Source organism: Thermobia domestica, chromosome 3 (genome assembly GCF_964235325.1).
Source record: "Thermobia domestica chromosome 3, izTheDome1.hap1.1, whole genome shotgun sequence".
Lineage (NCBI taxonomy): Eukaryota > Metazoa > Arthropoda > Insecta > Zygentoma > Lepismatidae > Thermobia > Thermobia domestica.
This window is the reverse complement of record NC_137456.1, coordinates 144,650,386-144,794,564: the sequence shown is the minus strand read 5'-3', so window position 1 is coordinate 144,794,564 and position 144,179 is coordinate 144,650,386. Positions and strand designations below refer to the sequence as shown.

The window sequence follows — 144,179 nt, the reverse complement described above, 5'->3', positions numbered from 1 at the left end:
TTAACAGCATCAGGATTGTCGGTATTCGTTTCAGCTGCATAGAAAATTATGGTTTCCACACTAATGTCAGTCAAGTGCATTATTTTTACATGGAACTCCTCGCAACTCCCATCCCTTGGGATGTTTTCCTCTCACAGTATTTTTTTCGAGATTGAAAGTCGTATCTCTATCAATTATAGTTAAAGTTGATACATATGAAAACGATATTGGTCGTTTTCGATATTTGCATACATCACCATTTCACAGCCCCAGGTGCTAATGGGGGCATATATCGAACATAAACGGCATCACGAGTGTCATTATTTATCTAGGAAACCCCGAGAACTATGAATTCGGCACCAATATCAGTCATTTTCAATCATTTTTATATGTGTGCTCCTCCTCTCAATAACAATTGCAAGGTTGTCTCTTACTTCCAACTTTGATCCGACCTTGAACTTAAAGAGAACCAAAACTGTCATCAGTCCACTGAGAAACCACTTAAGCTACGGATTTGATACTAATATTGGCAATTTTCAATTATTTTTAAATTTCACCCTTTCCCCATCAAGTGTACTACTAATGGAGGGCTGAACTTGGAATTAAAGGTCATCCGAAATGAAACAAGTCAACTCATGGACCCCGAAAACTATGGATTCGAATTACGGATTCGACAGTAATATTGTTCGTTATCAATTATGTTTAAATTTCACCATTTACCCTTCAGGAGTTCTAATGGGGGATGAGCTTGGAATTAAAAGATCATCTAAACTGTCACCACTCAGCTCATGGATCCGTCAACTATGGATTGATACTAATACCGTTCGTTTTTGATAACCTTAATATATATCTCACCTCCCTCACTCTCAGCTAGATGTGCTGGAGGATCTTAACACCACAGTACTCTTTTCCAGTTTGAACCAAGTTTGGTTAAAATGGCTCCAGTTATATTAAAACATACACGCAACAAATATAAATTCATATCTTCATATACAGGGTGCTTCAAAACAACACTGATAACGTTTGAGAAGTGATTCCTGAAACCAAGATAATACAAAAAGTATAGACCAACCTGGGTGTATAAATGCTACCTTTCGGAGCTATAGGCTGACGTAAACTTGATAAAATTTTAAGGTCTTGACCCGACTACAGTAGGTTCCATACTTTTGGAGTTATGGACCTGCAAAGTTCATTTTTTTGTGTTTTCGGCAGGCTATAGCTCCGAAAGGAAGTATTTGTAGACCCAGGTTGATCTATATTTTTTGTCTTATTTTGCTGTCAGGAATCACCACCCAAACGCTGTCGGAGTTGTTCTGAAACACCCTGTATATTCATTTTATATATATATATGAAGATTACTATTAATCACAAAATCATGAAACATGTCAATAATTAACTTCACTGCCCCTTTAAATCGGGTTTAAGCTCTACAAATAAAAAGGGTGGTAAGACGAAACAAGACGTATAATATGTTTTGAGTCGAAGCCAACTTTTCCCTTGAACATCAAAACCTATGAACTAACCAGCCCGTACCATCAATCCTTCTTTCTAACTAGCTTTTACCGTTGCCGCTGAAATACACAAAATACAGCATCTTATTACCAGTATGGTTAACATCATTATGGCTGTCACAGTAGTATCATACAGCTCTCGTTACTTCTGGCATCCAAACATTTTCTACTTAATAAATAGAATAGTAGAAGGACATATATTTGGGTAACGAACAAGTCCACATCATTCAATAAAAGCCAGGAGTGGAAGATGTATTTTAATGTGTAGCGTTCAGCTATAAAACAGACAGTGCATTGATGTAAATGTCGGTAGGCATGTAAATACTATCGAATACAGCAAAGATTATCTGCTTCTAACTAAAGTTTGGCCCTCTGTTGTTCCAGTGGCTAGCATGTGGCCCTTTTGTACACGTGTTTTTGGATTTGAATCCCCATGGGAGAGCATAAAAATTATTTCCTCTCATTAATAATTTGTCTTGTTTAACATAAAGAGCACAACAGAGGGACGTTATACTAAAAGTATCATTTTTGCGGTCTAAGTTTTCGTGTGATTTCTATAAGGTGTTTACATTGCAACTATTTTGACTATGTCAGATCAGCGATTTTTTTTTTCTGAAATCCCACCTGAATTATCTCTTACGTAACGTTCACTAATGCTTCCGAAAATAATGTTTTTATATTGGATAACTGTATCACCATGTCTAAATGGTGAAACAAATAATCAAAGCTTACGGTAACAGTTCGGCATTTACTTTTGATTCCAATGTTACATCACACAAACAGTCTTGCTGTAATGTTAAGTCCTCTGCTATCGACTAAATGAATCCACGGTAAATTATTTTTCACGTGTATTCTCTATCTATCTATCTATCTATATCTATATCTATATCTATATATATATATATATATATATATATATATATATATATATATATATATATATATATATATATATATATATATATATATATATATATAGATATATAAAAGAGAACGTACAAATCCTTTGTCCGCTCATCACGCTAATACGGCTGAACCAATTTCTTTTATTTTTGGGGGGTTATTAGGATTTGGACCCTAGATGGTTTTTATCATATCACTTTAATTTTCAATTACCAGTGTCTTGAGATAATTGACCATTCAGGTGTCCATTACGTACAAATCCTTTGTTAGTTCATCATAGGTATAAAAATAAACGTATTTATATGCAACCCGCATGACCGTGTCACTCGGCGGGTTAACATACATGACAGGCGTTATAATGGTTTTTATCATATCACTTGAAAGCGAAAAAGTAAAAATTATCTAAGTAACAAAGTTTATTGCGTTCGGGGGTGACCGCAGCGAAGCGGGGCGGGTTAACATAAATGACAGGCGATATAATGTTAACATTTACTGCAATCTTCTATGGTTTTTATCATATCACTTGAAAGCGAAAAAGTAAAAATTATCTAAGTAACAAAGTTTATTGCGTTCCGGGGTGACCGCAGCGAAGCGGGGTGAACGCTGCTAGTATATATATATTAGTGGTGGGCACAAAAACCGGTTTTTCGGTTTTTCACCGAAACCGTTTTCGGTTTTCTCCAAAACCGGTTCGGTTTTTTACCTGGTCCGGTTTCGGTTTTCTTCAAAACCGATTCCGGTTTTTTTCCCAAAATTTGTTCTATTTCTGACCAGAATGGTGTTTCGTTGTTCTCCGGAAAACGAATCCATTTCCACAGAAATAGTTTTATGTGTTTTCGAAAAGTTTTCACCGAACCGGTTTTGGTGAAAAACCGAACCGGTTTTGGAGAAAACTGAAATGTCGGTCTTTCGGTTTTCGGTTTTCATAGAAACCAGTTTTCGGTTGTTATAGAAACCGGTTTTCGGTTGTTATAGAAACCGGTTTTCGGTTTTTATAAAAACCGGTTTTGCCATTCACTAATATATATCACAGTTTCGCCTGTATAATTTAACATTTACTCACGCTTTATTCTTATTAGGACATTCGGGCGCGGGAAGGGGGCAACCCAAGTTTTCCTGGTTGAATATGTTTCAGGTTTTAGGTTCTAGTCGGATTGAGAGTCCCAGTAACGACCTGGTTAACGTTCTTTTTCTTGACTCCTGCTTCGTGTGCAATAGTAAGTAGCATTATAGCTTAACATAATTGGCGGCTTTTCTTTTCCGACTTCCACGAACCTCTTCGACGGAGGGATGATGAAGGTTTCCAAGCTTTCATTGTCTATGCCTCATTAGCAACCAGAATCGATTTTAGAGGGGAATAGAGCAAACTTGTATTTTGCTTCCCGCTAAGATAATATGCAGTTCCATATGGAACCTCGCTTTAGTGGTTCGGTCTCTTTGTCATCTTTTACCTCTTGTCCCCTGGGTTCATGATCCTGAAATGCATTCGCTCGACCTCAATATTTCAAGATTTAAATATAGCAATTGTTCTAAACAATATGTGAACTTCTTACTAATAAAGTAAAACTAATGAAGAAAATTTCTATGGATTTCCGAGGAGTCGTCGCCGGACCCAATCGAAATGGGTTGTTGAGTTGAGTTGTCTTGATTTTAGCCAGCGAAGCTATATGAGACGTGGACCTACAGATTAACGTGGGATCCAAACCATATGAGCTCCACTGGGAATCGAAACCGGATTTCTAAGGTGCGTATAGTAAACGCTTAGCCACGAGGGAGCCCGCCAATCGAAATGCGAACGGATTGTACTTTTTAACTTCAGTTGTTTAGTGGTAACATTAGGAAATTGTCCCGTCGGAAGATGGTAATGTAAAACCCAAACTACATACCTGTAGTTAAAGTAATATGGATAGCATTAAATTAATCAGATCCAAATATTACCATTATTCCAGCTGATGATCGTAACGTCCTAAGAGGATTTTACCGTGAACTCAAGCCGTAGATCTTTTAGCACATTATCGTGCAGCGACAGGCTCAATTGATAGTCACCTGGGTGCTACAGCGCGACTGGGGTGAACCTATAGGCAAGAATAAGGATTTTAAAAAAGGGTATTGTTTTGAGGTAATACCAAAAACCAAAAGAGATCGGCTCTAAAGCACAAAAAAGTCAGGATGAAATTCACATTAAGCGATAGAAGAGAAGAAAACTGTCCTGATCGCAAAAGTGGATTTATCCTGGGACCGGGGGACTTAGCCACCCCTTCCCCCAGTTTATTGAGTGACAAAAATAATTGAAGCTATTATTTATATTTTTTTGAAAGTTTACAGGAAACTCATGATATACCTATTATAGTCTAGTTTCTGCCCCCCCCCCCCTTCCCGTTTTTACCTTCTTGATCCGCCTCTGCCTGACCGAAGTAGACAGTACTCACACCCCGCGGTTTTCTTCTCACTTGCTGTAACAAATTTTGTTACTGTCCCTTCAAACGAACTGAAAACGTTTAGAATTATTCACGTTAACTAATACTAGGCCTATATGTAATATCTCCGTGACAGATACTATATATGAGAGTCAATATGAATGTTGACCACACTTTTTTTTTTTTTTTTAAAGAAAACACACACATCAGTGTTCAAACTAATGATTTTTGGTACCAAACTTTATTGCCATAGAACAAATCCAGTTAGAGAAAGCTTTTTTTTTTTTTTTTTTTTTTTTTTTTTTTATGAATTCAGGAACTTGTTCTGTCTTTGATCTTATTCCTCTATTACAACTAGTGGTTGTACATGCAACGTACTACGTCGAGGTTTGAGTATTATATTCGGATAGTCTGGAAGTCTTCAGTAGGTTCACACTTTAAAAAGAAATTCACCTGTCTTAATTTCATCTAAAAGTTATCAGAATACTTCAGTGTAGCGAGAGGTTCATTAAGGGAATGCTATAACAACATTCAAACCATATTCATTATTAGAGTGCATGCTGTAATGAATTCTATATCTTAAAAAAATATAAATGCTCTTTATTGTATTAGTGTATTCACTTTATCAATTTATGATTTTTATGCTATGATTTATGTAACACTAATAATATTAAGACAATATTTGAGAACTAAGACTGAGATAAACTAGAGTTGACACTAGATTCGTGAAATTTCTCGTCTCGCTGGATTCTAGTCTCGAAAATGAGACGAAAATTTTAGTTTCTCGTATCATCTCGCTTCTAAAAGATACTTCTGGTCTCGAAACAACACTAGTCTAATACTTTAAATTACGTTTAGCTACAAGTGTAGATAAACTGTAGAATTAAAGCAACACTAGCAAAGTGTCTGGGGTCTAGTAAAATAAATACAAAATAAAATTCCAGTAGCATTTCACTAAAATATAAATTAGAAATGAACATCTGCATGAATTCATGTTATTGTTTTTGTCATAATTAGGAAAGTTCACTTTTTGGTCTGCATAATTCCAGTTCCTTGTTTCTTTTAAGCTTAAATAATACATTCATAGTTAATAATAAATATGTGTACTTATTTGACCTGCTTAGACGATCTGTACTGTAAATTAATACTTAAATAACGATAATTATTATTATTATCCCTCGCTAACTACTTTTATTTATACTGACAGTTTTGTAACCGTTTGGTCGTATACAAAATTCATAGGTATTATGTTTCAATTTAGTATTTTTTTAAAAAAAAAAAGAGTTCTCTGAAACAATTACACAAAAAGAAAAATCTGGCAACAAGAAAATTGTTACTCTCATCGACATTCTTTCGACCAGCCATAAATAAGCCCCATACTGTGTTTGGTGACATCGTTCACCACCCACGTTGTGTCGGAATCGAACAGCAATTGTACGTGAAGATACGGAACGTAGTATTGTAAACACATACAATTACATTAAGTTGCTATTATTTTTTACACACATACACACACATACATATATACATATATATATTGAATCTCTTAACATTTCGCACAAAGAAAAACTTTTCTATGATTGCGTAAATGAAAATTAACCAAGAATTTTATAAAGAGAAAGAATTGCATAGCCCTATGACAATATTTATTTACGTGAGAAATGTACTTATGGAACAGATACACGAACATTACTCAAAACTGATGAAAGACGATGGGAAGCTTTCGAAATGTGGCTGTTGAAGAAAAATTGGAGAGAATTAACTGTACCGAGCGGAAAATGAATGAGAAAATGTTAGAAAATTTGGGAGGAGAGAACAATTGTGTGGACATTTAGGGAAGAGTTACGGAAGTGTCATTCACCGATTTGAATGAAACTTTGCATACTTGTAGAACATTGAAAAATAATCGACATGTATTTTTATTTCAGCAATGGTGCCGGTATAAGGTTTGAAACCACCCTTTGAATGGTAGGGCTGGTCTCCAAGCATAGACAGAAAACAATCATTTAATTTAGGATAAAACATACTGCCGGGGGGGGGGTAGAACAGCTGATGCAGAATCTGACGTCACAATTACAAAATTCAAAATGGCGATCCAATATAATGATTACCGTTACAAGACGTCTTTGTAAAAAAAAAAAAAAAACTTTTTGTAATCCTAAACTGCAATGACTTTTAATCAAGTCTGTTATATATGTGTGCAATAGGAGGAGTGCGAAGTGTGTAAAAACGTGTTAGTGCAGGAATTTTAGATCAAAATTACGGAGTTTTATTTTAAAAAAATCATACAAGGAACGAACTTTGCACGATTATAGTACTTGACCTCCTTATCAATACACTAATAGTCCCCTAAGATTGATGATGATCTTCGACCGCCATATTGGAAAATGGCCGCCGGTAACTCCACAATGAGCAGAGATAGCGTAAACTATAAAGAGTAATGATTTGTAGAGAATGAGAAAACACATATTTTGGTGTATAATATATGTCTCCATCTTTATTCGTTCAGGAAATATGAAGTTTTAAGTTATGGGAACTATGTTATTATGTGCAGATAGTACGATTTCTCTGGCAGAATTCGATCACTACCGATTGTATAATTAATGAAATTGTTCATTAAAATGGAGAAAATAAAAATACAAATTTTGGTGTATGATTTGTTATATATCTCTACCAGTGGCTTGTAAATTACGCAGTAATAGCACTTGTAAATCAAGTGGCGATCCGTAAGTTTACAATAAATATAATTATTTTGTAGTAGACAAAAACGTATATTGTGTATAGTTTATTTTTCGTAACAAATCTCTAAATTTGACTTAATATGTCTACAGTGTTTATATTGTTTTCAAAGGTGCCACTACATTTTTATATGTAAGGATGCTAAACTACGTTAGAATACAAGAATTTATATTAAAAATATGTTCTAATGTTTGTTCTTTTGTCTATGTTGTTACTATTAAATGCATATAATTCATTTTGTTGCGAAGTAGGAACATCTTGGTGGTTATCACACGAAATATCCTGGCAATAACCGCACATGGGCGGACAAGGCAGCCCAGTGTTGAGACAAATGCAATTCTTCTTACAACTATCCTCACAGCCACAAGATATTATGTGCAATTACTCTGAATTAGCAGGTTCCAGATCTGAGCAAACCGCCATCAATTTGTTGTTAAATTGTGTCCACTCCCAATTTGTAGGTTGTAATGAATTTCCTTTCTATTTGTGCACTTCATGATATATACAAGGGAAAATGTTGCTTTGCGGCTGCGCTTGTTGGGAATAGTACAGCGACATCAAATATGGAACTTAGTGTTTGCTTACCGATGAGAAAATTGTACTCATAATAACGATGCTCATCAATGCTCTAGTTTTTCTTGGCATCATACAGTTGAAACAGAAAACATTCACCAGCCTTGGTACTTGTTTCTTTGGTAAACAATGGATCATTAAACACTAAAACTGATACCCTCAAATCTTTATCTTCCTGGAGAAGACGCATCACTTGAAGTTTATCATTTCAATATAAAAATAAATATGAAATGAAATGAAAATGGAAATTTTACGTCCCACGAATATGCTGTCTAGACTAAAGGAGACGGTGATGATGATAAATGAATGAAATGGTGGAATGGAGAAAGTAGGAGGAAACCGCAGAACCTCCAGAAAACCAACGCATACGGTGTTTGTCCAACACAGAGCTCACTTGGCGCGAGCGGGGATTCTATGCACCAGACGTGAACGCTCTACCACTGAACCACTGTGGCCTTTCTTCCAATATATGTATAGCCGAGAATGTATCACAACCTGTTGATGCACGCAAAAACTACAGTACATCACATATTTCTCCCCCATTAGTCTCAGGGGCAGACCTTACAAACCACAAATCACACTTTTCCTTTGTTAATGTTATTAACAGAATCAAAAGATCAGTGTCCTGACGGATAACAACAGGCACTTGACATTTTGTATTTGTATTCAAGGCTACATTAACTATTGAAATATCAGTATTAACTTCTGATTGGCAAAACCTTCACATTGGACTTCAAACAATGAGCTACCAAGCCATTAATTACGGCAACTTTATTATTGCGACTACCTAAAAGTTCAGTTTGAGTGCAAGTCGTATCTGAGTTTTCTTGAAACTCAATTATTGCCGACGTTGTGCCTACTGTTCTCTGTTCCTTGATTTCTTTAGTCGTCGGCTCTTCAGAATATCCATCAAAAACAACGATGTAATTATCACCGTAATGGGATACTATGTACTACATGTATCAGTAAAGAATATCACCGTATGTCGCTCGTGTTGGTCATACAACAGAATGCAGAATGTGTTCTCCATCTAAAACATGAACAACATTCGTTGGTAGTTTGAAGTTGCTTTCTTCACATTTAAAAGCTGAAACCAAATATAACTTGATACGTTTTCTCATTTGCTTTCTTCACATTTCAAAGCTAAAACTAAATATTACTTGATGCGTTTTCTCATTTGCTTTCTTCACATTTAAAAGCTGAAACTAAATATTACTTGATGCGTTTTCTCATTTGCTTTCTTCACATTTAAAAGCTGAAACTAAATATTACTTGATGCGTTTTCTCATTTGCTTTCTTCACATTTAAAAGCTGAAACTAAATATTACTTGATGCGTTTTCTCATTTGCTTTCTTCACATTTAAAAGCTGAAACTAAATATTCCTTGATGCGTTTTCTCATTTGCTTTCTTCACATTTAAAAGCTGAAGCTAAATATTACTTGATGCGTTTTCTCATTTGCTTTCTTTACATTTAAAAGCTGAAACTAACTATTACTTGATGCGTTTTCTCATTTGCTTTCTTCACATTTAAAAGCTGAAACTAAATATTACTTGATGCGTTTTCTCATTTGCTTTCTTCACGTTTAAAAGCTGAAACTAAATATTACTTGATGCGTTTTCTCATTTGCTTTCTTCACATTTAAAAGCTGAAACTAAATATTACTTGATGCGTTTTCTCATTTGCTTTCTTTACATTTAAAAGCTGAAACTAAATATTACTTGATGCGTTTTCTCATTTGCTTTCTTCACATTTAAAAGCTGAAACTAAATATTACTTGATGCGTTTTCTCATTTGCTTTCTTCACATTTAAAAGCTGAAACTAAATATTACTTGATGCGTTTTCTCATTTGTTTACTTCACATTTAAAAGCTGAAACTAAATATTACTTGATGCGTTTTCTCATTTGCTTTCTTCACATTTAAAAGTTGAAACTAAATATTACTTGATGCGTTTTCTAATTTGCTTTCTTCACATTTAAAAGCTGTAACTAAATATTACTTGATGCGTTTTCTCATTTGTTTTCTTCACATTTAAAAGCTGAAACTAAATATTACTTGATGCGTTTTTTCATTTGCTTTCTTCACATTTAAAAGCTGAAACTAAATATTACTTGATGCGTTTTCTCATTTGCTTTCTTCACATTTAAAAGCTGAAACTAAATATTGCTTGATGCGTTTTCTCATTTGTTTTCTTCACATTTAAAAGCTGAAACTAAATATTACATGATGCGTTTTCTCATTGAGATGTTATCAAATAATGAAGGTAGTTTTGGGAAAATTCATATCAGAAGTATCTTTCAATTGATTAGTTCTTTTTACGACATACTACATACTACGACACACTACATTATATTAATAACTATATTATTGTCTCGAATTTTTATTCCCGCATTTATTGAAGCCAGAAGGTTATCTTTGTTCTTCTGTTTCAGTTTAAGAGTGCTGAAATCCTTTCAATGCACAATTTGATTAATTGTGGAATCAGTAGTGATCGAATTCTGCCAGAGAAACCGTACTGTCTGCACAAAATAACAAAGTTCCCATAACTTAAAACTTCATATCTCCTAAACGAATAAAGATAGAGAGATGTATTATACACCAAACTGTGTGTTTTCTCATTCTCTACATATCATTACTGCTTATAGGTTACGCTATCTCTGCTCATTGTGGAGTTATCGGCGAAAACATGAAAATCGGCAACCATTTTCCAATATGACGGCCAAAAATCAAGGTCAATCTTAGGGGGACTTTTAGTATGTTGGTAAGGAGGTCAAGTACTACAATTTTGCAAAGTTCCTTGCATGTATGAATTTTTTGTTGCTTTTCTCGCAAAATTCCTGCGTTATGTGAGAAATGTGCACGACGTGCACCATTTGAAATTTCTGCACATTTCTCACACATTTTGAGCATAATTTTGCACTCTCGTTGCACGCTATATACATATAAACGAAGTGATCAAAAATCGTTGCAGTTTATGCGTATAACAAGAATTTTCGGAATGATCAAAAGATTGCGATATTGGTGAACAATTTTAGCAATGATAAGATAAATGCATCAAAAGATTGCCATCTTTGCCAATAAGTTTTTGGATCAGAGCTCACAAAATCTTTGAGTAGTCCCTAAATCGAGTTTTCTTATTTTCTACGAATAAGCACATCATATTGAGTTAAGTGATAGTTTGAATTTTGCTACACTATATGTAGTTGGTGGCCCCGCGTAGCGTAGTCGCTAACGCTCTCACCTTAGGTGCGAGCGGTCCCGGGTTCGGTTCCCGGTGAGGTCACTCGGTCGAAAAAGTGTAAAACGCTTTTTCAGGCCAGCTTTGCTGGGTTTTCCTGGATGAGGTTTTCGTGGGTTTTCCTCATTCACACCAGGCAAATGCCGGGGTGTTCCCATGCCGCTTCCTTCCTTGCCCCATCGCCGAGCAATGTCATCCCTCAAAACGTGAAGGGCTAAATGGCCTCAGATGCCGAAAGCCCAGAAATCTAAATCCTAACCTAACCTAACTATATGCAGTTCTCCAGATATAAGGCGTACGAGAAAATTTTAATAATCATATTCTACAAAACAGTTTACAATATTTTCACATCGAATTTTTGACATTTTGCTGACTAATTTGAAACTTGCTTATTCAAGTTGAAATAGTATATCATAGAAAATCACTGTGTCATTGTCACGATAGTCAATCAACACATTACACCTGCTACTTCACTTACTATACATTTCTTTAATTAATCTCTTGAGAAAATGAAATCTTATCTTTTTTTCTTACTTTGTCGCAAAGTGAAACATTTTTTTTTTCGAAGAATTTTTTTCGAAGAAACTTCTAAAGTCTCCGAAGTATAAACAGAATAGCACTATACAAGAATGAAGTATTGAAGATAGTATTATTATAATATTAGTGAGATACAAATTATTAACACTTGGAGAATAGCTTGATCCCTAATGTTCGTTTGGGTGCTGTTTCGGTCCACTCTAGAAATTTAACTAAAAAAAATAACTTAGATGCTTGCTCAAATTTGTGGACGAGCTCCTGGCTGTTGATAAATATTTCCCGCTGGGACACTCCAGACACTTTACTTTTAAATTCTGTACACATCTTCCTCAGCTTTTAAGAAAAAGTATTTTCTCAAATGTTCGAACAGTAAAATATTTCTGTTTTCCGTCTTATATATATATATATATATATATATATATATATATATATATATATATATATATATATATATATATATATATATATATTACCTTACCTGTATATACAGTATATTATAGTTACCTACTCGAAATGTAACGCAAAGTAGATAAATTAGTTAAAAGTTTGTAACACTTTGCTAGGAATCGTTACTTGAAAAGTAACACGTTGCAAGTAACGCGTTACTCGCGTTACGTTACTTCCCAAGACTGCATATCGTAGTACGATTTAACAGAACTCTTAAACGAAACATGTGGAAAATATTGAGTACTCAAGGAAATAATAAATGGATAGATATATCACAAGAATTGTTCAATAAATATAATAATAAAGTACATAGAGCAATAAGTGTGAAACTTGTAGAAGTTAATAAGAAAATTCTTTTTAAGTTCGTTCTGGCAATACTCTTGGAGCGTTCTCAACTGTTTTCTCTCTTTTTTTTTTTTTTTTTTTTTTTGAATCCTAATATCGTCAAGAAATGGACATTTGGCATTACGTAACCTACGAAGTGAACGTTCATTTTTATATCAATATCTTATACCGTAGGGCCTACGTGGGATCAGAACTATGTAACCTCCAGTCGGGGATCGAACCCAACTCTCCCACGTCAGAAACGCGTACGCTATCCACATAACGACTACGAAGCTTGGTGTATCATTTATGAATTATTTACCAGAGCTTCAAACAACAGAAGGCAGAAAATTGAACCCGATTCTCTTGCACCAAAGATGTGTACACAAACCATACAAGCCATTTATAAGCAAAACGGAGACGTCCACATTTATCTATATCATCCGATCAGAATGAAATTTGACATTGTTATTAGGCCTTGAGCTTCTATATACATGTCTGAATTAGTATTCTGTGTCAGCTTTTGGTTCTCAACTTATAGGGCGTCAAATTTTGCGTGATGTATTCAAAACGAGGAATCCATGCACCGAATTCATCCGTTTCAGATTAAACTGCCATGGTGGGACATCTTTATCTGTTTATTAGCGTGTAAAATGTACAGACACGTATTTCCCGTAAGAGATTAATAGTTGCATTTCCTGTTACTAGTACAAGCATTTACCATGCGTAACTAGTATAATATGACAAAAGAATTGAAACTGAAATAAAATCCTCTGAAAAAAAAATACAAGAAAAAAACTTTGTATCCGTTAAAGAACGAAATACGAAGAGAAAGTTAAAAATAAATTATAAATCCGTTCATTTCACACAAACTATATTTCCTCTAACATGCCGACCTTGCCTTTAATGTTGGAAACAAATTGCAAATGAATTTAAGATTACTTTTGAAAAGTATGCACCTTCCAGAAAAATGAAGAAAGCAAGGAAGAACACCATCCATAATGAAATAACAACATTTAAGTAAGAGTAGCTACAAAAGTTGTTTTTTCTCTTATCTCAAATATAATATTTAAAATTTATAGTCCTTTATCTACCTATCAATCTATATACACGGTGTTTCAAAACAACACCGACAATGTTTGGGAGGTAATTCCAAGATAAGACAAAAAGAATATACCAACCTAGGTGCACAAATGCTTCCATTCGGAGTTACAGGCTGCAGAAAACATGGAGAAACGAAATTTAAAGGTTCATAGCTCCAGAACTATAGGACCTACGGTAGTCGGGTCAAGAATTCCCTTTGAAACTAATATGTACGCTATCGAAAAATCATGTTTTATAATCCTGCCGTACTCAAGAAACAATATTTTGACAAGAGGTTTGGCTACGGGCATATAATTTATAGTACTCATTAACTACCTCCATAAAAATTGTTGCGGAAGTACCGCAGGATTGTAAAACATGGATATTTGCAGAGGGAATATATATATATATATATATATATATATATATATATATATATATATATAGATAGATAGATAGATAGATAGATAGATAGATAGATAGATAGATAGATATATTAGAGATGCAAAAAAGCTGGCTTTTTTGAATCGATGGTTTTTTCACATAAAAAGCAGGCTTTTTTGAAAAAAAATCGAGAATTTTGGAAATTTTGGCTGTTTTCATTTTCATGACTTTTCTATCTAAATAGCTTTCTTATAGTATATTCTATAGTTAGATACGAATTCCATGACCTAAATGATGATAACTTTATTTTAACTTTTAAGTTATCCACATTTTTTTCTTCTCTAGATCATTTTAGTTTGTCATCCGTGTTTCATTTCTAAGAGCTTAGTACTCCAGCTTCTAGCCAAAAGTTAAACTTACCTTTTTCTATATATCCGTCAAAGCGTACGTTTTTCAATATATCAGTCAAACCGTACTTCACATTTCTGTTATACTACAGCTGTGCAATGATTTAGCAATAATCTTCTGGATACAACCTTAAATACCAATAGCGGATTTAAAAAAGTACTTTGGGAGGCGTTTCTCTGATTGTTCCGTTTTCTAAAAGGTCCTAATTTTATTTGGGAGGTGCTTGAAGTCTATGAGTACAGGCATAACTAATATTTCGTTTGGTTTATATATTTAGCAAGAATTTTCCGGATACAACCTTGAAGATCATTTTATACTGAGAATCAGTGGCGGATTTAGAAAAATATTTTGAGAGGGGTTTTTCTTACTAATGTTTAGTTTTTCTAAACATTAGTAATTTTTATTTGACGGGAGCTTAAGTTTATGGGTAAACGCATAACTAATAGATATTTCGTTTGTTTTAGACATTCCGTAACTTTGGGGAACATGCTTCAGTTCGAAAGACCACCCCTAACCTTCGTAAAACCATCACTGCTGGTAATTAGTAATAATAACGATTTAAAATCAATAAGAAAGGAAGTCGGCCAACTCACAGTACACGCACTATTTCTACATTCACAGATGGAATGAAGAAAAGCTTTGTCAGAATGGTTGAATGCTGGGTTGAATCCCGGACTTCCCGATAGAAGTGCAAAAGCTAACCACTCAGCCATGTTTGTTGTGCAATTATATTTAGCTTAAATATATTCCGTAGTCCTTTTTTTGGTAGGGGGGGGGGTGAGTTCCGTAATGATATGTTGAATCCTTCTTGTTAAAAATTAACAAAACTTGAGGATTGGTTAAACCGTGATGGTGGTTATATAAAACTTAACTGTAGAATTTCAAGAATATACAGAACAAAAGCTCTAGATGTACAGCCTTTAAGTGTATCATATAAATCTAAGTATTCTCTTATGTTTTAATTTTATTTTGTTTCAAAAAGAGGATATGGAATATTTTGAAGTAAAAATACTACATACAATTTTGCTAGTTATTTGTATATATATATATATTAAAAAAAAAGAAGTATTTACTTTCAGGATTGGCTGGTTTACACCAGCTGGTTTAAAAAGAATGGTTCAAACCAAAAAATAAGAAGAACGAAAAATGTGAATCGTGTGAACTTCATGGTGACGTTTCCAATTATCAAACCATCTGCAATAGTTTTATCTACTTTTCACCTTTTAATCAAGGTGTCTCATGTTCAATTCTCGGTCGAACAAACCAAGTAGCGTTTCGGATGTTACTTTAAGCGAAAGTCTTCTTCTTAATAATCTCGGTATTATGTAAAGATGTTAAGCCTAAACATGCGAAACGAAACCAAATTGTGTATTTCTGCTTGCCTGAATTCCTGTTGTTTTATAGAGAAGCTAGGGTTGCTTAAATATATTGATAGAAATTGGCAAAATTTATCGACTGCCTACGTAGCTTCCAACATTAGCTTGGATTGGACTTTCGATGATATCTACATACTAAATTTGTAATTTAATACCTCAGTTTTAGCGTACTGATTATGATACGTTGACGTTTAAATTTTACATGCAAAGCAAAAACAGGATTTTCCCGTTATTGTTTTACGTTTAAAGTAATGACGGGATTTTCCCGATGGCTAGGGCGGGAGTTTCTCAATTTAAGAAATTTACTGACCGGCCTTCTTTAAGCTTATGGGACCTCTTCCAGCATAATCTCGTTGTTGCATAATAACACCGAGGCGAAACAAACTTATTTCTGTGAACATGTATTATAAATACATAACGCAAAATATCTAAATCAAAAAAACCTGGTTTAAACCAAAAAAACCTGATTTAAACTTCCCTCCAAAAACGGGTTTTTGACATTTTCAAAAACAACCATGGTTCTTGCCAATCCTGCTTACTTTTGTATATAGGAGGTTAAAAAATTCTTATTAGGCCCTATACACATTGGTTAATCCTTTGGAATTCATAACGTAAATATGTAGAAGAAAAATTGTTTGAAATATCTTTTCGAAATTCATGGTTTATTTTCGAGGTTTTATATCGGCATCAACCACTAATTAAATGACTTTTTGTGTTACAGAGAACCGAAACAAAGTTTGCTTTATCAATTTAAAGCAGAATTGTGAAAAAAATCCCAAGCAAAAAAGCGAAGCAGAAAAAACCGAGTTTTTTCCAAAAAAAGCCGGTTTTTTGCCGAGCCCTTGCATCTCTTATATATATATATATATATATATATATATATATATATATATATATATATATATATATATATAGATAGATAGATAGATAGATAGATAGATAGATAGATAGATAGATAGATAGATAGATATAGATAGATAGATAGATAGATAGATATAGATATATAGGGTGTTTGAAAAAGAACTCCCTACTGTTAAGCCTAAATTTAATTGGGAAATGAATGATAACATGAAAACTTATATCAATGAGTACATATCATGAAAGAGAATTCCTTCAAGTCTTGTTTAATATTGGTAGACTTCATCGTGGGATCCATTTGTGGCCCTGCACACGTCGAGACGATATTCCACTTCTATCCACAAATTGTCACATTGATGCTGAATAACTTCATGTGGATGCTCTGCCCCCCCCCCCCCCAAATTCTGCCTTTATGATGATTAACTGTTCCACTGACATGAAATGTAATCTCATCAGAAAAGAGAATCTTTTTTAAAAATTGACATCATCATCAATTCTGTGTAGAAAGTCAGCAGCAAACTCATACCTTTCGATTTTATTAGTAGGTTTAATTCCATGTACCAGTTGCAATTTGTAGGCGCGCAACTTAAGTCTTTTACGCACAACATTGTACACAGTACCTTTAGGCACTCCTAATTGTAGACTACGTCTGGCCAATGACTTCTTCGGGCTCCAAACACAAGAAACACGGATCTGTTCAACATTTCCAGAAGTTCTCGGTCTACCAGGTGATTTTGCTTTTAAAACACTACCGGTTTCCTTGAAAGACTTTATCCAATGACGGATAGTTTCTCTGTAGGTGGTTCACCATCATACTGGCGTCTAAAATTGCTTTACACTGTTATAACTGACTCAGCTTTCACAAGCCAAATAACACACTGCGCTTTCTGTTGCGGAGTACACATTGTTGCTGAGTTGCTCTGCACTGCACGTTTGCCTCAGTGATGCCAATTCCTTCAGAGCCGTTTTCCCTTCACAAGCTTCAGAATTTCCCTTTTCCGGACAAAATTTCCCTTCATCCAAACCGTTCAAGTACTGTATTTAGTAAACGTGTTTTTAATCGTTTTCGCTTCCACCCCCCTCACCCCAATCTTATAACCACATATAAGCAGATACCTGACAGCCTTCCTTTGAGCTTACGCAGGATTTGAACTTGATTTGTTGTTTAGGTATCTAAGGCGTTGCGATAGAGGAGGGGGAAAAATATGGAAAGGTGTAGGGTAGGACCTATGTTAAAGGTGCAATATCTGCATTTGCTTGGTGTGACTGCGGAAAAACCCTATAAATACCTCGGTCAGGACGGACAGCCTAAATAAATCATAAAGAATAGAAAATAAATATTATGTAAATTTAATTTTATCCTAGATATCATGATAGATTTTAATATTAATGTAACCTAAGGTACAAAGAAAATATTAAGTATATATTTGGTATGTACTTACTTAAGAACAGCACTCCCATATTTACTGAAACGAATACGAACAGTTACAAAGAAAACTCTAGCTGCTACTGTCTTTGGCTGTACACGAGGAATGTTCGTAAGCACAATACAGAGTTTAGAGATGCGGAATTCTTAAGAATTTATAATTCTGTGCGCACAGTTACCAGAACATTTGTAAACTTACACAAACACACACACACACTAATGATCCAGTATTCGCCCATATATACATATTTACATTCACGACACGCAGATTTTCTTCTCTTACATCGATTAATCCTCTTCACAATCAATTTTCTGGTTGGGAAAATTATCTTCTGATTGGGAAAACCAAACTGTTATAATAGTTGGAGTGATAATTTAATTGAGAAATATTTCATCTTATTGCATTGCATTTAATTCAACAAGAGAAAGATTAATTTTAATAAAATATTTTAAATAAGCATTGTTGTAATGTTTCGAATTTAACTGAATATGTTGATCGATGTGTAATGTTGATAAGTATTAACGAATGCAAAGCAAGATAAATTGTGAGAATTTATATGAAATATGTGCAACGGATTATGTTTGGAATAAATACGACGTTGAATATATACTGAATTTTAATGAGATTAATCAGATACGTAAATACATTCAATCTATAAATGATTGAAGAGAGGTTCAAATTTCCCTGCAATATTGAGAGATTACAAGCAATTTCCCTTTTTCCCTTTTCTCCAAAAGTTACTCAAAATTTCCCTGCGCCAAGGGAAATTTCCCTTCAATTGGCATCACTGGTCTGCCTGGACTGAACTGGGGAAACAGAGGAAAAAAACAGCACTGGTGCCGTCTCAAGGTCAAGCAAACCTGCCAACTGCAGGGGAGCCAAACTTGGAGAGTTGATCAATCAAACACCACAAACTACAATGGTGTATGTCACTTTGTGTACAGATTCTAGGACACATTAAAACTAGGGAGCAAGAGCAAGAGCAATTTTAAAAACTTTTTTCTTTTTTATTTCTTTTTTTTTTTTTTCATGTTTTGTTCACGATTCAGATAACGAGAAGGAGTTCTTGAACCATAGACTTGTATTAATGACTTCCACAATATAGCCATGAGTAAAAAAATCATTAGGAGCTAATGTACAATGGGAATTCACTACAATGGGCAAAAGCCATACAATGATCTAGCCGTGCTTTAGTGATTAAGCCGTAATAATAATTGCATACACTTCTAATATATAAACAGTAATTATAATTGCGTACAGTGGCGTTCCATAACATAATTTTTCGGTAGTTCACAGTCGTTAAAAAATTCTGTTCTAGAATTCTTTCAGTATTCTAAATAAGAAAAACTATAAATAATCAATGAAAGTAACCATATATATATTTACACATAATGAAAAGTACCAATTTATAAACAAATGCTCCATTTCATTCGTATATGAAATTATTCATCATGTTCTTCTGGGCAATCAACTAGTCAATAACTCTTCTGATGTTTAGTTTTTCAAGTTGTTCTCTGTTGATACTATAGCTAATGCACTGAGACTATTTTGAGCTACGGTACTTCTTTAAATGCTTTCATATTCTTTAATATGGTAATACAACTTTGAGTTTCTGAAGTCAACTTCGGATTATTTGCTATGATTTTCACGGATTTTGTTGTATGCCATTCTCTTTCTACAGACTCCCTATTAATTTCACAATATACTAAATGTAATCTCCATTAGTATCAAGACTGCTAATGTCTGCTATCACGTATATTTAAAGAACTCCTTCGTTGCTAAGCGTGTCTTTGGCGTGGAAGACCTGTATTCGATTCCCGAAGAGAGCTCATGTGATTCGGATTCCACGTTAATCAGTAGGTCCCGTCTCATATAGCCTCGCTCCTGAAAGGGGCGTCAAACTCAAAATCAACTCAACTCGTATATTTGAATTTCCATGTGTGTTCTTTAGTGACCTGTTAACAGTATACACGAAACATGCAATGCATCAAATTATTATGATAGTTACAGAGGCACCTGTAATTATGAACGCTTTGTTCGTGTACTTTTGCATTGTTATCTCAAGACACTTCATTACTGTTCCGCCTCCCTCCAAAGAAAAAAAAACTTTCCGGTTACACCTGAACGTACGTTACTGCAAATCTCAATTCTGGTCGTTTTCTCTTTTGCATGCGTTAAAGATGAATGTTGAAAAAAAATCAATTCCAAAATTTTGTTCAGGTTTCTACAATACAGGAGGTACGATTTTCCATTGTAGCAATATTACCAAGCAGTGTTGACACAGTCCTAGGTCTGCAGTGGGCTGAAAAATAGTACCAAATCTAAAGGGCTGAATTCATTATTTTATACCTGTGTAATACGTGGCTTAATAACACAAAGATGAAAAAGAGGTAAAGTTCTAGCACCCCCCCTCTTCCAATAGCCCAAATCAAGGAAGTGCACTTTTTTTCAAATTACTTTTAAAAACATCCAAATAGGAGAACCCCGAGCAACCGTGGAAGTAGATGAAACTTTCTCACACATAGCAAGTATAACAGAGGCCGCAAATTAGAAGGGAAAACAGTATCTTTGGTATGTATTGTGAGGAAACCAAACGCGATTTTATTTCAAAGTGACCAATAAACCAAAACGATGTTATGGCCATATATGAAAAAATATATAAAACGAGGAACAAATCAATCATCTTCGAATTCCTGTGTAACCAGTACGTTATAATAAAACATTAGAATATAAATTATTGCACCTTATTCTTGCTTATTTCACGACCGAATGAGGATAATAGACTGTAAGAGTAACGTGATATATAGGAAAAGCATACTGACACTTTTAAATGTATGGCAACTATTTCTGTTTGTTAAATGGTGCTGAATTGGGTAGATTTGTACCAACTTTTTCACAGAAGGGGCTGAAAATGCCAGCTTGGTACCAACGAGCCGATGACAAAAAGGGCTGAATTTGATACAATTGTACCAAGTGTGGCAACACTGTTACCAAGTACAGCATGTTTTGATAAGCTATTCGCTTTTCTTACAAACATTTAGTTTATTTAGGTAGAAAAAACCGTTACCTAAAGAAAAATAAGAGATTATGCATATTTAAAAAACTCTTGAAAATAAATTAAAATGTAATTTTACTCTCCATTAACTTAAGAATATCTGGGGAAGGGTTCTAAACCTTCCATTTAACTTGGTACGTCCTCGGAAAGCCGTGATTTTGTTTGTTCCATTAGTGCATTTTCTTTACGAGAAATTGAGATAAAAAGAAATGTAGATAACTGATTGAAAGAATGAGTTATATAGTACTTCTATATATTTAAGTTACAGTTCATTCTTTGATTCTGTTTAAAGCGCCACATTACTGGAAAGAAGTCAACAACACTGCTGCCAACGCTGCTCGTGCACATCTTGATTTGAACGTCAGGAGACCGCAGTTCCTCCACTCAGCTGTCCGCGTTTCCTTTCTATACTACACACAGAGCAGCATATCACGCTCGCTGCTGTTGTGAATGTGGTGTGATGATGGAATGCATATACGCAAGAGGTAAAGCATTCGAAGAGTAGAAACGAAACGACATAATAATAATACTCTAAATCAGGGACGTAGCTAGGGAGGGGCACGGGGGGGCACCGGCCCCCCCAAATCTTGGTTTGGCCCCCTCAAATATTTATTTAAAATTATGTTACAAATTGTTTTTATCCGACAATAAATGAAAAAAATATCCATAGTAAACTGAAATTATTCATACTTCTAAGAAAAGGTTATTTTTAAAACCCATTTATAGGCTATTTCTTAAACATTAAGTGAACGGTAATGTGAGTTTAAGATCAGTAACTTTGGGGCTGGGAGTCGTCGGGCCTTATGCAGAGTCGTTTTGACGCTATATTAGTGCCATACTAAAGAGTTCGACTAACATATGTTTCTTGCAGTAGTCAAGCCTTTAGTATGACGCTAATATAACGTCAAAACGACTCTGCATAAGGCGGGTCATTTTTAACATTGCTAGGTTCTTCCAGCCCATAGTGATTCCAGCCTTATAGTCGCCTTGAGGTACCAAGGGCTAAAAATCTATACGAATGCACTTTTTATAACCGACTAACAAGTAAAGGGTCCAAATGGTTGAGTTGAGATGCAGGATGAGACTTAGTGCACCTGATAAAGTATGTGAAAATATTTTTATGTGCAAAATTATAGTGGCTGAGCGCCATAAGGAACGGAGGGGGAGGGGGTCAAATTTGGTGGGAGAAAGGTATGTTATGTTATAGAAATATATCAAATAAACTGTTGAATTGTAAAAATAGTGAAAGATAGACAATTCAAACAGTGGTACTTTCACATATTGAAAAGAGAAAAATGGGCAAAGTAGATCAGAAACCTCCGCCGCTATTTTGCAATCTGTCATTTTGAAATATGTGATATTTTTTGAAATGGAAAGGTACTCACGTGATATATCAATTAGGGCCAACATGTTTTTAAACAGTCAATTATGAACTTTAGTGATCGTTATCTGTACTTATTTGGAAAATTTAGGACCATCTTTAGAATTATTTACGAAAATTTAGGAGAATGATGACAACATTGTGAACGCGTTCGTCAGAAAATTCTGCAAGGAAAATATATCTGTAATTGGTGGTATTCAAGCATGTCATCTTAAAACAAAACTGTTCTTGATGAAGGAGGCAATGGAAGAGTGTGCTACGCAATTCGAAATAGATTTTCCTGAATATGAATTCGTTATTGTAAAAATTACGTAGTACCTCTTATGGAGAAAGAAATTACAAATATCTCGGACTTGCGAGCTGTTCTGCCCAAGGCAATTTTCCCCCAAATTACGAATTTGCTGGAAATAGCCTTGACGCTACCTGTGTTATCAGCTTCTTGTGAGTGTTCTTTCAGCGTGCATAAAACTCTCAAATCCAGTGGCGTATTTACGATTTTGTTTCGGGGACTTTGCTAACTTTAGTCCTGGAAATATTAAAATTCTGCAAGATATGTCATTTACTTTAATATAGTAAATAAAATTTCGTGGGGAAGGCTTAAGCCCAGAGCCCCTAAATACGCCACTGATCAAATAATATCTTCGTTATAAGTCTGGTCAGGACAGAACATCAGCATTAGCCGCACTTGAAATAGAACAAGAGATAGCCTCTAAGCTTGAAGAAAATAAAATTATTGACATAGGCCTATTCAGAAAGTCGTCGCAGACGCGCTACAGTTTGTGTCCAACAGGTAATTTGTAAATGCAATGCGGCACAACATTGTCAGGTGGATGCAAGAACAGCATAAAAAGTGGTGGTGTAACATTGGTGGGGTGCTGACTGCCACGGGTGCTGACCGCCACAGCCAATTATTGGTGCTGACTGCCACAAGCCTGAGAGAAAGTTGCTAGACGTAACATTACCGGACGCCAAGAAGCATGAAAGAAACTAGATGATCCTTAGGATCGTGTTGTTCAGACCAGCACCTAACAAAGGTAAACAAGTCTCTGTACGTACACTCATGTCCAAAATTATTGTCACACGATTATAAATATGTTGTTCTAGTAATATAATTTGATAACGAATTCGCCCGGTATTTCTTATAATGTTAGTATGTGTATAATCGGCAAAGATAAATATGTGGTAAATTTCACGTCAAAAGAGCAATAAATAAGAACAATAAAACGAAAATAAAATTTTCCTGCCCATTTAGTTACATTTTATTTTACTCATTATGATTTTCGTATTTATAATTCTTTTCCTATGAAATTTATCACAAATATACATTTGCTGATTATACACATAATATAAGTATTAAAAGTACTCTGCAAAATTATCAAATTATATTCTTACAAGAAGACAGTTATAGATATGTGACAATAATTTTGGACATGAGTGTACTTTCAGTTTTCTCAGGGAGCGGTGCGTACAAAATTGGTACGATTTATGTATTCTCACTTGAACTCCCTATGTCAGCATGAACTGTGTATAGTTGTGCAAATTGTTTCGAGCAGCTCTTGAAAGTTCCATCAAAAAAGCACTGCTGGCTGTACCTCACAAGGGAAGTTCAGGAGAAAGCACTCGCCTGCAAAGAAACTAAGCATGCCATTTGAAGTTCCAATTCTTGCTAATTATAACAAGCTAATAAAATTCCTGTACGGTTGAGAACGGTTCGAGATATTCAACTTGGAAGTTTATATGAGAAAATGAGGATATACGCATTTATACGCGTTAAGTACAACATAATTAGTAACGAACATTGATATACGAATTGAAAGTTATCGGAAGTAACAGAAAAAAAGTGTTTCGCAATAACTAACGGGTTTGTTAGATACAATTAGTCATTACATTGTTCACAATAATCATAGGTTAGAGATGGAAATTGATCACTGTTGTTCTTCTGTTTTATGAAGAAATGACGCAGGCAAAATACTCCCTTGCACCATGAACATTTTATATGTGCAATTGTGTTGCATCCGTCAAGATAACAGTTCGCAGAACCAAAGCAAAAATCAAATTCGACAAGTGATTCAAAAGTTATAGGCCTATAATTTGTTCGTAACCTGCCTTGCAGAACGCAAACTGAAACAATCCAATGTATCGCGGTGATCGGAAGTGATTCGTATGGACACGAACTTTATTTGATTGTTTCGTTGGTACATTATAACGTCCAGATGAAGAAGATTCATACTATGTACAAATCTCCTGCCATAATCTTTGATTGATCGGAATCAAAACACATCAAATGGTTGCACAAATCATGTGCAATTCTTTGGTATCTTCTCAACCATTAGGTCTTTGCCATCCGTCATGCAACTTGTAATGGACAATTTGTCTGTGAATGGACCCCAGTGATCAAGCAATAGCAAGTTCAAACCATCAGGCTTCGCCATGAGGAAGAATACTTAACGCATTGAAACGTGCATCCACTCATTTTCTCATATAAATTTCCAAGCTGAATATCTCGAACAGTTCTCAACGTACAGGAGTTTTATTACCTGTTGTAATCAGCATGAATTGGTCCTTCAAATGACATGCTTATTTCTCTGCAGGCGAGTGCTTCTCCCAAACTTCCCTTGTCAGCTGGCTTCAGACAATCATATCCATTAAATAATACAATAAAACAATTAATATAAACAATGAAATGTGCAAATTGTACATATAACAGAAAAGACAATCCCTTTATAAACATGCAAGTGTATGTCGTTCCACTTAGTGAGCAACTTTGTAACTTATAGGATGCCACATAGATTTGCTGTGATGATTATTAAATTAACCCCTACTAAATTAATTAATAATCATGAATTTAGTACTCTCTTTCCAAATACAGTTTCTCCCAGGTTCGTGGCAGTCAGCACGCCGTCGTGGCAGTCAGCACCTTCATATTTGCAATCAGCGACAGTCGTGGCAGTCAGCACCAATAATTGGCTGTGGCAGTCAGCACCCGTGGCAATCAGCACCTATCCGTAACATTAGACCATTATTTTACCAATTACTATTGTATATGTACTTCGTTGATTAGATTTTTTATGCTTACGGACGTTCAAGTATTGTAGGCCTCTTTAATATTCATATGTTTGAGACGCACGGAAGACGTTAACTATTTTGTGAACAATAAAAATGTACTAATATATAAAGGAAGTCAAGAGCTTTAATAAATGCTAAAGTTTGTTAATGGTTATTAAATTTACATAATAGTCAGTTGAAATATTGAAGTTTATTAGTCTAGTATAGGCTATAGTGTTTCTTTAACTATGTAGAATATTACATTTTAACGCAAAAATATGTCTTGAGAGCCTTTGTGTTCAGTTTAGGGAACCTCATGAAAATCATGTCACTTTTTTTTAGGGTAGTTACTGTATCACCTGTTACCTATTACTTGTTACTATATTATTTGAAACTATTTTTATCAAGCTACAAAGTATATAAAGCTACAAGGAAAAAATGTACAGTATATATAAATGTATCAAAAAGTAATTATATGAAGTATTGCGTTTTTTAATGTTCTAGTTGGATGTCCTTGCATAAGTAAACAACACTACTAATACATAGTTTTTAAATTATTGTTTTATTATCGCATTTCGTAGGAGAGGTTCACTTTTCTTTTCTAACCCCCTAAAGAGTAGTTAAAGTTTAACTTCAAACAATTTACTGGTGAGTTCTCCATACGATGTTTTCGTGTTGATTATCCGCGGTTGCCGCGCCACCCGATTCAGCGAATTATCGTGAGTACACAATATAATTTGCTTGAAAAACTAGCTCTTATGAATCTTTCTAAGTAAGCATTAGTACTTTTCACATCATACTTACGTGATCGCAAACGATCTGTAGCTTACAAAGGTCATATCTCCAACAATTTTAATGCTACATCGGGAGTACCGCAAGGATCAAACCTTGGACCTTTATTATTCCTCATCACTATCAATGACATAACTAAGCACATCAAGAAATCTCATACTTTACTCTTTGCAGATGACTTAAAATTATATGCTCAAATTAAATCACTTGAAGACTGTAAAAACCTCCAGGAAGACTTGGAAAATGTAAAACACTGGTGCCACGTGAATAAATTTAGCCTAAACATAACTAAATGTAAAGCTATTACATTTACTAGAAAAGGAAAATACATAAATTATGATTATACTATTGACGGTATAAATTTTTGTAGGCCGGAAACTGTTAAAGACCTTGGTGTTACCTTCGACCCAAAACTGACTTTCGCAAATCACTTTGAAACTATTGCAAACAATGCTTATAAGAGTCTTGGATTTGTTTGTCGTGTAAGTAGAGACTTCCGTAGCCACACTACAATTTTAAAACTATATTATTCGTATATCAGATCCCAACTGGAATACGCTTCTGTTATTTGGACTCCTCATAATGGAAAATATATCCAGATGATTGAAAGAGTGCAGTGTAAGTTTTTGAGATTACTAATGTATAAAAAAACTGGAATGTACCCAGCATACATATCATACCCAGAACTAACAAACAATTTCAATATACCGTCATTAGAGCAACGTAGGTATGTTAATGATTTAGTTTTTCTTCATAAAATAATAAATAATAAAATTGATTGCATAGAACTAAGTTCTAATATATTTCTGCATGTTCCGACGTCTAGAACGAGGTTAAGCAATAGTAGTATTATGTACTGTAAGCAAGCACGCACTGACATCCTGTATAAATCCCCTTTATGGAGAATGAGCTCTCACTACAATAATATTGAAGAAAAGTGTGAAATGATAGACATATTCAATATGTCTGAAAAAATGTTTAGGAACACAATTTGTAGTATGATGAGCTGAGTTAATTAATGAAACAATAAAAATTTCTGTATGTTTTTCTTCTGTAAAAATAATGATATTTTATCATATATGTAAACAAACACTGTAAATGGGCAGGACGCCTGTTGTGTTGTTGTTACAATAAATAATACACACACACACACACACACATATATATATATATATATATATATATATATATATATATTTATATATATATATATATATATATATATATATATATATATATATATATATATATGGTTTATTTCATTTGCAAATGTGGCCCCCCCAAACTCAGAACTCTGGCTACGTCCCTGCTCTAAATATTATTAAATATCTTAAGGAGTAACACACTGCCCAAGATACTTGATGGTTCACGTGCTCTTACGAACTGCACAAGGCGACGCCACTCATTGCGTTGCATTCTTCCATTGAGCCATTGCGGTCCCCTACATCTTGGAACTATTACTGTATGGAACCACTATCAAAACCGGATATCGTACTAGCTTTACTGCTTCTTGTTGCGCTAGAAGTATAATATATCAAATGGAATCAATTCTTAGAATCCTGATAGCATATATGTTTTAAAAAAATTGTAGCCTAGGAATCATTATTAAAACCGGAAGTGGTACGTCATTCCTATCATTTCCTATTAGAATAGAGGAATAAATTCAGAGAAGCCATCTATCCGTATAGAACAGAATTTATAGTTTAAAAAAATGCTTGCTATTCAACATTGAAACTTGAAATGATAGTAATTTCTATTACTTTTAATTGTGATACAGAAATAAAGTTCGAGATAAAAACTACGCATGCTGAACAAAAACAACTTCTTTTTCTATCTATTCTTTACGCTATCGCGTTAAATCCTTGCTGCACAAGGTCTCGAGTTTGATGCCAAGTGGAAAAACATGAATACATTACAAAAGTTCAAGTTGCACCCTCAACTGTAGGGTCACATCTTGTTAATGTTTGGTGTTGAATGGGGCGCTAGGTTCCAACAAACCAAACAAAAACTTACTCATTGATCTTTATTACTCCTGATTTGAGTAGAGAGATAAAGTTCAAGATTTAATTTATTCTTGGGACACTGAAGTCATATATCTCTAACTCATACCAGTTTTGCAGTATGAAAATAAATACTGAAACAGTAAATGATCGTAAATATTTTAGGAAAGGGACCGAGACCGAAATCAACACTACCATTTATAAATCGAGGCCAAGATCGAGATTCAACATATCGAGACAAAGCAGATATCAGGACAGGAATTTGCTTTGAGAGACGAAATAGAGATAAGGCAAAGTCCAGTCTTGTCTCGTCTCAAATATTGAAAACTAGTTCTGAGTTCATTTTTACTGAAATTTCATTGCGTTTGTAAAATTAGGGAGCAGGTCAAAACTCCCACACCCAGAAAATGTCAAAACGCCCACACAAACGGTCGTAGCTCCCATACAAGTGGACAAATCTCCCAAATCCACGAACGGTCATAACTCCCACAGCCAAAACTCCCACACTCAGAAAATGTCAAAACGCCCACACAATCGGTCATAACTCCGAAACAAATGATCAAATATCTCAAATGCACAAACGGTCATAACTCCCACAGGCAAAACTCCCACGCAGGTAAGCATTCATAATCCCCAACGGTCAAAACTTTCACACAAATGGACAAAACTCTCACACATAGCAACGGTCACAATCCCCACATAAATCTATAAAACGCCCACACAAATGGACGAAACTCCCACCCGCAGAAATCGTCACAACCACCACACAAACGGACAAAACTCTCACAGCAAAAACTCCCAGACTCAAGAAATGTCAAAACGACCATACAATCGGTCATAATTTCCACACAAGTGGACAAATCTCCCAAATACACGAACGATCAAAACACCCTTGTACTCCTTTTTATTATTTTTAGCGTGTGAAACTTACAAGACATGCAACCAGGATCATTTCAAAGTGTGTGAGATTTGTCCGATTGTGTGGGAGTTCTTTCCATTTGTGTGGCGGTTGTGAAAATTTCTGCGTGTGGGAGTTTTGTCCATTTGCGTGGAAGTTATGACCGATTCTGTGGGCGTTTTGACGTTTCTTGAGTGTGGGGGTTTTGGCTGTGGGAGTTATGACCGTTCGTGCATTTGGCAGATTTATCAGTTTGCGTGGGAGTTATGACCGATTGTGTGGGCGTTTGACATTTCTTGAGTGTGGGAGTTTGGGCTGTGAGAGTTTTGACGTTGAGCCTAAAATTGTATATAAGATAATGGAATGAGTACTGTCGGAGTCATCAGTATATACATGGAAGAAAGGGGACGTATACCACCTGGATCACTTGATATATCCACACTTTTTCAGACAGAACACAATTTTGACTTAGAGTCTACATATTATATTATTCCCTTTCGTTAATTTAATTACTTGAATAACATGTTGTCACTGTATTTTGAAACTTTCCAAAATTATTTTCATACAATTCAGGAATTCTCTAGGAAAGACATGTTGAAATATTTATACCTGTTTTACCGCAACCGCTCGTATAACTAATAACGCCGGCTCTTCTTTGAAACTGAGGGCAAAATCTTCACGAAAGAAATTTGAGCCTGTAATTCTAGAATAAGATGGTGCAAGGTAATGAAAAACGAAGAGCATTGGATTAAACCAGTGAATTGGTTATAATTATCAACATATTAAAAGCGTGTAACAAACTGTATATTGATATCCATAGACTTCTCTTTTCACTAACCAATAAAAAGGCTTAACTTAACAACATGTATAGGTTTCTTATGAGTCTTCTATCTTTACATTCCAACCTTATCTTTGTTAGAACTCCCAACAACAATTCACAATTCACGCGGTCAAATGCCGTTTCTAGATCAATAAACACAACATATACCTCTTTCCCTTTTTCTATAAATCTTTCACCGATCACCTTTAATAATCCAATAGCATCTCTTGTGTCCTTACCTTTTCTGAACCCGAACTGCTCCTCTTCAACTTCTTCATTTGTCCTTCCATATAACCTCCTGTTCAGTATTAGGAGCAAAATTTTTTAGCTGCATGAGATATGAAACTAATAGTTCTATAATCCTCACATCTCTTTGGGTTCGATTTCTTAGCCATCGGTATCATGATCGTCTTCAGAAAGTCTTTTGGCCACTCTCCTGTTTCATGTATTTCATTGCATAGTCGGAACAATTCTTTCTTTCCCTTGTCTCCTATATTTTTAATGAATTCGATTGGTATATTATCTATCTCGGTTGCCTTTCCATTCCTAATCTCGGATCCCTATGCCATTAATTACCTTAGCAGATTTTCTGCGTAATGCAGATATTTCTTTTCTTTACTATGCGAAATATTGGTCCAAATTTTTAGATGTATTTCACTTCATTTTAAAACGTGTTGAAAGAAAGATTGTTTCGTAATTCTTAGTTCACTCAATACCAAATTAGTCATCTCAAGAAAAAATGAACTGAATGCAAGTTAGAATGTTTCCTTAATTACGATACCGGTAATTATCTTAGAAATAAAGGAAAACCTTTTTTCCTTTTTGATAACATAACTCAATAGCTGTATTTGATCAATTAAGGAGTTTAATGTAATAAGAACGTAAGTCTGAAATATGAATTTTGAGAAAAACCATGCTGAAAATTTAAGTAGCGTTTTCTTACATTAAACAATATAATATGCAGCATTTTATTCTCGTTGTTGCAAGGTACTTGGCTTCTGGGGTTAAAGCTAAAGGAGATGGTGATGAAGAGTAATGAATGAAATGATAGAATGAAGAAATTGGAGCGAAACAGGAGAACCCCGAGGAAACCCACGCACAAGGTGTTTGTCCACCACAAAGTTCACTTGGCTGGAGCAGGGTTTGAACCCGAGACCCCATGCACCAGATGTGAACGCTCTACCACTGAGCCACCGTGCCCCCTAACCTTATAAACTAGTATGAAAAACAAAATACATATAAAGTGGGATCCGAAATGCGTGAAACATCAGAGTTTGAACCCAATCTGTTTATAGACTCAATTTCGGACTGTCCACACCAAAGATAAGTGCCATAGCAAATTATTAGGTTATAGAGAATTCATCTAATAATGAAGTTACAGGAAGCTTTGCTTATAAAGTGGCAATTAAACTTGTAAAATAAAAGAGAAATGAAGCATTCCATCCATTGGATACAAAATATTTTGTAGTAATGATTTACGAATATTTATTAAGATAGTGAACGTGATTTTATGTAATGAAGACGACAGTCAATAAAGAATACAATGAATGATACACCAAAAAAATGTAAAATTTGCGATTAAATCCAGATTTAGTTTCACGTAATTTATTTCGATATTATCAAGATATGGCCCCGAAGATTGAGACAAAGGTTAAGGCAAGCATCGAACTTAGGCCGAGAAAATGATTTTCGGCTCGACTCAGACGGCTGTTTGTCAAGCAAAGCTGTATGCAGTCTCGTCTCGTCTTGGCTCGATATCATTTCTGCTACCTACCGGTTGGAATATAATAATAAAGTCCGATATATAATCTGTCAATACGTTATTGTATTTATATCAAAAACTTTTCAGTTTCTAATACTGTTTTTCTGCTATAGCTATCAGTACTGAAGCCGGAAATAGAAAAAATTCCTCTTTTTAGTTTATATTTATCTGAATTATCACTAGGTTCAGGCACGTAGCCAGGATTTCGTAATAGGGGGGGGTCCGTGACGAAACACTATGGTTATCACACCAGGGGCTGGATCGTTCTAAACTATTTTACTGGCAACATACATTAGTTCGTTTAGCCATGATTTCGTAATGCGGGGGGAAGGGGGGGCGAGAGTCGTAACATGAAATATTGTGGTTACACACCAGGGGCTCGATCAATCTAAACTATTTTACTGGCAACATACCCATATTGGTTTATTAGGACAATAAAATGAGGACATGTCAGTAAATATTTTAATAACAAACTATAAAGAAATCTCTACTAAAAGAATAGTTTAAGTATATTGAATACCGTGCCTTTCGAGATCATTCGAACTCGGTTCGTCTTGTCTTCTTTCTTCTTTTGTCTTATCTTCGTTTAATGCCGTCAAGGATAGCAATGAGATCTCTTTGGCAGTAAAGACATTCTATAAAATGGATTAGTGTTGCTGCGAAATTGAAAACATAACTGGAATCTTTGTTGCCAGGCTCATATTATTGGTGATTGTGGGTATTTCTTAAGTTCTACCTGAGAGTCTATCTGATTGAACCGATTCATCGATTGTCATTTGTAGTCCATAGGATTAGCATGCAGTTAGATGTAACTCGGAATGCTCCGTTCCAATAATGTCCATTTTAAACTTGAACCCCTTCCGTTTCCTCCTCACAAAGGTTCTCATAAAAATTAGTAACCAAACGTTTGCTGTAGTTTTATATTTTTAACGCTGATTTTTCTTTTTCTCGTTTATTTTTGTTTCATCGTTCCTTAATTTTTTCATTTATGGTTTCGAAGGGGGGGGTCCGGTTCCCCCGGACCCACCCCTTGGCTACGTGCCTGACTAGGTTTACAAGTATTATTTTATCCACCAGATCTAACGGATCAACGAGTACAAACAGATCAAGGAATCAAATCGTCAAAACAAGTCAAACGGTTCGAACAAGCCAAACAGGTCAAACGAGTCTAATGGATCAATCTGTCCTGTCGGGTCAACTCGCTTCATACGAGTAAACGTGCAATATCGATCCAGTGGTTCAGAATCGGTTTCATTTTCCGAATACGAATTTTACTGCTGAATAAAAGAAATGATCATCGGATTCACGTTACATAGAAAAGGAAAGAAAACTCATTCTCCGTGTTTTGTGTTACTCAAAACCCAGTAGCAGGATACAGAACTAAGAGTTGTTAAGAGTCAGAAGGGTAATTCTGGCTTTTTCTTGGAAGTGGTTATTTTATGCATCAACCCGCAATACGAAGTGCTCGACTTTCCAAGAGGCCGTTTCACTTAAGCTTTTCAATGAGTCGAATCGACCTAGTTTTCAGTTTTGCCTTAGTCGGTAGTATAGGCTTACAATAGTTCTTAATATTAAATAAATAATAAAAATAAATTGTCATGAAAAGAGATAATCATTGACTTTTACAATTTCCAAACTTAGATGATTGAATTTGATATGGGCCATTCTATTGTTTTTGTCATGTGAACAATCAATTCCTCGATATTCAAGCTGATTTTGTTAAAACTTTGTGTAATAGGCAACTACTATAAAACTTCCTTAAAATGCAAATAACGTACTACGTGCATTTGTTTCAAATTAAGCTGTTGGACAATTCTGTCATAATACTGTAATTTAAATTCATCAATTTCGTTCGTTCATCAATTTATGGTTTTACGCAATTGGAGCAGGTTCATGTTTGTCACATTTAAAAGTTTAATTTACTGACATGGGACGCGGGAAAGGTCGGGGCGAATAAGCGTTTTCTTGCGGGTGGGCAAAAAGTATAGTTACGCCTCTGATCCTATCTACTTTTTATTTTCATTCGTGAAAGGAAGATATATTTGTATGCATGTTGAAATTTAAAAACAATAATCGTACAGTGTGTCAAATTCATGTAGATATTAATATTGTGATATATACCCTAGTAAAAGAAACAACTTGCAAACAGCTTGCTATAAGCTTGCATTGGAAGTCGGGAAGATCGCATCAGGCTTGATTGGAAAGCGTGCAAGCATGCCGCAAGCTGATTGAGTTGATGGTGAGTTTAACGTCCCATTCAGCAGCGAGGCTATATGAGATGTGGACCTATTGATTAACGTGGAATCCAAACCAGATGAGCTCCCGCCGGGATGCCGCAAGCTCAATCCAGTAACGAAGTTACATGAGGGCAACCTTGCATTCACTGTTCCATTCAAGCTTAACGCAAGCGTTTCACACTTGTGGCACGTGAATAGCCAATGAACAGCCAGTGATGCTATAACATTCTGCGAAGGATCTAAAGTATGCCTTACAAGTATAACAAAAGGCAGATTGTATGAAAGCACGCGTTGAAACGGCAAGCGTAGAAAGCCAAAAACCAAGCATACACCAACTCGCCGAAAGCTTTTCTGCTACTTTGGTTTCCCCCTCCTCTCCCCCCCCCCCAAAAAAAAAACTCTTATGTGTTATAGAGTTGGTTGGTTTGAAGCTTATTGTCCTTTTTAGCACCGACCTTGATGCTAGATGTGGCCTCCTTACTCATGATTTGATTTTTTCATCAGATGTTTTCGAATGGCCCTGTATATTTTCTCCTTAAATATTGAAAAATAACTTTTCTATCGCGACATATGTTATGCAACAGCCTGTGTTGTAACAGTAATGTCGTTTTCGTGGAAATCTACCAGATGTAATATCTTTTTTATCTTCTTCTGATTTTCTATTTGATATTTTGGAATGGCTCTGTATGTTTGTTTATTAAACATTGAAGCTTCCGTATCAACTTATGTTATGAAACAATTGTATAAACAAAAATGTGATTTTCGTGGAAATCTACGAGGTTCAAATGTCTATTTATTATTGTTCTGATTTCCCATAACGTATTTTGGAATGATAGTGTATAGTTTCCTAGAAAGAAGAGGCATTATTTCGCAAGTTACAGGAGAGTCAATATGTTTAAATTTCTTTTCTATTTATTTTTAAGGTTTCTGGTGAGCTTATTTCATGAGTTTCATATGATTTATCAATTTAAATATATTTCTTCGATTTTATGTTCGAATATTATTATTATTATTATTATTATTATTATTATTATTATTATTATTATTATTATTATTATTATTATTATTATTATTATTATTATTATTATTATTATTATTATTATTTGGTCTAGGAATTAATTCGTGCGGGTGGACAAGAGATGGCGCAACGAACGGAGCGTCCCATAGTTCCGTGTATCCACACATGTGTTGCAAACCCCTGTCATCGCGTATCGTTCGTAGTATAGGGCAGTGGATTAAAGCGTCAACAACACCAGTTTGTAGTTAAGTGAACATGGCGCAATTTGTGCCTGATAAAGTGTTTTTGCGGGGTGTCCTGCTGCATTACTTTAACATGCAGAAAAGTGCGACTGAAAGTCATCGTATTTTGGTGGAAGTGTATGGTGACCATGCTCTAGCTGAGCGAACGTGTCAGAAGTGGTTTGCACGGTTTAGAAGTGGTGATTTCGGCTTGGCAGACCAAGAGCGAGCTGGACAGCCAAAAAAATTTCAAGACGAAGAATTGACAGCATTGCTCGAGCAGGATTCGTGTCAAACGCAGGAACAACTTGCAGCAGCATTAGGCGTTGATCAAACAACAGTCTCCAAACGCTTGAAAGCCATGGGAATGATTCAAAAGATGTCACATTGGGTTCCACATGAATTGAAAGACAGAGACGTTGAAAGACGAAAAACCATTTGCGAATTGCTGCTTCAACGACGGAGCAGAAAGGGGTTTCTGCATCGAATTATTACGGGTGATGAGAAGTGGATCCATTACGAGAACCCTAAACGAAAAAAGGCATGGGTGAAACCAGATGAACCAGGTCCATCACAACCAAAACGAGATATTCACTGTGCAAAGATTATGCTGTGCATATGGTGGGATATGAAAGGTGTGGTGTACTATGAGCTGCTGCAACCGGGTGAAACTATGAATGGAGAACGTTATCGACGACAATTAATGCGTTTGAAGCAAGCTCTGGCCAGAACACGACCAGAATGGGAGAACAGACATGATAAACTGTAACGTGCTCTCGTTATAAAACTGAAGCTCGTTCGTGGAGACTCTAGCTATTTTAATATAGGCTAGGACACGTTTCACGTAAAAATAAAATTGTTCTATATACGTACCTTTTAGTAATAATCATCAATGATAAGACGATTCCAGAATATTGAAAGTTATTCAACAAACACAGGGCAACCATAAATTTAGGCAAAAGTATATTTGCGAAATAATAAGATTTTTAAGTTCTTTTTACTAATAACTTTATAAACGTCTTCAAAATATATTCCAAAAAGAAGATACGAAAAGTTTCTCAATACACACATTTAACAAGAACTGTAGACTGTTCCATTTAAACAAGCACTTGGCATAATTCATAATCGAACATTAATGTTTTAAATACTACACTAGTTCCGAAATAATTCACTTGTTACTTTTAAAATTACTTCTTTTAGTCAGTAAAGATGATTTCTTCAAAACATATATATAATTCAAAAAACAAACTCACCTTAATCATGTTATACCAAGGCGATTGTAATATGTGCACTCATATACGCCATGATCAAAGACCACCGGCTAATCTTGGACAATAACTTCTCACGATAATATCACTATTAAATATAATTCTTTTAATAAATAACGAAATGCAATTCACTTCAACTTCAAAAATACTTCTTTCCTATATATATATATTGCAAATGTAATGCTATTTTACTTTTCGAGTAGCCCATCTAACTTTCGCAAACGAGTTTATACACTTTTACAACTTCTGGAATTCCAACTCTCCACTTTAGTCATTTTAGTCTGAATGACCTCAACGTCACCCAGAGGGCTAGAGCAAGAACAAGTAGTTCCCAATATTGCCAGATATGGCGCTTTAAAATCGCATATCTGGTTGCATAGCCGTTTCAATAGAAATAGGGAAGAAAAAAAAAATCGGAATGTCAATACGGTACACATATCACTCACCCCACATAAAAAGTTGACAAACTTTTTAAATACCCGATCATTTTACAAATACCGTATTGAAAGTTATGAATAGGAAATTTATCGTCAGTTTTACACGTCATGTTGAATTAGTATCTATAACTACCTTTCTACCCCAAACCTACTAACTACCACCACATACCAACAACTCTCATTCATCCAAAAGAAAAAGATAACAAAACTAAAGAAAAAAAACTATCCTCCAAAAATCATTCTCACACCGACTCATCCTTCTACTTACACTATCCAAGTTAGTAAATTTGAGTCCAAGGTCGGACTATTCATAACCTTTACAAAATAATATAATTTTCAATTTATAATATGTATTTATATTATAAATTACTCTTATTCTTAATATCAATTAGGTGAGTTTTTTTTTTTTTTTTAAACATTTCATATTCTAAAAATATAAATTTACAGATACATACTTGTGTGTCTTCAGTATATATAATTACATATTTACATCGCTAATATCTCAGGTTTTCGACTTGTCTCCAGGGCGATGCTCCACCAAAAATCCAATTGACGTTTACAATCCAGTCAAATTTGCGTTCTCTTACATACATTTAATTACAATCCTCTAAATCCGCGTACATTAAAATGTATACATTTTCTTTATATTAATCCCAGGCCTGGAATTAAAAAATTTATATTAAAATTCACATATAATTATCACACACACATATATATAAATAGATAGTTTTCCCGAAATTATAACCATATAATTATAGCTTAATGATACTAATTAATAGGACTTAATTTAGTTTAATCATACATTCAATGACTAGAGTTTAATATATATATTCAATTTCCTACAATTCTTCTACCCTCTCTAAACAGTTTAATCATGTCAATATGAACCTTACGCACATCATTGTTGTTATCTACCGCTCGCACCTGGACAGTATTCCTTCCCAACCAGCGCTCAATAAAAAATGGCCCCAGCCATTTTGGGCATAATGACTTAGTTCTTTTATCTTTCAAAGATGACTGAAATTGAGCTTTAATCAATATCTTATCTCCTACTTCATATGTATTAGGAAGTCTTCTTTTATCATACAATTTTTTCTTTCTTTGCCATGCCCTCTCCATATTTTCTAAGGCTGTCTTCCATATTTGAGGATCTTTAGTATAAATTTCCTCCAACCTTACATTCCACCGTATATCTAAAGGGTCACACAGATTGTATGTAAAAACCATTTCCATGGGACTACATTTTGTATCTTCGTGTATAGCTGAATTAATAGAAAATTCTATTTCCCATAATCCTCTATCCCATTTACTCTGTTTATCATTGAAGTAAATTCTTAACGAATTTTTAATAGTCGAGACATATCTTTCACTCGGATTCGAAGCAGCGTGATAGGGAGCAATTCTAATGTCCCTTATCCCATTTCCATAAAGGAAATCCCTAAATTTTGCAGAAGTAAACACTGAATGATTATCATGCGCTACTGAATAACAAAATCCGTTCCTACACATTAACTTATACAGTTTATTAATAATACACTGACTCGACAAAACTTTGATGGGTTCTAGAAAAATTCTTTTGGAAAAAGAATCAACTATTATCAAACAATAACGTCCCGAACGACTCTCTACCATTGGTCCCAAAAGGTCCATTTGCCAACAACCATTAACCATTTTTTCATATTGAGATACTAACTGTCCCTGGGGTTTCACGTTAGAACTTTTATTTAATTGACACTCTCTGCAAGTAGATACAAAATCCCTTATTTGTTGGACCATTCCCGGCCATGTAAAGCGCGCAAATATTTTTCCAATTGTTCTTTTTATCCCACAGTGCGATCCGGGCAAAATATTAGAATGATAGAATTGAATGATGCTTTTTGCTAAAGTCGTCGGAAGACATACTTTATAAGGGTTTCTAACTGCCCTAGTTTTCTTGCATAATATCCCCCGTACCAACTTATATCCCTCAACAGTCTTTTTCGCTTTTAGTTGTTTTATAATTTCTTTCAGATCCGGATCATTTTCTTGATGTTCGTTGATGGCTATATTGGCACAAGGCATATTCCATAAATTTATCAAAAAATAATTAGTTACCTGTTCCTCATGTGATGGGTTAACATCCATCTCCTCAAAATTATTACTATCGTACAACCTTGATAGAAAATCGGCTGAAATATTTAAATTTGTTGAAATTGATTTTACAACAAAATTAAACGAAAAAAGACGATACAATAATGAACCATAACGCTTGACTCTTTTCATATTCTTTATGGCATATACTAATCCCGCGTGATCAATACGCAATTCAAACTGTGAATGCAAATAGGTACTATACCGTTCCATCAATTCCACCGCCGCCATCATTTCAAGTAAATAAATAGGTTTATTTAAATCATATTTCTTGAGGCGACGACTAAAAAACCCAACCGGTAACAAGTTACCTTCCTCATCATATTGTTGAACTACGCCGCCCAGACTCTTGAGTGACGCATCCGCATTCAAAATAAACTTCTTATTTAAGTCAGGAAGCTTCAACATTATGTGTGTTTCAAACATGAGTTTAATATCGTCTAAGGCTTTCTGTTGTTCGTGCCCCCAAACAAATTTTACAGAAGCACTCCTTAAACGATTAATAGGTTCCATTATTTCATGAAATTGGGGAACAAACTTGCCATAATATTGTAGAAAAGAGCTAAGCGAAATTAAACTTTTCCTATTTTTAGGAGCTGGTAATTTACGAATTACTTCAACCCGTGCTGGGTCCATATACATTTTTCCATTTTCAATTATAAATCCTAAATAGGAAACCTTAGTTGAAAAAAAGGAACATTTCTTTTTAGATAAAGTTAAACCTTTGTCTTCCAATTTTTTCAAGACCTTTTCTAAAATAATTTTATGACTCTTTAAATCTTTTGACTTTATTATGACATCATCCATATACCATTCAACTCCTTCCTCCTTAAGTGGATATAACAGTTCTGTTAATATTTTTGATAAAACGTGACTACCAGCTGCTAAACCAAATGGTAAAAATTTAAATTCGAATAGTCCCCTATGGGTCAAAAAGGCTGTATATCTACGGCTTTCTTTAGTTAGCGGTATTGTTAAGTAGGCCTTACGTATATCAAGATGTGAAAAGAATTTACCATCTGCGAGTTCAGCCAATACATCCTCCATACGCGGCGTATATTGAGTATTTAAGCATAAACGAGAATTTAAAGAAGAGTAGTTTACAACCATGCGTTTTGTTCCATCATTATTATTAACTACAAAACAAGGAAAAGCAAAATCGCTTTCACTCGTTTCTATTATTCCTTCACTCAATAATTCATCCAAAATCTTATCAAGATCCTTTTGAGTAGCCCGTGATAAAGGATATGCCTTTTTACGAATAGGAGAATAATCATCTAATATTATATTATAAGAATAATCTGATATAAATCCAATTTTATCAGAAAATACATTAGGAAATTTTGTAACTAAATTATTAACATACCCTTGTATATGTGGATGTTGGTCAACCACTTCCGAATCCACCATCAAGGATGCCCGCTCGATCTCTGGACTCAGATAAGTATCCCCAGTTGTTTCATGGATATTCTTCATGCATCTTCCAACCCTGCCTCTGTCGGCGCCTCCCAAAAGTCTCTGACCACTCGCCAAACCTGGATCCGCCACCATCCCTGGATTTACTGGAATATTTCCCATTGGATCCATTCCATTCTCCCCCATTGATGATAGATCTCCAACACTATTAGCTTTAATGAATAAATTTGTAAAAATTTCGGACTGTTTTAAAGAAGATAATTCACCATTGAGCTGTTCCCTAATTGAACTAGTGGAAGGGGGACAAGTTTTTGAAGAAAATTGTAACCGAATTTTTCCATTTTCCAAAGGCAACACTAATTCATTTTGAACTAAATCAATTTGCGCCTGTATAGATTTAAGTTCATTAATACCCAAGATGAAAGGTGGATTTAAACTATTAATAAGAAAAAACTTCATTTTGTAAACCCGCTTTTGAAATTTAAGATGCAGCATAACACACTGATTGAGTGTCACTTTGCTCTGATTCACCCCCACACCAGTAAATTTCTCATTGTAAACTGCTATAGGTCTAGCTAAACTTTTATTCCACTCATCAAATATTTGTTTACTGACCAATGAGGCGGAAGAACAAGTGTCCACACAACCTAAATATTGTTTACCCATTATATAAGCCGGAATAAAAGCTGCCACTAAATTTCTTTGATCACGACATGAATAAGGTTTTCTAGTCTTTGTCCAACTATAAGGATCACAACCCACTTTGGCTGTACATCCACCCTCATCGCATGTTTCGACTCGAACTCCGGTCTCTGTCATACAAGTCAATGAATTCAACTGTTCACTGCCTTCATTAAATTCACCTACACCATCTCTAACCTTCTCATGGTCTATATTTTGAACTCCTTTTCTACCCCCAACACTGGGTCTCTTATAATCCTTTCGATAATTCACATAATTCCCCCTATTCCCTGCAAAGCGTTCATTAATTTGGGAAGAATTATGGTCCATCTGACTCACACCACTTCTCGCATATCTAAAATCCAACAACTGAGACTTATCACCAACTTTATTTTCTTGCTTAAATAAGGGCGAGCGATGCTTAATGTTATAATTCTTTTCCAGCACTCGATCCTCTTTACCACGCTCCCTTTTATAAATACCATCCGGCCCCCTAGTCGGGGAAAGAGCCGTGTTCAAGGACAAAAAGTTTTTTGTTTCACCTAAACATTCCTTCTGAGAATTTATAAACTGTCTATTTTTCCCCACGAAACCATCATCCTGCGGATATCGAACCCCTTGATCACTCATATGAGTAGAAGACCCCAATCCCTCTGCAAAGCGTCCTGCTGGAGTCCTACTCATATTCACCTTTACCATTTGTTTATTTAATAAGGACTGTTTATACGCTTTACAAGTCGCCATTCGATGGTTCGCACCACAAAAATAACAATTAATTTGTTTCTTCATTCCACTATCAGCTCTAGTAAAATTTATCATTGAATTGTATACTTCAACATTCCTATTATATGTCTCGTAATTATGGATATCAGCCATCAGTTCCCTCAAAGACTCCGGTTGTCTATATTTATACATATCAAATTTTATTTGTGGTTTCATTCCACTTACCACTATATCCAATACCTCCCTTTCATTTATTCGGCCATAACAAACTTTATGATAATCCACAATTTTATTTACGTATTCAAGAATGTTTTCATTAGGTTCTTGCATTGCATTCAAGAATCGTATAGTCAAGTCCCGTTTACCTAATGGAGTGATGAGCTTCCTAAACAAGTAACTACTTATGTCTGTCCATTGTCTCGTTTGCTCATATACATGCAATAATTCATTATTTAAACGCCCCTGTGATTTACTCAAAGCAGCTAACAATACTGCTTCAATCGGAAACAAACCACCCTTTATTATATTATAAACAGTGACCATAAAACGAAACAAACCGACATCACTTTTACCGTCTGTAAACGGAATTTGCTTTATTTTCTCACTAAAAAGAGCACTTGTTGTATTAACAGCAATCTTATCAAAATTAATATTGAAAGGAAAAAACCTCTGATTAATATGCGAAGTTTGATTTTCTTGCTCCGATTTTAACTCACGACCAAAAGGCACAAATGGATTTTTATTCTCTTTTTCTTTTTCCTCCTTTATAAAATCAGCTGTTTCACCACTACTAATGTGCACTGAATGGAATTCCTTCACACCACTGCTACTACCTGATAACAAGGGTTGAGTTACGTCATCGTACACGTGCAGCTGCCTTCCCGTTCCTGACTCGACACCTGCTACACAACTGCTTGAATAGCTAACACTATTAATTGAAGGACTCTCCTCCCTCCACATTTCGTCCTCCAGATATGATAGATCCCAATGACCTCGAGCACATTCAGGGATTACAATTCCTTCATCGCCTCCTACACAACCATTTAAAAAGAGTTGTGACCTAGTATTTTCCATATTTTTACCACGTATTAGACTCACTATTACAAGCAACAGGAAAAAAGGAAAAGAAAAGTACCGGACTCCTTTTAACAATAAATGATCCATAAGCCACTGCCAGAAACCGTCAAACCGGATTTAATCACTTTCCACATATCCATATTATTTCATCAATACTATAATTTTTATAATTATATCGTCCTTTTTCCTCAACTCTATTTATATATATATGCCACTTGGTACGTACATATATTAGTGCATTCAGACTAAAATTTTTGTGTAACGTGCTCTCGTTATAAAACTGAAGCTCGTTCGTGGAGACTCTAGCTATTTTAATATAGGCTAGGACACGTTTCACGTAAAAATAAAATTGTTCTATATACGTACCTTTTAGTAATAATCATCAATGATAAGACGATTCCAGAATATTGAAAGTTATTCAACAAACACAGGGCAACCATAAATTTAGGCAAAAGTATATTTGCGAAATAATAAGATTTTTAAGTTCTTTTTACTAATAACTTTATAAACGTCTTCAAAATATATTCCAAAAAGAAGATACGAAAAGTTTCTCAATACACACATTTAACAAGAACTGTAGACTGTTCCATTTAAACAAGCACTTGGCATAATTCATAATCGAACATTAATGTTTTAAATACTACACTAGTTCCGAAATAATTCACTTGTTACTTTTAAAATTACTTCTTTTAGTCAGTAAAGATGATTTCTTCAAAACATATATATAATTCAAAAAACAAACTCACCTTAATCATGTTATACCAAGGCGATTGTAATATGTGCACTCATATACGCCATGATCAAAGACCACCGGCTAATCTTGGACAATAACTTCTCACGATAATATCACTATTAAATATAATTCTTTTAATAAATAACGAAATGCAATTCACTTCAACTTCAAAAATACTTCTTTCCTATATATATATATTGCAAATGTAATGCTATTTTACTTTTCGAGTAGCCCATCTAACTTTCGCAAACGAGTTTATACACTTTTACAACTTCTGGAATTCCAACTCTCCACTTTAGTCATTTTAGTCTGAATGACCTCAACGTCACCCAGAGGGCTAGAGCAAGAACAAGTAGTTCCCAATATTGCCAGATATGGCGCTTTAAAATCGCATATCTGGTTGCATAGCCGTTTCAATAGAAATAGGGAAGAAAAAAAAAATCGGAATGTCAATACGGTACACGAATGGATGAATGGAGAACGTTATCGACGACAATTAATGCGTTTGAAGCAAGCTCTGGCCAGAACACGACCAGAATGGGAGAACAGACATGATAAACTTATTGTTCAACATGATAACGGTCGCCCACATGTCGCAAAACCGGTCAAAACCTATTTAGAAAATGTCGGATGGGAAGTTTTACCCCACCCGCCGTATTCACCAGAAGTTGCTCCTTCGGACTACTACTTGTTCGATTGCATGAACAACGATTTGATTGGACAGCGGTTTACTTCTTCAGAAGATATCGAAACATGGGTCTCTGACTGGATCGCTTCCAAGGATGAGGACTTCTTTCGCCACGGAATCCGTACATTGCCTGACAGATGGGCGAAAGTGGTGGCTAGCGATGGACAATATTTTTCTTAAGGTATTTATGTATTTTGTGTTTGTACTACAGCTTCAATGTGTGCGTACCAACCGCACGAATTAATTCCTAGACCAAATATTATTATTATTATTATTATTATTATTATTATTATTATTATTATTATTATTATTATTATTATTATTATTATTATTATCACTTGAAGACAGAGATTTAGATAACGTTTCTGTTTGATGTTACATTGATTTAAATGTTGAGAACAGAAATATTTTGGTGGTGATGGCACCCTGCTGTTTCTCTGGATGTCTGCTGACTAACATTTGCAGGAATCATGACGGTTTTGAAATTAGAAAATTCAAAAGAAAGTTGTTTATAAATCGGAAGTTATTTTGCTCAAAAAGTTGTTCAAAATTAATTCTTTCACGTTTAAATAAACTCTCAATAAGATATTGTACATATTAAATCTAATCAGTGCAATTAACTTCGCCAATGAAATCTAATTTCTTAGCATTTAAACCATTTACGTATTGCTAAAACAATAAATTGATTCATTTAATTGGGCGCACATTACACTGCTCTGCATGCATTTTTATGTTTCTGAACATTTTCTGAACTGAAATTTTACACTGATTTCAAATACGTAATCAGTTTCTTTTTTCACGTCAGGTTTTTTTTTTTTTTTTTTTTGAGAATTCGAGATATTCAAATATCAGGGTTTAGTGGAAAAACTACTTATGTATATGGGAAAAACTACAAGGAAACAATATATTCTAATAATTGCTACACGATTGACATTAATTTTACTGTGGGCGAGTCCTACGATATCTTGACTTGCACTCGGGACCACTTTCTTTTGGGATTGGCAAAGAGAACACGAAATAATTTCTTTCTTTGCAGAAGATAGATCAATGGTTTACTGCCGTGACGTACTAGGACTCATAGAACAGTTTGGTGTGACTTACAATACTTCTGATTGGAGACTTTTTCTTAACGATTCATCGAAATAAAGTTTGAAAAGCATCTTATTTCACAGTGGAAATATCTTTGGGTCTATTCCTGTTGCATACTCTATTCATATGAAAGAGAGATATGAAAACGTTAAGTGTTTGCTAGAGTGTGTGAACAATAAAAAACATCAATTGTTCTATGTGAGGATTATTAAAGTTATAGGTGCAGGAGCTTCAGTCAGGCTACAATGTACATCCGTGTTATCTCTGGGAATGGGACAGTCGTGCGAAGGCTGAACATTGACTTAAGAAAGAATGGCCATCCCGAAAATCTCTGTTAATTGGCATGAAGTTTCTTGACCATGAATCACTCGTAAAGCGTTCAAAAATTTTACTCCCTCCTCTGCATATAAAGTTAAACATTAGGTCACAGTTAGTTTGTGCTCTAAGTAAGAAGGTTAAGTGTTTTAAGCACATACCCTAACAGCAGAAGATGTGCTAGACATGTGCCATTTAGGTGTCTCAGCTACTTTTTAGGTACCCGACACTTGGCACATATGATATTCATTTGCTAAGTATGTACTTCACCTGCTTACAGTTTTAGGTACTTGTTACATCTAATTGATATTTGTAACTACGTACCACAAATATAGTATTTATATACTTGGCTCAGTTTCGCACTCTAACAGTAATTTGTTTTTATGTCCTCACTTGGGACATATACCTATCATGTTCTAGGTACGTATTTTAGGTACATACTGTTTCAGATACCATAACAGCACAAGATGTGCTAGGCATGAGCCATTTAGGTGTTCTAAATTCATCTCCCACATTTGATGCATTTGTTGCTTCTTTTTCTAAGCGATTGTGTACTAGAAGCAACAAACGCATTAACTTTTAAATGATTGGCAATTATCGCCAATCATTTAAAAGTGAATATGAGAGCGCCATGAAATAAAGTAAATAGACATTCGCCATTTTGTTACAAAATTACATGGCGAGCAGATTTTATCTGATCCCCAACTGTTATCGTCGACTATACGTGGTTAAAGAAACACTCTGATTAGCCAAATTCAAAAGACGTCAAAATTCTATCCCTCTACAAGCGACGTTCTCTTAATCGCTTTCGTGGCCAAATATATGTTTATGAGACTTCCTGCTATTCACATCGTCTCTCGCTCGCTGACTTAGTGTTGTAACACATGGCGAGTCGATATAAGTGTGTGTACTGTGCGATTATCTTAGTAGAATATTGCATTTATTAGTGTCTTCTAGATCTACATATATTTGTTTCTTCGAGTGATTTTTATGGTTGTTCTACTACCAAAATTTAACATGAGTTGTTTGCATGAAAATACCTTACATATAAATTTTGGCCAAGTAAGTCAAAAGCCTACTTCAATTTTTGTCCATGAATGGATACGGAACACGGTCAAATTAACAATAGATCAAATTCATAGCATTGAAATGGATTATATAAAGAAACAACTGTATATTAAGTAAGTCAACAAGGTGCTGTGTGAACGAATTCTATCTTTAACTCACGGTGAAGTCAAATTCACCGATAGTGACAAGGAACATTTACTTCCTATTGATCTCGCTGACAACAGTCTTACCGTCGTTAAGGTGTCTTTGTGCCCCATGGAACTTAGTAATCAACAGTTAACATGACTGTTTTCTCAGTATGGTGAAATACAGTCAATCCTAAACAAGCAGTATTTTGCGGATCATTAGCCCAGTCAATGAAGGTAAAAAATAAGCTAGATGTCGGAAGTAATTCCCGGAGAGCTGAATTTTTTCCTGTTGATAGACTATGATGAGACATGTAATTCCCCAAAAGTCCCCGGTTCTCCCCCTTGTGCTTCCCCCCAGCCCCCCTTAAAGGTGAATTTGCCGTCTCAGAAAATTAGCCATAACTCCGAAACCAGTGGAGCAAATGCTTCGCAATTTTTTTTTTATTTTCTTTGTCTAATGTTACGCTACAAAAAGGTGTCTTTTATTTTTCTCGAGAAATGTATAGTTTCGTGGCAATTGTGTCTTAAAGAGAAAACAACAGTTTTTTGGCTGGAAAAATTCCTTTTAATTTTTTTCTACGAGGTAAAGTAAAATAATGTTTCATCTGAAAGTTTTAGATCGAAGTCTAAGCTTTAAAACGAGGTATATTATGATAGTATTTATTTAACACACAACGAAAAAAAATAACAAAAATGTGCTCCACCGGGTCAGCGAACCTCAGTGCTGGTGTAATCCGACGAAATAGTACAGTGAGCTCAGAAATCTTAGTAAGAGCACAGAAGAGTTATGTACAATTTTTTACCCGATAAACTTAATTTGGATGGGAGGTATAAAGAAGCAACCTGGCTGGAATGGGCTTATGAATATTATTTGCAGCACCAAGCATTCTTCTGGATCTACATGTGTTATGGCAGTACCTTTTATAAACCAAATAATGTCTACCATCTATTCTGCTTTATCTTTTGCTGCAGATCAATGTAGAAAAAGAAATCAATCTTGCATTGCTACTTTTGACCAACCATTGTATCTGAAAGCAACAGAAATCGTAGAAAGGTCAGATCCTAATAGTGACTTATCAAAGTTTATTTTTAGGTTAGGTGGATTTCACCTTTTAATGTCTTATATGGGATCAGTGGGCCGCATAATGGAATGAAGTGGCTTACAAAATCTATGGGAAACTGTTTATGGTTGGGCAACAGTTAATCACATGTTAAGTGGGCATGCATATTCTAGAGGAATAAGAGCTTATTGTTTAACTGCAGCGTCTCTCATTACGGTAATGAGAGAAGAATATCCAAAGATTTAAGAGAACTGCAAGAAATTAGAAGACATATGTCAACATCTTATTGACAAGGAACTGGATTTCGAGCAAATTAACCTGGATGATGAAGTTACAGAAGCTGTTTTAAACATTGAAACAAATTTTGAAGAGATAAAAAAAATCTAACAGGACAGTAAAGCTTTGGTAAATCTGATTAAGTGCATAGATCTTATGTTGAAATTTATATTTGCAGAAAGAAGTGGCAACTGGAACATGCACCTGAGTACAGTAGTAGACATGCTTCCATACTTCCATGCTGGAGGCCACTTGCCCTATGCTAAATCCGTGCATTTATATGCTCAGCAAATGTTGAAACTCGAATCTAAACTATCAAAAGAAAAATACGAATTATTTACCAAACAAGGTTATTTTACCTTTTGCAGGAATGGGAAATATTGGTCGGGAACTTGGACAGACATGATAATAGAACAATGCCTAATGCGTCCAATAAAAGCGGTGGAAGGTCTGACGCATGGAAGAGGAATAACAGATAGTATTTTGTCAAAATGGATTCATGGAATACCCTACTGTTTAAAGATACTAGAAGCCTTAGATAAATTTGCAGGAACAGTCTTAAATTTTACTGAACAGCGTGTTGAACTGCGGGAATCAAGGAAAGAAAGAGATAACAAGGATATTGAGAAATTTACATTTTGGCTGAGACAGTACAATCCTTTTACCAAGCTTTCAGGAGATCTCGAGTCTTTACATTCCGGCTTTGTGTCAAATGATAGTGTTAACAGTGATAAAGTTTATGAAGTGGGTTTGGCAGCTATGGAAAAAATGAAAGGTAGGAGTTTTGGAGAGCTAAAATTGAAAACAAAAGACATGGTAATTACTCAAGCCAGTCATAAGTCTGTATCGGTTCGATCATTAAAAGTGAACATAAACCCACAACAGCTTTTTAATAGAATTTTATGTGTATGTGGCAGCCCGAATAAATTGAAATGTATTTGGAATATGAATTGTCTTCTGTACCTCCATCGACTTTTGATGATACTTATCTTCGGAAAGGAACTAAATCGTCTATAGTTAAAGCATTTTCAGAAGGAATCGTTGAGCAACCATGCTTAGAAAATGCTGGGATAGTTATCGATGGAGGTTTCCTTCTTCATTATGTTTCATGGCCTAAGGATGCTACATATGGAGATACTGCTAAGAACTATTGCTCATTTGTACTGTCCAAGTATGGAAATAATTGTACGGTGGTGTTCGATGGTTATCCAGAAGAGGCGACTACGAAAGATGAAGAACACCAAAGGAGGATACTGAAATATTCCTCACGCGAAATACAGTTCGACGAAAATACTAAATGTGTCGTATAAAAAGAACCTTTTTTTCTAACAGAAAGAACAAAAAGAAATTGATTGAATGCACATGTAAAGAGTTGGAAAAGGTTGGGTTAGCAGCAGTTATAGCTGAAGAAGATGCTGATACTGAAATTGTAAGAACTGGAATTGACAAATTTGATGCCTTTTCCAGAGTGATTGTTGTTGGAAATAACACGGACATTTTAATATTGTTAGTTGCATTAGCACCAGAGAAGAGGCCCATTTTCTTTCGGAAAGATGTTGGAGGAAAAAACCCGTCAAATACTTGTTTTGATATCGATAAATTGAAAAGATCCAACAAAAATATAGACAAACTTCTCCTTTTTGCCCATGCTATTTCTGGCTGTGATACAACTTGGTCATTTTTTGGAATTGGGAAAACAAAAGTAGTTGAATTAATTTAAAAAACAGAGACAAAATGCGAGGCAGAATTTCCTGCAACAAGATGCATCAAAAGATACTCTTGTCGAGAATGGAGAAAAGTTTGTTCTTTCAATGTACGGGCTAAGTAAATATTCAACTTTAAACGAAGCTCGTTATTTCAGATTTACAAGACTAACTGCAAAGACTTCTTTCAAGTCAAACTTTGATTTAGCTAAATTACCACCGACCTCAGAAGCGTGTCGTCAGCATCTCTTGAGAGTGTACGTACAGGTGCAATCGTGGTTAGGGAACAATCTTAATGCTACTGATTGGGATTGGAAACATGAAAATATCAAAGAAAGTGATGGAAAAAGAAGAGTCTTAAGACCGATACTAAGTATGAAACCTTTTGCTCCTGATTACCTTCTAGCAATAATTTCATGCTCTTGCAAGGCAACGTGTGGAGATTATTGTCGCTGCAGAATATCTGACTTTACTTGTTTAGCTATGTGTAAGTACTGTAATGGGTAATCATGCAACAATGTACCTCAATACAATGAAGATTTTGAAGATCAATTACACAAATAATCTGGCTTCATTTTAAAATGAATATTAGAAAACATTGCACACAGTATTCTTAGGTTATAGTGGTGGGTGGATGGTTCGTGATGCTGTTCTTGTTATGAATTTATTTAAAAGTATAGAAATTAAAATAAACTCATAATATAAGAAAGCTGCCGGTTGTTGCCAGTCCGGGACACGGCGGGTCCATAGGTGGTGGATAATGGTAAGCCCAATATGAGGGTAGGGAATAGTCCCTCCGAACCAAAACTGGCATTTTCTGATCTTATTCCTATGAGACTTGAAGCATATTCTTATGACGTTCAAAGATACATTACTCAGCTCTGGCTTTATGTACTGTGACAATATATACCTCGTTTCAAAGCTTAGATTTCGATCTAAAACTTTCAGTTGAAACATTTTTTTACTTTACCTCGTAGAAAAAAATTAAAGGGAATTTTTCCCGCCAAAAAACTGTTGTTTTCTCTTTAAGACACAATTGCCACGAAAATATACATTTCTCGAGAAAAATGGAAGACACCTTTTTTGTAGCTTAACATTAGAGAAAGAAAATTTTAAAAAAATGCGAAGCATTTGCTCCACTGGTTTCGGAGTTATGGCTAACTTTCTGAGAGACGGCAAATTCACCATTAAGGGGGGCAGGGGGAAAGCACAAGGGGGAGAACCAGGGACTTTGGGAAATTACATGTCTCATCATAGTCTATCAACAGGAAAAAACTCAGCTCTCCGGGAATTTGTTCCGACACAAAACCTATTTTGACTGGGCTACATGTATATGTCACCCGTATTGGACGTAAATTAATGAAAATGAAGGTTAAACAAAATATTCTTTCATTTACTACAGTGTGTGGTTTTCGTCTCTTTTTTAGTTATTCAGGTCAAATTAAAACTTGTGTGTTGTGCAATTCACAGGACCATTTTGTTCAAGAATGCCCCAGAAAAAAGGTCCGCCCTTCAAAGTTCGCCCGCCAGTTCGAAGTTCTCAACCGTCACCGCTTCGAACCCCTTAAACAGGTGTCTCTGTATACTGATAACTACAAAGAATTTGCTCTGCTCATTTCTGCTCAAGCTAATATTTTTTAACTACCCATCAAAGATCTCATCGGTATTTTATCGCTAACAATAAATACGAAACGCTAGACAGACTATACCAGCTCGGTATAGTGTATGGTCGTTGTAATCCTTGTGTAGGCGCTGGTTTCTTAATAATTCTTCGACGTTGCTTTGAGACTGTTCAATATATTTGTATTTCATAACACACAAGATTATATGAATTCAAAAAATACAAACAAAGTTGCTAGATGAACATTATTATATGTAGATTAATGCGATATTAACACAATACACGTAGCTACCGTTGCTTTCTTGGTGTCACGTTTTTACACACACACACTCACCCCTGCTGGGGAGAAAAGTATTAGTTTTTATGTTGCTGGCTCTTCATTTACTTACTGGCGTTAGTTTTTATTGAGAAGAACGCTCAGTTCTGAACATACCGCCCGCCTTGAAGGAATTTCTTCAACAAATCTATGAATGATTAATTTGGTTCATGAACTTAATATACACAACAATAGATAACACAAGTTATGAATGAATGATATAAACATAAATAGAATAATGCACACACAACACAACATTATGAATCACTCAATGTACACACTATGAATAACACCAACACATTAACTCTCCTTAGGAAGCGGGCACAATTGACGAATAGATCTTGTTGTTGTACCTCTGGCAGTTTTCACTGTCGCCACTCATACTATTCCGTCCTTCCCAGGGAATAATTGCACAATACGTCCAGTTTTCCATTTTAGAGGTGGAATGTTATCTTCTTTGATGAGCACCAAATCACCTTCCAGAAGATTAGGGAATTTTCTTCTCCACTTGGATCGTTCTAGAAGACTTGATAGATACTCCTTTGACCACCTGGACCAAAATTGCTGATGAAGTTGTTGTATGTATTGCCATCCCTAAAGTCTGTTGACAGGAATATTTTTCAAGTTAGGTTCTGACATGGTAGTGAGTGCGTCGCCTATTAGGAAATGACCAGGTGTTAAAGGATGTAGGTCGTTTCGATCATTTGATAATGGTGTTAAGGGTCTAGAGTTTAAGCAAGCCTCAATCAGTGTCAAAATAGTGTTCATCTCTTCGTAGGTGAGTGAAGCATTTCTCACGACTCTCTTTAAATAATATTTGAGAGATTTAATTGATGATTCCCATAAGCCTCCGAAGTTTGGTGATCTTGCTGGAATAAAAACCCACGTGATGTTATCAGCTGCTAGAAAATTATGTAATTTTTCTTTATGGTGTTCTGATTCAAATAAAGTCTTCAATTCTTGTAGTTCCCTTTTTGCACCAACGAAGTTACTTGCATTGTCAGAATACAGTTTAGCGCATTTTCCTCGACGAGCCATGAATCGCTTTAATGCTCCAATAAACGCCTTTGTAGTTAGATCACTTACGAGTTCAATGTGTACCGCCTTAGTCGTAAAACACACGAAAAGTGTTATATATGCCTTCTGAAGTTTGGCTCCCCTTCGGTTACTCGATTTAAGGTAAATGGGCCCACAGTAGTCAACACCGCTGTGAAGAAATGGTCTTGTTGGTTGAACTCTGTCAGCTGGTAGATCTCCTATTATCTGTTTACCATCTTTAGGATTGTTTCTGAAACATGTGACACACTGATGCACAACTTGACGAACCAAGTTTCGTCCACGTATTGGCCAATATGATTGTCGCAATGATGATAACAATAATTGAGGCCCGGCATGCAATAGCTTCTTATGTTCTTCTTGAGCGATTAACTTTGTCAAGTTGCAGTTAGCTGGAAGTACAATAGGATGTTTCTGTCCTTCAGTAAGATCTGCTGCATTTAATCTTCCTCCGACTCTGATGATTTGCCTCTCATCCAAGTATGGGTTCAAATTTCTCAGTTGACTCTGTTGTCGATTTCCTTTCCTGATCTCAACGCATTTAATTCCTTGTGAAATGCTTGTTGCTGTGATATTTTAATAAGACACTCGAGTGCTTCATGTAATTCACTTACTGTAAGATGTCCATGCTGTCTGTCACAATTAGATCTTCTCATGTTGTGCGCAAATCGTAGGCAATAAGCAGTTACACGTTGCAATCTTCTTAATGATGAATATCTGTCTAGAGTTGACACGGTGTTGTAGAAAACATTACTGCTGTATTCTTTCGTCGCTCGGGAACATCGTTTAGGTCACAAACATCTTCCCTCGTCTGTGAGTCTAATTTCTCAGATAGCCAGGAAGGCCCATGCCACCATAATTCATTATCAAGAATCTCTGACGGTGTTAATCCTCTCGATATATAATCTGCTGGATTCTCCTCTGTTCTGATGTGTCTCCATTCATAGTTACAAGTCAATTGTTGAATTTCCGCTACACGATTTGCAACATACGTCTTCCATTGAGAACAAGGTCCTCTTATCCATGCTAATACAATGGTGGAATCTGACCATAAAACAACCTTATCGATCTTGCAATGTAACGCTTGTATTACTTTCTGAGTTAGCTGTGCAAGTAACAAAGCTGCACAAAGTTCTAGGCGAGGAATAGTTGTCTTCTTCAAAGGTGCTACTCGAGATTTTGAACATAGTAAGTTCACTGTGAATTTTACATTTTTTGTACTAGATGTTACATATATACAAGCTTCATATCCATTCTGAGATCCGTCGCAAAATCCATGAATTTCTACCTGCGATTGTGTTTCTTGAATAACCTTCCACTGAACATGTAGTGATTGCAACTCTTGAAGTTGCTCCTCAAAAGTTTCCCACTCTGAATGCAATGGGGCTGGAACTTCTTCATCTCAATTCAATTTTAATTCCCACAAACGTTGCAGAAATATTTTTGCCTTAAGAATAACTGGTCCTATTAATCCTAAGGGATCAAATATGCTCGCTACTGTAGCAAGAATAGTCCTCTTCGTGATTTGTTGAGGGTTGTTTCTTGGTTTGACAGAGAAAGAAAAGGTGTCTTTAATGGGATTCCACAACAATCCTAAACTTCTTGTGATGCAATCATCATTTGGTTGAATGGTGAAATTTGATTCTTGAAGTTCACTGGGTATTTTTGAAAGCAGTGAAGTGTCGTTGCTACACCATTTTCTCAAACAAAACCCACCGCTTTGCAGAAGAGTTGTGAGTTGACCTTGTAATTCATGTAGTTCCTTCTTCGTGTTTGTTCCTGTTTGAAGATCATCAATATAGAAATCCCTCATTACAACTTCTGCTGCCTTAGGGAAATTCTTCTTCTCTTCTATGGCTAGTTGCTAAAGACATCTAGTGGCTAGGAAAGGAGCTGCTGCAGTACCATATGTTACAGTTTTGAGTCGATATATTTTTATTGCTTCTTGAGGGTTTTCTCTCCACAGTATTTTCTGGTAGTTTGCATCTGAATCATGTACCCTAATGTTGCGATACATCTTCTCTATATCAGCTGTCATGACGTATTGATGTTGCCTGAATCTTGCTGTTATGGGAAATAATTCTTCTTGGATTGTAGGCCCGACTCTCATCGTGTCATTTAATGAAAGTACAGAAGTTGTTTTGCACGATGCATCAAATACAACCCTGAGTTTGGTAGTAATACTGTTCTCCTTCATTACGCAATGATGGGGAAGATAGTAGTTTGGCATCATTGTATCGCTCTCTGCTCTAGTTATTTCTTCCATATGGCCCAAATCTTCGTACTCTTTTATGAACGCTATATATGCCCTTTTTTCTCAGTATCCTTCATAAGCCTTTTTTCCATTGAATAAAGTCTTCTCGTTGCAATCTCCTTGGATTTACCAAGATTCCCCACATTTTCTTTAAAGGGAAGTCTGACGATGAATCTCCCAGTCTCGTCTCTCCGGTGTGTTTCTTTGAAGTGTCTTTCACATTCTGCCTGCTCTTGACTTAATGGATGTTTTGTTGAACATTCTTCTATCTTCCAGAATTTTTGTAATTGCTCGTGTACTTTTTCTGTTGTGGAGAGGTGACACACATTTGTCGAAATATGTGGTTGATTGTCTATTTTTCCAGCTACAATCCAGCCAAACAATGTTTTGTGCAAGGTTGGATACTCTGTCTTGAGTTTTATTTGCCCTTCACAAAGTACATCAAAGAATACTTCCGCCCCCAACAACATGTCAATACGCAGTGGTATGTTGAAGCTAGGATCTGTTAATTCAATGTTGGAAGGTATTTCCCACGATGACGTGTCTACACGAACCATAGGCAAGTCTTGTGATATTTGCGGCAATATGATGAAGTCTGATGTGGCTGAATAATTGTTATGTCTTGACTTAATTGTAGCCTGAGCGCTATGGCATGACCTTGTATTAGCATTACCTATACCATTTATGTGTACAACGCTATTACTCTTTGTTAGTCCCAATAATTGAACCAGTCTGTTTGTTAGGAAATTGGACTGAGAAGCACAATCGAGAAGTGTTCGACACATTTGAAAATTACCCTGTTTATCTTTAACATATACTACAGCTGTGGATAGCATAACGCTTGGTGGTGTCCTAAGATTCTGCGGTACACTGTTTGTAGAACGAATATTCTTACCTTCACATTCCTTCTCGAGTGATGTGGTTGCAGCGAGCGTGTTTTGACCTTGACCTATTTCCCTTTCATCTTGTGGTTCATTCGCTCTAGTAGGCGATGGACAACGCGAGTAGTGCAGTAATGTGTTATGCTTTTTATTGCATATTTTACAATTACCTGATAAGCACTCATTTGCCTTATTCGCTCGTTTGAGACAATTTATACACAAAGAAAGACGTTTAACTTCTTTAATTCTATCTCCTACAGATTTTTTCAACAATGATTGGCATTGAAATAATTTGTGTGAGCCTTATGGGACATGCATTGTTGTCGGAACACGTTACGTGTACTGTCGTTGAGTAAGAACTCTTTTTGCCTGCCTTATTTGTTTGTTGATATTTGTTACTTGGAACTGAGGGTGTATCTTTAGGTCTACGCTTATTATCAACTGCGTCTAAAATTTGGCAACGCTGTTGTAAAAATTGTGTCAGCTGTGACATGCTCGGTAATTCATTCGTTGATTGTGTTTTCTCCCAGTCCTTCTCTTCTGTGTGGTATTGTCTAGTTTGGTCGCAATCAAATAAATAAATAATGCATCCCAGCTTTCTGTCGGTTGACCTAATGATTTTAAAGCCCTCAAATGTTTTACCGTGTTGTCTAAAAGAGATTTAAGCGAAACAGCCGACTCACGTTCCACCATTGGCATTTCAAATAAAGCTTTGACGTGTTTGTTAACAATATATTTTTTGTTTTCAAAACGTTCTTTGAGTAAAGTCCATGTTACGTCATAGTTTTCAGAAGAAATTTCCAAGGCTTGTATTACTTCAAGCTCCTCCCCACGTAGAGAAGAACGCAAATAATGAAACCTTTGGACTGACAGCAATGTGCTATTGTTATGTATTAATGCCTGAAACGTGTCATAGAACGACAACCACTCATCGTAGCTTCCAGAAAAGGTCGGAAGGTTTATCACCGGCAACCTAACTGATGGATTAGAATTGCTTGCTTCATTGTTTTCATTTTTCTTTGCAATGGAGCTGTGTTGATTTATGAACATTTGCGCCTTAGCTGCTAAATCAAAATAAGTACTCTCGAATTGCCCTCTTTCTTGCGTTTCCTGATCAATTTCTGATGAACCCTGTAACATTTCTATTTCGGATTGTATTGCATCAAATTCATCATAGCACTGTTTTATTTTCTCGTAACGTAACACTAACTGCGTAATATTCTAATCTTCTGTAAAGCTATCTACAAAAGGTTTAAAACGAGTGAGTTTGGCCTTAATTTGACCTCTCTTGAAAACTAATTCTTTCATTCTGTCCGTCATGCTTCATTCAAATTAAATACACTTTTAACACTTACGTTCTAAATGAGGCTTTGCTATTACAAGCTTATTTTGTATAAGTAATACAAGGATAATATTTCATTGAAATATGCACTCACTACCTACCTTGTTAACTGCACTGTAGAATCCTGATCCGGCGTGGATGGACCATTTGGTCGTTGTAAACCTTGTGTAGGCGCTGGTTTCTTAATAATTCTTCGACGTTGCTTTGAGACTGTTCAATATATTTGTATTTCATAACACACAAGATTATATGAATTCAAAAGATACAAACAAAGTTGCTAGAGCGATATTAACACAATACACGTAGCTACCGTTGCTTTCTTGGTGTCCCTTTTTTACACACACACACTCACCCCTGCTGGGGAGAAAAGTATTAGTTTTTATGTTGCTGCCTCTTCATTTACTTACTGGCGTTAGTTTTTATTGAGAAGAACGCTCAGTTCTGAACAGTGTATTGTAATCTGTGTGACAACTGTAGTAATATAAATACTCTTGAGCATTGCTTATAATAATGTACAGAGATTCAACATATATGGAACAAATTTAGTACACTCATAAGTAAGATTTGTCATTCTTCTCCATGTCATATTATTGCTACTGATGTTCTGATATATCCAGATTTTAACTATTTTTCTAACGCAAAAAATAACAGCGTAGTCTAGCTCGTTGAATATACGCTTCTTCATGTGCTCACTACACATCGACCATATCACGTCGATGTGTATTTGTCTTATTTACGGTACCATTTGCAGAAAATGAATGGACAGTATAAACAACGACACTTTGCAAGTTATTTTGTTTTCCTAGCTCCATAACAATTGTGTAAACTTTTAAGTTTTTTTAACAGATCTTTTAATCAACTGGTTGTTGTATTACTTTTATAACTGACCATTGTACATGTGATAGAGCTGTTAGTAAAGAATTTTAAAAACAAAGTCGGAAGAGCACGCAGCTAGTAATCCAAAGATTGATGGTTCGCGCCACCCTGGGGTACATTTTTTTTACTTGTTTAAAGTGTTGTTTAGACTCACCTTAATGTAAATGCATTACGCATATATCCGATTTAACATATTTTAGGGGAGAAATTTTGTGGTTTATTGAAGTTTACGGCATTACGTTTTGGGGAACATACCTAGAACATACTAGGCACGTTCCTCAGGTACATGCCAGGCATATGCCTAGAGGCGGACATAGACTGTGACTATCACTTGCCATCCATGTGATTTCTTTCTCATAGGTACATAAGGCACATACTGGACACATTCCCATGTACCTGAGGGAACATGATGGGCACATGCCCAAATCAAAAATTGTTTCCTACAAAAGTTATTTCGTTTTTCAAGGACTACCGAATGAGGTATAATTCAATACATGTTCCAATTTGAAAATTTGAAGTTGGCCCATGGATCCCCTCCAAGGAGGGCACTGGGGTTCACCATAACAATACCATGTGAGGTGCCCTATAACATTTTCCTGTCTCAGTTTTCGTTTCATCTTTTTATTCTCAGCCGTTTCTGATTTATAAGCACTGGACATTTTATCTGTAATACCCTGTATATATATATATGAGTCATCTTCAGACTTTCAAAAATTTCTCCCGACCTTAGTTTTCAAGATTCAGGATTGAAATTTTGCACACGTAGTATGTACATAACAACGCGTTTTTTTTGGGGGGGGTTAAAAAGTCAGATTCCTACGTGAATCCAGGCCTGGGCCAGAGGGGTGCAAGTTTCGAATTTTTTCGAAAAAATCTTTCAATTTTCCCGATTTTCCTGGTTCTGGTGTATACTACGGACAAGCGAGTGGTACCGTTACAAAGTATACTCTACCTTGAAGGTATGAACCATGATTCTACGATAGACAGTAAGGAAGCAGTAGCTGTTTGAGTGAAAGCGTAAAATTTACCTCAAAAAGCGGAAATCCTAAAAGGGTTGGAATCTTTTATTATGTATAAGGACATCTTCCCATTTTCGATGCACACTATAATATAGTAAGACGACATTTACATTACTTCAATTAACATTATTTGTTTTAGTGTGACAATGTAAGCTATTTTACAACAACATAAATTTGTAAAATTTACGGAAGAATTGTGTATGTTGTCCTATTTTATGACCACATAAGTACGTCCATGAAATATTAACTTCTTTTAGCACCAAATGAACTGTTACAGCGTCTGTGTTAGAAAGTGTTTATTAGGGAAAATTTCATTGAAATTATACGTTTCGATTCAGATCAAGATCATTGAACAATATATCCTAATAGTTATATATACGCATATGGTGCTTTGGCGTGCATCTACAGTTTTAAGACACTTTTCTCTAAATTTTACCTACCTTGAGAAATGATGTTAGATATTTTAACGTAGTTTATCCTCGTACTGAATGTAAATCCCTCAAAAAGCTTTCGATCTTTCAAATAAATTCTTGCCTACATCTTTGCAAAGCAGTCATGATTTTAAAGAACGGTCAGGGTTAATGCTTCTCTGCAGCAACGACATTTCCTTAGATCTTCACTAGTTCTCCCCTAGTCCCCTAGTGACCCCCAGACCAGTTCGGCCGATCTTGGACATATACCACATCTGGAATATCATTATTTATGTTAGTGATCCCGAAAACTATGCATTCGATACAAATATAGGATGTTTTCGATTATTTTTGAGTGTCATTCCCACTCTGAGCGTCATGCCAACTAAGGCCTAACTTAGAGTTACGCAGCATTTATATCATTATTCATTTTTGCGACCCCGAAGACTATTAATTCGACACTAATATCGTTCATATACCTTCCCCCTCTGACTTTCGTTGACTACCTCCACCCCTTAGTAGGGATTGTTTCAGCGTCTCGCCCCCACAACTACGGAGGAATTTCAACCAACTTAAATATAAATTACCATCTGAAAAACAACTATGCGGGTGATTTTTTTCCGAAAGAAATTCGGCAACTACTTTTTCAGTATCACTTTGGTAGCTCTTTTCGCTTTACATGCTGAAGACGGTCAAAGAGCCCAACTTCATCTGCACTATTGTACTATGAATATAGGTTTCAATGGAATTTAGTTGAATGAATGCTCGCTTAGATGTTGCTCTCGTCACAGAAATGTGAGATACGGTTATAAAAGAGTAATAGTCTAAACAAATACGGAACACTACTAGCAATGACAGTTATCTAAGATTAAAATTTTAGATAATTCAATCTAAGTTGAAAATTCATTCAATCTTTTCCTTCATTAGTGTTCGAAAATTTAAAGTTGTTGCAAAAAAGGTGATACATCATTTGAGTAGACTTCACAGCCTATAGGTTCTTTCACTACTTCTTGTTCATCTGAAGCTAAAGTAGTGTGCATTTTACACAATGAGGAAAAAGTGTGAAATTATATAAAAACCTGCAGAGGGGTTTTACGAAACTTAAATAGGGCATCTCTTTCCTTGGAGCTATCCTACCTGTTGCCATCCAGTGCGCATGATGACATTTCCCCTTTTTAGGAATATTTTCTAAGACAGTAAGGGTTTCTTTTTTTGCTGTAGGAATTGAGTTGTATTTGGTAGAACTGTCTGATGAAGGAGACAATATACTCAGACAAAACATTATTTCGAAACTCTAGCTGAGAATGCAACAAATCGTCGTAAATCTGTCGCGTTTTCCAAGAGGAAAACAACAAAACAGTTATTGCTTATACGCATAATGGTGTCACTTGGATATATAACTTACAAAAGTTATAACTTACAAAATGTCATGGTTACGTCATGGCTTGTTAGATAAAAGGTTAATGAAGGAGGTTCCTACGCTGGTGGTCCTGACCTCGAAACTTGGCCGTTCTTGTTACTATTTTCTTCTAGGTACACTTAATTTGTGCATTCCAGACCTTCAGGTTTGAATTAAATATAAAAGCAGCTAGTTAATTAAATAGAGCCAAAATTATTTTCAAATATGAGACTACTATTACATGTTTTTTCTTTAATTTACGTTTCAACTTTGATATAAAATCTTGAAATCTTAATTTAACTCATCTTCCGGTGTCAAACAATGATGAACATTTTTACAACGACGCCAGTCGGGTGAAAATACTATATTCCATTGTTACTCGTATATACCTAGGTACTTGTTTATTTGTTTACTTATTTTTGAATTATTTAAGTAAAAACGTATGGTGGGCCGTACAATGTATCATGCGACGGAGCTATGTAGGCGGACATAGCAGGAGGCGTAATGCAAATCTCCTTGGTGATAAAAATGTACGGCAATTCTTCGCAAGATTTGAACCACTGCTTCAACTAATATTGGTTTACATAGTAAGCGTAATACCACTCTGCCATAATGTCTCACAAATTAGTCTGCTTCTTAGTGCAGAACTCATTGAGACGTACATTTACAGGTGTCGCGTAAAGTATTTGATAAAACTTTGCTAATAAGTGGGTCGAATTAGGTACCCTTCGAGACGGCTGATCCTGTTGTGGGCGAGCGTTTATTAATAGTATGTATAGTTGCCTTAGGACTCCATCATAGCTGCCGTACGCTGTAGCATTGAATCCGCCAGGCGAGAGATTTAGCGTTGTGTGCAAAAGATTGACCACACATTTTCAACACGTTCCCATAACTCGTCGTATCTTCGTGGAGGATTGTTTAATCACGTTTCCCGCAATGGTCGGGCAACACAGGCCTATACATTTTCAATAGATATCAGATCTGCTCCACGAGGAACCCAGTCAATTGTTTCGACATCAGGTTGCCTCTGCAACGTTGTCCGAATCACATTTGTATTAAGTATCAAGGTATTGTCCTGTTGTAAGTATGATATCCCGTCACCTACATGAGATTTTATTCCGGAAGCGTTTCTTCCAGATTTTCCGAATCCTTGTGATAGGGATGCGCACGAGACGAATCGAGACAGGATTTTCCTGACAAAATTCGAGTCGAGACACGGCTCTTCCAATAGAGAAATATACATTTTTCGAGTCGAGACATAACTTTTACAGCACATTTTCGAGACGAGACAGCCGCAAATCTCGTCTCGTGAGCATCTCTACTAGTGGACGTTCAGATGACAAGGAATCTTGTAGATTCCACTGAAATTTGAAGTCTTGCATATCCACCAGCAGCAGTGGATTGTTACAGTATTTTTTTGACCTGAACGGCAAACGCATTCAGAGGCATACTTTTTTCCATGTGGGCGGTAAATACACTTGGCCCGATGTTTGCACTGGAAGGTATTTTCCACCTGTAAAAACGATCTCGTTCCATCCAGTGCAATATTTACCTGCCCCATATTCCAGACGTCAAGCATGTGGTCGTCTGTAAACCGCTCCTTAATAGCAGCTTTGTATGACATCAAACTAAATAACAGTCGGACAGGTTGTCAATCTGTCGGATAATTGTAGGATCGCCTGGGAAATTGGTTTCCTCTCGCAACTTTCGGGCAGACATGAAAGGCTTCTCACAGCATTGGGCAGTTAACCTTTGGTTGTTTTCGGCAAAGGAAACTTTTTGAGCCCAGTTCCTTTTTTAGTCTTACATCTCATGTTTCCTCATATCTCCTCCTCCAACTCCGTGCTGTTGCGAGGTTAACGCCATATCACGCACCTGCTTCACTGCACTTCATGCCCATATGGTCAACTAAAGCAATTATCCTGCTTTTAACAGAAACTTGGTATTGAGCTATTTTCATACCAGTAGGAAAATGGTAACTTAACTTAGGTGTTTGAACGAAAGGTAATTCATGTGACGTCACACAATAAGGCGGGGTTTCCTCCCATTGTTGTATATCATATCCTACACCCTCTGCTGGATGTTTATGAATGTCAAGAAATCTACTGTCGTGATTGACAGTTTCCATAGATTTCACAAGGACCATCTTCTTAGCTTGTAGTCTTTGTAGAAGGGAAAGAATGCAAATAAAAACGTTTGTAAAGCTATAGCAACGTTTTGTAACATTTTTAAATTCAGGCTCTAAAAAGGCATTTCAGAACAAACGAATGAAAGAGACGGTTTTAGAGCTATGAAACTTGAAAACCTAGTTCCTGTTTGTTCCGTCTGAATGGAAAGAGTATATTACGTCATACACTGCCCCAGACAAGGAAAATAAAATGAAATCTTCCAGCTTTACGTCCTACGTTATGACGGCTAGGCTAAAGGATACGGTGATGATGAGAAATGAATGAAATCGTGGAATGAATAAAGTGGGAGGAAATGGGACAACCCATGAACATGGTGTTTGTCCACTACGAAGCCTCACTTTGTGCGAACTGGGGTCGAACCAGGGACCCCACGCAATAGAGTTGAACGCTCTACCACTGAGCCACTGTGCCCAATTTAGACAAGGAGAGGTGAGGGAGTGGATAAGTTGGATTCAATGCCAAACCAAGTAGACGATCGAGATGTGTGTTTCTGGATGCATAAGCTAGCCGAGCAAGAGCTTGTAATTAATTTGGGTTTAAAATTTTTGTAACGATTTCTAAGCAGCTATTAGTACATATAAACAGACCTGACGAAAAATATCAATAAAATAAAGCCGTTGAATACTCCATTTATTTCAAAGGAAACAGAACACTTCTCATGTAAATCAATGGACTCAAGAAGAAAAATGGTGGGGGTATTCAATACCCTTAATAATTTGTTCTTTTTGGTTGATCCTTGGTTAAGGAATTATTGATATCGACTAGGTATGTCGTCCTTTACTGCCAAATCTTAATCGAAGGTTTATTATTATTTATTTATTTATTTATTTATTTATTTATTTATTTGCAACAGTTGTACTTGTAACAGCACATGCATTTTCCTTACACGCTGTACTGGTCACAATATTATGTAACGACTTTGTCTATCGTCGGTCCGTGCTGCAAGTTGATTTCATACTTAAGATGGCTGGTGAGGTCTGGCACGTTATTTCATTTCGTATGGCTCTGATACAAGTTGATTTGAGTCCGAATTTTAAATTTTTCTCTACTAGTTTTAACTGCAGATAATAGCCACACGCAATCTCTCTTGTTCATTCAGTATAGGTTTTGGCAAAATTTTAGATTGGCAACGTGGTATGCCGATAATCACTATCCAAAAAGCAAGTTTTTCGTTGTGCCTAAGCAAACCATTACGGAATGAGGCCCTCTTTCAATATTTGGTAATAATATATTTAAGCAATATGATAAACGCTTCGGGTTATATATAGAGTCGTTTTGACGTATGATTAGCGTCATATTAAAGGCTGACTACTGAAGGAAACATGTTCTTTGAGCTCTTTAGTATGGAACCAATCATGCGTCAGAACTTTGCATAAGGCATTTCATGTTTAAATTTTCTTTTTATATATATTTGCAGTTGTTTTTCTTCTTGATAGGTTGACAACGCAATATGTAACAGATAAGCGAAGAATCATGGACAACATTCCATATCAGCCTTTGCAAAATTTGCATATCGCAACCAAACACAAACAAAGCGAAAGCCAATAATAATTGCAATGCTGACTACCGCAAACTAAAACCCAAGTTTTGTGTTGCGTTGCTGCACACCAATAAAGAATGAGGCTGTAAGTGTAAGCGTAAAATACTCATAACCAAAATTTTAGCAGAAATATACGAAAAGTTTGCAACAGTTGCCATGACGTATTGATAGACCGGAAGTTCCACAATGTGTACGTTTTAACTGCAATGTACAAAAATGATGGAATCGTATGTTTCCCCACAAGATGACAGAGAAAAAAACTGTACTTACACATTATACCCCAATGTGGTACATGTATGTTGGTGTGTTTACATGTTTCCCCAATAGCATAGTGTTGTTTGCGGAAGTTGCATGACGTACTTCCATTCCCCGATAATAACTTTCTCAACGTGTTAGTACCCCGGATACATGGTTTTACACACGTGAACTTTAATCAATATATCTCGTAATTATTGAGCTTTTCATGGCAATGTCAGATTTGTAGCTGATTTTTTCCTCTTTCCGCAGCTTGCAAAAGGTACGAGAACCCGATACACCCGGTTACCCGAAGGCAGTAATGAAGTGAGGGTCCCCGCAATTTTCACACTGCCAACCATAGTGTGTTTGTGTGTGTGAACTCACGTGCAGAAATTTTCGTCATTGTACATAATTTTACATCACGTTTTCTGTGTGCATCAAAGTACTTTCTCAGCACTTTTCGAACACAATTCAAAACTCAAAACTCAAACTCTATCGTGCAGTTTAAGTCGTTATACTTATTTAAAGTACGAATTTATTTGAATCACACAGTGAGACTTACTGTATAAAATTGTGTTGTTAGGACGGCCTCTTGTCCGTCCGTTACTCTGCACAATAACTCCTAAACGGATGACATTTAAAAAAATATATTATATCTTGTTCCAATAAATACCTAGAGTGATACCCTCGGTCTTTTTCATTAGCGGAGTCAATCCTTGACAACTTAACGAGTAATGGCACCTCTAACGATAGCTATAGTCCATATTGCATGCAAGTAAGTAATTTTTTTAATTCTGTTTATTTGCAGCAGATAGAGTGATTATCTCAGGCAAGATCCTTAATGAACCCAATCCGTTGACGTATTAACGAATAATGGAGACTTTAACGGTAGCATTCGATACCCTACATCCTATAAACTACATATAAGCTATATATATATATATATATATATATATATATATATATATATATATATATATATATATATATATATATATATATATATATATATACAGAGAGAGAGAGAAAGTATAGGCCTACCTTGGTGCAAAAATGCTTCCTTTCGGTGTTATAGGCTGCTGAAAACGAGAAAAATTAACTTTAAAGGTTCATAGCTCCAAAACAATGGTACCCACCTTAGTCGGGTCAAGACTTCACTTACGAACTAGTATGTGCCCTATTCAGAAATCCATGTTTCAGGATCCTGAGGTACTTCCGCAACAATTTTTATAGAGGTAGTTTGTGACTATTTCAAATTATAGTCCAACTGCCTCTATAAAAATTGTTGCTTGAGTACTTTAGGATTCTTAAACCTGTATTTTTGGATAGCGTACATATTACTTCCTAAGTGAAATCTTGACCCGACTACGGTAGGTTCCATAGTTTTGGAGCTATAGACCTTTGAAATTTATTTATATATATATATCTGTTTTCGGCAGAATACAACTCCAAAAGGAAGCATTTGTGCACCCCGGTTGGTGTATACTTTTTTTTTTTTTTTTTTATACTTATCTTGGAGTCAGGAATCACCTCCCAAACGTTGTCGGTGTTGTTTTGAAACACCTCATATATGAATATATGTTTGAATTCTCTTTTTTTCGCAATAGACAGCTAGAGTGATTATCACCGCTGAATTTATTAGTGAAGTGAATCCGATAACATATTAACAGATAACGGCTGCTTTAAAGGTGATTATATATAGCCTATATTCATATATGTAAGCGATTTATTTATTTATTTTATTTTATTTTTTATTTTTATTTATTTATTTATTTATTTATTTTTTGGCAACAGATAGTTAGAACAATTATCTCGACCGAGTTCGTGTCTGTTAGGCATTGTCTCTTAATGGGCTTTGTCCGTTAAAAACTTAACGGATAACGATAACGTTAGCAGTGCTTGTCTATATCTTATACCCCGTACCTATCAGTGAATTTTTGAATCTTGTGTCTCGCAATAGTTATCCATAGCTATTATCTCGGCCACTTTCGTTAATGAAGTTGATCCGTTAACATATTAACGGATAACAGTGAATTTAACATTTGTTATTTATATCCCATACATATATTTCGCGTAATCCTCTGTATTGTCTTTATTAGTATTTGTATTAATATACATATATTGTTTAAAGTAACGGAAACATTTGTTGTTTGCAGTATGTCAAATATGTGAGGAGTAGTAACACTGAAAGCGTGTTACAGCAGTTGGCTCTTGTTACAGTTATGTACCTTCTCTCCCCCTTTCTCTCTGTCTCTCTCTTAATTTTTTAGCTATCTCGCCATTTATTTCTGAAAGGCTACTTCCTGTGTCCGGAAGTACAAAAACCGGAAGTGCAACGAGGCTATCTTTTCAAAAAGAAGGCTTTATTTTCTCTTTCGCTGTGTCGGGGGGCGCGGTGGCTCAGTGGTAGAGCGTTCACCTCTGGTGCTTGGGGTCCCGGGTTCGATCCCAGCCCCCGCCAAGTGAACTTTGTGGTGGACAAAGACCGTGCTCGTGGGTTTTCTCGGGGTTCTCCCGTTTCCTCCCACTTTCTTCATCCCACCATTTTCATTCATCTATCATTATCACCGTCTCCTTTAGCCTCACCGGCATAACCGTGGGACGTAAAACTTAAAGATTTCATTTCTTTCGCTGTGTCTTCTATGCTTTATCGCTTGTCACTTTTTTGATATAGGTCTTCGTCTAGCGTGTGTGTGTCACTTGAACAATAAATCCCCTTTCAGAGTAGTCACTGAGTTGCACTACCGAGTTGCGTCACTGATTATTTATGAAGCATTGTTTTAAATTGGAGCCTTCATAACGGAGCAACTACACTTCTTTCCACTGAAACAGTCACAGCCAGTGGCGTATTTAGGGGGCTATCGGGCTCAAGCCCCCCCACCCCACCACCCCTCAAGGATATTTGTTAGTTTTTTGCATTCCACGTACAACAATAATCCTTCTCACCATTTATAAGAATTTCATTGACTTCAAGTTTTCTTATGCTCTTTGTTCAGAAATAATACCGTATTTGTCAAATTTCATTCTATGTAAGAACTCCGTAACTGAGACAAATAATGTGTAAGGAAAGATAATCATTGCTAAGGATTTTCAGAATCTATTATTTTTTTTTATGAAACGTAAAAATTAAATTCTTTAAGTAAAAACTGAATGTATATTACAAAATGAATATTCATTATATATGTGCATAAGGGGTATATCAAATGATATTCATATGTATTTCAAGCGAAGACAAAGAGGTACTATGTAATGGTGAGTGATGATCAGGTGCTTTTGGATTAAACAAACATCTACTAGGACAGTGGAAACTCAAACTAAATTTATCATACATGTTATTTCATATCGAGTAGTCTACATCTCACGATGGCAATATTTCGAATTTAGAGCATAATAATTGCAATTTGGTATAAAGTTATAAACCGTGATACATCCATAATCGCGATAGTCGAATCCACTGTATCGAGATAATCCTATATTGTCATAAGGGCTTCAATATCGTCGATCCAATGCCAAAACCGCGAATGTGCAAATTTTGTTATTTTCACCTAAGTGCAGTTTCATGTTACTTGGGGCACACAGATTCCAATACCAAAGTCCCATTTGTGAAATATGAGTATATTAGAAGTTGTCGTCAATTCCTAAAACATGTGCCTAAGTCTATATACTGATTTGTCGTGGTAAGTTGAATATTAAAATGGTTATAACTCAAAATCAGAGTTAGCACATTCGCGGTTTTGGTATTGGATCGGCCAACTCAATTAATTCATCTGGTAATCTATAATTGACTTAAGGAAATAAACAAAAATACCATACAACATTTAAAAATAACTTGCATGTATATTTTCTGGACAATCATCAAAATTTATGACTACAATGTTTACAAAGGTATTAGTTAAGGAAAGTCCCTTTCCCAACAATACATTTAGGATAAATATTAATTAAACATTTCCCATTTTCTATAAATCTCACATTAAAAGTTTAATTCTTCTTTTCTTGGTGATTTCAAACAAAGATGAAAGAAAGATGTCCCTCATTTGCGATGGTCATTTCCAAACAATGTAACTATAGATGTATACCTGGAGAATGTGTAGATACACAGCGTTTCTTCTCATAAATTCGTATTAATTGTTGCCAAATTAGTTCAAAGTTTAAATAAATGAAGAGAAAATTTCAGTGTCAAATTGGTAAATCGTTTATTTGTTTTTTTTATTATTCCTTTCTTTTGTTGAATGAATACATATTGAGGTTATTGGTAGTTTAATTTGCATCCAATTCAACTTCAAAAATATTCTAATGATTGTCCATAATGTATTCGTGCTTCTTCATTAATACTTTCCTTGGCCATTGGTGTTTGCGTCTAAAAGCTAAGCAAACCTATTTCGTCAACATATATGCTGAAAATATACAATACAAATAACGTTCAGAACATAATCAAAAGTTTCTCATTCCTTGTAAATGATCATGAGGTAAATAATATTTTTTTAGTTAAAGTATTACATATATCGAATCACTTTAACCATATTTACATTAAAGAATTTCTATAAGTATCATTGATCCAATCGGTTTAATATTTTTTCTCATCTTACTCTAATGAAAGATAGTTCAGGTATAATAGGAAACATAACTCTCAATTACTAATGATTCATTCAATATGTTTTGATTCTCATAAGAATAAACCCAGAAGAAGTAAATTAAATATGTAGATTTAAAAAAAATATCCGTAATGCAAGTATTTTGAAAGGAAATACTTATTCACGCTATACATGAATGTGCCTACCTACAAATATTAGAAAATCACATATGCATGTAAACAGTTAGACAATAGAAGAAAATACGTTGGTGCAGATTTGATTCAAATTAGTTAGATATATTACCAAGAAGTTAAACATTGATCTGTCACTAAGTGATCATTGCAAATCGTTTGCTGATGATTGTCACATTTCTAGATTAACATTTTAATATATAAACTAAAAAGTGAAAACAAGGTAATGTATAAGCTAAAATTTATCTCTAATTAGGTCAAAAATCACTTTCATGTTTAATATACATAAAACAATAATTATACAATATGTTTAGTTCCGTAACTTTTTATGGTTTACTAGTTAGGACAAAGCGAAATCACTGGCTGGATCCCAGCTCACCAGGTAGGTTTCGTAGTAAACGAACACAGTACACTTGGATTTTCTCGGGATTCGCCCATTTTCTCTCATTTTCTTCATTCTACCATTTTATTCATTATCATCACCAGTTACTCTTAGCCTCGGAGAATAATCGTGAGACGTTCAAGTGCATACTAATAATAATAATGACAAACCATTCTCCAATTATTACAAGTCAATAGACTTTTATTTACAATTTAAAATAGTTTGTAACAAGAATTTAAATAATGATCCAAAAAGAACTGGATCAAAAGATTGCGATCTTGACCAAAAATTTTAGAAATGATCAAAAAATACATTAAAAGACTGCAATTTTGGGCAATAATTAGTTTACAGATCGGGGACCACTTTTTTTTTTTTTTTTTTTTTTTTTTGGAACGGCCCCTAAATCGAGTTTTCGTACTTTCTATGGAATAAGTACATCATACTGGATCTTGTAATGGTGAGCTTAAGTGATAGTTTGAGTTTGGCTACACTACATGTAGTTCTCCGGATATAAGGCATGCAAGAAAATTTCTGATTGAAATATATGCGATCTTTTGATCGAAAAATCAGAATGAAGTTTTTAATTTAATTTTCAGCGTTCACACATTTTAGTCTATAAATGACCTCTTCCGAACTTGTTGTTGTTGTTTTTTTTCAACGTCCCGTTCAGCAGCGAGGCTGGACCTACTGAGTAACGTGGAATCCGAACCACATGAGCTCCCGCCGGGAATCGAACCCGGCTCTCCCACGCCAAAGGCTCTTCCGAACTTGTAATTGTGTGCCTCTAAAATTGATTTTTTCATGAGAGAAATTTGAAGTTCCACACATTTGAAAAATTCATACATCTTTTCTGGTTTAAACCAAAAACATAATTATGAAGTTCCTTTTATAATGTTGATAATGAATGATGCCATTTATATGAGATGTCAAATTCAAAGTTCTCTCTTGAAAAACTTCGATTTTCGAGATCCAACACATATCCAAGCAGTCTAAATGACTGACGAGAAATGAAAGGATGTAAAGCGCTAGAGTAATGGTGAGAAAATTGAAGAAAAATATTAGAACACGATAGATAGATAGATAGATAGATAGATAGATAGATAGATAGATAGATAGATAGATAGATAGATAGATAGATAGATAGATAGATAGATAGATAGATAGATAGATAGATAGAGATAAGCTGAATGTACAGGGTAAGTTGGTGAAGAACCTCTTTAGAAGTCGAAAAAGAGGGTAAAATAATGACACAAAAGTGAGTTGTGGAAGATAGGTAATAAGTTATTCTCAGAGGACTGGAATCAACGAGATAGGGTACAATGAGAGTTCCTACAGCAATAACTTGATTTGATTTTGAGTTTAACGTCCCTTTCAGCAGCGAGGCTATATGAGACCGATTCAATGAACGTTCAATGAAAAGTTCAGTATGACAACCAATAAAAATCGTTTGTCCTCCTAGTTAAACTAACTAATACTTCGATACTGGTATTGAAAACTTGTGTGGTTAATAAGTTTCAATGCGATATACTCACCTATTTTAATATCCAATTTACAACGGATACGATAACGATAACAACAACTCCTTCGCCGAAGATTGACTTTACGCCTACCATTGTTTTCGGAGGTAAATTGTTCACTGTTCTCTGTATTATGAAATAAAAATGTCAGTAAGAAACGTGCACATATTATTACATATTGCACAGAAATTCAAATCAAATTTTATTATAAATTGGACCTTTTCTAAAATATGCAAAAAAAACACTTATGAATTAATTCATGCACAGATTTCTTTCCCCGCTTTTCACAATTGAATAATATTTATTTAATAATTACGGACTTATTTATTGTAGTGGGCCGCAAATTCGCAAACTATTTTTTGCGAATAAATATTCTTTTTTTTATTTTTAAACCTGCAACAGAATTCGTATTCCATTTACTTCTTTTAAAATACAAATTCGTGTTGAGTGTTCTTTTTTTTCTCTTAGTTAGAACGAAAGACTTCTTGTCTTCCCGTTCTGGAGTAACCGAGTTCCCCCTTCTTGACCTCAGGGTCAACCGTCTGGTAGATAACGACATTCCCTCTGTAACAGGGAGATGTCTGGCTCTTTGTCTGATATATATGTATTCTTGTTATTATTATTATTATTATTATTAGTGGTAGAATACTGTTAAGAAAACCCATATAGTTTGTGTATCTTTAAAATGTCATTTTTGCTTCTGAAAGAAGATTCTTTTTCGTTCTTCGAAACATTAAATATATATGTATGTCTTTGGTTCAAAACGAGCAGATAAACTGTCGAAGGGTCTTGAGTTCATTATGTATAAAACCTTTCAAGTTTATTACTTGAAATCTTTTATGTTTAGTATATGTTTATAGTTTAAGATACTATTTGTACAATTCTCTGTAATATCTCGATGTAACCTCATTCTTCCAGAGAAAGGGGCTCACACACATAAACTCAAGGACTACACATCACACGCACACGCATGCGCACACACAAAATCTTATCTTTTGCCTGGCTCCGCCCAAGGCACCTTGTTCTAGCCAATCTAGATGTTAATGGCATGGCTCGTTCCGATAGCTAGTAGCTCCACCCCTCAGAGTGGAACCCTTCCGAGGTCATCTGCACCCGAAATCGTGTGCAAAGCCAATAATCTTTCTTTTCAGGATATTGGTCCCCCTCGGGCTCCGCCCTAGGTACTTTTTAGATCTCCACGCATGCTCAACCTCTGACCTTACGGTCTTCGTGCAACGTTTGCACACGTTACTATTTTGCACACAGACCGTAAATTGGTGCCGGTTGTACCCCCGACCGAGGCCCTTAAAAACGCATGTTTTGGGCTCTCTCGTCGGACAACGTCCCTCTCCTGAACCCCTCAGAGACGTGCAGACTACGAGGAGTACGCAATTCGTTAGGTACGTCTCAGTTCAGGAACTTATCACGAAGAAGTCTCTAGTTGTCCATCCCTCTGCCTTCAAACCTCTCTGCCTCCACGGAGGCCTGCCTACTCAATCTATTGGTTACCTACCTCACTACCTGGGTTTACCCAGTACTTGGCAATCTGTTTCCGAAAGCTCGATGGCTCAGCCAGGGTTCTCCCATAATTGCTGGTCGGCTTAGGAAACTGACGGTCAAAGTACTACCCTACCTAATCCTCACAGTAACTTGGCAATCTGTTTCTGAAAGCAAGATGGCTCAGCCAGGGTTCTCCCATAATTGCTGGTCTGCTTAGGAAACTGACGGCTAAAGTTACCTCCTTCCGAACTTGGCAATCTACTTCCGCAAGTTTCGCTTCAGCCCGGACTCGCTCCAGAAACTGCTGGCAAGCTTAGGAAGTTGACGGCTAAAGTTCTGTCGCACCCCTATTTGATGTGTGTTTTGACAGACTCTAAGTTTATTGCTTAGCTGGCCTAAAACGCACCGGTAATAAAATAGTTACTCCCTGTTTGATGTCTGTTCGCAGACCGGTAGATCAAACGGTAAACCCTTACACCTTCCTTGTTTGATGTCTGTTCGCAGACCGGTAGATCAAACGGTAACCTTAATTCCTTCTGGTAACCAACTTTGTTTGATGTCTGCCTAGCAGACCGGTAGATCAAACGGTAACCTTTACACCTACCCTGTTTGATGTCTGTTCGCAGACCGGTAGATCAAACGGTAACCTGTTCCTAACCCTATTTGATGTCTGTTCGCAGCCCGGTAGATCAAATAGTATACCTCTTACCTACCTACCCACTAGGACTGATTCGTGCCCTCCCAGTCTAGTGCAGTTTGTTTTATTTGTGAAAAGTGCTACAGTCAAGTTTGTTTTTATCAGTGACATTTAGTGAGTTATTTTTTAAACTACCTATTGGAACACCGCCACGTAAGTTGAACTCTTTTATATATAGACACAGTACTTACACTATCGCCCCGGCTCTGGTTCTTGTAATTTGCTTAGAGCCAATAAACTGCAGGCTTACTGCAAGGAACATATTTGCCGAGTTTTGTTTCAAGAGATATCCCAAAGGATTGTTGGTTATCAAACCTTAATCAGGATAACGATTCCATTGTTTCCATTAGAAGATAAGTCTTGGCCACGGCCAACGCTACCGTGTAATACTAAGATTCTTCAGACTGTTTTGTTAGCTGAGTTCCTGTTTCCAGTATAACTTTGCCGCTCGAGTTATAGTTGGTGTTTTGCAGAAACTTTGGTTGACTAATTAGAAGTATTTTGGTAAATTACAAAACTCTCTTGTGTGGGTGCCGGTCTACGCAAACGCATACCGCCGGCCCGCCACATAATTTGGTGTCAGCTTTGTGGGATATCTTGAACAACGCTAGGATATCTTGAACAACCTAGGATATCGTGAACTTTTTGCACAGCCTTAGGATATCAGGAATAATCGTGACATCGTAAACTTTGATACCAGTTTAAGTTATTCAAGTGAACTGTGTTTTGTGCATGTGTATTTTGCATGTGTGATGTTTATTGTGTGCTGAAAGTTTTTTCCATCTGTTTAACTTTCATTCCATCCTCCTTGGCGGAAGCGAAAAAAGGGAAAAGGACGCTTTTGTTGTTTGACTGGCCATCAATCAGCAAAACATCCCGCTCACTGTATCGTGACGCCAAACGCACATTAGTGATTTCAGTTCATTAGTGTTTAAATAAATGCAGTGCATCTTAGTGTTGAAATTAGGCATTTAAAGCCCCATACAGGTGATAAACTCATCGTGAATTTAGATTTAGTTAGATTAAGTGAGAAATTCCTCTCAGAAACCTTTATTGCTCAAACCTTCGAGTTTTCGCAAATCTAAGAGGTTCATTCATTTATTTAATTTGTTGTTTCTACGTAGAAACGTAATTTGAATTTTTAATCATGGCAGAAGCTGACGGAAGTAACGTACAGCCAGAATATGTTAAAGTTTCTCAGGCAATTCAGGTTATTGCAGAACCATTTACAGGAGATCGTTCTAAGTTGAGGCAATTTATTGATAGCTGTGAAATTGCTCAAGGGTTAGTTAACCCCCGTGATAAGCCTGTATTATTGAAGTTTATTAAGTCGAAAATTTTAGGAGAACCTAGAAATCGTATTTTAGTTAGATTGAATGTAGATACTTGGGAAGCAGATAAGACAATTTTAGAAGAGAATTATGCTACACATAGATCTATTGATTATTATGCTTGTTTATTGTTTTCTGCCAGGCAAGGCAAAAATGAGGGTATTAGCTCATGGGCTAGCAAGTTAGATAAAATTCGAGCTGATCTGAAAGCTGCTGCTTCGAAAATATGTCGTGAGACTGAAAGAGCTGGTGCTCATTCACTTATTGATCATTTGACAAAAGCATCTTTTGTCCAGGGAATTAGCGATCCCCGCATTCAAACAGTAATTCGTGGTAAAAGTACAGAAGATGATAGTTTCGCTCAATTAGTAGATTTCGCTCTAGTTGAAGAATCGCACATATTGTCTCAGAGACGAAAGCCATTAGATTCTAAGAATGAAGATAGGGCAAATTCTTCAAATCATAACATTAAGTCAGAGAAGAAAGGAAATAGGAAATTTTCCCAGAAAAAGCATTCTGAAAGTAAATCTATAGATTCTCATAACTCTTCTCATTCCCGTAAGGATAGTAGAAACTTTAAGAAAAAGGTTCATTGTTTAGAAGATTGCGATCATTCAGTAGACTCGCATGAAGAACCGCATGATAAACATTGTAGTGAAAATAGTGACAAATTTGAGGATTCCAATTCTTGTTGAGTTTTACGTTGTACGCACTCCTATCATTGTCGTGCAAAGCGTAACCATACTTGTGCGAAGAAGCGTATCCATGTTTGTACCCGAAAGAACACGAGTTCTCCGCGTTGTTCTCATCACCGCCAAACGCGCAGTCCTTCTCCGCGTAGTTCTCGTTGCCGCAAAACGCGAAGCCGTTCCCCGCGTCGCACAGCGCGAGATTATTCTCCGCGCCATCCTCAGTGTCATCACCCAGCGCGAGATCCTTCTCCGCGCCATCCTCAATGTCATCGCACCGCGTGTGCTCATTCTCCGCGTCGCCGATCGCATAGTCATTCTCCGCGTCGCACTCAACATCGCTCAGCGCGTAGTCCTTCGCCGCGTCGCCCAGTGTATGTGTGTCCTCAGCGCCGTACACCGCGCAAACTTTCTCCGCGACCAAAACCGAATAATGTCTCACCGCGTCGTCATTCCGTCGTTGACACGCATGATTGTGAATTGAAAGAGAAATGCCGTGCTGACCACAGCACCAAGCCAAAATCTTGTAGCAAGAATAAGTCTTTATGTTGTTTATCGAGACACAACTCCTCAAAAGTTAAATTAGAGAAACGTGTTGATAGTAATAGAAATCAGAATTATAATGTTAAGAAGATTTTCCTTTGTTCCACTGAACAAACGAGTAATAATTGTACGAAGGTGTCCCCACCTCAGAAACCTGATCGAAATTCTGTTAGATCTGATACAATTGGACGTTACGCCCAATTATGCGAATGTTCCACTAAGAGTATAATCGATGAAAAGGGTAAAATTAAAGTACGAATGATGGATTTAAATAAGAATTACGAAATGTTATTAGATTCAGGCTCAGATCTATCGCTTATTAAGTATAGCCATTTACGTGAGTCAATGTTGAGAAAGATACATAGATGTGACTCCACTCCAGTGCATGGATTCAATAATTTTCATGCCCATACTTTAGGTACATTAGATCTTAGATTAGAAATAGGCAAGAATAGAGTGACACATACTTTTCATGTAATGCGTAGTGATTTATTACCTCCTAATGTAGCCGGTATAATAGGCAGAGATTTTCTTCTTGAACATAATTGTGTAATTTCGTATGACGGACAAGCTGAATTGAAAATTGATGTAGGAACTAAAGTAAAGATCCCAGCACGTACCGAAAAGCTAATTGAAGTTAAGACTGAAAATAATGGGATAGGATTTTTGTCCAAACGTACTTTGGCAGACGGTGTATTCCTGCCAGACGCTATAGTTAAAGCATCCGATAACAAATGTGTTACTAGCATTTTGAATTTGACTGAAAATGAGGTAGACGTACAAATTCCTCCAATCTCTTTAGATTTTGAACCACTTCTTGATATGACAAAATCTCCTAATGTTTATGCATTGAGCAAATCTGACAATGCAAGTCAAACTAAAGGGTTAAAATCGCGTTTAGAATTACTTAGGCAGAACTTGCGATTAGACCATTTGAATCCAGAAGAGAAAGCGTTAATACTGTCGCATTGTGAAGAATATCATGATTTATTTTATTTAGAGGGAGACAAACTCTCCTATACTGATGTGATTGAACATAGTATCCCCATTCATCCCGACAAACGAGGTACAGTCGTGACTCAGAAACCGTACCGTATTCCCGAGGTACATAAGGCAGAAGTACAAAATCAAATCGACAAGATGTTAGATGAAGGTATAATTTCCCCAAGCAAGAGTCCTTGGAATTTTCCGATATAATAGTGCCGAAAAAGATGGGTGCATCAGGCAAACCTAAGATACGTATATGTTTAGATTTTCGTAGGCTTAATCAGATTACTATTGGAGATAGCTTTCCTTTACCGAATATTACAGAAATACTAGATCAGTTAGGGCAATCGAAATACTTTACGACCTTGGATTTAGCCAGTTCGTACCAACAGATTAGAATTAAACCTGAAGACCGTAGTAAGACCGCCTTCAGTACACCATATGGTCATTACGAGTATAATCGCATGAGCTTTGGATTATGCGGTGCCCCCGCAACATTTCAGAGAATGATGAATATTGTTCTATCCGGATTGCAAGGATTAAAGTGTTTTTCATATTTAGACGATTGTTGTATCTATAGTAGAGACTTAAAGGAACATATGTCAAGATTGAAACTTGTATTTGATAGGTTTCGAACCTACAACCTCAAACTTCAGCCTGATAAGTGTGAATTTCTTAGAAAAGAAGTAACATATTTAAGACATCAAATAACAAATCAAGGTCTGAAGCCAGACCCTCGCTTAATTGAGAAAGTGTTACATTTTCCGCATCCGAAAAATGTCAAGCAATTGCGTGGATTTTTAGGTTTAAGTTCTTATTACCGTAGATTTATTGAAGGCTATAGCAATATAGCCAAACCTCTCACTCTTTTGTTAAAGAAAGATGTTCCATTCAAGTGGGAAACTAAACAAGAACTAGCGTTCCAAGCTTTGAAGGAAAAATTGACATCACCACCTCTCCTTCAATATCCTGACATGAGCCGTCCCTTTATTATTACCTGTGACGCCTCAGAAGTCGCAATTGGAGCTATCTTGTCTCAGGGCCAAATTGGCCAAGACAAACCAATCGCTTACGCTAGTCGTACACTTAATAATGCTGAAAGAAATTACTCCACAACCGAACGTGAATTACTTGCGATAGTTTGGGCTGCCAAACTATTCCGCCCATACATCTTTGGAAAGGAAACAACCTTTGTGACTGATCATAAACCTTTACTTTGGGTGTTTAGTGTAAAAGATCCTAGTAGTAGACTTTTAAGATGGAGAATTAAGCTAGAAGAATATAATTATAAGATTGTTTATAAAGCAGGTGTCCGTAATACCAATGCTGATGCATTGAGTCGTATTGCATATTTAGACCCCGATCCAGAAGGTCAACCTTCTACCCTTGACGAAGAAACAAAGAGTAGGATTCTGAAAGAGTTTCACAACCTTCCTACCGGTGGACACCAAGGTATTCATCGAACTATAGCTAAAATCAAATCGTACTTAGAATTGAACATAATCGATCCGAAATCTTGGAAAAGACTAAACACCGATGTCGAAGAATACATAAAGAAATGTGAGTCGTGTCAAAAGAACAAACTCACCCAACCTAATGTCAAACTTCCCATGGTTTTGACCACCACTCCTGATGTAGTATTTGAGAAATGCGCTTTAGATCTTGTAGGGCCGTTTCCTGAGAGTTCTCTCGGAAACAAATACATCTTAACATGCCAAGATGAATTATCGAAATATTTAGTGACCATTCCCCTACAGCAACAAGATGCAGAAACCGTAGCTGAAGCATTTGTGACGAAATTTGTTTGTGTTTTCGGTATACCTCAAACCATTTTAACCGATCAAGGTACTAATTTTATGAGCGATACCTTTAAGAAAATGTGTCGCATGTTCCAGATTAGGAAACTACATACTAGTGCATTCCACCCTCAAACTAACTTCGTTGAAAGAGTTCATAGATCTCTTGCTGAGTATCTGAGGCATTATGTGTCTGAAAACCAACTGGACTGGGACGTCTGGTTGCCATACGCTGCTTTTGCCTACAATACAACTCCGCATTCAGTAACTAACTATACTCCACACGAGTTGATGTTTGGCCGGATGGCTAACATCCCTGGTATATTACAGAAACAAACTACCGACATTAATTACGCGTATGATGATTACATCAAAAATCTAAAGCAGAAGCTTCAGAACAGTTACGAGTTAGCTAGATCAAAACTGAAACAAGCTAAGGTTAAAAACAAAGAACAATATGATAAGACCGCCTCTCATAAAGAACAATTGTTTAAAGCAGGCGATCAAGTGTTACTTAGAGATGAATCTGTTAGAAGAGGACGATCCAAGAAATTGGGTTCACAGTGGATCGGTCCATACAAAGTAGTTAAAGTTAAAGGTGTTAATTGTACTATTGCTAATCGAAGAAAAACATTTGTAGTTCATGCTAATAGGTTAAAGTTATATTATTAGTAGATAATATTAGTAGACTTTATTAGTAGGTAGTGTAGTTTCCATTTTTGTTCGCAGCCATCATGAGACATCCTCTCTCCTTGTCTGCTTGTTTGATTATATATATATATATATATATAAAACTTTTGGTTATATGTTCTGGGTATTCTCATCTAGAACTTTAATTAAGTGTAATCACCCGAAAACTTCACAAGGTTGAGCAAATTTAAAATATATACATGGTGAAAAACCAAAGAGGAATATTTAATTAACTTCATAAATTTAATTTGGTTGTTTGAAATCTAAAAATTCTAATTTTGTATTTCAGATGTTAATTATCAATGACTCTTATTTAATTATTTACGATAATTAAATCAGATGTCATTTCATATGTTAATTATTATCAAATAGTCTTTTGAAAACTATTCATGACACTGTGTTGTCTATTAAACGTAGTCAATACTCGTAGTCAGACATATATGAATTTGCATGTCATACATTAATAAAGACATCTAGATCAATTGTTTTTTCATCAATCAGAAAATCCTTGGTTATGTTATTAGTTTACCTTTGACTGATGGTTTAAGATTTAATATGTATAAATTAATTCCATTTCCAACTGAGCTTAAAGACAATAAGTATTTCTTTATACAGCCTCAAAATCCGTATTTGATTATTGAAGTATCAAAGCAATAATATTGTAAGATTGATGAACATATGTTTAATACTTGTAAGGAATTAACTTCATTTTCAAGGGTTTGCAAACAAACATTTCCGCTAAAACCTACACATAGTAACGAAGATTGTGAAGTAAAACTTATTGATTTTGTTAAATCAATTCCAGCAGATTGTAACAAACGTATAGTAGAATTAAGAATATTTTATGGATTTCATTAGATAATAATGAATGGCTATTTGCTTCGCCACTCCCAGAAAAATTAACAATAGTTTGTGGAAATGATGTGTCGAAAACTGTTTTGATTCATAAAACTGGAAAATTAACTTTAGATAAAAACTGTAAAGCTTATGGTCCAAATTCCTTAATCAGTTCTCAGGAAATATATGTAAGTAACAGTACAAGTAAAGATTTGCTTCCACTACTAAATGATAGGATTGATTGTTGTATATTCTCAAACTCAAAGATCAATATTAAGAATATGGAATTTACTTTGCCGTTAAATCATATCATACACAAAGTTACAGATTTACAATATGCCAGTGTTCAGGATGTTGAAAAATTAATTAATGAACAAGAATGGCAGATAAGACAAAGTAATCATGTATTTTCTTATTCTATTTTGACTTATATAATCATGTTTACTATTTTGATATTTCTTTGTGTGTATTGTAGTTTTAAGTTTAATTGTTGTAGACATAGGAATAAATGGTGTAATTCAGACTGTATCAGAACCATATGTTTTAAGCTAACAATCATTGCAGGTGTACAATCAAATAGTCCAGCTCTTAATGCTACTTATCGAGCTGCTCCTGGTGAAATAACTTTTAACGAGGAATCACAAGATGATGATTCACCTCATCTCAATCAGAGAGTTACTAGGTCTATGAACTATCGTTAAAATTTAATTTTGGAATTTTTTTCTCAAATTTTGATTGTAGTTAGTACGAAAAATTTTTGCCTTACAGTAAAAATTTAAATTTTTGCCTTACAGTTAAAATTTTTCTTTCCCTAGGAGGAAGGACTGTAGTGGGCCGCAAATTCGCAAACTATTTTTGCGAATAAATATTCTTTTTTATTTTTAAACCTGCAACAGAATTCGTATTCCATTTACTTCTTTTAAAATACAAATTCGTGTTGAGTGTTCTTTTTTTTCTCTTAGTTAGAACGAAAGACTTCTTGTCTTCCCGTTCTGGAGTAACCGAGTTCCCCCTTCTTGACCTCAGGGTCAACCGTCTGGTAGATAACGACATTCCCTCTGTAACAGGGAGATGTCTGGCTCTTTGTCTGATATATATGTATTCTTGTTATTATTATTATTATTATTATTAGTGGTAGAATACTGTTAAGAAAACCCATATAGTTTGTGTATCTTTAAAATGTCATTTTTGCTTCTGAAAGAAGATTCTTTTTCGTTCTTCGAAACATTAAATATATATGTATGTCTTTGGTTCAAAACGAGCAGATAAACTGTCGAAGGGTCTTGAGTTCATTATGTATAAAACCTTTCAAGTTTATTACTTGAAATCTTTTATGTTTAGTATATGTTTATAGTTTAAGATACTATTTGTACAATTCTCTGTAATATCTCGATGTAACCTCATTCTTCCAGAGAAAGGGGCTCACACACATAAACTCAAGGACTACACATCACACGCACACGCATGCGCACACACAAAATCTTATCTTTTGCCTGGCTCCTACCAAGGCACCTTGTTCTAGCCAATCTAGATGTTAATGGCATGGCTCGTTCCGATAGCTAGTAGCTCCACCCCTCAGAGTGGAACCCTTCCGAGGTCATCTGCACCCGAAATCGTGTGCAAAGCCAATAATCTTTCTTTTCAGGATACTGGTCCCCCTCGGGCTCCGCCCTAGGTACTTTTTAGATCTCCACGCATGCTCAACCTCTGACCTTACGGTCTTCGTGCAACGTTTGCACACGTTACTATTTTGCACACAGACCGTAAATTGGTGCCGGTTGTACCCCCGACCGAGGCCCTTAAAAACGCATGTTTTGGGCTCTCTCGTCGGACAACGTCCCTCTCCTGAACCCCTCAGAGACGTGCAGACTACGAGGAGTACGCAATTCGTTAGGTACGTCTCAGTTCAGGAACTTATCACGAAGTCTCTAGTTGTCCATCCCTCTGCCTTCAAACCTCTCTGCCTCTACGGAGGCCTGCCTACTCAATCTATTGGTTACCTACCTCAATACCTTGGTTTACCCAGTACTTGGCAATCTGTTTCCGAAAGCTCGATGGCTCAGCCAGGGTTCTCCCATAATTGCTGGTCGGCTTAGGAAACTGACGGTCAAAGTACTACCCTACCTAATCCTCACAGTAACTTGGCAATCTGTTTCTGAAAGCAAGATGGCTCAGCCAGGGTTCTCCCATAATTGCTGGTCTGCTTAGGAAACTGACGGCTAAAGTTACCTCCTTCCGAACTTGGCAATCTACTTCCGCAAGTTTCGCTTCAGCCCGGACTCGCTCCAGAAACTGCTGGCAAGCTTAGGAAGTTGACGGCTAAAGTTCTGTCGCACCCCTATTTGATGTGTGTTTTGACAGACTCTAAGTTTATTGCTTAGCTGGCCTAAAACGCACCGGTAATAAAATAGTTACTCCCTGTTTGATGTCTGTTCGCAGACCGGTAGATCAAACGGTAAACCCTTACACCTTCCTTGTTTGATGTCTGTTCGCAGACCGGTAGATCAAACGGTAACCTTAATTCCTTCTGGTAACCAACTTTGTTTGATGTCTGCCTAGCAGACCGGTAGATCAAACGGTAACCTTTACACCTACCCTGTTTGATGTCTGTTCGCAGACCGGTAGATCAAACGGTAACCTGTTCCTAACCCTATTTGATGTCTGTTCGCAGCCCGGTAGATCAAATAGTATACCTCTTACCTACCTACCCACTAGGACTGATTCGTGCCCTCCCAGTCTAGTGCAGTTTGTTTTATTTGTGAAAAGTGCTACAGTCAAGTTTGTTTTTATCAGTGACATTTAGTGAGTTATTTTTTAAACTACCTATTGGAACACCGCCACGTAAGTTGAACTCTTTTATATATAGACACAGTACTTACACTATCGCCCCGGCTCTGGTTCTTGTAATTTGCTTAGAGCCAATAAACTGCAGGCTTACTGCAAGGAACATATTTGCCGAGTTTTGTTTCAAGAGATATCCCAAAGGATTGTTGGTTATCAAACCTTAATCAGGATAACGATTCCATTGTTTCCATTAGAAGATAAGTCTTGGCCACGGCCAACGCTACCGTGTAATACTAAGATTCTTCAGACTGTTTTGTTAGCTGAGTTCCTGTTTCCAGTATAACTTTGCCGCTCGAGTTATAGTTGGTGTTTTGCAGAAACTTTGGTTGACTAATTAGAAGTATTTTGGTAAATTACAAAACTCTCTTGTGTGGGTGCCGGTCTACGCAAACGCATACCGCCGGCCCGCCACATTATATTTACATCTTATCTCAAATTTACAGAACATTTGAATACTCAACCTCAAACTCTTTGTGCCGTAGGGGCCGCGATGGCTCAGTGGTGGATCGTTCACCTATGGTGCTAGGGGTCCCGGGTTCGATCCCAGCCCCCGCCAAGTGTGCGTGAGTTTTCTCGGGATTCTCCCGTTTCCTCCCACTTTCTTCATTCCATCATTTCATTCATTACTCATCATCACCGTCTCCTTTAGCATCACCGGCATAACTCAAAGAAGATTTCTTGTGCCGTATTATGTAAGAGTGAGTAAATTTCAAGTTTGTTCAATTAAGAAAGATTTCTAATTTATTATTATTAGTAGTTAGTTCAACTCTACAGTTGTTTAGTTTTTCGTTCATCGCCAAGACTATGTGAGACGTCGAGCTACAGATTGACATGGATACGAACATTATAAACCCCCTGTGAGAATCGAATTCAGGTGTTCCGTGCCTAATAGGGAGCTTATCATGTTCATGTTAGACCTCTTCAACACTGATAAGTGGATTCTAAGGTTTGAATTATTGGAATCCCTAACTGTAGTATACTTGAGTATCGGAAGTCTTATCGAATGGCAATGGATGGCTGGTGGCTGTTTACCGACAAATATCAGAGTAAAACCTGTTAGCAAATATTGTAAAGCGTTGCTTTTATCTTTTCAGCGCTCCAATAATAGGTTCCATTTCATCAATAGGTAACTCATATTTCAATGTTCCAATAATAGGTAAATCATTATTCAAACTAGAAGTGGTATATTTACGGTTATAATCCATTTCCGAGTACAGAACAAAAACTGCACTATAACTTCAGCTATCAATTTCGATTTTCATAGATCAAAAACGGTAATAGATAGTAATAAGCTGTTTCTTTCGTGATCAACGTTTCATTTCAAGATCAGGTTCTGTCATCTCTCTTGATCCTCTATTGAAGCCGGAAGTGGTATAAATGAACAACGTTTCCAGCTTTAAACATTTTTTTAACTAGAACAAGAATCGGAATAAACAGAGAGAAGTTGCTTTCAAATTTGTTTAGCGTTTCAAGGAAGATATTGTTTCGCGACCTTTATACCTCTATTCAAATTAGAAGCATTGGAAACGTAGGATTTCCAGTTTTAACACTGGTCGACACAGTGAGAAAGTGGCAATGGATAACGAGAAGCAATTTCTTGATGTGAACTCAGTGTCAGAGAAGATCATATTTCATTCTCAAAATGACTGGAAGTTTTAAGTTTCTAGTACTTCCACTTCCATTTTGAATATTCCTAGGTAGCAAAAACGGTAAGAAAATGGAAGAAATGCCTTTTTTTATATTTAATAAGTCCTTCAAGAGTAAGTGCCATCTGTAACCTGCTTCCTGTATTACAACAAAGTTTTAGATGAACTTCGCATAAGCATTCGCACTACCTTATTTCCAGAATGTGAAATGAAACTCGCCAATTTATTTATGTACTATCGATTTCGATAAACAATACTCATGAACAGTGCTGGATATTTACTTACGCTGGTAAAATGTGTTTAAAATGATGTTACATGTCAATGTTACAGTTATCCATGTAAGTTAGTTAGAACCCTGGTAGTGCACTCAATAAGGCGCCTACCTACCAATCGGTCGGTCAAGGTTGGATCTACTTTTGTTCCAATAAGGTTCTGGGTTTCAACCAGTCTCTGTAAGCTGAATACATGAGGCAACCTGCAGGAAAAAGGCTATCAGAAAGTGGTGCTGTCCATATTATCCTCATTAAGAGGGGAAGTTGCAGAAGTGTTAGCTCTAACCTTATCCACAAATAGACCATCTGTGGTCTACCCGAAGTGAGAACGATCTTTACTTTCCCACATAAGTAAATTATTTCTATAGATCTACCAAATGCAATATTTTTTCATAAGGTAATATATATATATATATATATATATATATATATATATATATATATATATATATATATATATATATATATATATATATATATATATATATAACATCTTATGAGTGTCATAGAAACTATCAGCGGTTTTTCGGTACATTTTTAAACAAAAAAATTCTTTATTGAAAATCAATTTTAATCAAGTACATATTGACCGTTATCATCTATGACCTTTTGTGATTTTTCGGGTAGCTTTATATTCCATTGTTGTAGAACTTCTGTGGTTTATCGTCGAAAGACTAGGCCAAGTAATTTTCGGCAGCGCTTCGGTCAGTCAATTTTTTTTTTTTTTTTTTTTTTTTTTACCATCAAGAGAGTTTTGCAGAGACCGAAACAAATGGTAGTCAGACGTTGCATTTTTTAATCCTATTTAAAGCGACTCATTACAGGCGATGAAAAATGGGTGAAATACGGGAATATCAGACGAAAGCGATCATGGTCAAATCCTGGTGACCCTCCACAAACGACTTCAAAGCCTAGATTGTCGGCAAACAAGGTTATGTTGAGTATTTGGTGGGATGGGAAGGGAATTATCCATTATGAGCTGCAGCAACCTAACGAAACCATCCATTCGGTCCTGTATTTTGCATAACTCGACCGTTTGAACGAAGCAAGCCAGGAAAAGCGACCAGAATTGGCCAACAGAAAGGGAATTGTATTCCACCATGACAATGTGCGGCCACATACATCATTGATGACTTGGAACAAATTGACGGAACTTGGTTGGGAAGTTTTCATGCATCCACTTATCCTTTGATGCCTGTCGTTTAGATTTTTTAGTCTTACTAATCTCGGTTATACTTAGTGAATATATATGGTACACCATGTTTAGTTGGGGAGAACCTTTACATATCAGGCAGCCTGCCTTTAGTCTTTGCCTTATTGTTTCGTGTGAGCAGTCATACTCTATAGCAGCGTTTCCCAACCGGTGTGCTGCGAGGGGTCGCTGGTGTGCCGCGAGGAAATCGAATCAGAATTATTAATTCTATAGCAATTAAATTGCAAGACAGAGGAAAAGGTATATTTGTATTTCACATTACTACTGTGAATCTAAAATTTAAAGTTTCATACTATTACTTTTCAGTAGAAAATTTTTAATTTTCTGTAGAACATTTTTCTGTACATTTCTAATTTTGAAAAAAAGTATTTGTTATCATTGTTATGACCATTATTGCTTCTTTATTGTTGCAGACTATTTCGTAACTTGAAATTTTAAAATAATATTCAATCCTTCCGGTAAAGTAAACATGCATACGAATTACCTACATTTGTGTTTTAAAAGTAAAAAGAGATTTGATTGTTCGTTCGTTATTTAGTGATCCTCCTTCTTAGTAAAAGGTTGGATACAGTTTTCGAAAAAGAAAATGTATTTTTAACGACTTGAGCCCTATATCTGATTGCAATTGTTTTCTATTTTTAAATTAAAATGAAAAATAGGCATAATGATTTACCACGGAGAAAAAACAGTGATCGAGCTTTCTTCTCTGTGAGAAGGATGTCAGTAATCAGAAAGAAATACTACAGTATTTTATATTTTCAAATAATAATAATAATACTAATAATAATAATAATAATAATAATAATAATAATAATAATAATAATAATAATAATAATAATAATAATAATAATAATAATAATAATAATAATAATAATAATATCTGTGCCGCTAGAATTTAAGTTACCCTGAAGTGTGCCGCAAGTTGAGAAAGGTTGGGAAACGCTGCTCTATAGCTTTGTTTCGCAAGATGGATCTACTACCTATTGTGTTGTTCCTCACGTATTTTATCAGTACATCATCTTGAGTTGCACTTGTTGTACTAAGGCTGCTGATCTCAGCGAAAGTTAGTGTCTCTTAATCCCAAACATTTGTATACAGTTTGTTAATCATGACCAAGTGCCCATATGATTTTAGCTGCATTCTATGCTTGTGATGCATGACCAACAGTTTCACAACGCAGAGCTACTATCAAAATCAAAATTCTATTTCCACCAAAAGTTATATATAACTTTTGATGGAAAGAAAATTTTGATTTTGATTCATCAGACCCCCCCCTCCGCAGAATTAAAAAAGCTAACGTCGCCAGTGGCTGAGGGAGACTGACTTTAAGAAATGTGCCGATTTTCATTAACAGACATATGGTCACCGTACATATACACTTCATCACATTGGCAGAAGATTTCTTGTTTTTTTACATTTCTTAACATTTTTTACTCTTCCAAATTTTCCTTCATGTTTTAAATTCTTATTCAATTTTAAGCAAGCCGATGAAGGAAGATGTTTCTTTCGAAAGCGCTATTTGTTACATGTAGAAAAAAACTCTACTATGTATCTTTTGCGGTGAATATTAGCCTTTTTTCTTTTCTCATTAAAATCACTTTTTTTAGAGAATAACTTATACCCTAAATATCAATTTTCAGATCGGGCTGGTCTCACCCCCTAAAATGGTTCCATATGGGACCAAAATAAACCAGGAGAAAAATTAGCCTCATTGAATAATATTAAATGGTGCCCCAAGCGACCTAAAATTTTGAATCCGATTACAGTACATAGTATATGGGAAAAATCTTGAATAAACCCATATAATTTAGAAACGGCTACAGGTAATGCGAAGATACCCTGGATAATAGAAATAGAGGAAGAAATATATCTAATTTTGTATAGTACTGTCATTGCGGCCATCTTGTTGGATTCAGGTAAAAATTTTTAAATAGAAAGAGGGTCATGTGACATATCGTTTTGAAGTATCGTTCTACCAGAAGCACAAATCTGGCACTACTATAAAGATAGCTTTAGTCGTGTAAGAATTATTACCTTTGAAAATATTTCTCCTTTTCAGATTGATAATTCTTACACGACTAAAAGTAAAGACATGAGTTTGGCGTGAAAAGAACGAAAGGGATATACGTACACGGCTTCAAACAAAAGAGGAACGCGAAAGAAAATGCATTTCTGAAAATGATTTGTTTGAACTTTATACGCCAAAAGACATGGAGCAGTTCAAGTAATGAAGAGGAAAACCCAGTTGAGAATGTTAGAGAAAATGTAAATACGGATGCGTGTGTGTCCGGACCGTCCAAGAGATGTAAAAGGGGGAAAAACTAACTTTATTACTCAAAGACTGATGTTGCTCTTAATCGATAAAAAGTCACTGATAAAGCAGCAATACATATTCCGAAAGCGACGGCAAAAGCATTACGCCATAATGTAGAGGAACTAGTAATAAATGGGTCTTTCATTCACCGATGCGGAGAGAAAACCCGTAGCAAAGTTGCACAGAACCACAAGAAACAATTTCAGATTGCATCAAGTGCGTTAGTTGTACATGGGAACGAAAAACTACTGCTGAAATTGACTGGCAAAGAGACTGCCGGCAGGTTATCAATAATTATTACAGGAGATGGTCATGAGAAGCTAATTGTTGTTCCCATTTTATTGTCATCAAGAGAAGAACATATTGCTTCTACCTACTATAGTACATTCGCTTGAAGAATGGAACTTGGTAAAGTTCGTGCAGGCAGTCTATTGTGACACTACTCCCTGCAATATGGATCATGTCAACGGTGCTTGCATTCTGCTAGAGCAGGAGCTCCAAAATAACCTTCTATACCTTCCTTGTAGATACCACATTTATGAATTAGTTTTAAAATGTGTATTTGATAGGTGTTGTTTCGTTTGCATCTGGACCGGACGTTCTCCTATTGAAGTGTTTTCAGAACGAGTAGTCTAGAATAGATTGCACTAACTTTATTCCAGGAATTGATGATGATGTTGTCACCGGCCTAAAGCTCATTTTTAGATTTAAAAGAACATTGGAAAAAATAAATTCAATTTGAACTTTATTAACCAACCCTCGTATACTTCCAAATGTTCTAGAAACTCTTCTCTCATCGTTTTGGCATGCCTCTTCGTTTGTGTTGGTAAGCCTCAATCAGATTTTGTGGCCAAATATGGACATACGACGCAGAAACAATGACTCCCTTTGAGAACGCTTTCTTGAGTCCGGAAAAACGGGAAAGTTGCAATAACACCTTCGTCTTGTTACCGTTCATCTCTGATTTGTTAATTCAAAGCATCCTCATCTCTTTAGCCAAAGAGCTTGGACTCAACACTATACGTCATAACCGGGGAACTCCAGCCCCGAAGGACTCATATGAAGAAGCTAACTAGGAAAAGCTTCAGTGTTTCGACACCCTTTGTGTACTCTACCTTCTCGCTGCGTGTGCTAGGCGAGGCAGCCAGTACCTACTCGAGAGCAGCGTCCACGCTGCCTGAAGTTACGTACCGTACGCATCTTGTATCCAAGCGTGAGTTATCCCTCCGTGAGGTGGATGTAAGGACGTAATTAATTAAAAAGGTGACTAACAAACTAATCGCAAAGTGTTTTGAATGTGAGCACGTAATAGTTTTATTTGCGAGACGTTTTGATGTGACGAATAAGTCGAGTTTACTATTCATTACGACTAAGTGAAACCACGAGGTCCGATTCGTCTGGGACTATGGACTAAAAATCACTTTTGTAGCACCAGCTTGGGATACTCATCAAGGAAGCAACAGTTGGGATCTAAACCCAGGACAGTAATGGAACTAATTGACGGGCTAGCCGAAGAATACGTGAATTGTTTTATTCTTAAGCCACGCCACCTTAATAACGATATTTAGTACAGTGTTACAAATTACAGTCATATTTTAAATTCAAGTACATGTAATGTTCATGTTTATCAAGTAACATTATACGTTTATTATTTACGTTTGAGTCTATTATTTGTTGTGAAGTCAATGTTTTGTTTTATCATATTCGTAGCCTAACAAATCTATTTACGTTGTCTACATCTACGCCTGTTGTGCTTCCAGCCACCACATGGCGAAGCTGTAGGCAAGGGCGTTGATCGTAGTCGTCGTGAGATAGCTGGAAAATAAAGAGGAAAAAGGGGCAAGGTATGAGACTAAGAAATTAATCCGAACCACGACCTACACAATGGTCACAATGTAACGAACAGTATTTCCGATGTAAGAAATGAAGTGTTGAATTTTGCTATCAAACTTGTAGAAGCAAGACACTGCAGAGAAGATTACAGGGAATTTTTGGAACTGATCGTCATATTCTTGGGTGGCATACCTCCTTGAGGAGTTTTCTTTCGTTTGCCTGGAGCAATTCACCATGTATGGTGGATGGGAAAAACAAGGTACTATTTAAAATATTTCTCTTTCGCCAACAATTTCGTTTAACGAAGCAAATAGAAACGGATCTTCGGAGAATATGCACTTTCTGATACGACTATATGTTCACAATTGGCTTAAATGTGATCAAGCATTCCATTCACCATTACAATACCTTCAATTTTTGAAAAGTTTATACAGTTAAAGACAAATAGATGCTGAATTATCTGAAGTGGCTCTTTCTAAATTTTCACGCCAACTCTGGTACTTGACTCTGAGGAGCACGTAGCATTGGGGTTTTTTGACGATGGAGTTACCATAATGGTAAAACAAAAAAATGATTGAAAGAATTAAAACTATAAGGGGAAACCGTGAAGCAACAAAGAGGCTTGACGCAAGAGATGATACCATAAAAGTTCTTGTGAAAAGAGAAATCAGTGATTTTGTTACAACAAACACACAAATTTTCCTCGAGAGATTTAAAATACCCGAAAGGATTTCTTGAGTGTAATCCGACTTCATGGCCAAATAACAATTACTATCTTCAAGGAAAGACAATAGTTAAATTCATCCACGTAACAAACTGTGCAGCAGAAAGGGGAGTGTAACTAAAAGAAGATTACAACAACGTTCTTACGAAAAATGAGTAGCAGAAACAGTTTCTTTTGCAGATAGTGAAGTCCCACAGACAATCTTTTCCTATATGCGACAAAGTGAACTTTGTAGCAAATAAGAATTTTTGCTAAATTCATAATTGACCAAATAGATACTACATAAATAAGGGATATTTCAGTTTCTTCGAAGTTATAATTTTTCTTTTTCCTCATAATGGTCTATGAATCATCTTGATGGAAAAAACTTAGTAGTAGTTCAAAGCGAAACAAGCAGTTTGTTTCAGTTTATGTAAAAGACTTCCAAAATTCTTACAAATCTGTGTTCCATAACTGCAATAAAATAACATTACATGAAGCATTTTGTTTTTCACACGTAATAACTCTTACACGAATATAGGTAACTTGAAAATAATACCAGATTTGTGCATCTGGTGAAATGCTACCTTAAAAATATATGTCGCATGACCCTCTTTCTATTTAAAAAAATTAATCTGAATTCAAGATGGCGGACTTCAAGATGGCCGCCATGATAACGTACACAAGATTAGGTTGGTCTCTTCCTCTAGTTCCATTATCCAAGATATCTTTTCATTCCCTTGAGCCGTTTTTAAATTACGAGAGTTTATTCCAGCTTTTCCCCATGTATTGTAAACGCATTCAAAATTTTAGGTCGTTTGGGGCACAATTTAAAATTACTCAATGGATCTAATTTTTCTCCTGGCTTAATTTAGTTCCATATGGAACCCTTTTAGGGGGTGAGACCAAAGAAATTCCTAAATGTATTTTTCCCCATATAAATTTGGACCACTTATATATATATATATATATATATATATTCATCCTCACGGCATTGTCAAGGCTCTATATTTGTATTTTACATTTATTATTGCAACCGGGTGTTACTGACTTCCGTATACGGTAGCCCGATCATCACCCTTGTTCTTCGCGCGCACAGTCATTCGAAGAACTGAAAACGTACTCTGTACACAAACAGTTTATGGTTGTGAACTCGGAAAGCCTGGTACTTCTGCTTGTCAAGGTCAAAAAGTGGGAGAAAAAAGGATGTGTAGAATGTAAAGAGGGTGCAACAGTGACTGATGCTTGTAAGGGAACATATTCATTTGTAGTTCGTGCACATTCCGCCTGTAGCGCTACTGTGGCACGACGTATATTGTAACTGTATAACTCTTGTACACCGCTAGTAGGTCTATTCGCGTTAGTGACGACCGAAACTATGTTGTCAGCTCTGACTGCGATAAGGCACTGCCGTGCTGCTTTTCCTTCTCTTTTTTTCCCCTTTTCCATTTGTGAGACGCCAAACATGTTGTTTTTGCTTGTTGCACGCGCTGAACGTGTTTCGGCGAGCGAAGTATTTAAGAAGTTGACTACATATTCTTCTTTGCGATAGTTTTAAATTGGTAAACTGTTGAAAAATATACGAAAATAAAGCTGTACTTGTTAAGGTATATTAGTCGAGGACGTAGCTACTGACAGTGTTGATTACAGATTTTCTCGACGAAGAATTTAATTACAGTAGAGGTGAAAAGGAGACGTCTATTTAGACAGCCCCCCCCCTCCTTATCAGACTCAATCGGAAATGGTCTCAATCGTTTGCACACAAATGTGCAGGCGAAATTTTCGTTTGTACACAATTAAGGGCGCCGTCAGAACGAAAACAAAGTGGGGGCTGTCTAAATGGTAGCCCCCCAACAACATGCCCTATTCAAGCACAAATTGTCGCAATCATTTGTACATCGTTTCTACAGAAATGTGAAGGCGAAATTTTCGTTTGTACACAATTAGGGGCGCCGTCAGAACGAAAACAAAGTGGGGGCTGTCTAAATGTTAGCCCCCCACCAACAAGTCCTATTAAAGCACAAATTGTCGCAATCATTTGTACATCGTTTCTACAGAAATGTGAAGGCGAAATTTTCGTTTGTACACAATCAGGGGCGCCGTCAGAACGAAACCAAAGTGGGGGCTGTCCAAATGGTAGCCCCTCCCACCATGTCCAGTTGAATCACAAATTGTCGCAATCGTGTGTACTTCGTTTGTACAGAAATGTGCAGGCGAAATTTTCGTTTGTACACAATTAGGGGCGCCGCCAGAACAGAAAAAATGGGGGCTGTCTAAGTGGTAGCCCCCGACCATGTCCTATTCAATCACAAATTGTCGCAATAGTTTGTACTTCGTTTGTACAGAAATGTGCAGGCGAAATGTATGTTCGCACGCAATTAGGGGCGCCGCCAGAACGAAAAAAATTGGGGGCTATCTAAGTGGTAGCCCCCGACCATGTCCTATTCAATCACAAATTGTCGCAATAGTTTGTACTTCGTTTGTACAGAAATGTGCACGCGAAATTTTCGTTTGTACATAATTAAGGGCGCCGCCAGAACAGAAAAAAATGGGGGCTGTCTAAGTGGTAGCCCCCCACCATGTCCAATTGAATCACAAGTTGTCGCATTCGTTTGTGCATCGTTTGTACAGAAATGTGCAGGCCACATTTTCGTTTGTACACTATTAGGGGCGCCGCCAGGGCGAAAACAAAGTGGGGGGCTTTCTAAGTGATAGTCCAATCACCATGTTCAATTCAATCACAAATTGTCGCAATCGTTTGTACATCGTTTGTACAGAAATATGCAGGCAAAATTTTCGTTTGTATACAATTAGGGGCGAGCTCAGAACGAAAACAAAGGGGGGGGCTGTCTAAGTGGTAACCCCCCACCATGTCCAATTCAATCACAAATTGTCACAATCGTTTCTATATCGTTTGTACAGAAATGTGCAGGCTAAATTATTGTTTGTACATAATTAAGGGCGCCGCCAGAACGAAAACAAAGTGGGGGCTGTTTAAGTGATAGCCCCCCACCATGTCCAATTCAGTCACAAATTGTCGCAATCGTTTCTACATCGTTTGTACAGAAATGTGCATGCAAAATTTTCGTTTGTACATAATTAGGGGCGCCGCCAGGGCGAAAACAAAGTGGGGGGCTTTCTAAGTGATAGCCCAATCACCATGTTCAATTCAATTACAAATTGTCGCAATCGTTTGTACATCGTTTGTACAGAAATATGCAGGCAAAATTTTCGTTGGTACACAATTAGGGGCGACCTCAGAACGAAAACAAAGGGGGGGGGTCTGTCTAAATTGTAGCCCTCCCACCATGTGCAATTGAATCACAAGTTGTCGCAATCGTTTGAATATAGTTATAAAGAAATGTGCAGGCGAGATTTTCGTTTGTACACAATTAGGGGCGCCGCCAGAACGAAAACAAAGTGGGGGGCTGTCTAAATGTTAGCCTCCCACCGTGTTCAATTCAACCACAAACTGTCGCACTTGTTTGTTACGGTTTTGTACAGAAATTTGCAGGCGAAATTTTCGTTTGTACACAATTGCGGGCGCGCCAAAACGATAACAAAGTATAGGTTACCTAATTGGTAGCACCTCCTACGTCCCATTCAAAAGAAAATCATCTCAATTGTTTGCACATCGTTTGAGCAGTAATGCGCAGACGAAATTTTTTTCTAAGCTATCAGATGCGTGGACAGAACGAAAAAAAAGGGGAGTTGTCTAAGTGCTAGCCCCACCAGTTGTGTTCGATTGAACCACAAATTGTCGCGATCGTTTATACATCGTTTGTGCAGAAATGTGCAGGTAAAATTTTCGTTTGTATTAAATAATATACGGATGTGAGTATTTTTAATATCTGCGATCAACATTAACCGGTTTGGATAACGGTTGATGAGTTTGAAAATGGTTCCTATTGCACTAGTTGAAAAAAATTCTTTTTCTCTGGCACACGGAAGAAAATGCCTGATTCTAATAGAACTTTTCACGTAGAATTCGAATCTGCAATCAGTTTTTCTCCATCACCCTCAGTTTTCCCGTGACAGAGGTGTTTTCGGAAAATTTCCCCTCAAATTTCTGTTCTTTTTCTTTTTTTCTTTTTTTAAAACCATTTTCATACTTGTAGCTTGGGTACCTTAGGTATATAAACGCACAAATTATATTGTATGTTAGCCTGATTTATACTTAGTAAGCCCTGTAAGTTTCATAAGAATAGCATTATTCTATCTAGAGAAATAAACATATTTATATAAAAAATATGCTATGTGTACTGTTCATTTTACAATATTCATTAGTGCAGATAAAATCACATATAACTTCCACGAAAATTACAATATAAGCACGGTTTATATCTTATTGGATTTGAAATAAAACATATTTTCAATGATATATACACCGTGTCACCATTTTATATCTACTTAATAAATAATACAAAAGAAGTGAGTGGTATCTTCTTAATAAATGGACACTTACTTACCTCAACTAATATGTTTTAGTTGTCGACTTTCTTCTGTGTTTGGTTTCTGGAACATCTCTTAAGTGTCCAACAGTAATCAGCTAGCATTTTTGAACTACACTGTCACTGGTACCTCTTCTCCATGGAGGAAATCCTGATGAAAATGTTCCCCATACTCATCACTAACAGCACCAAGCTTTTCAGGAAAGAAATGCAGGTGGGAGTCTAGAAAGTGAACTTTAAGGGACATGTTGCAACCCATTTCATTGAATGATTGCCGGAAATCACTCACAATTTCACGGTAATTTGGGGCTTTCTTGTTTCCTAAAAAAATTTCTGTTAAACATTTAAATGGACACCAAGCTGCTTTCTCAACCAGAGTTAAGAGATCCTCAAATTTTTGGTCACGAATCAAACATCTTATTTGGGGGTCTACAAAAATCCCTAGCGTCACTAACCCGAGGATTTTTTTCCTTGAGGTAACAAGATCCTGCATTACTTTTGTCCATTGTCCTAACAAAGTTTTTGAAGAGCCCCAACTTTATGTGAAGAGGAGGTAGAATTATCTAATCAGGGCTCACCAGTGAGGAATAAACAGCATTCTTCTGTCCAGGAGTTAATACATGCGTTGGCCATTCCTTCTTGATGTAATGTTCCGCTTTGTTCCTGCTGTCCCATTCGCAGAGGAAACAACAATATTTCGTATAACCAAGCTGCAAACCCATTAACAAAGAAATGACTTGTAAATCACAGCAAACGGTCCACTTGTATTTCTCATACTGAATTTTTTCTAACACTATTTCGATGTTTTCATAGGTTTCCTTCATATTAGTTGCATAAGCCAAAGGCACTGAAGGAAATTTGTTGCTATTGTGCAAAAGAACAGCCTTAAAACTAGTTTTCAAAGAGTCAATAAGCAATCTCCACTCTGTACTTATATGTGCATGTCCAAGTCTATCCATCACAGCACAGACATTATTACAATACACTAAATCATTTTCTTGAGAATAGTAGTTTTGAAACTCTGTATGAAGGTTTCGAAAAATACATACTTTAGTGTCACGATGGAGCAGATTCCAGCCTTAAGTTTAGAATCAAGAAGTTCTGTCTGTGTATTGGAGAGTTTTAAATCCCGTATGAGGTCATTTAGTTCACCCGGAGTTATCAGATGGGAATCCAATGTAGATGTGCTTCCTACATAAGTAGGATCATCATCTTCATTTGGAACTTCAATAGTTGCCTCAAGTACGTAATCCTCATTTACCGTAAGATGAGGAGGAGGTACCGGTACAGGTAATTCTGCACTGTGTGGAACTGGCCTAATTGCTGATGCAAATTAGGGTACTGTACTGTGTGGTTAGATTTACTGCTTATTTCTTTTATCTGTGTCATACAAAAGTAGCAGTCTGAAGAATGATCTTTTGGTTCCCTCCAGATCATCGGTACTGCGAAGTACATGTTTCGTCCACCATTTGCCCACCCAGTCAGACGTTTCACGCAAGTACAACAAATGTAGTGAGGAACCCAGTTCTTATCCTGGTCTCCTACACAGCAACCAAAATATAACTGATAACACTTCCTCACAAGTGGAGTAAAACATCGACGTTGTGATTTAAATATCAGCTCCCCACATACATAACAGAAATTGTCCGGTTTATTTACACACTTCCTCGACATCTTGTATCCTGTAAGGTATCACACACATACATACATACATACACACACACACACACACAAACACACACACACACACACACACACACACATACACATACACACACAGAGGAATCTACACTCCATCAAATTCCCACAAAATCCCTCTAGACATTCCCTCATACAAAAATGGTGACATGGTGTACACATCATTGAAAAAGTTTTATTGGAAGTCCAATGAGGTATAAACTGTGGTATATTGTAATTTTCGTGGAAATTATATGTGTTGAAGACCGACCCGACCCCACCCGTGACCCAAATTGACTGACCCGACCCGACAACCCGACCCGAGCTGACCCGATTGGCCCGACCCAAAGTGACCCGAGTGAACCAACCCGAGGTGACTTAACCCGACAACCGACCCGAGTGACTTGAACTTACAATCTAACCAGTTTGAGAGAGCTAGAACTTTACAAAACTGCCACCAGAAAAAAAAATGCTGACCAATTCTTATGCATAAACCATTGTTTCGGCTTTTTTTACTTGTAGTATAATTATCCTCCTCCTCCTCCTCAGTGTTCTCCCATTAATAAACAGGCCAGTTTCCGTGAATTAGGTAAGAAGCTTCCATTTTTGCGATTTCCCGCTAATATCTGCCTCGCAACCCAACATAAAGTACCACCCTCCTTATTACAATCTATCAATTCCAACCTTCTTACACACTCTCGCTCTCCTGATATCACCCCCTTTACTACATCCCTCAGAATGCAATCCCTTAGCAAGATCAAAACTTGTGATCCGTCCATTTTTCGCTTCCTTATATCGTCTAATATTGCTCTCGTCTCTTGCATTTTTTCAGCATTTCCTTATTCGTTTTCCTCTCTACCCTGCTAACCTTCTTTATTTTACTCCACATCCAAATTTCCAAGGTTAAAATTTAGGCAATCAAGTTCAAAAGTCAAAATAAAATTTGACTGAGTTCTGAAGACAAGTTCTGAAGGCTAAAAGAATAAAAGTTCTGAAGACAACATTATTTTCTAGTAAGGAATGTATATAGAACTTCTTTTAATATTTTTTGCTGTGTAACAAACAACAATTTCATCACGTTAACATTCCGATTTTTCTATTTAAAAACAGCGTTGCTGTCTGATAGAATCATAAGGAACTAATTGCACTGAAATATCATTCTGTAGGGAATTACCTTTTATTTTTTCTTGATTAATTTATCTAGAAGATATTTGCAACGTTATATAAAATTAGCAAGTATTTTATTGCGGATAAAGTCAAATCACTACTCCAGCAATAATAATAATAATAATCTGAAGGTGACCAAGAAAGTTCTGTCTCTTTGTGGAGGTCTGTGTTCAATTGGCCCTCACACCGTGAGTTGAATGCGAATGGATATAAGGTGAAGGTCAGTTGTTGGACGAGACGAGACGAGACAGAATTTTCATGAAAGGGTACGAGATGAGACAGAGCTCTTTCAATAGAAACATATGCACTTTTCCAGACGAAACTACCTTCACGACACATTTTCGAAACGAGAATGCCCCAAACCAGGTCTCGTGAGCAACACTAGTGAGTATATCCAACATACTACTTGGTTGTGGCTGTTCAGATGCACCGTGAACGTGCGTAAGGACTGAGTGAACATGGGGCCTTCACAGAGCGTCATAAGGGCTTGTTTGCTGTACGAGTTCAAATTGCTGCTCCGCGGAGCGGAAGATATGACAGGCCTTTGGTGAGGGTGTGGTGACTACGCGGAGAGTGCAGTGGTATGACGGTTTAAGGACGGTGACGAAACACTCGAAGACGCACCACGTGCCGGAAGACAAACAGATGTTCAAAATAAAGATCTTCGGGCAGCAATTGAGGCGAAGACAGACATGTGAGGAACTGGTACTACCTTTCAGTGTAAGTGGAGAAACCATTCTGCACCACCACCATCAACTTGGGAAGCACTGCAAGTTGGGTTGATAGGTCCTACATGATTTGACTTGGAGCCAGAAAGCAACGCGAGCAGACACCTGTGTTTCTTTGGTGTCTCGTCTGAGGAAGGAGCAATTTCTGAATAGGGTGTTGACATGTGATGGGAAGTTGGTCCTGTACGAAGCTCCACGGCGCCGTCATTGTTGGTTAGCATCCCATGAACCGGTTCAAAAACAGCCCAAGCCAGCACCACGCCAGAATAAGGTTCTCCTGTGCATTTTGTGGACTGCTCGAGGTATCGTCCATCGGGAACTGCTACCAGCTGGTCAGATCATCAATGCAACTGTGTACTGTCACTGTGTACTGTCTGGATCCAGCAGTTCTGAATCGCAAAGGGGTCCTCTTGTTACAAGGCAACGCTAAGCCCCACGTGGCTAAAATGACCCAGTACATCATTCTACGCCTTGGATGGAAAAAACTATTGGATCCGCCATACTCCACGGACATTGTACCGTCCGATTACCACCTGTTCCATTCCTTGGACAATCACCTTAGAGAACGCCAATTCAAACAGCTAGTAGAGGTTCAATATGCACTTGATATCTTCTTCACTTCACGTCCCACCAAGTTCGACTGCGATGGAATCCATGGCCTTCCAGAACGTTTTCAGAAGGTCGTCGAGGCTGATGGAGACGATTTTTGATATTCCAGGTACGTCTTAGGTTACATACCAATGTTCGAAGGTGTTGGTGAAAAGGCGGCGGAACTTTCTTGGGCACTCTTAAAGTTATAATAATAATAATAATAATAATAATAATAATAATAATAATAATAATAATAATAATAATAATAATAATAATAATAATAATAATAATAATGTGTCCTGCCCAAAGGCAGATGTTTGATCCGAAGGTCCATGGGTATTGATTCCAGCTCGTACCAAGTAAGTTTTCTGGTGGACAAACCCCATGTGCATGGGTTTTCTCGGTGTTCTCCCATTTCCTCCCACTTTCTTCATTCAACCACTTCAATTATTTCTCATCATCACTGTCTCTCTTAGCGTTGGTGCATAACGTGGGACGTTAACTAGATATTTCCTTTCAATTTCACTTAATGTGACATTTAACTTGACATAGAAACGCAGAAAGGAAAAGAGTCAGTAGTAATATTAATTACAATTACAATACCAATTAGTTAATATAGGGTAAAATTAAAATTTTATTACTATTTCACCTTCAATTAGTCACATTTATCATTCATTCACCAACTTCGAATTGAATTCCACAACAAAGCTCTTTATAGTATTCCGTATAGAAAATAAGTGAAGAATGTGACGACCCGACCCGAGTGACCCGACACGAACTAACCCGACTGACCCGACCCGACAACCCGACCCGTAACCCGACCCGTTTGAGAGCACTATCAGAGGGTACTATTTACAGTACAATTTATTTTGTATGGTTTAGCATACTTTAAGGCTACCATACTTTTTGAAAACAGAAAAAACGGGACATCTTACAAATTAGTAATAAATATTGCATTTTGTATTAATTTTATCTTTCGAATTTTACTACAGTATCGCACTAGTTATACAACTTAAAATAATGTATTAATATAGTCCATACTCAGTGGCGTATTTAGGGGGAGGGCTTCCGGGCTCAAGCCCCCCACCGAAATCTTACTTACTATAGTAAAGTATATGAAATATCTTGCAGAATTTTCATATTTTCAGGCAAAGCACCCCCGGAAGTTAGCAAAGCCCCTCCCGAAACAAAATCGTAAATACGCCACTGTCCATACTTAATCAACAGTGCTAAAAATTATTATAGAAGCTAGAAGCTGTTATACAATATAAACGCAATCAGTGAACATACAATATTTAGGCAAAAATTATATTTTCAATATTATTACGCATACCACCTTTACATGCTCTACATGTCTATAAAGAAAAATATCCAGATTTATGAAGTTGTTTCAAAATTTCAATAGGCTAATTTATTGTTGTTAACCTAAAATGCGAACTAAAAGAAAGCAATTTGCATAATTGTTTTTCTGAAGCAGAAAAAAAAATGTGTTTTCGGGGCTGGTCTGCAACGTCACAAGAATTTGTTGCCACCTCGGGGTATACATTCTTACTTTTAGTGATAAGAGTGCTACTTAGGAGGATTTAAACATTGCATGTTATATCCGGGGAAGCAGCGATTGCAATAATAATAAAGATTAGAATGAAATTGTTCCTATAGTATTGTCGGAATTGAAAGCAAAAGGAATAAGTCGATTTTATTATCTTTTCAGAAATTTTGATATGTACTTAATAATAATAATAAAGAAAAAAACAGGACAAGAAGGAAAATTTCTGCACACCGGGACAAATTTTAAGAAACCGGGGCGTATGGTAGCCTTACATACTTATTTGCATGCGGAGTGTCAGTACGGAGCCACTACGTAGCAGAGTTGAAACAAAACCTCGTAAATAGGTTGCCAACTCAGGAAAACAAAATTACCGGCACACCCTCAAAATTCTCTGTACAAATGAGAAACTGAAGACTGTATTGATCGTTATTGTATTTACCAGTAATTGCCACTTGTTTAAAATTATCGAAACAGATTAATAATACTGGATATTAATCTTTATGTAACAATAGTTGATTCATAAAATGAAATTTATTCTATAAACTTCACTTCAAACAAAGGAAATTGCTTTAAAAAGTCATTTTCTACTCTCAATAAATGAATAAAATTCTTTTACAATAAAATATAAGTGTTATCAAATTTGTTATGTTAAATAAATAAAAAAAACTGCCATACGTTAAAAAAATATCGATAATGTATAATACAACGGAAATTTGTGTTTGTAAAGGCAGTGTTGAAAAATTTCGATGTTCAATGTTATATTCTGGATTGCAGATTCCAAAATACCGGTCAGAAGGGGTCTAATAAGAAGTTTGTACCGGTCACCGGCCTTAATCAAAATTACAGCAAATACCGGCCAGTTAGCAACTCTACTCGTAAATCAGAATGCTGAATGCACCAAAATACTTCACCATGCATTCTATAGTTTCTGCAAAATGAGTTTAATGAAGATGATCATAAAAAAAAAAAACTGTGTTATAATTTTCCCTTTAACAGTCTACTTTGTGGATTTGTTATATCTTCCACTTATCAATTTCCTGTACGAGATGAGGATAACGGTTTCTGCGCAAGATAGAAAGAAAAAAATACATTTTTCTCATAAGGATTCAGTTCACGTAAGAAATAATGAATAAGTTTAATAATAAGAGCCGAGGAGTGAAAAACTAACTCAGCAATAATGATTGTAAGTATAAATATAAAAAAACAAAAAAAAAACATTTAATTCCATCATCGTTAGGATAAGATCAATATAGTGAATCACACGATAGTGTGAACAAACCAAACCACACAATAGTGTGAACAAAGTCCTGTTAGAAAAATACTCCATAAATGTGACACATTTTTTTAATGCTTCTACCATTTATACAAACCCTCACATTGTTTTCGTTCTGGCGGCGCCCCTAACAGAGTACAAACGAAAATTTCGCCTGCACATTTCTGTGCAAATGATGTACAAGCGATTGATATAATTTGTGATTGAATTGGATATGGTGGGGGCTACCATTTAGACAGCCCCACTTTGTTTTCGTTCTGGTGGCGCCATTAATTGTGTACAAACGAAAATTACGCATGCATATTTCTGTACAAACGAAGTACAAACAATTACGAAAATTTGTGATTCAATTGGACATGTTGGTGGGAAGCTACCACGTAGAGAGCCCCCAGTTTGTTTTCGTTCTGGCGGCGCCCCTAATTGTGTACAAACGAAAATTTTGCCTGAACATTTCTGTAAAAACGACGTACAAACGATTGCGACAATTTGTGATTGAATTGGACATGGTCGGGGGCTACCACTTAGACAGCCCCACTTAGTTTTCGTTCTGGCGGCGCCCCTAATTGTGTACAAACAAACATTTCGCCTGCTCGTTTCTGTACAAACGAAGTACAAACGATTCCGACAATTTGTGATTCAATTGGAGATGGTGGGGGGGCTACCACTTAGACAGACCCCTTTTTTCTGTTCTGTCGGCGCCCCTAATTGTGTACAAACGAAACTTTTGCCTGCACATTTCTGTACACACGAAGTAGAAACGATTGCGATAATTTGTGATAGAATAGAACATGTTGGTGGGGGCTACCAGTTAGACAGTCCCCCACTTTGTTTTCGTTCTAGCGGCGCCCCTAATTGTGTACGAACATACATTTTGTCTGCACATTTCTGTACAAACGAAGTACAAACGATTGTGACAATTTGTGATTCAATTGGACATGGTGGGGGGGCTACCACTTAGACAGCCCCCATTTTTTTCTGTTCTGGCGGCGCCCTTAATTATGTACAAACGAAAATTTCGCGTGCACATTTCTGTACAAACGAAGTACAAACGATTGCGACAATTTGTGATTGAATAGGACATGGTCGGGGGCTACCACTTAGAGAGCCCCCAATTTTTTTCGTTCTGGCGGCGCCCCTAATTGTGTACAAACGAAACTTTTGCCTGCACATTTCTGTACACACGAAGTAGAAACGATTGCGATAATTTGTGATAGAATAGAACATGTTGGTGGGGGGCTACCAGTTAGACAGTCCCCCACTTTGTTTTCGTTCTAGCGGCGCCCCTAATTCTGTACGAACATACATTTTGCCTGCACATTTCTGTACAAACGAAGTACAAACGATTGTGACAATTTGTGATTCAATTGGACATGAAAAGGGGGGGCTACCACTTAGACAGCCCCCACTTTGTTTTCGTTCTGGCGGCGCCCCTAAGTTTGTTCAAACAAACATTTCGCCTGCACATTTCTGTACAAACGATGCACAAACGAATGCGACAACTTGTGATTGAATTGGACATGGTGGGGGGGCTACCACTTAGACAGCCCCATTTTTCTGTTCTGGCGGCGCCCTTAATTATGTACAAATGAAAATTTCGCGTGTACATTTCTGTACAAACGAAGTACAAGCGATTGCGACAATTTGTGATTGAATAGGAAATGGTCGGGGGCTACCACTTAGACAGCCCCCAATTTTTTTCGTTCTGGCGGCGCCCCTAATTGCGTGCGAACATACATTTCGCCTGCACATTTCTGTACAAATGAAGTACAAACAATTGCGACAATTTGTGATTCAATTGGACATGGTGGGGGGGGGGCTACCACTTAGACAGCCCCCATTTTTTTCTGTTCTGGCGGCGCCCCTAATTGTGTACAAACAAAAATTTCGCCTGCACGTTTCTGTACAAACGAAGTACAAACGATTGCTATAATTTGTGATTGAATAGGACATGTTGGTGGGGGGCTACCAGCTAGAGAGCCCCCAATTTGTTTTCGTTCTGGCGTCGCCCCTAATAGTGTACAAACGAAAATTTGGCCTGCACATTTCTGTACAAACAATGTACAAACGATTGCGATACTTTGTGATTCAATTGGACATCGTGGGGGGATCTACCACTCAGACAGCTCCCCACTTTGTTTTCGTTCTGGCGACGCCCCTAAGTTTGTTCAAACAAACATTTCGCCTGCACATTTCTGTACAAACGATGCACAAACGAATGCGACAACTTGTGATTGAATTGGTTTTGGGGGGGGGGGGCTACAACTTAGACAGCCCCCATTTTTTCTGTTCTGGCGGCGCCCTTAATTATGTACAAACGAAAATTTCGGGTGCACATTTCTGTACAAACGAAGTACAAACGATTGCGATAATTAGTGATTGAATAGAACATGTTGGTGGGGGGTTCCAGTTAAACAGCCCCAATTTGTTTTCGTTCTGGCGGCGCCCCTAATAGTGTACAAACGAAAATTTGGCCTGTACATTTCTGTACAAACAATGTACAAACGATTGCGGCAATTTGTGATTTAATTGGACATGGTAGGGGCTACCATTTAGGGGAACTCCCTCGAGAGGAATCACTCTACTTATTTATTGCAAAAAGCAGAATTTAAAAATTCGCATTCGTCCAAAGTTATCGTGTGAAGTAACAGCCGTTTGTATGTACGTACTAATATTGATAAGTTCCACTACGCGATCCCAATTAATAGTTCATATACCCGCGCCACACACACACACACACTAGCATTTGTACACACGAAAGTATACCTGGTAGTATCCACACGCTTACGCCGGAAACTAGAAACAAACAAACACACACACACACACACACACACACACACACACACACAGGGACAGAGAGAGAGAAAGAGAATATCTTGTTGTACCTTTATACTGAATGCACCATTACTCACAAAATCAGTTAAAAAAGAAAAAAGAAAAAAGTTGTAAATGAAACTTTCAAAGATTGGTACCACTGCTGCGTGTCACACATTAGATTGTTCCATAATGATTGATTCGTAATATGATGTATATGGGTTTCTTAATGGTAGTATAACAAAATGCCTTCAAATTGACCACTAAATAAAAAGTGAAATTTATTTCTCAAATTTTGTAAAATCGAAGTCGGTGGGCATTATGGGAACAGTCTACAATAACAATATATGCAAATAAATATTAATATACTTCACGTTTTCCAGTGGGTGCAAGAAAGCTTCGAATAGTATTTGTTGCCAGAAGCATTAGCTGATGTAATATATATATATATATATATATATATATATATATATATATATATATATATATATATATATATATATATTGGGTTGGCTGGCAACTAAGTTCCCGCCGTTTTTTTAAATTGGAAAAATCTGTATTTTTAATACTTTTGGCACGAAGTTGTACATCATTCGAAAGAGAATATATTGTTCTACCTAAATATATGTTTCGTTGTTACTAAGATACATTTTCTTGTTATTTACAGATCATTAACATGGAATGTCAAGTTGAGAAGAAAAAGCATTTTTGACACCTTCTTCTTTTTGCCTTTAATCAAGGTTCTAAAGCCGCAGAAGCTACTCGCAACATTTGTGCTGTGTATGGAGTGCGTACTATAGCTGAAAGAACCGCCACTGATTAGTATGCAAAGTTCAAAAAAGGAAATTTTGACCTCAAAGACGCACCTCGTTCTGGCTGTCCAGTTGAGTTCAATGAAGAGCGTTTGAATCACCTTTTGCATGAAAATCCTCGTCAAACAACAAGGGAACTGGCAGGGACAATGGATTGCTCCCACACTACTGTAGAGAAGCATATTCACTCGATGGGCAAAGTTCAGAAGTGTGGAGCGTGGGTGCCTTGCACTTTAAGTGTCACCAACAAAAATCAACGAGTCACAATCTCCGATGGTTTGCTTGCTCGTCACCGTGCAACCCATGAACACAAGGAACGATTTCTTCATCGAATCGTTACTGGCGATGAAAAATGGTGCCTCTACATGAATGTGAAGCAGCGTAAGGAATGGCTTGGCGCCGGTAAACAAGCGACCCCACGCGCGAAACATGACGTTCATCCGCGTAAAACAATGTTGTGCGTATGGTGGGACTGGGAAGGTATTCAAAAACTTGTTGAACGTTGGGAAAATGTTGTAAACAACAAAGGAGAATACATTCTTGATTAACTACTTGTATATGTTTATTGAAAAATAACCTTTTAACCAACATTATTAAAAACGGCGGGAACTTAGTTGCCAACCCAATATACATACATATATATATATATATATATATATATATATATATATATATATATATATATATATATATAGAGAGAGAGAGAGAGAGAGAGAGAGATATGGATATAGATATAGATATAAGTGCCACATTTTTTAATACATTTGACAAAAATGTGAGGGTACACAGCCCCCGACCCCCCGCTAACGATGCTAATGCCTCACCCACCGTTCTTATCGCTTAAACTCTCAACCTTCTTTTGCCATGAAACATTATTATTATTATTATTATTATTATTATTATTATTATTATTATTATTATTATTATTATTATTATTATTATTAAGCTAAAATCCAAACCTGTTCGCATGATAGTAAGTTTGTAATTTATTTGCTATGTTTACTTGCATTATTCTATTAAACAATGACATTATTCTTAGTGCTAATTATTCTAAAGAACGAACGTTCCAATAACTGATGGACAGAGTAAAAGATATAGAAATGCATATTAGATTAGTTCGAATGTTCACTTTACTACTCGTCGTTCATAGCGGAAGACGGTTTCGGCTCTTTCCAGTCATATTTCTCTGATGAGGCCAGACCTTTTAATTAATTAATTATTTATTTATTTATTTATTTATTTTTATGATTCTCGTACATTTCTGTACACGTTTGTGAACAGTTCATCTGTATTACTAAAGTTGATTTTACACAATCAATGGACATCACGGACTTTTGAGCACCCCAAAAGTTGTTTATCATTGAAAATGCTCGCTCGACCAAAGCATTTGTTTCCAGTAAGCAAAGAACAAACTCAACAAACATATCATCTTTCTTCAAGTCCTGGAATATGGTTAACCACCTTTGTTCTGTTGAGTTGAGTTGATTTTAGTTTAGCGTCCCTTTCAGCAGCGAGGGTATATGAGACGTGGACCTACTGATTAACGTGGAATCCGAACCACATGAGCTCCCGCCGGGAATCGAACCCGGGTCTCCCACGCCAACACCTTTGTTCTGATGAAAACTTCTGGTTTGTCCACTCTGACAAAACAGTCTCTGTAAGATATGAGTTCAGCACACTTAGTTCGTTAAACAAATCGTCACATGAAATAGGTGGCATACTATCTTGAAAAGGAGTTCAACTTTCTTCTATTTCTTCCCATTTTAGCTGCCTCTTTAAATCTATGCAAGACAGTTGACTCAAGTTGTCTACATTTGATTACCAAAGGTCTAAATAGGTTGTGCAATGGTCATAAAAAGAAGACACAGTCTCCTTCTCCTTCACCAAGTCACAGCCTTGTGCTGCAGCAAAATTCTTACTTTGAAGGTCTTTAACTTTCGTCAGTAGAAATAAGGACTGTTTTCTGTCCATCAAGTTCTAATATAAAATCAAATATTCACGTGCTGCATCTGTTGCTGATACTTTATACCCTTCCATCTTTTTTACAACATCGTTGAAGAGAGATGCACAATTGTGTAAAAAACAAAGCCACAGTTCTCCATTTGGATCTTCAAGAAACGATTTTAGAACCACAGGAGGATTTGCTTGGGCAGAAAAATAGTTTTTGAGTGGCTCCATCATTTGTAGAACACGTTCTAAAGCAGGTAAAAGTCTGAGACATCGTGTGTTCGAATAAGACAACAGTTTCTGGTACTCAGCATCAATGAATGCGCAGAACTTCAGTTCAGCCGCTCGAACTGTGCAGATATATAAAAACTTAAACAACTTCACAATTATTAGCTCAGCATCAACAGGAAATGTATCAGCAGCATTGTTAATGCAGTTATTGACAACATGAGCCATACATCCTAAGCCAACTAAGCATTTTTAGTGCTTGCTGATAACTTTCGAAAGAGATTATTGCGACACTTCTTTTTTACACCCCCAAACTTTGTATTAGTATTGTCTGCAGACATTCCAACTAATTTCTCAACCAGATCGCTGCGGCTCAAAACTGAAAATACAAACTCATTAAGCTGATCATTCGTTTCACCAGGCAATGTTCCAAGCTCTAATATTTTAACATTAATTCCACTAGACACATGAAAATATCTCACAACGATTGGTACTAATTTTTCAGCACTGTGAACCATCACAGTAAAACAAGATGTTTCACTCAATTCCTGTAACAACTGCTTTTGACACTCTGTGACTAAAACATTTTTTACGATGGTTTCACTTCTCGTTCTTGCAGAAGAGTATTTTGGCTCAAATAGTGTTGAAATAAGTTTAGCTATACAATCTGAGGATCTAAAGCTATGACTATGCTTTACAGTGTGGTACGCCAAAACTGAATCATTCTTAGTCATTGTCAAATTTACTCATTGAAGTTGTCATCGCTACTGTATTAACTCCAGCCAGGAGTTTTTTAGTTTTTATGTGAAGTTTCATGTCGGAGACGACACCATGAGCAATATTAATCTCACTTGAACACTGAGTACAAAATGCTACATGTGGGTTATTGTCACGTTTTTTTAAAGAAGGGATATTCTTTTCTTAACTCCTCATTAAACAAACACTTATGTTTCTTGCCCTTATTATCACCATTCATGTTTACGAAAAAAGAAACAGAACAACAATAAAACGTCAGGTAGAAGACGGGTTACGTCGGAAACTGTCTGAGAGGGACAATTAAAGTGTCAATGGAAGGGGTTTTAAATTGAAAATAGCATCTCTACTGAAAGTAATAGTTACCAGCAAAAGAATTTTATTCAACAATGAAAACTGAATAAGGTCGAAAATAAGTATCAATAAAGAATTTATCATTTATGGATAAAAGAAAAGATCTCACAAGTATTTTTCTATAACAAGGAAAAAAATACAACAAAATACGTTCGTAGAATTTTTTTCTATGGCGCCCTCCCCTTTACTTTGATCTTGAATATTTCTTCAACCACAAATCAGCAAGTGACGAAACCAACTTTAAAATACTCCTTAAGCTCTACTGAATCGACTGAGATCTTAATTGTCTCTCTTAGACAATTTTCGACATAACCCGCCCTTACATTTTAATCTTAAATATGTCGGCAACTACGCATCAGCAAGTGATGCGACCAATTTTAAAACACTCCTTAGGTCCTACTGAATCGATTGACACTTTAATTGTCCCTCTCAGACAATTTTCGACATAACCCGTCTGCTACCGTACGTCAGCGCACTGCCCAGGTGATAACAAATGTCAAACTGAATTGAACTGAAGCTGACGATCTGGAGGGGAGAGGCACTACAGTTGCAAGTGCAGCCAACCCATTCATTGTTTAAATTAAGACAGTCGCGAGAGCTGCACAGCGACGAGAGAATAAATTTAATATTCTTACCGAGTTTAATTCACAAATACAATTTAAAAATTTTTCCATGAAAAACTGTAAACCAATTTTGTGATCCGACGAAAACAAAATGTGTTCCCTCCTTTGTAAATTGTTTAGATTCTCTAAGTAAAAACTCAATGTAAAAGATTTTATTTTTTCCCATCAATTATTCGGGACGCCGGTATAAAGACCCTAAAATTGGGACTGTTCCGATTTTCTCGGGACGTATGGTCACCGTATGTGTATAGGACAAACAGAAAGAAACATTTGCACTAGAATAACTGAACATATTCGTACTTCGAAGTCTCGGAACTTGCAACAGTTGTCTGGTCTAGCAACACACCTTAGAGGATATAACCATCATATCGCGGAGTCATGTTTAATTGAAAAAGCAAGGGAACGAAACATTAAAGAATCATATTACATCCATAGAGAGAGACCTACACTTAATTTAGATAGAGAAGAAATAAATATTATTTGGAGTAAACTTTTCACTACATACTTTCGCCATCTGGAAAGCAAGAAAAGAAAACAGTGAACAGCAGTATACAATGACGGTGAATGCCATTTCCATGTGTTTAATTTTTTGACAGAAAATTTGTCTTTTACATTTCTCAACCTATTTTACTCTTCCAAATTCTCCTTCATTTTTTAAAACATTATTGAATTTTAAGCAAGCCGATGAAGGAATAGGTTTCTTTCGAAAGCGCTACTTGTTACGTGTAGAAGGAAACCCTATCTGTATATCTTTTACGGTGACTATTAGCCCGTTTGCTTTTCTCATTAAAATCTCCTGAGTATATATACAGGGTGTTAATGAACTATACCGACAAACTTTAAGAGGTGATTTCTCACATCAAAATAAGAGATAAGATAAGAGGTGAAACTATACACTTTTCACCATAGCTCGATATAAATTTTTGCTATTATTTTGATATAAGGAAACACCTCTTATAGTTTGTCAGTATAGTTAATTAACACACTGTATATATATTAGACACATAAAGGTTAAGTGAAACAAATGGACTTCGTAATATATGGAAATAATGTAACTTTTTTATTTCCTATGAATAGTTTATTAGTACATTTCCTACAACCTGTGATTCTAATTTTGCACAGTGTCAAAACCCACGTTTCAGTTCCAAATAATAATAATAATAACGTGATATATATCTTAATATGTAGTCTATGCATAATGATTATCAATGCTTTCACAATTCTGAAACATAATTTTCGGTTCAATTTTACTATCTAAAAGTCTCGCTACTCTGGAAAAGTCTTACCTCTATAAAAGAAGCTTGCTGGGTACAGCCCCAATTATGTATTATTTAGAACTTCCGCATTCTCACGTAATGTGTCCCATACTTTCCTTGTCTCTCTTCACTAAACTATAGATTTCCCAAATCCAATTGTCATATTATCAACATTAGACGGTATATGGAATGCCAGACTCACAAACAGGTATATAGTTCCTTGCTTGACAGATATATACCTAGGTGTATTGGTATCCTGAAATACTTCGTAAATTATGTATAAAAGGCAATAAATACGATTCTTCGTCTGGTAGTATTTACGGTTATAGCCAAAAGATGGCATACAATTCTGCTTGCTTTCTTGAAGTCATAGTTCCTTTTTCTTTTTCTATAATGTAGGGTAAAGTGGGGGAATACTACGCACTTAAGGTACATTTTCCAATATCTCGCTACAAATCAAACAAATTAACATGAGGAAAATGTATGTTGTAACTTAATCATTCTAGTTTCATATTCGGTCGTCGGTAGTGCTCCTTGATTTTCATAGATTCTGTAAAAATAAAGTTTGTGGAAAACGAGAAACGCGTGGTATTCCCCACCACATCGGGTAATGACACGCATTACATCGGGTATTGGCACGCACTAATTCCTTAACGTGAAGCATCAGAATATCTTTCCATAAACTTAGGTCGTTTGTTGACTGTACGTTTAGGTCAACTGCTAGTTTGTCTATACTATGAATATACCTGTTTCGTCAACGTTAAAGATCTAATCTTCGCAGAAATGATATTTTCGGTAACTCTGTCAGGTTCTTAAAATACTCTTTCACCTCTTCTTCATTGAATTCGTCGACCCTGTTAATACTAATTGCTTCAGATTTCCTTAACCTTATCGTGGAATTTTTCTTTAAAAGCAATTCCAACCAATCATTCCCAGCAAGTCGACCTTTTTTATTCAAATTGTGTTTGATATTATTAGCTTCTGCGTATTCATAAGCTTTTCTGCGTAGTTGAATTAAAGACATTCCGTAAAACAACTTGGCTAAATGTAAAGCGTGACCAGAAAGTTCCGCTTTTTGTGTAGAGCTCAATACAGCTTTTCTTCCCATTTTCTTAGAACAGACAGTCCCAGCTTTCACTTTTGTTCTTAATGTAGCCTCATGTATCCCAAAATCATTTACTACCTCTCTAATTTTTCTTCCGCCATTTATTGCTCCTATGGCGTTTGGTAGTTGTTTTAATGTCCATTTGCACTTCTCTGTTTGCCTAATATAGTGTCATGGCATCTGCAATATACATAAAAAAAGGAAAAGAAACGCAGCATAAAATTTTTTGATAACTGCTTCGTGAAGGGGCAATACCACGCACAATGGACGACATGCGTGCAATTACCCCATTCCAAGCCGAGAAAGAAAAATTGAACCTTCAGAAGTTTCACGTCGTTTCATATAAACAGATTTAGCAGGAACTTAATACTAACACACTACACTAAAATATTGTATACACATTATAAAAATCAACTAAGTATTTTAATACATATCTCTAAATCTGCAAACGAAGTAAATTAGAAGAAATTACAACAAAACAACATTTCGCCATGCCATAAACCACACCTAGCAGCAACTGGCGCCTCGCTCATGCAATATGTCTTTCATAGTCTAAGCTAGATATTAGCACTAATCTGAATCAGTTTCGAAGCATTAGAACTGAGAAAACAGGGTGCGTGGTATTCCCTCGTTGCGTGGTATTCCCCCACTTTCCCCTACTACTATGTGGGTAGTGTCATCTGTCATATTAACATTTCATGTACAAAACTTACATTAGTGTTTATGTAATAAGGGTACGATCTTTATCACAGTATAATACAGGGTGATTTTTTTTAAAGCTGACGAATTTCATTTGGGTATTACAAAATGATCAAGGAAGGGTGGAAGATTTATGAGAATATATTTACTGGTTTAAATTCATCCGGGGTAATATCGACCATGCCTCACGAAAAACAGCAAATATTTGACAGTGTACCTTACAATTGAAATTAGGTTTTGGATTTTTGAAGCAAAATTGCAGAATACAAATTAAGTGTAAGCGAGAATACAAATTAAGTGTTAGTAGTAACACCCATAAATCACATATTGAATAGCTATAGCCGGTTTCTTGCCACAAACGACGTAGAGATTTCTTGGGTGACCTAAGGAGGCGATAACTAACATCTTCCATAACGCCCGCCTGTGGGGTCCTGTGCTTCCCTGTCTCACTCAGAAGCTATCCTGTTTCTTCCAATTTATTCACTAGCGACCATATTATGTTCCTGTCTGGGGCAGAAAGTGAAACAAATTTGTTTCTGAATGTCCTTTGCATAGCAACAACAAATTCCGTTCTCCAAAAACTTTTAACGATAAAATCACGTTACTTCCAAGAGTACACTATTCTCACTGTGTCCTGATCATAGTCACACAGTAGCAGAGAATAGTACAACACAATTCCGAATACAAGGGCCAAGTTTCCTGTTTCTTATTGACATTGGAGAGGTTGTCATCTAACGAAGAAAACTCAAATCTCCACACCGCACTGCACTTCATTCCAATAATTGTGAGGTACACTGGCGAAGATTTGTTGGTTTTCTTGAGGCGTGGTCTAGATGAAATTAAAAAAAGTATACATAGTCCTATAAATCTTCCATCCTTACTTGATCATTTACCATAAACCGCTTGAAAATCGTACTTTAGTTGGAAATTTTAGACACAAATGAAATCCCTAAGTTTTTTAAAAAAATCACCCTGCACAAGAATGAGTGTTCATCAGTTCCTAATAGTTCACAGTAGCTCTAGTAGATGTCTCTACCATCGCTGCTCGACTGAACCCAATAGATGGCGCTAGCGTGCAGCAATTTGCATACTTATTTACAACTTTAAACCCGATTGTTTTCATTTAATTCTTTCAAAATAGGACAAAGCATGGTTTCTACCTGTAGTGTCCAGGAAGCCGTAGCTTTGCGTAGTTACAACTGCAATCAAGACGTGCATTTGATAATCAGGATTAAAATAACATGTGCCGAAAATTAAGTTAAAATTATAAATTCATAATGTTTAAAATGTTGTGAATTTTGAGATAATTGAAGCCAAATTGAAACTTGTAATATTACAGCCTTGTTCAAATAACCCTGTGCATCCATTTCTCTTTGATATGCTCTGTACTCTTTCCTATGCTTGGAGTTAAACAAATGTAGATTTTCAATGGTCAATTGAGATCTTCAAGAAGAGGAATTGTTTTAGCATTTCTGTGTGTGCTGTTGACTGAACCTGGACTTCTAAACCAAGACAGATGGCAACGATTTTTGAACAATACTGTTCATGCAAACAGTGTTTCGCTCATTTACATACTTTTCCTTTATACTTTGTCCATATATTCGTTTAGAATATTCGATGATTTTGCAAGAGAATTAACATATGTTCTCTTAATTCATAGTTTTATATTTTTGATTTACTGTTTCAGTGGTTGTTACTATGTAACTGAAATAATAGTTCTAACACGAATAGTCACTCAACTCGTGTTCCTTCCGAAATTAAGGACTCATTGTATTGTCATCTACTGAGTGAATTTATATTTCTAATTTAATCATCAAAGTCAATGACGATAACAAATAATAATCACCTTCTATGAAGAGTTAAAATTGAGCTGGACCAAATCTTATAGACGCGCGAAGATACAAATTCAAGTGAAAAAACAAATGCAATTAGCATCATATGACCTTTGATGCTCAACGTCTACTAGGTAATTGATTTCATGATATAAATATATATATTTTGTAGGGATGGCCAGAACCGGTTCCTGATGGAACCGGTTTTCGGCTCTGAACGGATTCGGTTCTAGAATATCCAGTTCCGGAACCGGTTTTCGAATCCAGGTTCGGAACCGTTTTTTTTTGGATCCAGGTTTGGAACCGATTTCCAAGATCCGGTTGTAGAACCGGGTTTTCGGATTCAGGTCTGGAACGGGTCCGGAACCGATCCTGAAAACCGGATCTGCAAGAACCGGTTCCGCCGGAACCAGAAATTTGTGGCCATCCCTACGATAAACTCGAGCTGCTGGCAGGCTGTGAACAGTGTTCTAGATGAAATGGTGGAAGCGACAGGCAGACGCCCAGGCGGTAGCCGCTTGTCTCATTTGCCTAAAACTGGGTAACTGGCATACTCATTGGCTAAGCAGGCAAACTCATTTAGCTAAACACCCACTGGTGGACCAAAACTCTTTTTTCTGGGTGCACAAACGGGTCTGGGAAAGGAGGACACAAGCGCGTGGTCTTCTTTGCGGTGTTTTGAAGGTGAACTTTGTGCTTCCTTACGGGTCTCTGGGGGTTTTCTGATCCAGGTGTGGAACCGGTTCTTAAAATCCAGTTCTGGAACCAAGTTTTCTGATCCAGGTCTAGAACCAGGTTTTCGGATCCAGGTCTGGAACAGGTTCTGAAAACCGGAACTCCAAGAACCGGTTCCGGAACCGGAACTTTATGGCCATCCCTAATCTTTTGTACATTTTGTTATTATTGTTTTATATGTATTGATAAGTTCATATGAAAGCCTCTTACATCTATATCTGACGTAGAACTATATTTTAGATTTCTGGTTCAATGTTCGCATTTTGAAATTTAATGCTGATGCAACTATTATAGAAACCTATTAACCTATACTTCCCAAAAGTTGTCAATAATCTTTCTTAATGGGGACTCTTGGTCGAAAAGTTGTAATAGCTTTTTCAAATCAGCGTTCTGAATAAGGTTTCTCCTGGGATTTCCCCTCACACCATGCAAATACCAGGATAATACAAAGAGTACTAGGAAAGTTTTACAATACGATGCAGAATAATTACAATAGTTATGCAGAATTGAGATCTATTATTTTACTCTTTTGAAGCATTGTATTTTGTAAGTCGTAGATCCAATCACCAATAATTGTAATCCAATTAATAAAGTTCTAAAGTAGAATGAAGGAATAGAATAGTTGATCGGAGAAAATCAGAAACAAATATGTGTTCTCTAAAGTGTTGGATCAAAAATCAAACAAAACAAATGTTGAATACTTTACTTACCTTTAACTTTCTCACAGACTTCCCGTAATACGTACGTACGTGCAAAGCATCACTAAGTACGCGTCTATCTGTTCTATTTATATAAAGGGACATTGCATGAATACAAGGAAAATGTCAACGTATATTCCAGAACTACAATTTGCATGAATGAAATTGCAGTTCATGGTTATCAGGACTAAAGTTCAGCTGTTTCAAATAGAGACGTTAAATGACCCCTATCAACCTAAGAACATTTTCCACAAACGCCTTCCTGTTCTCAATTAAAGTTTGAATCATTTTATGCGGAGAAATTCCCGCGAATGAAAACATCCTTTTAGTTTTATAGACTAAAAAACATCACTTCACTCCGATTAAAGATCTTAAGTTACGTCGACAGTTTTATCTAAATGCTAAGAAGGAAGTGGGTAATCTTTCTTTCACGATAGTGTGATATTTCTATGTACAGTCATGTCCAAAATGATTGTCGCATATCTATAACTGTCTTCTTGTAAGAATATAATTTGATAATGATTTTGCAGGGTATTTTTAATACTGATACTATGTGTATAATCGGGAAATGCATATTTGTGGTAAATTTCATAGGAAAAGAATTATAAATACGAAAATTAGAATGAGTAAAACAAAATGTTGTTAAATGGACAAAAAGTTTTATTTTCGTTTTATTATTCTTATGTACTGCTCTTTTAACATGAAATTTGCTACATACATGTCTTTGCCGATTATATACATACTAACATTATAACAAATACCTGGCGAATTCGTTATAATCCTACAACAACATATTTATAGACTGTTGTAATAATAATTTTGGACATGAGTGTACGTAATATTGTTTAACTTCTGCATACAAATTTCGTTATTGTTATGTTGTATTAATGATATAAGATGGGAAAATTTTGTATTCGACGTACAAATAATTCTACAAAATGATGTAGCTAACTTTTGCAATATTATTAGAGTACAAAGAAAAGTGTGCGAAAAAGATGAGACATATACCAATGAATAGGTTCTCTTTTGAGTAAATCCTTATGTGTAATTTTCGAGAGTCACAGCAATATGGGAAAATGAGTAGTTAAGGTTTTGATGGCTCTTGGAAAGTAAGGCTGTGTAATAAAATACTGAAGAAATGCACAACAGACAAGTACAGAATGATCTTACAAGTTACAGAGCTTTATAATATTATAAACTAGCATCAATTATCCGCTTCGCTGGGTTAAATTAAGAAAAAATAGTAATATGTTTCGTTAGTCAGTCACTTTTTACTATTACTAAAGCGCTCCTTGATATTGGTCATTTTCGATGATTTTATATATCCCCTTTCCTCCTCATGTTGCAGGCCACGGCATCGGAAATGTCATTGTTCATCTCAGCGACCCCGAAAAGTATGAATTCGACACTGATATTGGTAATTTTGATTTATGTATATACTTTTCCCCTCCCAAAATTTTTGTGGTTCTCAATTTGGATTTGGGATGGGATGGATTTGGCATCAGAAGTGTCACTGTTTATCTCAGCGACCTCAAAAACTATAAATTCGACACTAATATCGGTCATTTTCGATCATTTGTAAATGTGTTTCCCCTCCTTTAAATTGCATCGTCAAAGTGATATGACAAAAATCATCTCATGTTCAAACTTAATCTAGGTTGAAAATTTGATCGAGATCGGTCCGACGGTTCAAGAGTTATTAAGTTTTATTTATTTTTATATATCTCCCCCTCCTACCTATTCCCCTAAGTTCTATCGTCAAAGTGAGTAGATAAATACCATCCCAGGCCCGAACCTCATGTATGTGGAAAATTTGATCGAGATCGGTTGGATGATTCAAGAGTTATTAAGTTTTATTTATTTTTTAAATATTTGTTCCCTCCCCAACTCCTCCCCTAAGGTCTACCGTCAAAATGACACGTTTTTTGAATTTAATGAGGATGTCTTTTCAATTTTAGATTTGGACCTGGAAATGTTTCTTCCACGTTCCTCGATCTTCTTTCTACTTTAATCAATAATCTACTTTCTACCATAGATGTTCATTTTACTTCGACCTCACTCACCCTCGCCCTCGCAGTAGCAGTTGGCCCTCGCCCTCGCGAATGGAACTGTCCATCGCCCTCGCGCGCCCTCGCCGTCGAAGCTTGTCCTCGCCCTCGCGCACCCTCGCCCTCGCCGTCGAATCTTTTCCTCGCCCTCTCGCACCCTCGCCCTCGCCATCGAAGCTTTTCCTCGCCCTCGCGCACCCTCACCCTTGCCATCGAAGCTTGTCCTCGCCCTCGCGCACCCTCGCCCTCGCGATAGGAGTTGTCCATCATCCTCGTTCACCCTCGCCTTCGTGCTCAAAACTTTTCCTCACCCTCGCGCATGAGGGCGAGGGTAATTGAGGGTGAGGAGGCCTCGAGAGGGCCTCCTTCGTGAGGATCAGAGCATCAATTATTCAACCTATTTGTTGAATTATTTCCTTATCGTCAGTGGCGGATCCAGGGGGGGCGATCGGGTCGATCGCTCCCCCCCAGAAGAGGAAACTTCTTTATTTTATATATACAAATAAAACGCATCCCAGAGTTTGGAGCTCTTAAAAGTAGTCTAAGTAGCAGTATCACAACCCACCACCCCCACCAGAAGTCCGTCCTGGATCCGCCCCTTGCTTAACATACGTCCTAAAGAAAGGAAACTAAACATATCATCGTATAACTTACTGTGGAACATCTAAAATGGAACAATTGTTACAATGGAGATCTCGGTCGATAGTGATGTTTACATCATTTATCAATAGTATCCAATGCCTTTACTTCAAAATGTTCCTTGAACTACGATGCAAGCATAAGTATTCAGCCACACAGGGGCGGCTCTCATGAGGGTGAGGGTGAAATCAAGGTTTGATGAGTGGCGGTCGAGTGACTGCCGCGGACTATATGTTAGAATTTGACAGTCAACACGTTGGCCATCCCTGATGTATGTAGCGTAACTGAGGAACTTGAACAAATTCAAAGGGAAAGATCTAAAGAGCTTAATTTTGAAACTCCGTCAGCAAACAAATAAAATACTTCAGAACACTATTGTTGAATTATCACTCGACCCACTCTAACCTATAACATGAATGACTTCATTGATTTGAATGTGAATCTAAGTTAATTTGTATTTTAAAATATAAACTAAAATGTGTCAATGTGCTTGTAAGGTTAATTTCGATGCTCAAATATTGTTAATATTCACCACTAATAGAGATACATTTGTCCTACCTTAACAATGTTAAAATTTTTATTTTATTTTTTTTCAATAATTGCCATAAATACGAAACTTTGTCTTAGGAAACTACCCTAGGGGCCAATTTGTGCACTTTATCACTTTGGTCTTGGTTCATTTTTGGCAGCTATCATTGTTGGAAAGTTTATTTTCAGTAATTCCCTCAATTATGAAATGATATCTTTCAAACGTTGTCTCAAGGATTCCTTACACTACAAATACGTAAAGGCAAATGAAAAATGAAATCTTTAGTTTAAGATCCCACGATTATCCAAGCTAAATGCTAAAGGAGACAGAAGTGAATGATGAAAGAAATAGTTGAATGAGAATGTGGTAGGAAACTGGAGAATCCCCAAAAAACCCACGAACACGATGTCCTCCACCACGAACTTACTTGGACGGGAACCGAACATGTGACCCTTCGAACAAAGGTAATTTCTCTATCGCTGAGCCACCGTTCCTCCCTAAATGGCACGCTCAGAGCTTAGGGCCTCCAGAGGCCTTGGAAAGATTATCGAACCTAAAATGATTTAGCACTGACTTTTATAAATCCACCAATTCAACAATTAATAATGTCGTGCAAACTTTAATAGTGCAAACTTTAAGATTGTAGTAATGAAAGAAAAGATGAAATCTTTAGTTTAGCGCCCCAGAGTTATGTAACTGCTAAAGGAGATGGATGAAATTGCAAGTGAATGATGATGAAAGAAATGGTGGAACGGAAAAGTAAGAGAACAAACCTTTATTTTCTTTAGCACAAATAATTAAATGTGTAGATTAATTGATTTCCAGAAATTTTATTATAATTAGCAATTAAAAACTGAAAGGGCGATCACAAACTTTTCTTGCCCAGGACCTCGCAACAATTTGTTACACGCTGCCATACATCATTAAAACAGGAGTAGAGTGACTGAATTATTTTGCTCTGTGGTTGAAAAGTAATAATGCAAAACAGACAATTTTGACTTGAAGAGATAGAATAGTTTAAAAATTCTGACTGGGGAATAAAATCTTCATTTTTACGTCCTACGATTATCGCAGTCTTGTAGCCAACCTGGAACAAAAGAGATTCAGCCCACTGAAGATTCTTTGCGAATATCATTTCGATGTGAATTTCGAACAAAGATCTAAGCTCACCTTCATGCTTACGTTACGTCAAACAACTAACATATAAGGTGGAAATTATTCAACTTTTTTTCATAAGATGTAATCCAGCTGACTAATTAAAATTTTATAAGCTTTATATGTTATATGTTGATTGATTAAATGTTGCACCTGATAATATGTAGTCGTTACTCCTTGTTACATAGTATTAGCGTGTGTAATGGTTGTATGGGGGAGAGGAGTATTTAAACGCTAATATTCTAAAGTGAAATATTTACATAAAAATTAGGATAATTAAACATTTTCAATAACTCCCTCTTAGACTTAGACTCTGGTTATAGGTCGATTACCGGTGATTACTGAAAGTTAATGATATTGAACTATACAAAGGAAGTTAGTATAGTGTCTAGCAAGCATGTCTGCTTTGCAGCAAGTCTCAGGTTCGATTCCCTTGAGTGAAGTTTGAACGCATTATGGTGGTTCGGATCCTACCATAAACTATAGATTCACGTACCATTGAGCATCGGAATCGGTGATGAAATATAAAGGGACATTAACTCTAATACATCAGAATACAGACAGATCGACTGATTCCCAGATATTCATAAGTAAAACTTATATTTTCCAAAACAGCAAATTACGTTAGTAGAGTGCTATTTTTTTCTAAATATAGATCATGAACGGTTTGAAATTATGTTTATTCTGTTGTGTGAGAACGATTCTCTATAGTTAGAATTGAGGACATCTTCGAAAGTTTCCCTTCGGGAGGATGAACGCTAAGAATCATGAAATTATAGGTGTAAACCTGAATGCAGTTTTACCCACTTATCTCAATAGTAATCTATGTAAATATAAGGTCACTTGACAGGTCCAAATGTAAGGTCACTTGACCAAAGGCTTAGATAATGTCCCCACAACCTCCACGATGCGGGGCCACCAACTCCAGGGATGTAAAATATATAGAAAATGTTTAGAAAGTAGAGGCGAATAACTAGGGGCTGCATCGGGCAGGGGCTGTGTTGCAATAATAGACTATCAAAAACTTCCTGCTCAAGTCCTAAAATTTCACACGGCGTACACCATAGTCTTAAAATTTTCACAGAGTATACGCTAGTCTTAAAAATTTCACAGGTTATATATGCTAGTTTTGAATATAGTACTACACGCCTTGAAGCAGAAAGTATGCGCAAATGACTAAGATTGAGCAATACACCTTCGTATACTCTCGACTACACCCCTGAATATATGCTTTTATTTTCTTAGTTTGCTTACATACGTGTGACGAAAATCTGGGAAGAACGCGACCACCCAAGCCCCTCGTTACGACGCCCATGATTAGATGAACCATAGCCGAATACTTCAGGTAGTTTTGCTTCTTTATTTCTAAGTTTTCCTATGCTTTGCTGACTAAATATCAGTTGTCAGGGAGCTCTAAAACTTGCGATATAGAACCAAATCATTCTATTTTAATATCCTATTTAGCGAAAAAAAAATAAAAAAAACGTCGATAATGAAGGGTAACAGATCACAGAAAGAAGCCTGCTGGACGCCCAAAATAGTCTCCCTTTTCAAGACTGTGCGCTGCATATTCTTACACTATATTAAAAACGCTTTCAAAGATACCAATCTTAAAAAATAAAATAAAATAAAATAAATAAAATAAAATAAAATAAATAAAATATAAAAAAATAAATCTTTAGTTTAACATCCAACGCTTATGCCATCGATGGCTAAAGGAGACTGATAGAATTGCAAGTGAATGATGATGAAAGAATAGGTGGAATGAGAAAACGGGAGAAAACGGGAAAATCCTGAGAAAACCCAAGTATACGCTATCGTCATCCAGGAACTCACTTCGTCTGGGATCGAACGAGTGACCCCTGAAACCAGAGATTGGCTGTAGCACTGAGCCAACGTGCTCCCGTCCAATAATACCAATCGTGTTAATCGTTTAATTGCAATAAATATTTTCGTTTTTAGTTTTCAGTATTGACTTAATAGTTTTGTAACTGGGTACTTATAAAACGGATAGGATTTCAATTAAAAACAGTTTGTGGGCTGGCCTAGATAGTTGCGATCTACACTTAACGTAATTATCTTAGAATGAGATTTTATTTACAAAATTGACAATTCAATTAAACCATTAACAGTAGTGATTTATAAGATAACCCTAATTTAAGATCAATTAAAATTATTGATCAAGTAATAACTGACTTTGATGAAGTCGATTACACTAAGTGTTATCAATTATTGGTGTCTACATTTAATTCATTTAAAAAGTTCGTTATTGAATTCTTCGCCCTCGCGCCTTCGCTTTTCCTCGCCCTCGCGCACCCTCACCCCCGCCATCGAAGCTTGTCCTCGCCCTCACGCATCCTCACCCTCGCTGCCGAAACTTGTCCTCGCCCTCGCGCACCCTCGCCCTCTTCGTCGAAGCTTTTCCTCGCCCTCGCGCACCCTCACCCTCGCCATCGAAGCTTGTCCTCGCCCTCGCTGCTGAAACTTGTCCTCGCCCTCGCACACCCTCACCCTCTTCGTCGAAGCTTGTCCTCGCCCTCGCGCACCCTCACCCTCGCCATCGAAGCTTGTCCTCGCTCTCGCGCACCCTCGCCCTCGCCATCGAAGCTTTCCTCGCCCTCGCGCACCCTCACCCTCGCCATCGAAGCTTGTCCTCGCCCTCGCGCACCCTCGCCCTCGCGGCCAAAACTTGTCCTCGCCCTCGCGCTCCCTCGCCCTCGCGTCACTGTGGGCGAGGGAACTTGAGGGTGAGGATGTCCTCGAGAGGGCCACCCTCGCGAGGGTGAACATCTCTGCTTTCTACTACTCACTTTGGTGAGTATTGATCTTTTATTCAATTACATCTGAATAATAAAGAAGTGCGTAAGTATGAATATACTGTAAATATTCAAAAAGCGTTTCTGTTTTTCTTTTTTGTTTTGAAATTTTTGGGGTCTATTCAAAACAATAAAGAAATAACAATATACTGAGCAATTTAAGTTTCTTGAGGGGAAAAAAGAGCTGTGAGAGTAGGGCTTCTATATATTTAAGAAAACCCTACATTTACTTCAGATAATAGTATCAGTAACCCAGAAAAAATAAAAGAAATGACAATTACTTAATACGTGGATAATAATCATGTACTAGCTTAAGTACAAGAAAAGAAAAATTGCCAGAGGCTTCATGCCGTATTGATTTTCGCAAAACTTGTGGATTGAGACGCAGCGCAGATAATGCAACTACAGTGAAACCTCTCTAAAGCGGACAGCCGTGGGGAATCAAAAATTGTCCGCTATAGAGAGGTGTCCGCCTTAGAGAGGTTTCAATATTTTCTTACGTAAAGTAATAAACAAGGTAATATGCAATTAGAAAAAAAAAATTTTTGCATGAATCACGTGTTCATGAATATTACCAAAATGTTAATGTACCTGCATTATCTTGCTCCATCCAATTCGAGGTACAACATGGGAATAAGATGTTATAGTTTTCTGCACTTGACACTTATCGCTACTTACTACGTTTTTGGTGTGTTGCTTTAATTTTTGAGTTAATTGTAGTCCAGCAATGACTTTTTTTAAAAGACAATATGCGTACCTGTGGTTAAAAATAACAAACTTGTCTTCTGTTTGGTTAGAGATTCCAGCGAGACAATAGAATAATATGTCATTCCAAATAGTGGGCAACTGTCAATCACTTTTGTTTCTGAAGCAGGTTGGGTGGGAATGGAATGCAAGCAAAGGATATGAGGGTGTTACGAAACAGAGACCCTTCTTCTGGGTTGCTGAACAGACAGTTGAGGAGGCAAAATGTTCTCACACCCACATATTCTTCCTTTGTGACATACGTATGAATTACTAAAAGTGTATTTTTACTGCACTTTCCAACTTGTTTCTAGAGAAAGTGTCCGTAATACGGAGGAAAATAATACCTATAAAAGACAAGAAAGACTGTTCGTGTCCGTACTAGAGAGTGTCCACTTTAGAGAGGTTTGCCAATATGTTTTTTTCCTATTACAGTGTTTGGGACAAAATATGTCCGTTATGGGAGGTGTCCGCTTTATAGAGGTGTCCGTTAGTAGAGATTTCACTGTAGTAATTATATCTGCTGTGCCAATTATAGCTAATTAAAACAGAAATTTTACGTTGTGTTCACGCAAACCACTACACAACGAGGACCTAGGCATGGATAGGGCCTTACACAAGTTTGATGTATCCATCATACTATGAACATTTGTCGCACATAAATTAACAATTAGGCCTATACTATTACAATTAAAAGTACGGACTCCTCCTTTTTATCATTCTGATTTAAGCAGCACTAACCTAAAATGAAACAATTCAGTATGTTTCATGGAGGATTTCAATATAAAATAGAATTAGTATCTAATTTTTAATAAATTTATAATAAACAAAATAATTAATAATTAATTAATTATTAATAAATAAAATTGACTTTAATTAATAAAATTAAAACTAGTTTTCTAAACTTTTATGCTATTTTTATTTTGACTAGATAGTGGCGTATCGAAAGAATTCTTGAAAGACTGGTAATATTGTCTTTGGTGTATCTTGGAAATAATTGATATACAAGTGCAGTTCACATTTCATGACATTGTTTTTGGTTTCGAAAACAGAAACAAAACTTCTGTTTTGAAAATCGAAGCGGTTTCCCGGTTTCAAAAGCTGAAAACCGATTTTTCAGATTTGAAAATAAAGATCAATTTTCGTTTAAAAAAAAAATCAAACGTTACAAAAATCGAAATTTAATTTCGGTTTGGAAATAACAAAATGGTTTCAAAACCCTATAACAAGAGGCAAGTTTAGTCATCTCTCCATTACAAAAATACTCAAATAAGGATGATCGCACTTATTCCCTTTCTTTCCGTCTTTTTAATATTGTCATTCCTCTGGATTTCAAAGCATCCCGTATATAAATAAGTGCTCGAAATGAGAAATGTCTAACACTAGTTCTGGTAGCCTATACATTTTATCGTAGTCTATGAATTTGTAAGTGTACCTTCCAATTAAAAGTTTTAGATAATCTCACTATGAAAGGTGCCAGTATAAAATTTAAATGAAAAAAAAAAAAAAAACAGTGTCGGGGTATATCACAGTGGAGTATACTACCAATTACGAGCATTGCAAAACACAGTCAGCGCCGTAATAAATCTCTTTAGGGTTCCAACAGAGGAAGATACTTTTGCTGCCATCAAGTCAGAAGAACACTGTTAGAATTCGAAAGTAGAGATACACGTGTTTGATTGATGCACTTTTTCTCAGAACAGTATAATTTCTAGAGAGAACTGAAATGAAATATTTAAAGCAGGAACGCTAACAGCGAGGGTGCTTCAGTGCTTGCACTCCCTTCCCCCCCAACACACACACATGCAAAGAAAAAAAAAGAAAATTAAAATACGGAACAAGAAAGGAAGAAAAAAGAAAAAAATATTCACTGCATTTCTTAAATGATAGTAGAGGCCGATATATTTATAGAGTGGAGGGAGGAGGATATAAATTTTGTTCAGGTTTTTCCAGAGATAAAAAATGTGAAATTTTGAAATAGTGAACCTGCTTTTAAGTGACAAATTGAAAGAACGTTTCTCCGTACTGTTTTCAGTTGAAATGTTTTGACATTTCTTGATATCACAAGTTGGCGGCGTGTCTAGAAGTTGGGTCGGGAATTAGAACCTTAAAGCTCTAGAACATTCCTAGTTATGCCACCATACTCCCATTGAAGAATACATGTTTTCCATTGAAGTTGCACAGGAGTGCGATTCAGAAGATTAAATCAATACACTATTTGGCCTCTTAGCTATATTGTTATTTGTGTATAAATCAGTAGTATCGTAATATGCTCAATCTCAACAATTTGGTTTCAATGATAAGAGCATGCTTATCTACATTTCAATACCCATATTAATAAAGGGGGCCACGGTAGCTCAGTTGCAGAACGTTCATCTCTGATGCACGGGGTCCCTGGTTTGATCCCAGTTCGCGCCAAGTGAACTTTCTGGTGGACAAACACCGTGTACGTGGATTTTCTCGGGGTTCTCCCGTTTCCTCCCACATTCTTCCTTCTACCATTTGGTTCATTTCTCATAATCCCTGTCTTCTTTAGCCTGGCCGACATAACCGTGGGACGTAAAATTAATAAGGCAGTATATTTTGTGGCTTCAGAGTAGACAAATCTTTTATCAGGAATGAGAGTGTTTTATTCGTGTAACGAAAGGAAAATATGGCACATAGCTGATAGACAATTAGCAAATATTTAGACAGTGATAATATTCCAGGATTTGTTCCAGAATTACGTTTCAATTGATTGTTATATGTTGGTCTGTAACTGGAGTTATGCATAAGATTATTATATTTTCGGAAAGCGAAATCTGGACACTTTTCTGAAACTTTGAAACTGAATAATAAGATGTTAAGAACAAAATGCAATTCTCAATTCACTTTATAGTGAAACTTGGCCTGCAAAAGCAAGTAGTAAACCGAATCAAGTTTCTATGGAACATTGGGATATTTTTCAATTTATTATTACTATTATTATTACTATATTGTTATATTACAAATTCCTATTAATGTGCAATATTAAGACAAATTTGGAACTTGCACTCATTATTAGCTCGCATCATTGATCCGGTTCTAATGGGGAATGCATTTCTCCTATAGATACGCCAATTTTATTCTTTGTGTTTTGTTCTCTTTATTTCTTTTTCTTTCTTTCTTTTTCTTTTCTTTCTTTCTTTTTCTTTTCTTTTTTTTTGTTTTTAGTATGGCTAAACATGTCGAACTTTCTTTGATAAATTACAGCCTTCACCCGACTTGTTTTCTTACAGGTTTAAACAGATTCCAGATTTCAATTTAAAGATGCTTATCGTGCTGTTGCCGAAACAAGTCGGGCATGGCTTGACATCGGAGTGAAATGAACATAATAAAATGCGTAGTCTCACTCAGCAAGAACCCCAAAGGAGAAAATGCGTGGTTCAGGTGCTTGAATTTGAGAGCGATCATTGCCATGCTATGATATTAAGCTGTCTGGTATCTCTTAATTCTAGCAGTCAACTAATGCTTCCGATCCTGCGATGTAGTGCACATGCTAACTCAATCAGCGCCATGGAGAAGTTTTCTTCCTGTTAGTACCTCAGTGTCAGATATTCATTAAAGAAAATAAGAATGGTATAAAAAAGAAAGTCGGCCCGCTTATTACTTCTTTGATATCTTTGAAAAAAGGTTTTTCTCCTTTATAAAAGAATTAAGTTGATTTTGAGTTTAACGTCCCTTCTAGCAGTGAGGTTATATGAAGCAGGACGACCTACTGATTAACATGGAATCCGGAATCGAACCTGGGTCTCCCACGCCAAAGGCTTAGCCATGAAGAAGCTCTCCTTTATGAAAGAATCTGATATGTGTACATAAGTACTCCTTAAAACATAAATACAATATATGGGTAATGCTGCAGTGTATTTCTCATTGAAATTTTAAATTTCAAATTTTTTTATTGGTCTTAAATGAAAACGTTTAAAATGTATGATCGTAGTAACTTATTCACTTTTTAAAAAAACATAGGCATTCTCACAGTAACTATTATTCTTATCGTTTACTAAACATTTACTAATCATAATCGTCTACAAATACAATAACGCAGTTGATCTTACGTTAGATGTAGTGTGTGTAAAGTATAGATGTTTGTAATTTGACAGTGGTTTCCTCTTAAACAAGTTGAAGACTAAATTAAGCTGTAGACAAACTCAAGACCTCATATAGTGTGTATAAGATCAGTGTAATAAATATGACATCGTATGTGACCTGCAGCTAGCTATAAACATAACGATTTGGATGGGTGAGAATAAAGTTAGAAGATCAAATGTTTTTTCATAAAACCAAAATTCCACAATTTGCCATCACGGGCAGCTAGTTCATCCGTTCACCATGTTACGTTTTAGAAACAAGTTCACTCCATTACTATGTTGATATAACTTAAAAATAATGAGTGCCAAACGTAAATATTGTAAAATTTATATTACTCAGAATATCAGAACGTCACTGTGCGCTATTAGCGATATTATATGAAAGCAAGACTAACAAATTTTGAAAAAATGAATAAACTGATAGGGAAAATATCGAAATAATTCTGCAATAAATTTATTTTTTAACATAAGATAAAAGGTAAAATAAGCATTTAACTGACTGATTATTACGGCTCTTCACTAGAATCCCTACTTATTTTTTCTTATTTTTTTTTAAACAACTCAGTATCAAAAACAGTAGTCAATAGGCTGCTTTAAACAATAGTCAATTTAATAGTAACAAGAAACCTATAGAATGATTTGTTTTCAAGATTTTTTAATATACAATAGCACAGCATGTCGCCTCCTATACCTTTTTCGCTCTACGGGAATCAATATAAGCGGAAGAAGCATAAAGTTTCAACCACTTCCGGTTTGAATAGGAAAGTCGAAGATGGAAACTCCTTGTGGTATTGAATCCATATTGAAAACTGCTTATCGCTAACAATTACCGTCTTTTTTTCATTATAGCGATCACTGCTGGAACTGGAAACCGTAGTTTTCACCGCCTACAACCTGAATAGAGGGATAAAGGAATGACGTGTAGTTGTAGTAGGGAGATAAACGTGGAAGTTAAACATATTCTTGGTACATTTATTTATTCGAAAGAAAGAAAAACACTTTTCGCTATCTAATACCGTTTCTACTCTACGAGTATGTGATCAACACCCCTTTCCGAGTTTAATAGAGGAATTAAGGTTGAGGACACTTAGTCTTGTAACCTCAATCAATTTCTCCTTATGAATTTCCGATTTTGTTCTCTGGAGATGAATCTGGAAATCGACAGTTGCAGGTTATTTCTATTACTTCCGTTTTTAGTGTGGAAATAATGGAAATGGTATATTTTTTTGGGATAGTGAATCGAGTCAAATGGAGTAAACAAAAAAAAATGCTTCTCGCCTTCTATTACCGTTTCTGCTCTATACTGATCAACAATATAACAGAAAGTGAGTAATTTCTAACCGATCCATAGTGAATAGAGAGTTAATGGCTCAAACGGAGCCTATTCTTAAGATGATAAATAAATTCCAAAAAAGTTCATATCGTATCCATTTTCGTTTTCACTCTATGGCCATCAATGATGAAACTGAAAGTTGTTGATTTCTTCCATATCTGGCTCTAATCGACTGATAAAAATTAAGATGTCACTTAACCGTGGGACCTGTATACGGACCTCAAAGTCATAAAATGTAGGCGTGTGAACCTGTAGTGAAAAATGCTAGATTATATAAGTAATACCAAATAGCACTGATAGCGGAAAACAAAAAAGTACTTGCAGAAAGCAATTTCAAACTCAACGACCAACGGGGAAAAACATACAAAATGACGATAAATAAGAAGAAAACCAAAGTGATAAAGTGCACAAGAGCAGAACAGGAAGAGGCATACGTATGGTTAGATGCAGACCCGTATTTATATATTGTGCGCGCCTGTGCTCTAAATAATTTGTCGCCTCCTGGCACAAAATTTGCAGCCCCCTACCCCTAAAACGGCCAATATTAGAGTTAAATTCATAGTTTTTGGGGTCGCTGAGATGAATAGTGACAGTTTTAATCCAATTCAACTTCAAGGTCATACTCCACTCCCCAGAGAGGGGCGAGATTTTAAAAGTAATCAAAAATGACAGATATTAGTGTTGAATTCAAAGTTTTCGAGGTCACTGAGTTTAACAGTATTAATTTTCATGATGTTCAAGTTTATCCTCACCACTTGGGGTCGGGATGTGAGAGAATGACTTTTAAAAATAATCAGATAAGCTAGCTAATTAGTAACTACTGTAATTAGGACAAAGTAAACATATTAACATATTTTCTCGCGCTTGCGCGAAACTCTGCGAGTTGCCGGTTTTAAATATTACTTTATTATGGATGTTTAAAAAAAATTCAAAATGTTGCCGCCCCTAAATTCTGCCGCCCTGTGATCGAGCACAGAATAGCACTTACCTAAATGCGGGCCTGGTTAGATGGAGAGAAAATCGCAGACAGTAAGACATTCCAGTATTTAGGAGGTCTAATATCCTCGGACAAAAGAAGTGAAAAAGACGTAAGCTCCAGAATAGCGCAGGCTAAGCAAGTATTCAGTAGGAAAACAGGATTGCCAATATGAAGATATGCGTCGTTGAACGTTCGTAAACGATTTATTAAGATCCTGGTATAAAACGTGGCGCTTTACACGTAAGAGACGTGGGCATTGGGAAAATCTGAAGTATCTAAGCTGGAAGTGTTTGAAATGTGGTGTTGGCACAGAATGCTGCGCATATCTTGGACCAAAAAGAATAGGAATACTAAAGGAAGATAATGAAGGGCGAAAGATCATGATGATAATTGGAAAAGGGAGAAACGCTGGGCTATCTTATTCGACACTCTGATTGGATCACCGTGTTGATAGAAGGAAAAGTAGAAGGAAAGTCAGTAAGAGGAAGACCAATGATAAGAATATCTAGATGCAGTTACAAAGAAGAGGCCTTATCAAAGTACAAAACATGTCTCCCAATGGAGAGAAAAGTTTTAAAATTTCCGTGTTGCTCATCAACCTATGGTTGAGGTGAACAATGAGAAATACAATTCTGAACAAAAGCCGTCTCGACATAGCAATCTCAGAGAAGACACTAGTTGAGGAAAAAGAAAATGAATGACAAATGTTCTTTCTTTGTCTTTTTCGATGTCTTATAGTACCAAACATCATGCAAATTGTTAGCGTAACTATGAAACTAATAAATATTAAAAAGCTACAAAACTTAGGTCTACTTAAAGCTATTATAAACAGCTTTCTTCGAGAACGGACATTGATAATGTAGTCTTTAAAACAAAATCATGTTTTCCACTCCCGAAATAAAGGGTCAGTGAGTTAGATTAAACTTGTTCGAACCTGAACTGATTTCAAGAAAGCGTTGTTTTCGCTATTTCGTACCGTATTTGCTCTGGTACAGCGGCAATCAGACAGATAGTTAGATCTTCCTATGCCTAATTACCTTACAGTTTGAAATAAATTCAGTTTTCAGCTTCCCAAAAAACATCGATTTTTCATTTTTCAGGTTTTCTCTATTATCGAAAAATTTTCAATTTCTCGTTTTCGAACAATTCAGTTTTGATTTGTTTTAAGAAATGCAGCCATTCTTAAAGTAATCTCCCCACTTTGTACAACAATAAGATGTACAAAGACCGTAGTTTACTTTTCCGAAATTAAATATATACGAAACACGAAATTTGGCCATACTTTCTGCTCTTTTTTTTTTTTTTTATCTGTTCACAGTAATTTCAAACTCTGTTTAGGGAAAATTGATGACACATCTAGTTCTTGTAGAGCATTTTCCGTGTTACCTCTGGTGCATAGAATCCCTGGTCAATCCCCGTGCAAGTATGTATGTGGTGGACAACATCGCGTCCGAGAGTTCTTTCAGGATGCTCTCATTTCCTTCCACACTCTCATTTCACAAATTATTATCATATCATCATTTGCCTCAATTATCCGTCTCTCTTAATCTAAAAAGTATAGTCATGGGACGGTAAACTAAAAGATTTTAAGAGTATTCTCCTAGATATATTCTTTATGATACCCCTGTTTCTTTTTCATCCAAATGGAAAAAGTAAACTAGTAGTCAATTTAAAAAGTTTTAAAATACCTAAGAGGATACTTCATCCGAGTAAATTTTCGGTACAGTGTGTGGCGAGTGTAAATGGTGAGCATATAGTATGTGAAATTAAATATTTCTTTTTAAGTTAAAATGAAGGTTACATTCGTGGACTACATATAAAGGTAACTACGAAAATTCTGTTGCTTTTTCACCCACCATCTTCGAACATCGATACGTCACCTAAGACGTACCTAGAACATCAAAAATAGTCCCCATCAGCATCGACGACCTTCTGCCCACGTTCTGGGAGGCCAAGGATTCCATCGCTGTAGAAATTGTTGGGTCGTGAAGCGAAGAAGGTTTCAAGTGCATTTTGCACTTCTACTAGGGACTTGAAATGGCGTCCTCTAAGGTAATTATCCAAGGAATGGAACAGGTAATAATAGAGCGGTGCAATGTCCGGGGAGTATGATGGATGTAACAGTGTTTTACATTCAAATCATAGTATGGCTTTCCGCCACGTAGGGCTTAGGTTGTCCTGTAACTAGAAGATTCCTCTTCGATTCAGAGGTGCTGGCTCCAGAGTTTTGAATTTATCTTGAACACGGCTTAACTGTTGACAGTACACAGTTGCATTGATGTACTGACTAGCTGGTAACAGTTCCCGATGCACGATGTTGCGAGCAGTCCACCAAACACACGGAAGGACCTTCTTATGGTAAAGTGATGCTTTCGGCTGTTTTGGATCCGGTTCATGGGATGGTAACCAATGATGATGGTGCCGTGGAGCTTCGTATAGGACCCACTACTCATCACATATCAACATCCTGTCCAGAAATGTCTCTTTCCTCAGACGAGACTTCAAAGAAGGACGGGTGTCTGCTCGCGTTGCCTTCTGGCCCGGAGTCAAATCATGTGATACCCATCAACCCAACTTGTAGTGGTTTCCAAGTTGATGGAGGTGCTGCCGAATGGTTTCTCCACTCACTCTGAATTGTACCTAGGTAGGTTCAGTTCCTCACATTCTGGCCACTGTTCCTTCAATTGCTGCCCGAAGATCTTCATTTTGAACTTGCGTTAGTGTTCCGGCAAGTGGTACGTCTTAAAGTGTTTCATCATCGTCCTTAAACTTGTGAAACCACCGCTGCACTGTCAGTGTAGTCACGACACTCTCACCAAAGGCCTGGCATATCTTCCGCCCCGCTGCAGCGGCGCTTGATCCTAGTTTGAACTCGTACAGCACACACGCCCTTATGACGCTCTGTGGAATTCCATGTTCACTCTACCCTTACACAAGTTCATGTTTTAACTGAACTAGCACAACCAGGTAATATGTTGGATATACCCACACCAAGAATTAATTAGATATACCCACTTGGTGTTGCATATACCCACACCAAGAATTATACCTTCGCCTTATCTCTATTCGCATTCAACTCACCTTGTGAGAACCAATGGAACACAGACCTCCACAAAAAGCGACAGAACTTTCTTGGTTATTTTACATTTCAATTTTCCGTTTCTAGACGGCATTACAGATACAACATTTACTAAATTCCTATATGTGAACACATTCAAACCAGTTACCTTCTTAGATGATCTGTAGGATGATAAATTTGTTATTTGACAAAACACTATATAGCTATTTATCATTACTTCCTTTTTACTTTACTTTTTATCATCATACTTGTTTGTGGCATACGAGAGTTGAATTTTATTCCATGTCTACAAGAAATAGTGCAGAACATACCGCAATCAATGAAATAATTATATATATATACAGAATGCTTCGAAATAACACCGACAACATTTGGGAGGTGATTTCTGACAGCAAGATAAGACGAAAAGTACAGACCAACCTGGGTGCGTTTCGTTTCCTGCGGGAGTTTCGTAACAATTTTTATAGAGGTAGTTGGTGAGTACTTCAAATTATATGTCCGTAGCCAAACACACTCTACAAAAATCGTTCCATGAGTACCTTAGGGTTCTGTAACTTGGATTTTTATATAGGTCACATGTTAGTTCTTAAGTGAAGTCTTAACCCGAATACGATAGATCCCATAGTTTTGGAGCTATGACCTTTGAAGTCCATTTAACATGTTTTGGGCAGCCTATAACTCATTTGTGCACTCTGGTTGGTCTATACTTTTTGTCTTATCTTGGTATTATCACCTCCCAAACGTTGTCGGTGTTGTTTCGAAGCACCCTATATATATATAATTAACTTCCAGATGCATAAAATGCCATGAGCGATAACATGACATATTTTGATATTGATAAGAGTTTTCCACTTCCGTACATGTTTAATAACTGACACTGTTTCTATCCATTTTTAATAAAGTTTGAGCGGAGGAGGATATGGAATTGCATGCTCAAGGAAATATGAAAAGATGCATATATGTTTGCTATACTGTTGTAAGTTTTTTTTTTTTTTTTTCGACTCAACTCTTCACGTTGAATTCAAATTCGAGCAATGTATCCCCGAAATGTGTGATATGAATCCACAAATTACATTAAAGGGATATAGAAGTCGGCTTTTATAAAGAGTCTTCGTCGAACTAATATCTGGGTATTCAATGATCTTGGTCCATGTGCAGTAGGCCGTTTACCGTTGTTACCACCACCTCTAAGTAATGCTTATCAGAAATATATACGATTTACAGTTTATAACAACTTATGAATACATGAAAGTGCAACCAAATATCATCTAACATATTTTGAAACATCAAAACTACCCAAAACTTTCTTTCGTCAAGCTGCATATATACTTTCTTCTTTTACCTTGCAAGTTGAGATACTTCCTGTAGTAAGCTTAGTCACTTGTTCTGGCTTCTAACTTGAGAAAACGAACTAATTCGATTACATGAGGATTTTGCATGTTTAGCAGAGTATTTAGTCTGTTATCCCAATCATCTGCGGTATTATTTGTTCTATTGCGTTTTTCATGACAGTTCCACATTGGGCTGCATAAAATATTAATAAATAGATCAAGATATTTAGAATATTTAATGTATAGTAAATATTTTACATTATACACGATTAATGTAAAACAATGATTGAAATTAAAAATAAAGCATAATCAAAGATAATTTGGTTAAACAATAAACACAATTTAAAAAAATAAAGCATAATGTGGGTTGCTCTAATGATCACATAATGTATGAAATGAAAATAGGTATCCATCAGCTGTTTTTTTTTCTTTCTTTCTTTTATTTAGATTCAGTCCGCAAGAACATTTTTCACCTCTGATGGTATTTCTCTATTCTAGCCGTAAGTGATGGATACCAATCAGCACTTGCGGTTTCAACATTAATCTCTGCAGAAGAGAAAGAGTAAGAGATTGGCTTTTAAATGTGGATTCAGCGTCCAAGGTTCTAGCTTTAGTTCTTATTAACCTATTGCAACCAGTATTTATAGATGTGTTTTTCGAAGTTTTAGTATTGAATGCCTATAGTTGGTAAGTCTCTCGTAGTTTCAACCTGTGAAACAAAACTCACATGTCTATTGCAACGAAAGGCTAAGTTTACTTGTCAATTCACTTCACTGTTACGCCTGTATTATCGCACGGTATCAACACTGTTTTCATCACTGACTATTTTCATCATTGTTTTCGTTCTATGGCGATAAATATTGATACGGAAATGATTTATTTCAACCACTTTCGGTTTGAATAGAGAGTTAACGGACATAAAACCTATTCTGAGGACGCTCAATAAATTGAAAAAATCCGTATCTCGATATCTCTCACCGTTTTGGTTCTACGGAAATCAGTATTGAAACCGGAAGGAGTAGTAAATCTCAATCAGTTCCGGTTTTGGCAGGAGTTTACTGGTTGCAATGGAATGTTCTTTTGTTCGCGGAGCCCTTGTTCTCTCGATTGCAGGAAACCACTTTTTACTATTATATTACCACTTTTGTTATATGGCCAAAAACGTGAAACCGCAAATGCCCAATTTGAACGACTTCAGGTTTGAATAGAGGGCAAATGAAGAAGGTGGAACATATTATTGGGAACCTAAATCAATTACAGAAAACTCCATCTCGATATCTTTTGCCGTTTTCGCTTTGTGGAAATCACTATTGAAACCGAAAATAGTATTAAATTTTCAACATTTTCAGTTTCAGTAGATTGTTCGGGTTATTAAGTTGTGTTGGCTTGCAACATTGAATCGTTTGAAAGAAACCGTTTCTCGCTATCGGTTACCGTTTCCTTTTTATGGTGATAAACGCTGAAACCAGAATTACTCATTTGAACTATTTCCAGTTTGAATTGAGAGTAAACAGGGTAGATAGTAGAGGTCTGCACTGCCCGCGGGTCGGACTCGGGCCTACAGAGCATTTATCATTTCGGGCTCGGGCGAACATGGGCTCTAAATTTTTAAATATACAACCATATTCCTTGGGACTTTTCGGGCCTAACTTTGTAAATACTTATACTGTACAACAATATTTATCGCACCCTTCTTTCTGGATAACTTTTAAAGCACAACTGCAAAATTAAACCTCTAAGCTGTAAATAAAAAATACAATTTCTTCTTAAAAAAGTTTCTGTAATTCTGGCTTATTTCGAGCTCATTTGATTACCACACGCGCTGAGGCTGGGCTCAGGTAAAGACTAAATCATATTTCGGACTTGCATCGGGCCTCATATTATAAATTCACGGGCCGAGCAGGCCCGGGCTAAATATTCCGGCCGTGCAGACTCTAGTAGATAGAACCTATCCTTGGGACCCTGAATCGCTTTAAAAACCTGGGGGTCGCGTAGGCAAGCGGAAGAGATAAATATATATAATTAGAATTTAATTCCGGAAAATATTTTTAAATATTATTTTGAATTTCGTTCTGATAGGGATATTTTTATTTTTATACGTACTGTTAAGAACAAAAAAGTAGATCTAATAAAGGTTTTTAACCAGGGGCGGATCCAGGACCGACTTCTGGGAGGGCGGTGGGTTGCCATGCTGCTACTTAGAGTTACTTTTAACAGCATGAAACTCGGGGATGGGTTTTATTTATATATATATATATAAAATAAGAAAGTTTCCCCTTCAAAGGGGGTGCGATCGGGGTAATCGCTCCCCCCTGGATCTGCCACTGTTTTTAACAGGTGCTGAGTTGTTTAAAAGTCAATTTAAATGAAAGATGTACGATATAAAATATTAATGAGAACTGCATATTGAAATACCAGTTATTGAGAACACTAATCTGCTATAGTTGTATTGCGTTTGTTGATAAAAAGAATAAAAATTTAAAAATGGGCAAATTATTCTGTGGGCAATAAAAGCCTTTTGTTTAGGATTCTTTGTTGTTCTTTGCTGAATTGTACACCTATGCGTGTGAGCGAATCAGGGACGGATCCCGGACGGACTTCTGGGAGGGGGGCAGTTGGTTGTAGTACTGCTACTTATAGCTACTTTTAAGAGCACCAAACTCTGAGATGGGTTTTATTTATATCTAAAATAAGTTTCCTCTTCTGGGAGAGATCGCCCCAATCGCCCCCTGGATCCGCCCCTGGAGCGAATAGTCTTTTTTTCCAGCAAGCTGGCCACAATAAAGGTAGATTGTTGGTGTGGGATTTTATTTGTTCCCTTGTTGCTTTTAACAGTTTTTTGGTGATACTAAACACATACACAGCAATATACCAAATTCACAAGAATATGAGGTAACTCATAGTGGCGGCCTCTCAAAAATTAAAATACTTAATAAATTTTTAATACAAATATCCAAGTTCTTTTAACCAAAATTAGAAATTACTATTTTTTTTTTTAATCATATGACCCAAAATTAAGGGAGTTACGAAGCTTTAAAATTTTCCAACGGCTTCCAGTTTGAAACAATATGATGGATTGGATTCGATATTTGTAATATGAACTAATAGATTTGCCAGATGTTTGAAGCCTCAAACAAGGACATCATTAATGCCAATACTTTATCAGAAATTCTAGTGAGAAATTCTCAACAAGATACAAGCACATTGAAAATTTATAGTACACGTTTCCAAAAATTCTAAGATTTATTCTTAGAAACCATTCAGGATTCAAATAAATTTTTAATCCATTAGGGAAGTTATTATATCCACTATATACAAGAAATGGATTCTACTATTATAGAAACGGATGGCTATCGTGAGATCTCCGCAATAGGTACTTTTAAAAAAAGTCAAACAGAAGCTTGTTACAAACCAGAAATTATAAGGGGGTCACTGGAAATTATAAGGTGGATGTGATAAAATGGGGTCATGATAGGGATTAGGTTGAGAACAATGAGTACAGTATTGCTTTTATTTACTGTTCTTTATTTCAGTGATTTAGACGTAGAGCAAAGGTTTCTGCTCTGCTGTACATATTTTTAAAGTTATATTATATATATTTTTTGTACAAGTGAACATAGTTTTTATGTTGATTTTTCGTTTTTGCATTTTATTTTTAGCATTTTTCCCGGGTTATCCGTGATGTCCTTGCCACCCAATTCTGCAGATAATCGTGGCTTTACTGTAAAATGTATGATTAATGTAATAGCTTCCATCACATGTTTATCTGTAATACAAGCCGACAGTAACTGTAGGATTGAGCAAGAGACAATATCCGCATCATGTATTTGGATTTAATCATCTCCCCTTTAAAGAGAGGAAAACATATCGCCACTTTTCAATTAAATCCCAGACTTCTTCAGCTGGCAGATAAATAACTGCATACAAATACAAACGGAGCAACTGACGACTTGACGTGGAACAACCGATAGAAGAGTCAATTTCGGAGATGCTTCGTTGCATGAGTACATACCCCAGAACTTTTGTTGAGGTTAGTATCCACACAAAAAATAGATAAAGTGAAAAGGAAAGAAGAAAAGAAAAATAAAGGATAAAACGAAAAATTCTAATCTTTCGCCATTTTTTCTTAAATGATGGTAGAGTCCTTTCTTTCCATAGAGCAAAGAGAAAAGCTTGGAGACATGCTTTAATCAGACTAAAATTTCTAAATTCTGGCGCTGAGGATCAAATTGGCAAAATCATTTTTATTTATTTTTCTCTCGGCGAGGCAACAATTCTTTTTTTAAATGACAAGTAGAACAAGAGTTTCTCCTTGTTATTTTCAGCTAAAAGTATTCACACTTTTTACTTCTCAAGTGATTCTACAGAATTGGGAATAATTTGTTCTTTGAGAAAATCGAGCTCCAAAAATCTGATGCTCGTGCTAAAGATAACTGTTTCTTAAATATCTGTGCTCTTTTAACTTTATATTTGTCACTATGCTTTTCATGCAAATTTTAGAACCAGTTGAGATTTTGAACGTGTTTCTGCAAACTTTCTCCTTACATCTGCATAACCACAGACAATATTGATAGTCTCCGAGAAGTTTTGAAGTTACCTTGTAGTGATGAACAATTGAATGCAGCTCTTGCTTGCGAAACCACAAAAAAATTTGACGTCGAAGAACTGAAACTACCAAACGTTCGAAAATTCCTTCTAATATATTATGACGGCGCTAAACCCTTCGTTTTGCCAGCTCTGTGATTATTACAGGAAAATTTACCTCGAGGTTTTAGATATTGTAATCACTAGTTCAATGATCACTACTAATTCTTACACTACATTGACCACGTCAAATAAATTAAAATATCTCTTGTTTTCAAACCTAAAGATCGTAGTTCTGTAATACAATTTTATAAGCATCACCTTGTCGCTGACAGACTAATTTTTCATAGAAATGTGATCAACTTTAAAGATTTAGTTTTTATAAGGGGCCTCGGTGGGTCAGTGGTAGAGCGTTCTCCTCGATGTCAGTTCGCTCCATGGGAATTTTGTGGTGGACAAACATCATGTACGCGGGTTTTCTCGGGGTTGTCCCGTTTCCTCCCACCCTTTTCATTCCACCATTTCATTCACTCTCATTTTTACCATCTCCTTTAGCATTGCCGGCATAACCATTTGGCGTAAAACTTAAAGATTTCTTTTTCTTAGCTTTTCTTGTGCTTAAATAAACACGTCAGCGAATTGATTACAGATGTGGTTAGGTTAATGAAGATCATTTTTAACTAAAAAAATTATAAGCGTATGGTTTCCACGTCTACAGCAGAACGTTCTCTCTTCGCGTGCGAAGATTTGTGACTTAACACAGGTGCAACGCCATGACGCAACGAAAATCGAACGACAGCGCAATCATGCATGTACACACACATAAGAAGTATGAAATTAATTGAAACTCGAAATTGTGGCGTACACTTTCGTCAAACGCTCCACTGCTCGACGGAGCTCTTTATGACTGAGAACTAGAAATTCTGCTAAGACTTCAATTTTTGTACTAAAGATGACGCTTCCAATTCATCGCGTTACATTGTATACTTTAACATTATACAAAGTTGTACGATTGACTTTTTGTGCTATTTAACCAGTTTCATTTACTTTATTTTTTCCCCTTTAGAAAACTGTAAATAACAATCAGAATCATGTTATGAGAATTAAGATAAAGGCTTCAGGGCCCCTACTCAAACTAAACATTCGATTTAACAGTTTTTCCATGATTTTCATGGTTCAATTGTTTTCAATTCATTGTCAGAAAGTTAAAAATAATATTCACTGACAGCACTATGACAATGAAAATCGCAAATGCGAGACCCAAAGCGCTGCTGTCGGCAGATTGTAGTACAAGGGTTAAAGTTACCCTTATTCAACCTTACGATGTCAGCTGCCCAAATAAGAAACGTGGAAAATACTAAAGGATTATAATGTCTTATTATTGTTTCCTTTTTATAATTAATATTAAATTACCTTATCATATACCGTCTAGTGTTATAAAGAGTGGAAAATTAAGAAAAATGTTTTTTTTTGGGGGGGGAATTGTTCATATCATTTTTTTCAAACCCAGAAACAAAAACGGAAAATTATGAAAAAAAAAACAAAATTTTAGTTTTATCAACATTTTAGCACTTCTTTGTTACACCGTCGTTTTAAAACTGAATTTGAGCAGCAAATTTTATAATATATTCTGTTCCTGTTGCATATAGTTACGTCAACTGCACTTATAGCTGCCTGTGGTGGAATTCATTCTCAGTTTCTATCCCCTTTCAAAAAGAGAATAATTTGTTCTTGGAAGCAAAGATCCATTAACTGACAGCTTGTTTATCTAAATCTTAGCGTTCAATTGTTTTCATGTAAAAATTGATCCGCCTAGGTATAACTTTAATATTTTTGCTAATATCTACAAGAAGTATTATATTTACAATTTAGGATGATATGATTTTTTTTTCTAGTTTAGCGTCCCATAATTATGTCCTTTAGGCAAAAGGAGACGGACAATTAACAAAAGTGATTGATTATGGAACTTTTTTTGCTCTTCCAGGAATCGAATCCGGAATCACGTGCACCGAAAATATTTAAACATTCAGATGATGTTAATAGAATTAAATGATTTTTATATATCTTATAAATGAATAATGACAAGTGAAATAATAATATAAATGAATAAGTGAAAACAACTGCATTTCGTTTAGACACTTGAAAGTTATATTAGATAAGAAAATTCCCTTCTCCCCCTTCCGAAAAAATATCACGACTGTATTTATTGTGTGAACACCACACTCGAATTATTTAACTTTAAAAGTACAATCTTATTGAAAAAAAAAAAAAAAAAAAACAGCTAACTAGTTCTCTAAAAACCTTGTATTCTTATCTTTGTTAAAACAAATTTGTTATAATAATTCTATACACGAATTGGAGAATACAGCGTTTTAAAAAGAAGTGTGCGACAACGTATTTTTTTCTTTTTTGGTTTTAAGAAGTTTGTACATAATACTCTTTGCATTTATACGAAAGACATACGGAGTCACAAAATTGTCCCCACTCCGTTCTGCTTGATAAAGCTAGATTCAAACTTATTCTTATGTATCCAATTGGAACGCCTTAAGTTGCTCTAAAAATAATGAGTTCAAGTTTGTATTTATCAATTAAAGTACAGAAAATAGCTTACCTGATCAATTTTCAGGCTGGGATAATAACTATAAATTGAATACTTTCTGGGTGACACAGACAGAAACATTAATCTGCCTGCGACTAGCTGGAAGATGTACATAGTTCATTTCGTATCTCTAATCATTCAACAAGTGCATGGCCTAAGCAAGTAGTTGATGTATGTATAGTGTATAGATTGTTTCTCTTTGCTTTGCACTTGTCACTGTTAGCTATTTGAATAACCAGCAATCGGTTTCTGATGGAAAAATCACCTTTCATGGCTTTAATCAAATCCAAAAAATAATTACACACTGCATTTTATCTGACATTTAACAGTTGCGTTCAGTGTTTTTTCAGCTAATTATTAATAGCAGCAAGTGTTCTGTTCTGCAGGTCTTGTTAGCAACAAGTTTTTATTTTTCAAAGAATTGACAAAGTCCAACTTTTACAACGATAACATGTATTTACATCTTTTATTTTATTTAATGTGCTGGGCCAAATTTGCTATTTTTTTCTCGCAATAGCAACGAATTAGAAGAAGAAGAAAAAAGAAGAAATGTTATTTTAAAAAATGACATGAATAATCTTGATTTGTAATTATTTTTATTTTTCTGTCGCTAGATGTAAATGTTTGTTGATTCGTCGTTAGGGCAGTAAACCGGTTGCTATGGTAACAGTTTTCGTTACCAGAGATTTGTTTATAAATAACTAAAAATATATAGCTCAAGAGGACGATGAATTTACTTAGAACAGGCGAACTCGTCCATGTTGGAACGCGCCATTTTATACAAATCTACGTTTTCAAAAACAATTAAAACAAATTTAGTGAAGCAGTCCACTGGGCTATAAGGCTGGGACTTTCTTTATAAATCTCCTGAAAGGGAGATAACTAGAACTAGAGGACTATATATACTCTAGAAGTGTATTGAATTGCTGTGAAGCAGTTAATAACTAATTTGAAAATATAATGCATTTAAATGATCTAAAATAGCGTGTAATCATTGAATTATCATCGTAGTAAATAGCAAC

At 36.3% G+C, this 144,179-nt stretch overlaps 2 protein-coding genes and 1 long non-coding RNA gene across 4 annotated transcripts; all 3 read right to left on the bottom strand.

The window, feature by feature from the left end:
• Positions 1-55,084: 55,084 nt before the first annotated feature.
• Positions 55,085-55,486, bottom strand: LOC145681983 (uncharacterized). The gene has a single exon (XM_081753583.1). The coding sequence runs from the start codon at positions 55,484-55,486 to the stop codon at positions 55,085-55,087; it is 402 nt and encodes a 133-aa protein (XP_081609709.1).
• A 32-nt stretch (positions 55,487-55,518) lies between these two features.
• Positions 55,519-56,310, bottom strand: LOC145681982 (uncharacterized). Its single transcript, XM_081753582.1, has one exon. It carries the CDS (start codon positions 56,308-56,310, stop codon positions 55,519-55,521), a length of 792 nt encoding a protein of 263 aa, XP_081609708.1.
• A 12,874-nt stretch (positions 56,311-69,184) lies between these two features.
• LOC145681529 (uncharacterized) lies at positions 69,185-143,375 on the bottom strand. Of its 2 annotated transcripts, none has more exons than XR_014130801.1 (3): positions 143,170-143,375; positions 72,044-72,154; positions 69,185-69,761 (listed from the first exon to the last, which is right to left on the bottom strand). It is a non-coding gene; the product is annotated as an uncharacterized LOC145681529 (long non-coding RNA). The 2 variants fall into 2 exon arrangements; XR_014130800.1 differs by lacking the exon at positions 143,170-143,375 and adding an exon at positions 117,225-117,347.
• Positions 143,376-144,179: the final 804 nt, after the last annotated feature.

Excerpts from the sequence above, each read along its gene's own strand:
- LOC145681983 (XM_081753583.1), bottom strand. The coding sequence starts at position 55,486 with ATGGAAGAAATAACTAGAGCAGAGAGCGATACAATGATGCCAAACTAC.
- LOC145681982 (XM_081753582.1), bottom strand. The coding sequence starts at position 56,310 with ATGCTATCCACAGCTGTAGTATATGTTAAAGATAAACAGGGTAATTTT.